This window comes from Ursus arctos, unplaced genomic scaffold (genome assembly GCF_023065955.2).
Source record: "Ursus arctos isolate Adak ecotype North America unplaced genomic scaffold, UrsArc2.0 scaffold_14, whole genome shotgun sequence".
Taxonomy (NCBI): Eukaryota; Metazoa; Chordata; class Mammalia; order Carnivora; family Ursidae; genus Ursus; species Ursus arctos.
Window position 1 is genome coordinate 2,116,731 of NW_026622808.1, and position 122,250 is coordinate 2,238,980.

General features: G+C 47.0%; 2 protein-coding genes across 2 annotated transcripts; both read left to right on the forward strand.

The window, feature by feature from the left end:
- The first annotated feature begins 10,597 nt into the window (after positions 1-10,597).
- On the forward strand, positions 10,598-45,599 carry LOC113271271 (multidrug and toxin extrusion protein 1-like). The gene is given in 19 exon segments (XM_026521110.4): positions 10,598-10,883; positions 15,027-15,128; positions 16,601-16,669; positions 17,612-17,760; positions 18,841-18,883; positions 20,357-20,401; positions 23,449-23,546; positions 23,849-23,946; positions 24,051-24,164; positions 24,249-24,316; positions 27,939-27,972; positions 27,975-28,046; positions 28,169-28,244; positions 31,942-31,991; positions 31,994-32,010; positions 32,484-32,616; positions 41,434-41,528; positions 42,246-42,315; positions 44,338-45,599. Coding segments are annotated over 19 exon segments (1,752 nt in total). The 5' UTR covers positions 10,598-10,694; the 3' UTR covers positions 44,568-45,599.
- Positions 45,600-46,691: 1,092 nt separating this feature from the next.
- LOC113271335 (multidrug and toxin extrusion protein 2-like) lies at positions 46,692-113,698 on the forward strand. Its single transcript, XM_057311240.1, has 17 exons — positions 46,692-46,838; positions 46,961-47,062; positions 54,552-54,620; positions 57,259-57,407; positions 58,235-58,277; positions 59,033-59,077; positions 61,163-61,260; positions 62,701-62,798; positions 78,488-78,601; positions 79,698-79,765; positions 94,403-94,511; positions 95,295-95,370; positions 101,479-101,548; positions 102,907-103,039; positions 111,175-111,269; positions 112,535-112,589; positions 112,883-113,698. Exons 1-17 carry the CDS (start codon positions 46,692-46,694, stop codon positions 113,119-113,121), a joined length of 1,710 nt encoding a protein of 569 aa, XP_057167223.1. The 3' UTR covers positions 113,122-113,698.
- The last annotated feature ends 8,552 nt before the right edge of the window (positions 113,699-122,250 follow it).

Consider the following 122,250-nt stretch of genomic DNA (forward strand, 5'->3'; position numbering starts at 1 on the left):
ATACATTTTATCCTTTGATCCTCTCAAGTTTATGGAAATAGAGGGTCACCTGGCTGGCTGAGTCCGTAGAGTGTGGGATGCTTGCTCTTGGGGGTCGTGAGCTCGAGCCCCACATTGGGGGTGGAGATTACATTAAAAAAATTAAAATCTGGGGAAAAAAGCTTATGGAAATAGACCAAGTAGGAATTATTCTTATCATTTTGTGGCAAGAATGTTAAAATTCAAGGTGAGGTGGCCGGTCTGTGGTCCTGTAGCCAGGAAATGGCAGCCGCAAGGCTAGAACCCAGGTGTCCTGATTTACAGGGGGCGGCTCTTTCCACTCAATGATGCTGCCTCTTTCAGACTCCAAAGGTCTCCTTCGGTGGGGAACCGAATGGGCTTGCTTCACGCTGTCCCAGAGGACCTACGGTGTCCCCTTTTAGCCTCCAAATCCAGCCCCAGTCCAGCTCTGCCCTGTACCCCCCCCCCCGGGGGGGCAGCCCTGAGTCAATGAGCTCCTGACCAGTTTGGAGGCTTGAGCTCCTTCGTGGCTGAGCAAGGCCTGGCCCTCCGAGTGACCAACATCCTGGGCTCACTGTGGCCGCAACTGGCACAGGTGTTACCTCTGGCCTTGCCTGGAGTTCGCTTATCTTGATCGTAAGGAATTGCAGCCTACCCTTCCAACAATGGCTAACTGGGCCTGAAATCCCAGGGTCTGTGTCAGGTCACAGCAAGGCGCGAGCTGGGTAGGGCCTCCAGGCCTTCCCTTCCAGGTGCGTGTGTACCTGAGGGGGCAGTGCCCCAAGCCCAAGGGGAGTGGACATCCGTCCTCTTGTCTTTCAGGCAGGGACACTGGCTTCCGCTGAGCACTTCCGGCGAGCAGACGCTCCCCTCTAGTTGCCTGTTGGTGAGAATTTGGGGCACGTTATTCTATTGGTGGTGGTTTCCTAGTCAGTGAAGGGCCGTTTGGCTGAGCTGAAGGAGCGTGTGAATAAAGGGCCCAGCAAGGTCAGGAGAAATTGAAGGAAGACCTGATCTCAGACAGATTCTAGTGAAATATCGAAATTCCAAGGATAAGGACAAGACTGGCCATATAAGAAGGAAGAAGAAGAAAAAAGCTTTCCACTTCAGTGTCAATGGGGTTGCTTTCTTCAGCGTGATAGGGTATGGTCATCCAAACTGGACCAGAGATCGATGCAGGGGAGCCCGAGGGAGGGCGGGCTCAGGCATACCCGTCAGGGCTTCTAGATTTCATGTTCTTTGGGGAAGCGACTTTGCGGACACTGTGACTGCTAACATCGTGAGTGAGTACGTATGTGACATCTCCCAGGTAGGAGCAAATTCCAAACCAGACACTTTGCACCCTGAGCTAAGTCAAGCCAGCTCCAAACCCACTCTGTCAAGTTGTGGCTCCCCAAATTAATGAGACCTGAGTCCTATAAGTTGTTTCCTCCCTGACCTAAAATCCTTCTCCTCAACTTTTGTAATGCTGACATCTGAAGGCATGTCACCAACTTTATGGATATGATTTTCACGAGAAAACACATTTGTGTGTGTGTGTCATGGTCGGACTTGGTAACCTTGGAGATCCTGACTTTTTCTCCTCTTCTAATTCCTGTAGTGCTTCCGTATTTGGCAACCCATTCTCTAAAGTCTGACCCTGGAACAGACCTGCAGATAACATTCTTCTCTTGTCTAAAATGCATCTGTTTCCAGGTCTCCCTGTCACCCCTGAAGGGTCCACTGAGACAACCTGGAAGTGTTTACCCACCAGAGGCAAGAAAACTGCACTTCGAGTATGGGGCATCCCATACTGGGTGGGGGCCGGTGGTGTAGGCAGTGAGAGAATTCACTCAAGGCAGAACAAGAGAGATAGAAGTTTATGGAATACGGCAAGGGAGCGGCGGTCAGGACAGCAAGGGAGAGACCTTCTTCCACGAAGAGGTAGTGAGGGGCTACAGTTATAGGGTGGAGTGAGGGAGTATGGGAATGTAGGGAATTTTTCCGTTTTTGGTAATCTTGGGAACTGTGCCTGGTTGTAATTGGTCAGTTAGGGTCTGTGGCCATTTCAAGGCGGGTCGCTTAATGAGCCTGTGTGCATTCAGCTTGGTGGTCACTGTGGCCCTTTTGTCTTGCTCAAGTTTGCTTTGCTCAAGCCTGTTGCCTTGACACGGCCTCTACATGGCGGTTTGCCCTGGTCCAGCCCAGCATGAATCTCATGAAGCAATAAAGCTTGGCTCTCACCGACCCTGTGTTTTCTATGTATATTCTGGCTCTGTTTCTGTCCTGGGTTATATCTGGCTCTTGGCCAAGTCTGGTTTGGTCTGGTTCTGACCCTCATACACCGACTTATGTCCCCATTGCAGGGGGTGGGTGTGCGTGTACATTTATTAAGAAGCATTCTGCACCCAGTTCTAATGTGTGTGTGTGTGTGTGTGTGTGTGTGTGTGTGTGTGTGTGTGTGTGTAGGGGGTGGTTCCCCATGCCACCAAACAATTCTTACACACTAGCAGGGTATCCCACAATTCAAGTCAATTCTGATACATCTACCTGGAAAGAGGGTCGGTTCCCATAGGTAAAGAGCTCAGTCCTATAAGGCTGTCCCCTGACCTCCCCTAGTTCTCCCCGTGACTTCAGAAGTCAATCATAAGTCCAGATTGTCACCTGTGCTTTTGACCAACAGGCTACAGACTGGAGGTACCCATGACCCCCACCTTGGATTCAATTAATTTGCTAGAGCAGCTCACAGGACTCAGAGGAACACTTGACTTATTAGGTTACTGGTTTGTTATAAAAGGATATCACTCAGGAACAGCCAGAGGGACGAGATGCACCGGGCTAGGGATGTGGGAAGGGTGGGGGGGCTTCCTGTTCTCCAAGGGCCACTGTCCCCAAATATCCACTGGTTCACCAACCCAGCAGCTCTCTGAACCCCGTCCCAATGGATTTTTATGGAGGCTTCATTAAGTAGTCATGATTAACTTGATCATTACCATTGGCGATTGAACTCAACCTGGATCCAATCCTTCTCCTCTTCCTGGAAGTTGGGGATGAACCCAAAAGCTCCAACCCTCTAATCCCATATTTGGCTCAAATGGCAAACAGCCCTCCCCCTTAGGTGAGGTCCAGAAGTCACCAGAACAGAACAAAAGGTACCTTGATTGATCTTATCACTTAGGAAATTCCAATGGTTTGGGGAGCTCTTTCCAGAAATCAGATGAACAACCAAATACAGTGTCTATTTCTTATTATAAATCACAGCATCACAATTTTTATTTTATTTTTTTAAAGATTTTTTATTTATTTATTCGACAGAGATAGAGACAGCCAGCGAGAGAGGGAACACAAGCAGGGGGAGTGGGAGAGGAAGAAGCAGGCTCACAGCAGAGGAGCCTGATGTGGGGCTTGATCCCAGATCACCGGGATCACGCCCTGAGCCGAAGGCAGACGCTTAACCGCTGTGCCACCCAGGCGCCCCAGCATCACAATTTTTAAAAAGATTTTGCCCTTCTTGCAAATGAGAGGAACTTACCTTTCACAATGATCTATTTATGATCTCTCTGGCACTAGTGCCCCCCCCCCCATCTCTGTGACTCTCTTGGCTTTACTGTCTTCCAGTTTTGGCTTCATCCTTGGGCTGGCGGCATAATGGCTGGGACTTCTAGCCATCTAGCTAGAGTAACACCTGAAGGGGAAAATAAGGAGCCTTCCTTCAAGGACTCTTTCTTAGAAAGAAGGATAGCTTTCCCAGAAACCTGCGTCAGATTCTCTGTCACGTTTCCTGGCCAGAATCGAGGCATGTGTGTCCATTCCAACACAGAGCCCTGACGAGGAAAATGAGATTACCATGACTGGTAAAGATGAATCATTTGGAGTGAAAAGAAGATTGGAAAATAAGCCACAACGACCGCCGTGGGTCCCTACAATAAAAAGAAACTGAGTGGCTTTGGACTTTTCGTGTGTAATACACAATGTTAGAAGCAATGGCGTATCTCTTAATTCTGATCAGAAGAAAAATGGGGCGGCATGCGAGGATTCAGAAAGGATACGCAAGGTGTCCTTTCTAAAACATGGTGACTTGAGAAAATACCCACTATATAATGGAGAGTTCATCAGAATAGAGAATACAGGAAAGCCAGAGACATGTTGAGAACATGCGGAGTGTGGTACGCAGAATAACGTCCCCCAAAGATGTCTACACCCTAACCCCTGGAAACTCTGAGCATTACCTTTTGCCTTGCAAAGGGACTTTGCGGAGGGGATTAATTTTAGGATCCTGCGTGCAGAGATCATCCTGGATTATCAAGTAGGCCCAATGTCACCTCAAAGGTCCTTAACAAGAGGAGAGCAAGATGGTCAAAATCAGAAAAAGGCAATGTGTTGGTGAAGCAGAGGTTGGAGCCATGAACTTCAAAGATGGAGGAAGGAGCCATGAACCAAGAAGTGTGGGCAGCCTAGAGACGCTGGAAAAGGCAAGAAAATGGATTCCACCCCCCCCCCCCCCCGAGCCTCCAGCAGCATCACAGCCCGGCTCACCTCTTGATCTTATCCCCACAAAACCCATTTCAGACTTATGACCTCTGCAAAATAAAGTTTTTGAAAGAGGACCCCAACAATCTCCATTTTGACTTCAAACATTCTAACTGGTTAAGTTCTTCTTTTCAGCTTATCTCTTACCTCCAGCAAAAGACCCTGCGGGCAAATCAGCGGGTGCTGGGACGAACTAACTACCCCTGCCCGATGTCAAGCAATCAACAACTGCCGGAGCCAGCAAGACCCCTCCGGCAGGTGACTGACTCCAAGACAATGATACGATGATTGTCCTGATCTTTACTGCCCACCTGCAGGGACCCACCGACCTTTGTCCCACATTGTCCTTATGCAAACCTGGACGTGCTTTCAGCACAGTCTCTGCGACTGTTCACGTCTTCCCCGGTGTTGGCCTCACTGAAATAAATTCCCGTCCTGTTTTACCACTGCTGCCTCTCTCTGCCTTTGGATTTTGTCAGCGGTAAGGGGCCGAACCTGGTCTGTTTGGGACCCCTGGAGCCAGGTACTCTCGAACCCTCGGAGCCCAGCTCCATTCTCCTGTTTCAAGCCACTAGGTTTGTGGCCAATTGCTACAGCCGCAAGCTACGAACATTTATCATTGGCCAAAATGGACTCAAGAAGAGGTTGAAAATCTGAATACACCAGCGACCTCGTAAGAAATAGAAACTTGTCCCTATTTTTTTTTTTCTTCTTCTTCTTCTTCTTTTTTTTTTTTATGTTCAAGCAAACTGTGCCTCCTAAAAGGCATCAGCCAGTCTTCGAGGGGAATGCCTTCAAACCTTCAAAGGACAAAGAATTTATTTATTTATTTGACAGAGAGCACGAGCACAAGCAGGGGGAGAGGCAGAGGGAAAGGGAGAAGCAGCCTCCTTGCTGAGCAGGGAGCCCGATGTGGGGCTCAATTCCAGGACCCTGGGAACATGACCTGAGCCGAAGGCAGACGCTTAAAGACTGAGCCACCCAGGTGCCCCAAGAACAGATAATTCTTATGATATTTTAATACTTACAGAGCATAAAAATAGAAAGCTTCACAACTGATTCTACAAAGTTATAAATGGGTTGATCGCCTACACTGGACAAAGACAGCGAACACAGAAAAGTCTAACTTATGCACACAGATTTAAAAAATCCTGAATAAAACACTCGCAATAAATTCACCACCACACACCAACGACAGTATATCATAATCAAAGGAAGTTTATTCCAGAAACCAGGGAAGGTTAATTATTAGGGAAGCTAGGATGAACTTACAGTAAACTCCTAAAAGAAGAGGGACGCCTGGGTGGCTCAGTTGGTTAAGCATCTGCCTTTGGCTCAGGTCATGATCCCGGGGACCCAGGATTGAGTCCTGCATCCGGCTCCTTGCTCAGTGGGGAGCTGGTTTTTCCCTCTCCCTCTGCCTGCTGCTCCGCCTGCTTGTGTTCTCTCGGACAAATAAAATCTTAAAAAAAGAAAAAAAAATCCTTAAAGAAGAAAATGTGATTCCTTTGGTGAATACTGGGACAAAAAGCAGGTAAAAGTAACTTCGATACATGATTTTAAAAAATCTCAAGAGCCTCATGTGAACATAATGACAATTTGTCAAACGTCATCAGCACTCGGTACATTACTCATTTGGGGAATAGAAATGAATTGAGGTAGGGATATAGTGAACTTGGAAGACTCAGTATATTAATGAGGTACATTCTTTCTGAATAAATGGGCAGATATAATGCAGTGTCAGCCAAAATCCCAGCGCTGCTCAAGTTAAGCGTGCTTTTCCACAACTGTTCCAAGTACCCTTTACTTCTTCATTGACTCCAATGGCCCTTTGTAAATAAAAGGCCATTGTAAAAAAATAATAATAAAAAAAATTTTTTAAAGATTTTATTTATTTGAGAGAGAAAGAGAGAGAGCACAAGCAAGGGGAGAGGCAGGGGGAGAAGTAGACTCCCTGCTGAGCCGGGACCTGGATATGGGGCTTGATCCCAGGACCTGGAGATCATGACCTGAGCTGAAGGCAGATGCTTAACCATCTGAGCCACCCAGGGACCCCATGTAAATATAAATTTTTAATGTAAGAAAAGGCCCATCAGTGGGGTCCGTTTCTTGGCTGCCTACCATTCCCTTGATCGAGTTGTCTAGTCTTGTGACGCATATTGTTTTAAACTGATAATCAACTGACAGAATGACTTCTCTCCCCGTTACTTTCCTTCCCCAGGAAAAAAATACATTTTATTCTCCTAAATGCTTTCTGAGTCACTTTAAAAATTTTTTAAGTATGAAATATATTGCAGTGGACTAAAAGCGGATATATTACTTTGGAAAGAACATCACGTCTCTGATTCAAGTCTTTTCTAAAATTCACAAAGACATGTCCTGTCTATTTCCTATTGAGATTATTCTTAAGCATTGTTTTTGAAGACCTGGTAAAGCACAGAAACACCTGTGTTCTGGTCAGATTGCATTTAGCTTTGGTTCTTTTCATCCAGATGAAAATTGAAGAACAGCAAAACGGACAAGTCAGTTTCATCTGCCTCTGCTATTTTTTGCCCAGTAAAGATATTTACAAGTTGCAAGTGTTGCTTGCAGTTCTCTGCAAGGGGAAAACTTCCAGGTGTCCCCCAGATCCCCACTTTGTCTGCTGTTGACAGCTGAATCTATTTGTTCTGGTTCTATTTAAACAATAACTTTCAGGAGCTGAACTGATAGGGATACATTCTTACTAACTGAAGTCCATCCTTCATTCGTATTTCCTTGGTTTTCACCTAATGTTCTTTTTCTGTTCCATGACTCCACCCAAGATACCACTTTACATTTTGTTGTCCTGTCTCCTTAGGCACCTTTTGGCTATGACAGTTCAGGTCCTTGTTTTTTGTTGACCCTGACTATTTTGAGCAGTGCTGGTCAGGTATTTTATATAATATCCCTCAATTGGGATTTATCTGATGTTTTTCTGATGGTTTGACTTGCAGGGGGTGGGGGTGGGGGTGGGGGTGGGGGTGGGGGGTGGAGGAGGTTGTATGTTTCGGTGAGAAGACCAAAGGTTAAGTTCCATTTTCATTCCATCACATTAAAGGTACCATGCTTGGCTAAATAGCATCTTCCCCAAAGGCCTACTTGGACTCTCAGAGTGTGGCCTTAGGGACGCCTGGGTGGCTCAGTTGGTTAAGCATCTGCCTTTGGCTCAGGTCATGATCCCAGGGTCCTGGGATCAAGTCCTGCATCAGGCTCCTTGCTCAGCGGGGAGTCTGCTTCTCCCTCTGCCTGCTGCTCCCCCTGCTTGTGCTCTCTCTCTGATAAATAAAATCTTAAAAAAAAAAAAGAAAAAAGAATGTGACCTTATTTGAAAAGAGGGCCTTTGCAGATGTGATGAAGTTAGGATAAGGTCGTAATTAGAATGAGTCCTCATCCCGTGACAGGTGTCCTCATAAGAAATCAGAGACATAAAGGTAGACACACAGGGAATGCCATGTGGTGGCAGGGACAGAGATTGGAATTATGTTGCCACAAAACAGGGAAAGCCAAAGATTGCAGGCAACCAGCAGAAGGTAGGAGAGAAGCATGGAAGAGATTCTCCCTCTGAGCCCCCAAGAGGGAAGCAAGCTGCCAAGTCCTTGATCTTATTTTACTTTTTAAAAGATTTTATGTATTTATTTGAGAGATGGTGAGCAAGTGGGGGGGGGGGCAGAGGGAGAGAGAGAATCTCAAGCAGGCTCTGTGCTGAGAGTGGAGCCTGACACAGGGCTTGATCCCAGGACCCTGAGATCAAGAGCCAAAATCAGGAGTCAGATGCTTAACCGACTGCGCCACCCAGGCGCCCCTAGTTTAGACATCTTGCCTCTGGAACTATGAAAGAATACATTTCTGTTGTTTGAAGCCATCAAGTTTATGGTAACCTGTCACAGCAGCCATAGGGAACTGAGGCAGTTGCATCTATCAGTATGGCTTTGAGAGTGACCTTGACCATCTGGCTGATGTAGTGTTTTCCAGTTTTCTCCACTCTGAAATTACTATTTTCCCCTCTTGGCATACTGTGCTCTTTGGAAATCACTGCACACAGCCCCTTTAAGGAGGGAATTCCTTTCCACATCACAAGGAGGGTTTATTTGTTGCTACTGTGAGATTTCTTCTTCCAACATTTCATATACGGTATTACCGATATAAAAGACCGAGATTACCTGTTGAAGAACTTGCCTGCAGCAACCTTGTTAAACCCCATTATTTATTCTATTAGCTTTCTTTCCCATTTGCTTTATTTGGATTATCTGTAATTGTAATTGCAAGTTAATGCTCTTACCTCTTCTTTCTTAATATTTGTATCTTACATTTCTGTTATATGTTTAATGCATTGGCCAGGACTCCAGACAGCCGTTTAAGAATACCAATGATTGGAGACCTAGCACCCAGCCTAGGACTTTTGTGTGTTGGGACTCATGCTGCCTCCTCCACTCCCTACATGTAATTTTGCTGGGTCTATTACCAGTCTTAGTGATGAAATTTGTAAGGTTTTGGGTTTGCGAGTGAACGGCTAAGAGAGAATTCTTGAGATGTGTTTGCTGCAAAAAGGTGATTGTATTATATAGCAAAGGGACAGGACCCGTGGATGGAAAGAGCTGCACTGGGATTGTGAGGAGTCACTGTGTACTTTTTAGTTAGTGGGGGTTAGGGATAGCATAAGTCTATAAGGAATTTGGAAGCAAGGTCCTTTGAGGACCTTGAGGGCTGGCTGCTGTAAGATTACTTTTAGCCTTTAATTAAGGCAGGAAGGCAGCCTTGAGTGGGCTGAGGAAGGTCACGCTCTGTATGTTTCAGGTACCTATCAGTGGGATGCAAGCTGTAAGGAGATTCAATTTAAGCTACATTTGCCTTGCTTTGTTTCCCTCATCAACAGCACCCACCCTTTTTGGGACAGAGCTGAGTGCATAAGGTCCAGCCAAACATTACACCTATCCCCCCCACCTCTCCGCCAAGGATGATTGTTTCAAAGTGGGCAAGAAACCTACATACATAAATTTCCTCCCTGTTTTTTTTTTGTCTGTTTCTTTGGCGCTAGAACAGGGAGGGTCTTACTATCTGGCTTAGGGGGTGGGAAAGAAAGGGATGAAGGTTGCTGGAGGCCACCCTGCCCCTCCAGGGAAAGAGAGGTTGCCTGCAGAGAAAAAAATGCAACCCAGGAGAGCATCACAAACGGTGGGAAGATGAGGAGAGGGGGAAGACGGAGAACATTAAAGACCTTGTTTTAAAATCCCTGACTCTAAACTTTCTGGTTATGTGAGCCCCAAAAGGTGGATCACTTATCCAACAGAAGGAATTCCGACTATTAGGGAAATCATCCTGTCCTGGTGACTAGCATTTGTTAAGCAGTTATTGTGTAGCTGGCTGAAGGCCAGATGGTCCACCCACACAAACTCACTGGCTCCTCACCCCGGTCAGTGATGGAGATATTGTTTCAATTTTGCAGATGAGGGAACCGAGGCTCTAGGAGGCAAGCAAGTTGCCCTGCTCTCCCAGGGAGACCGTGGCACGTGAGTCCTGAATCCAAGTTTGTTGACGCTTACAACCTGTTGTTCCCACCCCCCCGCCCCCCACTTCAGGCTGATGGATAAATACCCAAAGAAGCCCGGCCAACCGGCCTAAGTTCTATTTGGAAAACGCGGGCTTGTTGCTGTACTTTGGTAGATTCTAAGTTCTTTAGTGCATTTGGCGGGAGAAAAGGGGTATGCAAGTTCCAGACGAAGCCTCAAAGCAGGAGCTCGGTGCACGCCCTAAAACGGGTACCGCCAAAGCCGTGGTGCCCGCTATGCGGGTGTGCGCCCAACTCGAGCCCCTGGCTGGCGGCCCGGGCGGAGTGAGAACTCGAGATTCTTCCCCGCCGCGCGTTTCACAATCTGAAACCCTGGAGAGGAGGAGCGGCGCCGGGGCCAGCCCTGGCGTCCGAGGCACGGAGGCCCCAGCCCGCCGGGTCGTTTTCCGTCTGACTCCAGACTTTTTGCAACCTCCTGTCTCCCCAGACCCGGATTACGTGAACATCTACAAGACCCTCCGGCGTCCACGCCGGTGCCAGCGCTGCAAGAAATGCGCCCAGGGTCGTGGTCGGACAGGCGGCGCGCGCCGCTGGGCCCCGGGCTGCAGGCGGGCTCGCGACGCCGGGCGGGCGGCCCGGGTCGGGGACTGGAGCAGGGATGGCCTTGCGCCCTCTGGAAGGCAGCCTCGGCGCTCCCCAAACGCAGAACGCCAGGCGCATGGAGGCTGGACAGGAGCCCGGGCCGGGGGGCCCGGAGGCCAGCCCCGAGCGCCCCGGACTGCGCTGCGTGCTGCTGTCCGGCTTCCGAGAGGAGCTGCGAACGCTCCTGGTCCTGGCGGGCCCCGCGGTGAGTAAAGTGGCCTCGGTCGGGGTCGGGGGCCCGGTACGCGCGTGTCGCCCCCGGTGACCTGGGGGTAAGGGGTCAGAGCGAGCGAGCGGGCGGCCTCATGCCTCCGCGTGCGTCCCAGGCGGCGCCCTGCACCCTCTCCGGGGCGGACTCGCTCCGCACAGTTGGCACCGCTCGTGCAGCCGGGCCCCCGCCCGGGCGTGGGGAGCCCCCAGGGAGCCGGGACCTGCTCGCCTAGAGGCTCTCTTGGGCGCCTTTTTTGGGTGAGGATTCCAGCGAAGCAAGTAAGTTCCCAGAACCCTGTGAAACTTGTTTGAAAACTGGCTGTCGAGTCGGGACTTCAGGCAGTTAAGTTACCTTGAGGCGGGGAGGAAGGAGGTGAAATTGCCTGCCTCTCTTGGATCGAGATCTCCAAATCCTTCAGAATTATTAAGTCAACCTCTGCACGAGGAAACCAGAGGCATCCTGTCCTGTCCCACACTCTCCTCCCCCGTTATTGTGTTGTTTTTTTTAAATGTCTTTAATGTGGTTCTCTTTGGAGTTGAGGTTTCTTCTCATCATTAGGTTAGGGCTCTTTCCACGTAATCTACTTAAAAGTTATGTGGGTTTTAAAAACCACAAAAACTAGAATCCTATCCCCGACGGTTTGGGTGGTTTTCAAGTCAACGGAGTGAGTCATTTCACTGGACAAGTGGACTCCGTTGTGGTTTTAAGGCGTAAGTTTTGGGCCATCGAGTGGACGTTGGAGAGGTGCGTGTTCCTGGCGTGGTGACACCGCTGTTTGTGGGATCATGTGATACTGGCTCTTACGTGCCTGGGGGCAAGAATAATGCCAGGGACTAAGCCAGGAAACAAAAAATCCATCCAGCAAAAAGGGGTTTGTGAAGCTGTCTTGCAAAACGGAAAGAATGTGTGGTGTGGAATCTCCATACCTGGGGCCCTGGTCCCTGCTTTGATCTCAGAAGGCAGGGTAGGAAACAGCTGTGTGAAGTTGAGTAGTTCCTGACCTCTTCTAAGCTCTGCTTACCCATCCAAACACTGAGGCTAATAGTCTGCCCAAAGCTCCCTCGCAGAGTTGCTGTGAGAAATGTCTCGATGAGCCTGTTACTGCCCTGATAATACAACACACACACCACAGGGCGGCTTTCTGAGACCCAGCCTCTCCCAGGACAGGTCATTTGTCTCTGCGGGTTCGGTCCCCGAAGTAACCTTGATGTAGGGGACCTTCTAGGTCTCCAGGGACAAGCACTAGCCTGAAGTTCTGGGCTCTTTGTGTTTGTGTATACATGGATATGTGTGTTGCAGACGTGTGTATAGATCTATAGGAATGTTAATTATAAGTGTAATTGACATTTGTCCTTGTAGAAAAAAGCTAGAAAAACAAGACAAAGAACCAAACGAAGGAAAACACGACCGAGAGACAATTTGGAGATTTTACTGCCAGTCCTTTGTGTGTGGCTTTGTATGTGACCGCCTTACCCGATGACATTGGTCCTAGAGCTCTGGCACCTGTTGACTGACTTATGAATTGTATATGGAGCCCCTCTTGGTGTTTCTACAGCACTTTCCCAGGTGCTGGGCGTTTTCTATTTCCTGAGGGGCTTGGAGAAGGAGGGGATGCCTGCTGCTTCTCCCATGCTCGGTGTCCCATAGTCTGCTCTCTAGGGATCTGCCATCCATTAGGTAGGTTTCCTGGTCCAAATCTCCTCTCTGTGGTTTTGTCTGTCCCATTCAGCATCTCCCTTCCAGGCCTCGCACATGAACATTGACCCGTGAGGATCCGAGATAGGCATCAGGCTCAGGTGTCTGGACTCACCTTACCTCTCTCCCATCGAGCTTTCGGTGAGGCATGTAGAGAGAGACTATTTCTCACACAAGGGAAAGAGGTGCATGTCAGAACACATGTCACTATATGTTCTATTTATCCTGCAGAAAACATATTTGCGGGGGAGGGTGGCGTAGCTGATACTGCCTGGCCTCGGGCATTTCAATCATGCTTTCTTTTTGTCCTGAGGATGGTATCTGTTTTTTTTTTTTTTTTAATTATTTTACCTTTGTTGCCAGGGGAAGTCAGAGTCCGGAAAAATAATCCCAGAGAGGGGTTGCCCGCTCTCCAGGAGCATGGGCTGTGAGTAGCATTGCCGGGAAGGGAAACTCAGTGGAATAGCCTGGGACCAAATCGAGGGAGCCGGTTTCCATCTGTGTGCAGAAAGGAGCGCCTGAGAGGGAGCTGGAGAACCCTCTAGGGCTGCAGGGCAGAAGGACCAGAGCCAGCCTGCAGGGTGAGGGGCATGTGGCCGGAGGGGCCAGACTACACACAAGGCATGCAGGCTAATGGTTTGATTTTTACCCCATAGGCAGTGGGGGAAGTCCTTAGGAACATATGTAAGGCTCAGCGGGAGCGAGCTGCCGCCCGCGCAGGGCAATCTAGGCTAAGGCGATAAAGGTCTGCGGGAAGGGGAGGCATCTCAACGCGTGATGCGTGTGGCGGCAGGTGGGCGGAGGAGGCCTGGGGGTGGGCCGGGACCCTCCCTTGCTCCTTTGCTTCCTCTCCCAGGCCTCCTAACTGGCTCTCAGCTGGGGGCAGGTCTTCCCTTCCCTTCCGCCAGGCTCCAGGCCTGGACCACGGCAGCTCCAACTGTCCTCTCCCCTCTGCAGCTCGTGCTGCCCCAAATGCTCCACGTGGAGCCAGCCACCAAAGTCCTCTTTGTGGGGCTATGCACGTGAGCGTGTCACCCCCTTTCGTTGCTCTTCAAGGTCTTCTGGGGTTTGGCTGCTGGCAGGCGCCTGGGTCTCATCTCGTTTCTCTGTCTCCCAGTGGTCCTTCCCCCAGCCTTGCCTCAGACCCCACACCCTCCTGCTGCTGTTTCCTCTGCCTGGAACGTTCTCTCTGGACAGACAGCCCACCCCCACCTGCACCTGCCTAGTCACCATTCAGGTTTCAGTGGCACGTCATTGCTTCCAGAATCTTCTCTGACTCCCAGGCTGTGCTCTTAGAGCTCCTGTCATCTTTGTGTAGTGCCCATCACCTGTGTGATTGGAGGTGTCATTCCATGCTGAAGCTCTTTCCTTGCTCTATGGTGGGTTCTGTGAGGGTAGGAATGGAGCGACGGTGTTCATCTTCTGTCCCTATCCCTGGTGCCTGGCATGTACTTCGTCCTCTAAAGAGGTTGACCCCAGTTGACCATCTGCAAGTCAAGTGACTTGGGTCCCAGTTGTGCCTCTGTGACCGACCAGCTGTGTGACTGGGGCTGGTTGCTCGGCCCGCCTGCCTGGGTTTGTCACGTGTCCGTGGAGTGGCTGTACCCCGTGACCTCGCGGCTCTTTCCAGGGCTGACCTTTCGATGCTAGGAGTGTGCTCTCAGGCATCCCTGGGAAGGGCTTCCGGAAGGGTGCTCACGCGGCACACTGGGCGGGCTTCCACCTGTTGCCTCTGTGGCATCTGGCCTTGGAAAGCACCCTTCGAAAGCCCGCGGGTGGCAAGAGTTTGGGTTATTGCTGCCTGGCTAGAAAAACGAGCAGGGCCTTTGTGACAGGAAGAGACAGAGGCACGGTCCGTCTGGTGACTTCTGTTGTACATGTGACTACCTCTAGTCACGGCCAGTCAGGCTGTTGTTGAGACAGCTGTCCTCGAGACACGTGGGGGAACAGAATTGCCTAATTCCTGAGATTCTAACGTGAAAAATCGAATCAGAAAGCCGGGAAGTTCTCAAAAACAGGGCGCTGATCGTGGTTGCAAGTGAACTCTTCGATACCCTTCAAGAACCCTACCAGAAGTTGCACGTTTGCCTGTGAAAGTTGGCCGAGGCTCAGTTTTTTTTTTTTTTTAAGATTTATTTATTTCCTCGAGTGCGAGAGAGCATGAGCGGGAGGGGGAGCGGGAGAGGGAGCGGGAGTATCTCGAGCAGACGCGGCGCTGAGCTTGGAACCTGACGCAGGACTCGATCTCATGACCCTGAGATCACCACCTGAGCCGAAACCAAGAGTCAGATGCTTAACTGACTGCACCCCCCAGCACCCCCTGGTTTCTTTACTTCTGACTGGAGTCGATTTGGAGAGGGTGGGGGGTTCCCCCCGGGCCCTCGCGCCCTCCTCCCACTGTGATGGTTGGGACTCACCTGCAGCTTCTCTGTCTCTTCCAAGTTCTTGGCACAGTTGATGGTGTTTCTGATCAGTTTCGTAAGCTCCGTGTTCTGTGGCCACCTGGGGAAGCTGGAGCTGGATGCTGTCACCCTCGCGATTGCGGTACGTATGGGACTTGCTAACACATTTCTGAAAGCCGTCTGTACCAGTTTCCGCTTGCTGCTGTTAGGAAGTCCCCCTCTTTAATCCCTTACACCAGCACAATTCGTTATCTTCCAGGGCTGGAGGTTAGAAGTCTCACATGAGTTTCTCTGGGCTAAAAACAAGGGGTTGGCCCGGCCGTCACCTTATTTCCGTTTGCAACTCTAAGTCTCCTTTGCCGTGTAACCTCATGGTTTCCCAGGCTTCAGGGGTTAAGACAGGACATCTTTGGAGGGCCATTATTCTGTCTCCCACATCAGTGACTTTGTAATCCATGGGACTCTGGCTTCTGCCCCCACTTCCGTCTCCATGATCTAGAACTGGAAGGTGACATCCTGGGTCCCAGTGTCCAAACCTAAAATTGGGAGGAAGCCCAAATCCTTTCTGTATCCTAGATGTGAATCCCCCAAACCAAAGAGAGATGTCCTTGACCTCTGCCAGGGGCTAATTGGCTATGTGTGGCCCAGTGGCCCTGCCACACTTGTTTCGTTTGGCCAGCTAGGTGTTTCTAGAAAGGTGGAGTCAGTGGCTTTCAGCAGCATCCCCGGTTCCCCCTTGCCCTTGCCCTGCTCAGACACACATTCGCCTTTCCTGCCTGGTCCCTGCAGCCCTGGCGTTCGCTGCCTCTGAACTATGCAGGACTATTCCGGATTGCCCCCAGGGATATACACGGGTTGTCTTGCTTTCAGGGAGCAGCGTGAGCAACCCCAGGCTTCACTATCCTTTTGGGGTTTTAATGTGTGGAAATCTGGGGGAAGAAAAGTGTTCAGCGAGCCTCTGGCAGATTCTCTTTAGCCAAGGGAAGTGCAAGAAGGCTGGTGCTTCTAGGCTGAGCCTAGTTGAGGCTGCTGTCCCTGGTTAGGTTCCTGCGGGCTCAGGTGGAGATGGCAGGTGCCAGATATCCCGTGATGCCACGCTCTGGTGTTGGGGTACTGCCCCCGGCTCCCCAAAGCTCCAGGGACCCGGGGCTTTAGTTGGTGACCCTGGTCAAGACAAGTGCACCTGGGAGCCCTCTGACCTTGACTTCAGGGGCTTGGTTCTGAGCCCTTAGAGTCCTTCAGGATATTGTCACAGGCCATGCTTGGTCTGGAGCAAGTAGACTTAGGCAGAGCTGCTACTGTGTCACGTGGCATTTCCCTCAAGGACGATTCTCTCTGAAATTGGGAATCAAAATGCCCAGGGCTTACTAAAGACAAAGGCTTGGTCATAACCTCTGGCTGAGATTTTTTCTCTCTTTAACTTGTGCCCGTCCTTTAATTACGCGGGCCCAGCGGATTTGTGCAGGGGCTCGGGGGAGGGCAGAGCTGGGTAGGCTGACTTGGGAGGGTTCCCAGGGGCACGCAGCGGCGTCCGATCAGGACGGACAGAGAATTCGCCTTCCTGTCTCCTTTTCACTCTGCGTGGCCGTCTTGCATTTTTTTTTTTTTTTCCAGTTTATCAATGTCGCTGGTCTCTCTGTGGGTTTCGGCTTATCTTCTGCTTGCGACACCCTCATGTCCCAGGTAAACGGAAGCCGCAGGTGACTCTCGCAAGGGACCCTGGACATCTTCTCGCAAGGGGAGCTGGGAGGGCCCCACCGGCAGGAGGGGAGGGTCTTGTGCACAGAGGGAGGGACTCCCCGACAGCAAGCCCTCAATTCCACTTGCACTGTCTAGCTTTCTGGAAATGTGGCCGCGTGCCTCGCAGACTTGGGAAGTCATGTTTGCACGGCTGCTTGTGTTACCTTTTGGCCAAAGAGGGGACATTGTGTCCAAGACCCTCCTAGCCCTTTGCACATCGCTGAGTTTGGCGCTAGGCCGTGCTTTTCTCAACCTTGAGAGCCCACTCGAGCTCCCTGGGGGGCTTGTTAAAACCGGCCGGGAGCGTCCCACCAGTGGCATGCTACTAAACGTTGAATGACCAGGTCTCAGGCGGGAGGAGGAAGATGTTCTGACCTGAACGGTTTGCTCATTCCAGTGGCAGAAGGAACTACTTTCTCTATAGCTGGTCTCAGGCTGCCACGCAGATGTCGCTGGACATGACCCAGGGAGAGACGTGCACAGTTGGGCTCTTGGAAGCCCGTGGGAGTGGGTTTTGGCCCCCCACTGGCCGTACCAGAGTTTCTGCTCTGAGTTATGGGGGGGGCAAGATATTGCATCTCTAAGAGGTTTCCAGCCGATGCCACTCTGACTGGCCATTAGAATCTCACGGGGCGCTTTTAAAAATGACTGCTGCCTGGGGCCCCACCCGGGGCCTGTTAAATCCAGACTGTCTCTGGTGGGACCGTGGCATCAGTGTCTTAAATGCCTTCCAGGTGATTCTAATGGGCAGCCAAGTGCGGCACGAGAGAGTGTGGCAAAGTCGTAGGACCATCTTTGTGGATCGGGATTGAAGGCTTTTGGGGGGGGGTGTCCAGGGGGTGCCGTCTCTCTGCTAATGGGTTTGTTTTGACCGTGTGCACGCAGACGTATGGGAGCCAGAACTTGAAGCATGTGGGGGTCATCCTGCAGAAGGCCACCCTGGTGCTGCTTCTCTCCTGCTTCCCCTGCTGGGCACTCTTCCTCAACGCCCAGAAGATGCTGTTGCTCTTCCGGCAGGACCCGGCCGTGTCCAGGTAAGGGGGGGCCCACGTCGCAGTGGGCGGGGTGGGGTCCATCTTGGCGGAAAAATGGTCCCATCCAAGTTCAGCCTCCAGGAATTACAAAGGCCAGGGACAAGGCCACACACCACTAGGGGGGTCAAGGGTTCCCTAGGTGACTTCTGCCAGGCCATAGTGCTGTCCACACCCGGCACCTAAGGTCTAGACGTCCTTATTTGCATGACTTCCGGGTGAAAAGTTTTGAGGTAGTGATCTATGGCTGTTTGTTCATGGTTTTGTGGTTCTTGACCCTGGTTTATATTCACATCACTTGGGTGTTTTAAAAACCCACCCGTACCTGGTCCCCCCTTCCCCTCTCAGCGTTCTGTTTTAATTGTCCTGCGGGGGGCAGCATGGGCACCAGTGTCTTTCCGAGTTCCCCTGCATGATTCTGATGTGTTGTCTGATGTGTTGCTGAGTTTGAGGCCTGCTGGGTTAGTTCATAAATTCCTTCAAAATAAGTTCTTTTTTTAAAGATTTTATTTATTTGACAGAGATAGAGACAGCCAGCGAGAGAGGGAACACAAGCAGGGGGAGTGGGAGAGGAAGAAGCAGGCTCATAGCGGAAGAGCCCGATGCGGGGCTCGATCCCAGGACCCCGGGATCATGCCCTGAGCCTAAGGCAGACGCTTAACGACTGAGCCACCCAGGCGCCCCTCCTTTAAAATAAGTTCTTGTTTTAGGGCAGTGGCTGTGAACTTAGGGGACATTTGGCAATGTTGGGGGCATTTCCGGTTGTCAGTACTGGTATTGGGAGAAGCCAGAGGTACTACAAAACGTCCTTGCACGCACAGCAGAGAATTATCCGGCCATCGTGCTGAGTTTGAAAAACCCTTTCTTGGATCTAAAGATGTGGAGGAAGCAAGAGGGGGTTATAACTGGGTTATGAGACGATAAGGTCTATGTGTCCATGTTTACGTTTTGCTCCTGCACTCAAGCGCATTCGTTCAGTAAGAGCCAAGAACGGGGAAGGCAATGTTCGTTTGCTCATCCTCCCTGCCCTTCCCTTGAAAGGGAAACCCCTGCCACCTTTTTTTTTTTCTTTTCCTTATATAGGCTTACCCAGGACTACGTCATGGTCTTCGTTCCAGCTCTTCCTGTAAGTTTTCAAGGGTTACGAGGCCCCCTTCTTGAGGTTCGGTGGTACAAGGCAGCTGGGGTACCTGTGAGCTCAGTGCGTTGGGTCAGTCTCCTAGGATTCCCACATGTGACCCTGGCTCGTTCAAGAAGCATGGCTTTCATTATGCCCAGGAAAGACGTGAACGTCTGTCCCTCAAGAAACGCCCAGGTCAAGGCAAGTCCAGGAGGCCTCGTCCTGAGCTCCTACGCCTGGAGGGACCTCTGGAATCCTCCCGGAAAAGGAGTTCAGACTTTTTTTTTTGGGTGGTGGTAAATTCTTCCCCACGTCAGGACGCCTCAGGGCCTCCCTCTGAACTTTCAGATTGTTTTCCTTGCTGAGCGTGATCACACAGGGCCCTCAGCGTGTGTTCATGTTGGACGCAGAGGTGCGTGGCCGGCGAACAATCCAGGCTCATTTTACGCAGTTGGGGACGGTAACGGCTGTCTTGGTCTGCACGGGCTGCCGTAACAGAAAGGCACAGACTGGCTGGCTCGAACACCAGAAACCGATTTTTTCTCAAGAAGTGGGAAAGTCCCAAGTCAAGGTGTGGCAGGGTTGGTGTCCTCCAAGGCCTCTCTCCACGGGCTTGCAGACGGCCTCCTTCTTGCTGCCTCTTCTCCTTGGTGTCCCCCTGAGCAGGTGAAGCCCTAGGGTTCCTCGTCTTATAATGACACCAGTCCTTTTGGGCCAGGGCCCACCCTAATGAGGGCCCACCTCATTTTAACTTAATCACCTCTTTATTTTTTTTAAAATATTTTATTTATTTATTCAACAGAGATAGAGACAGCCAGCTAGAGAGGAACACAGCAGGGGGAGTGGGAGAGGGAGAAGCAGGCTCATAGCAGAGGAGCCTGATGTGGGGCTCGATCCCATAATGCCGGGATCACGCCCTGAGCCGAAGGCAGACGCTTAATCGCTGTGCCACCCAGGCGCCCCTTAATCACGTCTTTAAAGACTATCCCCAAATAACGGTCGCATTGGACATCAGGGCTGCGACATAGAAATTTGGGTGGATGCAATTCAGCTCTTAAAACTAGCTGTCTGCTCTCCTGATTGGCCTTGTGGTTTTTTATTTGTCCTGAAATCTTTCAGGTTTAATTACCAAATAGGACTGTTGCCCAGTCTATGTAAATGGGGTGCCTCCCCTAGAGTTTGCCCAGGGGTGTCCTTGACAGCCCACCACCCCCAGAAGAATCCTTGCCATGCACTCCAGGGACTCGCTCTCCCAGACTCTAGGGTCTCTACGATCATGTCCGTCCATCAAAGAGATGTTTGGAACACCCTGGCCCCGAGACACCCTGGCTGCCGCGCCCTGCCCCCCTCCCTGTCCCCTCTTGAGATGGTGTGGCCCTGTCGCTCATGTGGGAGCAGAGGGCAGCCAAGCCGTGGCTCCCAGCTCACGGCTGCGTGGCAAGGCCAAGATGTTAACGTTCATTTCTTGTTCTCTTGTAGGCAACCTTCCTTTATGCGTTACAAGTGAAATACTTGCTCAGCCAGGTAATGCAGACTCTCTTTCTCTTTGGGGGGCTCGTGGGAGTTTATGCCTTTCGGCGATGGGGGGGGGGCGAAAATACGAGCCACTGAAGTACATTTCCCCACGTTGTAGGGGCAGGACTTTGGTGTGGAGAGGTTTATGAGGTGAAAAGGATACGTTATTGTTGGCTCTGGAAAAGTCTTACCCGATTCTCCCTCGGAAATACTGTCATTGGCCGGATAGGGTTAGCACTGTAGCCGTCGGTCTTTGGCTCTGTGCTGTTACTGGGCCCCTGGAAGGAAGGGTGCGTGCCCCGTGTGCCCCGCAGAGGGCGCCTGTCGGGCTCCAGGGAGCCAACCTCTCCGCTCAGATGGGTCCGAAGGGCCCGACTCTCCTCAGTGGGCGTGAAGGCCCACGTCCTGATGATCCCTCACGTCAGTTAGGCCTCCGCACGTGACTAACAGCAACAGCAGAAGACCTGGGATGGTAGGTATGGACTTATGACGTCAGCCTATGTGGGACCATGGACTTCCTTCCAGATGAATCCAGGTCCATGAGGGTACCGGGCAGTGGGTCATGGCCACGGAGGTAGGCTCTCCGGGACACAGCAAGGGAACAACGAAGGGAAGAGGGAAGGGAGGAGGTTTTCCATCTAGTTAGCGTTCTTCAATGTAAGCTGTTACCCTGTGAATGAACCATTTCAAACCTACATCAGTGTCTAGAAAGAGGCAGAAATCTCCATGTCTGCTGCCAGCCCGTAACCTTGTCTGAAGCCACAGAGAGGACTTAGCCTGCTCAGAACCTTCTCGCTGACCGTCAGTCTCCCAGCAAACGTGGGGGCTCCTGACTGCAGGCTCCAGCTTGATCCAGTGGGGAGAGTGGAAGTGAAAACCCCTCTCTGTCATTCTCTGAGGGACAAGGAAAGTTCTAGAAGTAGAAGCTGGAAGCTGAGGGGCCAGGAGGCGTGAACTGGGTTTTGGAGAACATGCGGGGTTCCCAAGGTGTCCGAGTCACTGACAGGCGGGACTGCAGAGGCCACGATGTGGGTGGAGGACACCGTGGAGGACAGAACCAGAGAGGCGGGTTGGCCCAGGTCAGCGCTCGGGGCCTTGTGTTTGTTCCTCTGGTGTGGATCTTTCAGCTGCTGGGAAACCCATTGATGGCCAGGAGAAGAGAGGAGAGTCACAGATGTGGTCCGTACAAAAGATGCTGTGGGTCTGTGACAAGAAAGGATGCCCTGTGGGAGGAACGGGAGACGTGCAGGGTGGGTCCTATAGAATGAGAGGACCCATCGGCTGCAGGACAGGAGGGGGAGCCAGGAGTTGCATGTAACCCGGCTTCCGCCACAGGTGAAGCAGCTGGTCTGCGGGCAAAGTTAACATGGCTGGACAGGGTGGGAAGAGCCCGGAGGAAACCGGGGGGCTGCTTAGACTTTTAGTGGGGGAGAGTTCGAGAAGGCAACCCCCACCGGCTTCTGCTGACCTTCCTCTTTGGGAAGCTGTGTGTCTGTGTGTCTTCGTTTCCATCAGCGTGCGTGTGGCTCCCACATTTCCAGCTCTAACCGCCAGTCTTGTCCGCTGCCCGTGGGAGGCCCGTGCACGTTGCGCCCTTGACCTTCTCAGCCCCCAGGCCTGCCTGTCCACTTCCCCGTGTTCCCTCCCAGTTAGTGGCCTCCAACATCTTCTCTTGGGGTAACCTGTCCTCATGTGGGACTCCCATCTTTTCCTTCACTCCCACAGCCCATCAGTGACGGTCCTGGAGGTCATGCCTGTCCCCTCCTTACCCCCCATGCTTCAGTTCTCTGTCGTTCTTCCTCTTGCTTCCGTGATAACTTCAGGAGCCTCTTACCGAGGCTCCCAGCTGCCAGTCCTTTCCTGGGGCCAAGCCCACCCCACGCTACTTCCTTGACTTTCTACATAAAAGGCAGGTGTAGTCACCTGCCTCCTTTGCTAAAACTAAGCAAGGTCACCTGATAAGTAAGTGAGCCATAGTGGTGGCTGGCCACGATCCTTGTCCCGGTCCCCGAGCCCAGGACTGCTGAGGCCCCTAGAGACAGACCCGCAGCACGGCAAGAGTCGGGTTTGCCAGCCATAGTGGAGATCAGAGGAGTGTGGTTCCCATCCAGCAAAGGCGGAAGATGCTACGATTCTGAAGGGTGGAGTCCAGGTGCAATCCAGGGGAGGCCGTGCTTTGATGGGGCTCGGAGCAAAGCAGGAAAGGGTCTGCCGTGCCAAGAGGACCCCAGTCCTCTCTCCTTGGGGAGCTCAGATAGATGCAGATTGCCGCGTCCAGAAACCCACGAGAGGCTCCCCTCCTGAGTTGGAAATCGAGGCTGCTTTTTCTGTGTGTGAGTGACGTCAATCCCCCAGGCAGGAGACGAATCTTTTAGGTTTACTGAGATACAGCAAACAGCAAAATGTCCAGTGGTCTGGGATTTTAGAGAGCGCGGTTTCTCAGAGAAAAAGCATTCAGAGAAGGGGCTGGGTGACAGTTTACAGCACCTCCTGTGATCGTCACCGCTGGCTTTGTCGTGTCCGAGAATCTGTCCCGATGGTCGGCAGGCAGCTCTGTACCCCCAGCTCGTGTGCGTCCTTTCCCTCTTCCGCCGGAAGTCTTACATCGAGATGCCCGTGGGCCTGGACTTTTCTGCCCTGTGCTGCTGAGCAGAGCCAGGTGTGATGGAGTCCTTCCCACATTTAGGTCGTCTTAGATTTTCTCCGATCCCTGAGCTTCCGTTTGGTCCAGAAAGCGCCGAGCTTTCACCCAGCGTCCGGAGCAGAAGGCGACTTGTTTACAGTCAGTCCCTGCCAGTCCTTCCTTCTGGAAGGCCAACCGCTTTGTCTTCCTACTTCTCTGCCTTCTCATCGCCTGCCTGTATCCCTGTGGCCGGAGCCCCATGCTTCACGCCTCCGGGAGGAGGAGGAGGGGGTGGGAGGCAGGAAGGTAGGAGCAGCAAGGATGGCATCCAGTTAGGTCCTTGTGGCAGCTCGCCGTGCCAGTGTGTTTGGGGACAAAGTGGCAGTCCCGCTCCTTGGTCTCCAGCATGGGGTGTGGTCTCTCCTCGTTTCAGGGAATCGTACTGCCCCAGGTCCTAACCGGAATAGCAGCCAACCTCGTCAATGCCCTCATCAACTATTTGTTTCTTTATCAGCTGCATCTTGGGGTGATGTGAGTCTAACTGATTCTTGGGGCGGGGGGGCGGGGGAAGGAATGACCTTGGGACGGGGGGAAGGAATGACCTTGGGACGGGGAAGGAATGACCTTGTGGCTTTTCCAGGGCAGCATGGTGGGGGGGGGGAACCTAGACCTGGTCACGTGTCCGTGTGTGGTCCCCTCCCTGGGCCACTCCGGATACACTGCTTGGAATGCACAGTGAGGCTGCCCCAGAAAGAGGACGTGATCAGGGCTTACGCAGGCGTCCCAGCAGGACGGAGGACGCGCACGTCCGTCACTGGCACTCTTCTTCCCAGGGGGTCGGCGCTGGCAAATACAATTTCCCAGTACACCCTGGCACTGCTTCTCTTCTTCTACATCCGTGGGAGGAAACTGCATCAAGCTACCTGGGGAGGTAAAGACCGCCGTTTGTCTTCCAAGTCGGATGCGGGTTTGGTCTTGGGTTGAGGTCCAGCCCAGCCACCACGTGTCGCTCATGTGTCTGCGTCCCCGCTGCAGGGTGGTCCCGTGAGTGTCTGGAGGACTGGACCTCCTTTTTCAACCTGGCCATCCCCGGCATGCTCATGTTGTGCATGGAGTGGTGGGCCTACGAGATCGGCAACTTACTGAGCGGTCAGTGTGGGGACAGGTGGCGATGGCGGGCGTCAACGCGGGGCCCCGTCTGGAAGCACGTTGTCAGCTGTCTCTCTCTACCAGGTATCCTTGGCGTGGTGGAGCTGGGAGCCCAGTCTGTCGTGTATGAACTGACCGTTATTTTGTTCTTGGTGAGTGTCTGGGGGCTGGTTGTGGGGATGTGCTGGACGTTCCCCTTGAAAGAAGAGTCCTAAGAATGCATGTAGGCATTCATCACTTAGTAGTTTTTAAACGGATTGACGAAAGTGAAATTTCATCCTGGAGCCAGGGAGGGTCCATTTGGAACGATGGGGTCTTCCCTGGGAGCTCTGGGAAGTTTGGAAGAATGAGTTGCTCAGTGCTGGTCACGCGCATCCTTGATTGCCAAAGAATATTTTCATGTCGTCACGACACAGATGCCTTGCGGGGACAGGTAGGGGGGCCCGAGGGGTGATGGTGCCAGATGCATGGCAAGAAGAGCCTAGCTCCTTGTGTCTCCCCGAGCTCCGCGCCTGCCTGGGTCTGATGCTTCTTAAGCTCCGTGTGACCACTCTTAGGTGGACCCCAAAGACCTGAATGTAGGGTCTCCAGCAGATACCCGTACACAGGCCACAGCAGCATCATTCACGGTAGCGAAAAGGTGAAAGCGACCCAAGTGTCTGTCAACGGATGAAGCAGACGGCTCTGTCCATACGATGGAGTATCACTCAGCCTTGGAAAGGAGGGAGATTTCGGTGTGCTAGAGAAGAATGCCAGTTGTTAGGGGCTTTCCTGTGGCTTTGTTTTCTGGAACAGCACCTGGAAATTCTGAAGGGCTTTCATCTCTAGCAAGTGCCGCTTTAGAAAGAGAATTGTCATGTGAAAGGGATTAGATCATCCCCCCTGCCCCACCTTGATGTTGGTTATATTTAAAAATTACATAAAATATGTATTTCCTATTTTTTAAAAAAAGATGTATCTACTTACTTGAGAAGAGTGTGGGGGGGGGGGTTGGGCAGCAGTGAGAGGAGCAGAGGGAGAGGGAGAGAGAATCTCAAGCTGACTCTGTGCTGAGCTTGAAGCCAGACACGGGCTCGATCTCACGACCTCGATATCAGACCTGAGCTGAAACCAGGAGTCGGACGCTTAACTGAATGTGCCACCAAGCACCCCTGTAGTTCCAATTTGTTTTTTTAAAGAATCATTCTGTTGGGGATGTGTGTGTTTTTGGTTTTTGCTTTTATTCTGTTCTCCAGCAGAATTTTTAAACCTGTATTCATTGCTTCAACACTGGATATTTAATACACATTTTAAGTTGCAGTAAGTTGAGTAACTATGTCCAAATCAAAACACTTACCAGTGTCTCCTTGTACATATCATTTTTAAATCCATCTCCTATTGTGGAATATTTAATTTCAAATGTTTCAATATTACGAGCAACACTTCAAAGACGCTTTAGACAAATATCTTTACATACTTGCTTATTTCTTTAGGATAAATTCCTCGAAGTGAAATTCAATTACAGTTTCGAGTCTTTTGCATATATTGTTACATGCTTTCCAACAGGCTTAGAAGAATTGACGCTTGTATTTCTCTAATTGAAAGAAGGATTTGTGCCCTTTACTCTTATTCCCCAGCTGTTCATATTTTTTTTTTAAGATTCTATTTATTTATTCGACAGAGATAGAGACAGCCAACGAGAGAGGGAACACAGCAGGGGGAGTGGGAGAGGAAGAAGCAGGCTCAGAGCGGAGGAGCCTGATGTGGGGCTCGATCCCATAACGCCGGGATCACGCCCTGAGCCGAAGGCAGACGCTTAACCGCTGTGCCACCCAGGCGCCCCCCAGCTGTTCATATTTTGCCCCATTTCTCTCTCTGTCGATCAATCTGTGTTTCTACCCGTCTACCACCTCCACAATCCATATTCGAATACCATCCATTCTTCTGATAATGTCCTGTACAACTGGTTTTTTCCCAGAACTAAAGTCCTTATGCTTCTTTTTTTTTTTTTTTAAGATTTATTTATTTGAGAGAGAGTGCGTGTGCGGGCACAAGCTCGAGTGGGGGTGAGGAAGAAGGTACAGAAAGAGAGAATGTCCAGTAGATTCCTCGCTGAGTGTAGAGCCCAATACTTGATCCCATGACCCAAGACCACGACCCTAGCCGAAACCAAGAATCGGAGGCTTAACCGACTGAGCCAACCAGGTGCCCCTGAAGTGTTATGCTTCCTTAATGTTCTTGAATCTAGAACAAATCCTCAGCTTTTCTTTGTTGTTCTTGACCTTGATGTCTTTGAAAAACAGGGGCCACTTTATACAGACTTTCCCTCAATTTGTCGAGCTGACACTTCCTCGTGAATAGTTTCCGAGTCTGCGTTTTTGGCAGGAATAGGACAGAAGTGTCGCTGTGTGCTGCTCGCACGTTCTGGCAGGAGGCAGGTGACATGCATTTGTTCCACGACTGGTGATACGAACTTGATTTCTTGGTGAAGGGTGGTGTCTGCTGGGTTTTCTTCATCACGGACATCCCTCTCTTTCCCTTGGTAGTTAATTATCCGTGGGAGAGCTGTCTGTCTGCTCCCACTGGCAAGTTTCCGGCTTGGGTCCGTCTTGTAGGTCTTCTGCGTGCCTCAGTCTGAGATTTCTACGGTCCTGCCCGTTGGTCAGCCTGTCTGTTAGGCAAAATGCATGTTCCAATGGGTGGTGACTCCTTTTTTTTTTTTTTTTTAAACTAATACCACTTTCTCAAGTGGTAAATTTGTAGATACTAGTAATGCCTAATTTTTATTGAGTAATTACTACACGTGAGGCCTTGTTCTAGGCAGCTGGCGTATAGACTCCTCCCATCCCCGCAGTAACCCTACAAGGTAGGCTCTGTTACAGGATCCCGCTCACAGAAAACAGTTGAGGGCAAGAGAGGGTGAGTCACGTGTTCAGGGTTACACAGCTGATAAATGCCTGCGTCTGGACTTGAACCCAAGCAGTGTGGTCTCAAAAACTCCCATTCCTAACCGGCCGCGCCATCCTGCCTTCCTGTGTCTGCTTTCACACCCCTCTTCATCCTGCCCTTCCCCGACCCTCCCCCCACTCAAAAGGGTAGCCTGCTATCTGCTTCCTATGCACCTTTCTGTTTCCTTAAGTTCCTTTTTACCCCACATTTTGGGGAAGGGGGAAGGTCACCGTTTTTAAGATTCTGTCTTCTAAACTTTTTTAAGTTTTTATTTATTCATTAGAGAGCGAGATAGAGCCCGAGTCAGGGGAGGGGCAGGGGGAGAGGGAGAAGCAGGCTCCCTGCTGATCAAAGAGCCCGATGAGGGGGCTTGATCCCAAGACCCTGAGATCATGACCTGAGCCGAAGGCAGACTCTGAACCCACTGAGCCACCCAGGCGCCCCTGTCTTCTAAATTTGGTCCCTTGATGGTCTTTCAGACTTAGCTTGGGCTCTTGTCTGGCCACAGGCGGGAGGTGGGGGGGGTGGGGGGGTGGGGAGAGGAATGTGATTGTGCAGGGACCCGCCCATTGCATACCCTAGAAGCTCTGCTCAAAAGCCCAGTGAGTGAGGCCCATTCACCTTAGCCTGGGGGCACCCTGCTAGACAAAGGGGATGTTGCAAATTCGCCTTCTCAGAACTTTCTGCACAGTTTTACCAAGGAGGTGTGCAGCACGACCTCCCAGGCTCCTCCGCCCTGGAGAAGATTCCCGGTGCGGCTCACAAAGGAGCCCAGAGGCCAGGCTGCAGCTTTGCTCCCCACTCACTCTTTCCTTGTCATTGTCGTATGGTTCTTTTGGCTTCTAGATACCTTCAGGCTTCAGTGTGGCTGCCAGCATCCGGTAGGGAACGCGCTGGGTGCAGGAAACATCGAGCAGGCCAAGACGTCCTCCACTGTTGCCCTGCTGGTCACAGGTGCTTAAAGAGTCTCCCGCCAGTGACTCACCGGAGCGGTCTTTGCCCGGGAAGCCCAGCTGCGCGGTTCCCTGCAGCCCTCCTTTCTCACTGTGTTGTCTCTGTGCCATTTTTACCTCCAGGAGTCTTGGCTGTAACCTTGTGTGTCGTGATGTTAAGCTGTAAGGACGTTGTGGGGTACATTTTCACTACCGACCGGTGAGTGTGAAGATTTTCTTGAAATGGGAAATCCACGGGAAGGAATGGTTTGGGTAGATGCCTTCACACCGGGCTTCCTGGGAGTGTGGCATTGTGGAGGGTCCCTGAGCCGTTGGCAAGATGACAAACCCGCTCCTGTGACCTGGGAAGAACAGGTGAGCTCTTGGAGGTCATTTACCCTCTAGAAGGCCGCTGTGCAGGCCCGGGTGCTGAGAGATGCTGCTGGTGGTCAGGATCTGTGTGTCTTTTAAAGAAGGAAACCCCTTTGGGGTCCCATTGGTGACATTTCAGTTAATTATTCCGGTGCCAATGATACGAAGCATTTCGGTATCTCAATTTGCCCAAGTCCCTGGTGTGTACAAGTTGCGTAATATACTCGTCAGTTCAGATTGAAGTTAAAATATCCCTGATAGGTCATCTCAAAAAGATTCACATTAGCAGACAGATTGTCGAGACGAATTCTTGTAAGGGGTGGATCCGCTCTCTGGTTTTCGGTTTCTGTTGGGTTAGCTGCTTTCATCAGTGAGGCCAGCTGGTGCGTTTTGACTATGTGAATATATTGCAAGGATACCTCTGAAATGTAATTTTTTTAAAAGATTTTATTTATCTGAGAGTGAGAGACCATGAGCCTGGCTGGGGCGGGGGGGGGGGGGGGGGGGTAGGGAGGGGAGGGTCCGAGGGCAGAGGGAGAGGGAGAAGCAGACTCCCCGCTGAGCTGGGAGCCCGATGCGGGGCTCAATCCCAGGACCCTGGATCATGACCTGAGCCGAAGGCAGACGCTTCACCGACTGAGCCACCCAGGCGCCCCGATTTGGGATTCTTTCATTAGCAGTTACAGAATGCAAAATTGACTTTTCCTTCATGGATTTGAAAAGCACCTGGTGGACAGGGACTGCCGTTCACAGTTCATTCTTCGGATATTTGTCTTTTGACTTTTTTTTTAAAGATAGATTTATTTATTGAGAGAGACAGAGAGAGAACAAGGGGCAGAGGGAGAGGGAGAGAGAATCTCAAGCTGACTCCATGCTCAGCAAGGAGCCGGATACTGAGCCTGACACAGAGTCTGATACAGAGCCAGACACGGGGCTCGATCCCACAACCTGAGATCACACCCTGAGCTGAAACCAAGAGTCTGATGGTGAATTGACGGAGCCACCCAGGCGCCCCTGTCGGTTGACTTCCAGTGTTGGGTTGTCCTTCAGCTCAGCCATTTTCGCTGTGGGGAAATACGATGTTTAAGTGTCCGTCACTCCAGAGTGAGTGGAAAGGCAACCAGAAATCGTTCTCGTTTTCGTGCAAGGGAGTCCGAATTAAGGTTATCGGACGTGTATCTGTGCTGATGGTTTCAGTAGGCACAGGGCAGATGCTTGAGCCTGAGCCTGTCCACTTCAGAAACCATGCAGGGCAGGCGAAGGCATGTAAAACCAAAGGCCCACAGACCGTATCTTTTTTTTTTTTTTGTAAAGATTTATTTATTTATTTATTGGACAGAGAGAGAGACAGCCAGCGAGAGAGGGAACGCAAGCAGGGGGAGTGGGAGAGGAAGAAGCAGGCTCTTAGCGGAGGAGCCTGATGTGGGACTCGATCCCAGAACGCCGGATCACGCCCTGAGCCGAAGGCAGACGCTTAACCGCTGCGCCACCCAGGCGCCCCCACAAACCGTATCTTTGATGATATTACGAGACAGAGAAAACTCACAAAATTAAATTTTTTAGGAGCCTGCCAGGGTCAACGGAAACTGGCAGCTTTGGTCGCATAGATTCTAACAACATGGACACCTAACCTAATCAAAGAGGGAAGAGGAAGAGAGCTTCTTGACGCAAAAAAAAGTAATTTTTTTAAACCATGACAGACTAGTTTGCATGACTTTTGCAAGTAAATTTAAAAAAAATCTGGAAGGAATACATCATTTTCTAGGAAAATAAGTTACCAAAACTTACCTGGGAAAACATAGGAGGTCTAACTAGACCAATATCCTTAGAAGAAATAAGAAAAAGAAAAGTTTATTTTAAAAACCTCAAAAAGCACTGATCCCTGGGGGTTCCAAAGGAGAACGTTATAAAACCTTTAAAATGTTATTCCAGGGGCGCCTGGGTGGCACAGCGGTTAGGCGTCTGCCTTCGGCTCAGGGCGTGATCCTGGCGTTCTGGGATCGAGCCCCACATCAGGCTCCTCTGCTATGAGCCTGCTTCTTCCTCTCCCACTCCCCCTGCTTGTGTTCCCTCTCTCGCTGGCTGTCTCTGTGTGTCAAATAAATAAATAAAATCTTTAAAAAAAAATAAAAAAATGTTATTCCAGTGCTGTTGAACTGTGGCAGAGACCAGAAAAAGGAAAATTTCCACATTCTGTTTAGGAAGCAAAAATACAACATTGGTACCAAAGTCTGACAAAGTTTGTGTAAGAAAAAAGGAAGGTTGCAGACCAATCTCACTTATGCATATCTATCTTAAAATCCAAAATAAAATATTAGTGGACAGAGAGGTGCCTGGGTGGCACAGCGGTTAAGCGTCTGCCTTCGGCTCAGGGCATGATCCCGGCGTTATGGGATCGAGCCCCACATCAGGCTCCTCCGCTATGAGCCTGCTTCTTCCTCTCCCACTCCCTCTGCTTGTGTTCCCTCTCTCGCTGGCTGTCTCTCTCTCTGCCGAATAAATAAATAAAATCTAAAAAAAAATATTAGTGGACAGAATTCAGCAGCACATAAAAGATACTATGTTTTGATAGACTATAGGAGTGAATGTAATCTATCAGACAAATCAAGTTGCGGAACATCGCGTAAAGGACGCCAGAACACAAAATGATGGAGACTGGAAGGGGAAGATAAGAGAGCACATTTGTATCTGGACAAGTACAGACTGTCCCGAGGATTGCCGCCTCGTCTCGGGGGAGGCGGTAGTGTGTGGGCTGGGAACAGAGCGGAAGGAAGATTTTTCTCGATATCCTTTTCATAGTGTTTGATTTCTTTGAACCATTGCATCTGTGACCTATTCGGAAAATAAAATTGCACTCGAAGGAAAGACCTGTGTTTCTGTCCCTTTTTGAGGGGGAGGGGAGTGACCATCTTGTTCCGTGCTGCGTTTCTTTTTTTTTAACTCATTCAACAAATATTTTTTGCCAGACAATGTTCTAGACTCAAAGAGTATTATGGATTTTTCCCTCCCCTCCCTGGGTCAGTGGCAGCATTTTCTCGTTTCTCTTTAAGCATAGGTGTTAAAATCAATGTCTCTGGCTGTAGAGGTCAGGGACAATTTCTAGGAACATGGATAATTCTGTAAACTGTATCTGTGGCCTTTATAATTTGCCCACCCTGGTTCCACAGAGAGGAGCTTAACCACACCGTTGTGTTTCATCCAGACACATGGAGAGAGATGCGTGGAATCCTGTTAAACGAAGGATGGCGTTATAATCCAAATTTTATTTTTTTGTGGGGTGCCACATCATTTGATGTAACTGTCTACCTCGGCCAATTGGATTGTATATTCTAAAAGTCATGTGATCCATTGTAGGGTTGGTTTCTCCTACGGGCCAAGAAACAGGAGGACTGCCCCCGAATTGAGTGCTGTTGGCTGGACTGCACGAGCCCCTCCAGTTTTATGAGGAAGCCAAGTGCTGTCACCTGAATCACATAGTCTTTTTTACCCCCCCCCCCCACTTGTCTGTCTCTTCCTGATCACCACGTGCTTTCTTTTCCTAACAGAGAAGTCGTTGCTCTACTGGCTCGGGTGATTCCGATCTCTGCTGTTTCCCATCGTTTGAAGCTCTTGCTGTAAGTATTATGCAATATTCCCTTTATTTTTTTAAGATTTTATTTATTTATATTTGAGCGAGAGAGAGAGCATACCATCGGGGGGTGGGGTGGGCTGGGGAGGGGCAGAGGGAGAAGCAGACTCCCCGCTAAGCAGGGAGCCCGACGAGGCACTCGATCCCCAGACCCTGGGATCATGTCCTGAGCTGAAGGCAGGTGCCTAACCCACTGAGCCATCCAGGCCCCCTGCAGTTGCCTTTCCCCACCTTTATGATCTATGGGTTTCTTCTGAGGGTGGTAAATTTAAACAGAAGAGAGGAGCTGGGCTGGGGCAGGCAGGCGATACTGAATATTTTTAGCCTCTTCGCTTGACAACACTGGGACGTGATTAGGGATTTTTAAGTCAGAGTGCCCCGGGACAGGATGTGCTCGGGGATGGCAGTCTTCCTGAAGTCTCGACGACCTTCTCACGGATCGCTGTTTTCTGCCTACAGTGCACAAGTGCGGGCATTCTTCGGGGCAGTGGCAACCAGAGGATTGGGGCCATTGTCAATACCATTAGCTATTACGTGATTGGTCTCCCCGTCGGGATTTCGCTGATGTTCATAGCCAGACTGGGAGTGGTTGGTAAGCCTTCCCCACGGGCAAGTGGGTCTGTTACGCATGGGCCCCGGAAATGACTATTGGAACATGTTGGGCTTTTCAGAGACTTGGCTCTGGAAGTTCACACCCCTCTTAACCCTGCCAGACCCTCTTCCACACCAACATACTTGAGCAGAGCAGGATGACCTTTCTATTCCCCTCCCTGTCCTGTGTCATGCGGTTCTCACTTCTTCCAAGTTGGTGACAGCAGGAGTGCTGAAAAAGCATTCAGAAGTGTACCTTTGGTGGCCCCAGTTCTGTCCTTCGGTGATAGCCCTTTTATGATGAGACCCTGAGGGCGAGACTGCAGGACGAGTTGAGGCCATTATAAACTGGCCCTATTGGAGTGTTTGGGGTGAGGCCGGAGAAGCCGGGGTCGGCCTCGCTGTGATTCCTGCCGAACTTCTGACAACATACATGGTACAGTGGCTGTAGACATTCGAGATCATGGCCCGCTGTAGCTTAGCCCACGCAGCACCTGGAGCGGTGCTCTGGAGGTCACCCTCATGGCCATTCCATACCTTCCCCCTCCCGCCTGGTATGACCTTTTAAGCTATGTGTCTTGTAGGGTCTCCCCCGAAGGCCATGGGTGTGATGTGTGGGAACATTTCAGAAGGAAGGGGACTCTTTATCACCTTCCCACCTTTGGAGGAAAGAACGTAAACACAGGATCTGGAATCACCAGAGCTGGTCTTTACAAGAGTAAGGAAACAAAAGACTGCCCAGCTTTGATTTCTAAAATAATAATGGGGAATGCATTGGCAGTGAATAAATGATTCTATTAAAACCCGAACACATTCTCTTTGGGTGAAGTAGTGATAGACTTATTTATCCATCAGTACTTGGCAGGCCCAGAGGGGTGAGAAGTCATCTGATACCTCGAGTGAACTCCCCATCCCATGATGCTACATGTTGTTCTCAAGGTCAATAATATTTTAATGAAAAACATGGGAGATGTTCAAAGAATAGACTTGCCAATGCAGAGTTCACTGGACTTTCATCACGGTGCGTGAAATTACGGAGCTGAGTTTCTGGCATCATTCATATTTTGGATTTTCCAGTGGCATAGCTAAGGGAACTATTAGAGGACTCTACTTACACATACAGATCTAAGAAAATAAAAATTTAAAAATTAAAAAAAGACAAATATAGATCTATGTTCCTGGTGCTATACAAGGCCCACTTGCTCGTTCAACAAAAGCGTACCTAGTATGTGCAAAGTCGAGGGAGTTAAGAATCACTTAAAAGAAGTGCTGTGGGAGGAACTTCCAGTTATACAGTATGTCGGGGGGTGGTCTGTGCAGCACGGATAATACTGTACCGCATGTTTGAAGGTTACTTAGCGAGTAGATCTCAAAAGTGCTCCTCGTGCGAAAAAGAACTTTGTGACCACGTGTGGCGAAGGGTACCGAGATTTACTGTGATCATTTCACGATATATACAAACGCTAAATCATGAGGTTGCACGCTTGAAACTAAGATGTCCGTTATATCTCAATTTAAAAAAATGTTGGGCTCTCTGGGCAGGTGAGGGCTCTGAGAAGACTGTAGTCAATCCCTGCTACCCACCTCTGCCAGAAAAAAAGGTATAATACAGGTTTCGAATACTGCATCACCACTGGTAGGGTATGCAGCGTACGTACACGGGGCGTAGGAGGAGCGTCGTAATGCCACCCTGAATACCCTCACGGGCAGCTCCGGCACATCGTGAAGTCCCCTTCGTAATCCCCTGGGAGGCTTTTCAAATACACACATTCTTAGGGGATTCTGACATGCACCATGTTTTGGGATTCCTACGTTGAATCAAACAGAAATCTTGTAAATGGTGTATGGTGAAATTCCTGGAAACGTAAGTCATCACGTCCAAATGACGACTGCAGATAGCTGCTTATTTTCTGTTTAGGGTGGTTAGGGTAAGCTGGTAGTTTTTATGGATTTGACAGAGAAAGCTATTAGGTATATGTTAGTTCCTTATAGGAATGGCAGGTGGCCATCACCTTTACTCTTCTAAATATTGGGCTGATTGCTCACGAAACGTGATACGGGGGTGATTGGTATCAAGGAGCAGACCCGTAAACTATGCACCAAATCTGGCCACCGAAACCTGTAAACCCAGTCTAGCCACCTTGCCCTTACCTAGGTCTCGATGGCCGTGGAAATAAAGACCAGCCACATGGGAAAGGCAAAGGCCATTTGCTCTGAGTTTCGGCAGAGACCCAAAAGCAGGCAGAGGAGTGGGAGAGCTTCGGGGGGGGGGCAGGGGAAGGTGTCAGGTGTACCCTGTTGGACGCTGGTGGCCTGGGAAAGAGGTGGGCTCCCTAGAAATGGGGCATCCTGTGTGATTGGTCAGGGGTGCAGGTTTGGTTTTCTCTGCTTGGCCCTAAGTTGGAAGCAGGGACAAAAATTAAGGAAACTGTCCGTTACTGACCATGTCCTGGCCATTTTGGGTCAACTGTTATGGAAGTAACTGTTGAGCTCCCAGGAGTATCCCTAGAGATAGCAGTCTGGTCTCCCGCAAGTCTGAGGGGCAGCAGGCTGGCTTTTGGGGTGTCGATCATAGATAGGGGGTTTCCTGGGTATGTTGCTGCTGGTGGTGGATCATAGTTCTTTTATATATGGTGTGGCCGTTGTCTATGTATTCAGTGTCTCAGCCTCTTTCTCAGGGAAAACTAGAGACTCAGGGAATTCAGGGAAAACTGGAGAGCTAGATCTTTACCCCTTGGGATCATAAAGTCATTTTCATAGTCCACTGTATTGCAAGACCTTGAGCTCCTTGATGTTGTCCATCATGGCGGTCATCCCATGGGAGAGCAGCCGCACGGAAACATTCAAGACTTGGGAGAAAATGCTTCCAGCCAGCGTCACAACCGCTGATAGGGTCCCTTTGAACAAGGCTCAGGAGCAGTTTCTCTCTGCTGTCTTTTCCAGTAGGTGAAATCTCCTGGCTAAAGATTATGAAGAAGGTGTTTAGGAAGATGTGGGAAGGCCGCCTTAAGCTGTCGGTGGTAGGACCCAGTGATATTTTCCATGCAGCCGGTCAGTCTGGTATTGGGGGCGAAATCTCTGGACACAGGCCTTCCAGTTCCTAATTCACAGGGGAAACTGATGTGTCCCCGAGGGAGTCGACCGTATTCTGTTTGTGGTGTGCAAAGACTGCAGGGAGTACCTTTGGCCAAGGGAGCTCAAAGGTTTCTGAAAGTTTTGCTAATTCCAATTTAAGGATGACATTGGTCCTTTCTACTTTTCCAGGAGATGGCAGGTGACGAGGACAGGATTGTTTTTGAGTAAGGGGCCATATTTTACAGAGTTATTTTATATGGTTCCCATAGGGCGTGTGTCTCAGTCACTTGGTCTAAAACTTGGGAGTCTCCGGTTGGAAACACAAAATCAAGCAGCTTTTTAGTGATGGTAAGGGCTGGAGCTTTTCAGCAAAGACATGCTTCAGTCTGTCCTAAAAAGAGACACACTATTACTAACATGTATTTAAATCTCATAGACGATGTCAGCTGCATGAAAATCCATCTGAAAGTGTTCAGAGGGCCCTTGAGGCCTGGTTTCTGGCCACGGCAGCCTTCATGGTTTCTCCTGGATTATGCTGGTGACAGGTGACACATGACCTGAAAAAAACTTAGCCATCTTTTTTTTTTTTTTAATTTTTCTTTACTTATTTGTCAGAGAGAGAGCGAGCATAAGCAGGGGGAGCAGCAGGCAGAGGGAGAAGCAGGCTCCCCATTGAGCCAGGAACCTGATGGTGGGGCTCGATCCCAGGACGCTGGGATCATGACCTGAGCCAAAGGCAGACGCCTAACCGACTGAGCCACTCAGGCGCCCCATAACGTTGATGTTTTAATGGCCTCTTTGAAACCTCCAGAGATTTATCTTTTGAGGCCTCAGAGAGGACCAGAACCTGGTAAAAGCAGCTTATCTGGCATAAATGATGTGTGAACGTCTCCTTCTGCTACCACGTTTTCTTGTCTGACGTGGGCCACAACCTTTAAAATAGCCGCCTGTCTGGGAAATACAAGGGCATTTAAAAGTTCGTTGGGGCACCTCAGTGGCACAGCTGGTTAAGCATCCCAACTCTTGGTCTTGGTTCGTGGTCTCGGGGTTGTGGGATTGAGCCCCACATCGGGCTTTGCGCTCAGCATGGAGTCTGTTTGGGGTTTTGTCTGGCCCTCTCCCTCTGTCCCTCCCCCTCAGGCTTCTCTCTTTCTCCAATAAATAAATACATCTTTCAAAAAATTGTTCCTTAACTCGCTGACCGTCTGTGATGGGGGTTTCAGCACAAGAGAGGAACTTGCTGTTTCCCAAGCACCCCCAAATCAGGGCTGCTTTTCCAAAAGCATAAATCTGCTGTCTGCACATAGGTTTCCTCTCTGGTCTTTGCTGGTCGAGCTGCCTTAGGAAGCACAGTAGGGGTCTGGCCTCTGGGCTGATTGCAGGTGGAGGACTGGATTCCGGAGGAGAGCTCACACTAGGGGTCGCACGTCCTGCCCATAACCCCCCCCCCCCCACTTCAGTGCTAAGGTCCGATTCACCAGCAAATATTACTAGGTCAGAGCCGTCAAGAGGGGTCTGGAATAAAGCTGAGTGAGGTACGGGGAGTTCCCTAGCTCAGGGAAGACAATCCCCAGGCTCCCCTTCTGGGGGTTTAGGAGAGTGGCAGGGCTCAGGGGTGTTGCGGGGGTGAATGGTAGTGTGAGAGGAGAGGACGCACCAGCAGAATCTCCTAAGCGGTTAATCCGCTGGCTGAAGAATGCTGTGTGTTCTCAGGATGCTGCCTGGGCTGCAAGAGGAGCCGTGAGGTCTGGGGGTGTGGGGGCGAACCTAGAACTCGCTCATCAGAAGCATCGACAGGTTTCGAGGCATAGAAGCTATTGCCTGAACACAAGAGGGAGAAGCTTTTGCAGTGGGGTCAAGAGGAAGACTGGCAAACACTAAGCTTTTGATGTCTCCCTGAGGTTGAGTGAAAACCCCAAAGGCTTGTCCAGATGGCTCAGGTGCAAATAGACAAAATGGTGTAATTTTTGTTTGTTTGTTTGTAGTTAGGGATGCCTGGGCTTGAAGGAGGCTCTTGAGTCTTCAGATTCCAGAAGCCTGTTCATGCAGGGGCCTCCTGAGCAGAGGGGCCGTCATTATGGACTCAGTCAATTCATCAAGAGGTATTGCAATGTCAGGGAAATTTGGCTCCTGTTGTCTGCAAAATTCAGTGAAACCTAGAAATCCTACACGGGTCAGACCCTAAATGGACTGTGTGCTGGCATGATTGTGATTTTGCTTTTGAAACTGTGGCCCCTTTGTGCCGAGGCTAAGAACAAGAAAACAGGATTTCTTTTTCTTTCTTTCTTTCTTTCTTTCTTTCTTTCTTCTTTTTTTTTTTAAAGATTTTTATTTATTTATTTGGCAGAGAGAGACAGCCAGCGAGAGAGGGAACACAAGCAGGGGGAGTGGGAGAGGAAGAAGCCGGCTTCCCAGTGGAGCAGGGAGCCCAATGCGGGGCTCGATCCCAGGACCCTGGGATCACGCCCTGAGCCGAAGGCAGACGCTTAACGACTGAGGCACCCAGGCACCCCTCACGATGGAAGTTTAGAGATTTACAATTCTTGATTGAGGAACTGAGAATATGAGGAGGGGGGCTTGAGTGTACAGATCCATTGTTATCCTCTGCAGTGAAGGCAAAGAGCTGTGGCCGTCCGGGTGTAGGGCACGCGGAGCAGGGCCCACCGAAGACCAGCCACGGTGTAGCAGGTGGCTTCCGGCGGAATTGATGTCAGGATGGAATTGGGTGAGGTATTAGTGGTGGGCGAGGGATTACAATTTTGTTGATGACCCCGAGGTCTTGCATAAATCAATAGCCTTATTCATTTGATTTTTTTTTTTTTTATGAGTGGCAGTTACAAGGGCCAGTCCGGGGATGAGAAAACCTGTGGCTGTGACTTTCCACTCTAGGTTCGATTCCCTTCGTTGGCCTTGAAGGGATGCCGGGGAAGGTCAGGTAGCATTTGGTAGGAGCCATCTGAACTTTGATGGATCTCGCTGCAATTATTTGGCCATGTCAGTAAGAATATGAAGGCCAGGGAGTGTCAGGTACGGGGTCAAGGTCCTTGTCTGGGGCCCTTGTCCAATATAACAGAGCAGGCAAGATCTCTCCAGAGCAGACCCGCCTGGACTACGAATGGAGGGGTCCTCTGGGACCTCCAGACCTAGTTCCCTCCGGTGTGCCTTTGATATCATAAGGCCATCTGCAAAGTCAGGCTCTGCCTGCGGAATTTCACAGGGGTGGTAATCACAGCGCAGGAAGACGTGTTTCTTTCTTTTTTTAAAAAAGATTTTATTTATTTGACAGAGATAGAGACAGCCAGCGAGAGAGGGAACACAAGCAGGGGGAGTGGGAGAGGAAGAAGCAGGCTCATAGCAGAGGAGCCTGATATGGGGCTCGATCCCATAACGCCGGGATCACACCCTGAGCCGAAGGCAGACGCTTAACCGCTGTGCCACCCAGGCGCCCCGGAAGACGTGTTTCTTAGTCAAGGGTTCAAGGGTTCCAGTTAAAGACCGGGAGGGAGATGGGGAACACCTGTGGCTTACTTGAAATGCCAACCACCTGTGGTACTTCTAGCCTGAGGCCGAAGTTAGGCAAGGGTGGCAGGTGTCCACCAGGCGTTGATGAAAATGACCATCCATCTTCCTAGTTAATCCCCCCGGGTGTTTAATGAGTGCTTTTTCCTTCCTCGAGGACTCTCGCTGATCTGAAACGAGAGCCTTTTCTTTGTCTTGGTTTTTCTTTCTTAGTGTCCCTTCTGTTACAGCATCTGCAAATGTCCCTGTAGTAGGTGTTGGCCAGGGGGGTGGAGGATGGGCCCCCCAGCTGTCTCTCCGCAGGGCTCCACGTTGACTTTGGGTCTTGTCTCAGTTTTGTCCCAAAGACCTTTCCAAATGTTCTGCCAGGTGTTGTCGTTCGGCGAAAGGGCTCTTTCTCATATCAAGTTCTGTTTTCGTATGAGGGCTCCGATTTCAGTTTTCATTTTCTCCCCGGACATAAAGAGACAGAAGGGTGGCCGTGGTGACATCAGCATCTTCTCTGACTCCCCAACGGCAGATAGCACGGGCGGGCGGAAAACCAAAGAAGAATGCTGTCTGGATCAAAGCCAAGGTCTCGGAACCCGAAACTGTAACAGGAGAACCTCACCTGGTTTTCGTGGTAACCCACAGCACAGGTGGTCCACGTGGATGCCCGTTGGGTGAGAACCACGAATCATGGGTCTAGGAGATCGGTGCACATAACAGTCCGTGTCCCGGCCTCTAAGTCCCCCTCTAGGACAACACTTGGCACAGCACCGCAAAAAAAGAGTAGCAGAAAACACAGCAAAAGGGGTGAAAAGGAATGGCCTAGTCCACCAAGGATGCCAAACAAATGGGAACCACTGGTACCCAGTTACCAAACCAAAGAAGATACGGCCAAGGAACTCACTGTAAAGGGAATTGGGGTGTGGACCTGGCCCCAACTTACCACGTCTTCCTGGACTGCACCCACCACGAGCAGAAAGGCACAAGGGGCCTCTGTGGGTACCACATCTGGTTGGGAGTTGGGATCCATGATACTTGGTAGCAGAGGCCAGGTCTTGGGGGGCCCTCCATGATGAGCTGGGGAAGGAAACAAAGACCAACCCGATGGGAAAAGCAAAGGCCCTTTATTCTGAGCTTGCTCCGTCAGGGGCGTCAGCCACCGGCACTGGAGTTTTGGCAGAAACCCAGAGGCAGGTAGTGGAGGGGGGGAGAGCTTTGCAATGGGACCAGGGGAGGGCTCAGGTGTGTCTGATGGCTTGGGGAAGCTGGAGGCGAGCTGGGGAGAACTGGGGTGTCCTGCGGGATTGGTCAGCAGGACACGTTTGCTCCTCTCTGGTTGGTCCTAAGTTGGAAGAGAGGACAGCAATTAGGGAAGGTGTCAATTAGGAATCAAGTTGTGGCCATTTCCGGTCAGTCGTTGGAGAAGTTACGATTTAGCTCCCTGCATTGTCCCCGGAGTCTGATGTGTCGCAGGCTGGCTTTGTGGGGTGTTTATTATAGATAAGGAGTTGGTTTTCTGGACGGGGTGCTGTAGGCAGTGTGGATCAGAGTTCTCTTTTTACCTATGGTCTGAGAATTGCCCGTTTGAACATTCCATTCCTCTCTGTTGACCAAAGAAACCCTTCTTGGTTAGGGCCTCCCTCTGTGTCCTGTGTGGGTTTTCTAGGTAGAGTGTGATGGTGCCTTGGGGTCCACGAGAACCTTCCTGTCTTCCATTCCCGCTCAGCCTCTCCTTTTGTGTGGTCATCTGTCTCTGCGGACGACCCTGTCCTGGGAGCTCTGGAAGTCTGCGCCCAAAGCGAGTAAGGTCCGGCAGGAAAGCGCCAAGGGAGGGGACCTACACGGTTGCTGACTTCTGCATTTTGAACATGTTAGTGGAGGAAAATAGAACATGAGCAGTTTGAAAGCACAGTACTCTTAGAAGTAGAAGACAGTTTGTTCTGGCATCTTCATTTCCTTTATAACTGGTGCTTCTCTTAATAGTTAGGATCACAAAGGCCAAACATACCTCTGAACGTCAGTTCTGAGATCCAGAACGCTGGGCAGTGGCTTGCCCTGGGTCTCCCAGAACCTTCTGAAAACCCAAGGAGAGAGCATGTGAGAGGTCTCTGGCTCACTGTGGGCTCCACCCCAGGCCATGAAAGCAGATTCTCAGAAGCGACAGGGGACCAGCTTACTCTCCAGGGGTGGCTGGTCTTCCACAGAATTAACCTCTGTTAAATATTTTCGCTTCTAGGTCTGCGGTTAGGGATGCTTATCTGCGCCATCATACAATCCCTGTGTTTTCTCAGCATTATTGGTCGGCTAAACTGGAAAAAAGCCTGTGAAGAGGTAACTATATGCTCATTGCTGGCTGGGTAAAAATTCCTGTCCTGGAAAACAGAATCAGCTCAAGCTTGCGCTCTCTCTCTCTCTTCTCTTCTCTCTCATTTTGGAAGGGTCTTTCCCCTTTTATCACCAGTGCTACTTTGCTCTTGTTGTCTTAGCTGCATTTAATTCAGATGTGAAGGGCCAGATGACCCTGGATCTTACCCATTCCCCTTTGTTTTAGTCATTGAATAAAAAAGTTAGGGGATCCTTTCTTCTTTGTGTCCCATACAAAGCTACCACCCTTGTGCCTGAAAAGCCAATTTCACACTGGATAGACAGGTGCGATGCCAGCAAATTTATCCTGATATTATCCTGATACTGTTATTTATGATCCCCAAATATTTCATGAAGATACCTGCGTCCATCTGTGTCTCCAACTTGCTAGAGTCCGTGTGGGTCTGGAAACAGACGGTAGATAAAAGACACAAAGGCGAGGGAAAGGAAGGGGTTCTGTGATCTTGGGCTCTGCCTTCCCGCTAAGCTGTGCTTTTCCATCTGTCCTTCCCCCACCCGCTGGTCCCATGTCAATCATTCGGAAAGATTGGAGAAGCTCCAATCACATGTCAGTTAAAGAAAATGGCTTGGTTTTTCCTAAACTGGGTACTCAAGTCAAATGTCTTACTAACACTATGGTAAATAAAGCCTTGTGGTGGGTTTACTTTGAGTTTTGTCCTCTAGGCTGAGATCCATGCCAACCTGACCGTAAATATGGCCCAGGATGGGACTTCTGCTGCCTGCCCGGACCCAGGTATGCAATCACTGCATCAGCCCTTGGAACAGGCCTCTCCGGGTGGTCCTGGAGGGGCCGTCGGTGGGATACAACTAGACTTGCTGCCATGAGCTCCCACTGAACTCGGGCCATAAAGCTGCAGAAACAAATGGTAAGGTCTTGCAAATTTGAGCTGAACAGACTCGAAGTTTATTTGCTTGAATTCCAGATAATACGCTACTATAGACGATTAGAGGCCGCAGGTCACATTCAGCCCTGGGCCTCCTCATGGGAGCATTTCACAGGCGTTTCTAAGGCTTGGTGATCTGCCGTGACCTTACCTTGGAGACTGACATGAGTGTGGTGCTGTTCGTGGGGTTCCCTCATTCCCCGGGCAAACACCGAGGTGGGCTTTAAGCAGATTATTGTCTTTAAGTGTTGCTTCTGGGGAGAAGCACGCAAGTGTGGGTATCTCGTTTTCCTTCTGGCCAGTTAGGATTCCCCCCCCCCTCCGCCCCCCGAGATTCCCAGTTCCTTGGCCAGTGAGTCATGGACTCACCCCTTTGAGCTGCTATGCTGGCTGGATTACATTTGGCTGCCCATTCAGCTGTTCACTAGTTCTCCTTCACCTCGTCCCGTCCCCTGTGTGCTGGTTATCTTTGATTGGGTTCCAGATCTTGTGTTTTGAACACTGTCTGTAGAAGTAATTTGAGGCCGACAATAATATCTGTCTTCAGAGGGGATTTTCCTTTGCTTCTGTCACACTCTTCGGGTTACCAAAGTGTAGGGGAATTTTAACAATTGAGCTTCCTGCCCCCCCCCCCCCGCTTCCCCCCCTACCCCGACTTGGAGGCAACCGGGATGAGGGCTGGTTGACTTCTGGTTCATCCTTAATTCTTGGATGCAGCCCTTGAGTTCCAGCCTGAAGTACAGACGGGTTTACCTCGGTCGAGACTGAACTCCCCAAAGCACTGCTCAGTCCAGATAGAGAACTGTCAGGTCCAAGGAGGCTCCAAAGGCTGGCTCCCTCCTCTGGGTCTCCAGCTTCCCCTCCATCTTGCCCTGGTGACTTTTCGTGACTTGGTAGGCACTCTGACACCTTCAAGACGATCCTTTTCATTTATTTTGTCCAGCTTTCGTGATGATACTCCGAGGGTGGTTGGTCCAAGTTTTCTACCATTTACTGTTTATAAAAGCAGGGTGACAATACCTCCTAGTATCTCATATTCCTGTTGTGAGAGGCAAGGGATCCTCCTACGTGTGGAGTGCTGAGAACGATGTCTGAGGCGGAGAAAGCGTGTTTTTATTTTTTATTTTTTTAAGATTATTTATTTGAGAGAGAGCATGAATGGGGGAGGGTGCAAGGGTGAGGGAGAGGCCGGCTCCCCGCCGAGGAGAAAGTACTTTGTAGGAGTAAGAGCTGGTGTTGCTCAGTTTGAAATTCTTTGCTCTCACGACTCCAAAGGCATCGTCACATTCCCAGTAGCCACTGTGCTTACTAAGACGTCCGATGCCCATCTTATTCTTGTTCCGTTGGGTTAACTGCCTTTGTTTCCCCTCGGGAAGTGCGGGAAGACAGACCGTACATCTGAGTCGCTGTCCTGCTGGGTACTCCGTAGGCCTTACCCTGCTGGGTACTCCGTAGGCCTTCTGACTCAAAGATTCATCTCTCTCTTCAGTTCTGAGAACGGCCTTGAATTAGGTCTTCGGTTATTTGTCTCCTCCATTGGCCTGGTTCTCCTTCCGGCCTGCTCATTGGAGGAGTGTTGGCTCCTTGAAAACTCCCCCTATGAACCTTAACTTCGAGAGCCCCCATCTCTCCCTGGTTCTTGCGGTGGCACCGAGCTCCCTAGAAGCCCCAAGCCCACAACAGTAGGATCCAGTCAGAGTTGGTGAGTGAGCGAACGGCGAGGCGCTCGGAGATAGAATTGCTTTTTTGTACCCAAGGTGGCATCTGCTTCCTGAAGAAACTTGGCCCCGGCTACTAACACCTGTATGGGCGTCTTTTCTACAAATGAAAAAATAGCCTTTTACACTAACGAAGTTCGTTTTTCCCTTCAGTGTACCCTGAGAACCGTGGAAGAATTTTAATGCGACGTGTTGGGAGAAATGAGGAGATCTGGTTGGACCAACGGGTGCACCAGGAAGATCCCGAGGCCCAAGCCCAAGCCAGGCACAGAACTATGTTTACCGTGAAACAGTTGGTGCTACGGCGTGGGTTTCTGCTCCTGGGGGTCATTTCCGTCTTGATCTTGGGGATTTTAGTGAAAGCCTATGTCAGAGTTGAGTGAGAAGCCAAAGAGCGAGAGAAGAGAGTCCGCTCAAGTAATTCCTAGGCCAAACGGTGGGCATTTGTTTTCAGTTAAGTTCGTTTCGCCTGTGCCCATGGGTTTCAAGAGTTCAAGGTTTTGAGAGTTCAAAGTTATGTTTTCTAATGAAGAAAAGGAAGTGGGGTACAAATTTTGTTCTTGCCCAAGACAATGTCTGAAAGATGAGAGTGGTAATAATTCCGTTCACCCACCTTGTCTCAACCAAGGACCACGGTGTATCGACTGCATTCATGCTTGGCTTTGACAGTTGGTTCTCCTGCTTACTGTTTCTTTAGATGAAACCCGTTTACGAAGTGCTTCAGGTTTCCTCCTGAGTTATTTAAAATATATTTTGCAGTATATCTTTTCTTGTGCCTTCGAGGATGATTCAGCGGGAGAAAGGCATTCGTGAATATTCATTCGGGGTCCAGATAGCTCAGGCACTATGGGCAGTAGAATCGTTTGAGAAACCAAAAGGGGAGAAGACGTAGATTAAGCAGAAAGGAGTCAGATGGCATTGATGAGGAAGCTTCCCGTTGGGGCTGACATGGATTGGCAGAGACAAGGAGAGAGGAAGCTGTGGGCCTCACTGAGAGCCAGCACTTCATTTTTCTAGAGGGGAAGGCATCCCGCAGACAGGAATAAAGGGTTTGAAGAGCTAATCCAAGAAAAGGAAGAAGTCAGACCCTTTCCTATGTTTGATACAAGGGGGAGTCGGAAGAAATGAAAAGAGGGGTCTAGGAGAGAGGAGGCTGGGGTCCTGGGTGGGGGCCCCATTCATCTTCTGTTTTGGTCTTTGTCTTTAAGAAGGCACCCCAGCGGGGCACCACGGTGGCCCAGTTGGTTAAGCGGCTGCCTTCTGCTCAGGTCATGATCCCAGGGTCCTGGGATCCAGCCCCACATCAGGTTCCTTGCTGGCCAGGGAGCCTGCTTCTCTTTCTTCCTCTGCCAGCCACTACCCCCTGCGTGTGCTCTTTGTGAAATCAATAAAATCTTTAAAAAAAAAAAAAAAAAGGAACCCCAGGTTTCCGTGGCAAACGTGTATCCAGGAGGTTCTGTGTGGTTGTGTCTCAAAAGGATGAGGTTTGGATGAATGCTCCCTCCCCTCCCCCAACCCCCCTTGGAGAACAGTTGGGAAAGTCTTTGGAGCTGTGACAGTCCAAAGAACCATTGCTAATTCCTCTCAGGGCAGTCAGAGCACAAGACTTCAATAGTGGCCTTGGATTAAGTAGTAACCAAGTGAGTACTTGGACTCCGCCTTCCCGGGGGTAGGGCCACACCCGTTCACGCAGCAAGCCTCAATATTAGGTACACTGGGTGCTTGCACGGATGCAAAGAGCTAGGCATGGCCTTTACCCTCAAAGAGCAGATAATGGACCAGATCAGAAAAATTAGCTACCACCAGTAAAAAGCACCCAGGGCCACCTTCATAAGGCATTTCCACCCTCCATGCTCTTTTTCTCCTTGGAGGATCCTTTGGCAGGGACCAAGATAAAGGCCCTCCCTGAAGGTTGGACCCCAGCAACATCCCCTCAACCGGGTCTTTGTTAGGAAGTTCATACACACCCTCCTCATTGGGTCCGGGACAGATACTCCGTAACCTTCTAGACATTTCCCACTGTGTCTGCCCTTCTTCGTCAGGTAGGAGCCCCGGGGATGGGGGATGGGGGGGGGATAGGGAGGCTTATCTCCGGGTCCCAAAGCGCATCCCCGGGGTGGGGGGGGGAGTACTTTAACACACCCGTAACCCGAGGCAGACGGGTTGGTCACCTGAAATGGCACCAAAGTGCCGGGAGGTGCGGAGGGTGGAATTACGAACTCGCCCTCTCCAACCCCCGCCTGGGCACTTTTAACTCTTAACGACCTGCAGTCGTCTGTCGCAGAGCACCCCCCCCCCCCGCGGCCTCCCACTCCCCGGGCGGCGCCCCGCCCCCAGCCCCCAGGGGTCTGCGGACCGCGACGGTTGGCGGGGGGCGTCCCGGGCGTCCCGCCTGCCCCACCCCCATCTCCACCCCCGGCCGCGTCCGCAGGTGGGGCGGTCCGCGGGGCGGGGCCGGGCCGCCCCCAGCCCACCGCCGCCTCCCGCGCACCAGTGCCGGCGCCAGCATGGAGCCCGCCGCCGCCGCCACCCCGGACAGCGCCGAGCGCCCCGACGCCCCCCTCTGGCGCGGCTGCCTGCGGGGCCTGCGGGGCGCGCTGCCGCCCGACGTGCGACGCGAGGCGGCCGCGCTGGTGGCGCTCGCGGGCCCCGTGGTGAGTGCGCGGCCCCGCGCCCCCCGACGGCGGCCCGGCCCGGGCGCCCCGCAGCGTCCCCCCCCCCCTCGGGCGGCCGGGCTCGGCGTCAGCTCGTGCTCTCCTTCCCTTCCCCTCGGCAGTTCCTGGCGCAGCTGATGATCTTTCTCATTAGCGTGGTCAGTTCCATCTTCTGCGGGCATCTGGGCAAAGTGGAGCTGGACGCCGTTACGCTCGCCGTGTCGGTAGGTGTTGCGTTTTTTCAGTCTCTCCTTTGGGGTCGACCCCGTCCGTGGTAAAGCCTCGGGATTTGCATTGTGTCCTGGCTGAGGTCTTGCCTTGCAGGGTCGGGCCTTGACCCAGGGGTGCCTTTCTGGGCCTTATCTTCAGATGTGGAAGAAGATTGGGTCGGCTCCTTACCGGGGGCTGTTTCCGTCTTTGTCACCATCCCGCGGTGGCCGAGCTCGAATGACCGGAGCGGCCAGGGATCGCAAGGAATTGGTAGCAATGATAGAAATTGTGCTGTGTGGTGACTAACATAATAAAAAATGTATTATTAAAAAAAAAGAGGGGCGCCTGGGTGGCACAGCGGTTAAGCGTCTGCCTTCGGCTCAGGGCGTGATCCCGGCGTACTGGGATCGAGCCCCACATCAGGCTCCTCTGCTGGGAGCCTGCTTCTTCCTCTCCCACTCCCCCTGCTTGTGTTCCCTCTCTCGCTGGCTGTCTCTATCTCTGTCAAATAAATAAATAAAATCTTAAAAAAAAAGAAAATAAAGAAAAAAAGAAAAAAAAAGAAATTGTGCTGGTGAAACGAACAGAACTGCGTTTTTTCCCCCCGTTATGAAATCAAACTAGAGAACTTAGAGGTCGTGTCACTTGTTTGCCATGACTTCGAATTACACAATTCATTGTGGGCGCAGGCTTTCATGCTAGTAAGAAAGGGTCTCCCCTTGGGCCGTGGATTGAAATCGCACTGCCTTGGAGGTCTTTGTCCCTGGGTTTTTGTTAGCGATGTAGTGGAAAGGTTTCATCCAGGCTTTCGGAGAAGGGGAATACACCTCCAAGGTGATGATGGCAAGGTGGTCTTTCTCAGTCTAAGAAGATGTCCCCTCCATCCCCACTGGAGGTGGGTATATGCCTTAAGATCGTCGGGGGACCACGGAGGTTTATGGTTTCAACTTTATGGTTGGGATGACCTAAGTATGTGGAATCAGACATTTTATTTACAGGTCTGTTATTGAGTGTAATTCGGGTGAAGGGATATTTCTGCTTCCTTTCAAAGTTTAGATGGGGCTTCTAGAAAGAGTCAAGAAAGCAGAGAAGCTTTACATGCAGGCTGTTGACTGTGTCCCCTGGAGAGGATGAACTTGACCCCTCCCCCGCATAGGACACTGTGGGCCCCCCCATACTCCTGGTCATTCCGTTGACTGTGAACAGATATTAATAGTGGGTTATTATTGAAAACTTGAAAGGACACTTTGTTTCTCCACAGGGCCCGCTATTGGGGGGGGGGTCTACCTTTTTTTTTACCAGTTTCCAAACCTTTCTTTCCCAGTGTCCTTTCTTAAAACTTTCTTTCTTTCTTTTTTTCTTTCGTTTTAAGATTTTATTTATTTATTTGACAGAGAGACACAGTGAGAGAGGGAACACAAGCAAGGGGAGTGTGAGAGGGAGAAGCAGGCTTCCCGCCGAGCAGGGAGCCCGATGCAGGGCTTGATCCCAGGAACCTGGGATCATGATCCGAGTCGAAGGGAGATGCTTAATGGCTGAGCCACCCAGGTGCCCCTCTTAAAAATTTCTTTTAATTTTTTTTACTGAGATATAATTGACATACAGGTGTATAATGTAACAATTCGATATTTGCATATATTGTGAAAGAATCACCACAATAAATTTAGTTAACACCTGTCACTATGCATGGATTTTTTTTCCCATGTGATGAAATCTAAGATTTACTCTCTTGGCAACTTTCAAATGTGCAGTACGATATTATTAATTACAGTCACTAGGCTATACATTGCATCCCCACACTTTATATATTTTGTAACTGGAACTTTGTACCTTTTGACTGCCTTTACCCAGCTCCTCGCCACCCCCTGCCCCTAATCACTGGTAACCCCCAGTCTGCTCTCTGTATCTATGAGTTCAGTTTTGCTTTCTTTAGATTCCACAGTATATGGCGTTTGTCTTTGACCGGCTTATTTCACTTAGTATAATGCCCTCAGTGTCCATTCATGTTGTTGCAAATGGCAAGGTTTCCTTTTTTATGACTGAATAATATTCCACTGTGCGTGTGTGCGTGTGCGTGCGTGCGTGCATGTGTGCCTGGGTGTGGACCACATTTTCTTTATCCACATTTTCTGCATCCATCAGTGGACCCTTAGGTTGTTTCCATACCTTGGCTTACGAATAATGCTGCAGTGAACATGGGGGTGCAGATATGTTTTTGAGTTAGTGTTTTCATTTTCTTGGGTTAAATACCCAGAAGGAGGATTGTGGGATCATATGGTAGTTCTATTTTTAAGTGTTTGCGGCTCCTTCCTACTGTTCTCCCAAGTGGCCGCACCAGTTTGCATCCCCTCCAGTAGGACACGGTGGTTTCCCATCTTGTCTGACACTTTATTTCCTGTCACAGACCCTCACAGGTGTGCGGTGATAGGTCATTGTGGTTTTACTTTGCATTTTCCCGAGGGTCAGTGATGGTAAGCATCTCTTGTAGAATTCGTTGGCCCTCTGTGTGTCGTCTTTGGAAACATTTCTGTTCAGATCCTCTGCCCAGTTTCTAATCCAATTGTTTGGGGTTCTTCTGCTATGGGGTTGGAGGAGTTCTTCCTCTATTTGGAGATGAACTCTTTTTTTAATTTTATTTTTATTTTTTTTTTAATTTTATTTATTTATTTGACAGAGATAGAGACAGCCAGCGAGAGAGGAAACACAAGCAGGGGGAGTGGGAGAGGAAGAAGCAGGTTCATAGCAGAGGAGTCCGATGTGGGGCTCGATCCCATAACGCCGGGATCACGCCCTGAGCCGAAGGCAGACGCTCAACGACTGCGCCACCCAGGCGCCCCTGGAGATGAACTCTTGATCAGATAGATGATTTGCAAATATTCTCTCCCATTCTGTAGGTTGGCTTTGCATTTAGGGGGCTGAAGCTCTTGAGTGTGGTGTAGTCCCACTTGCTTGTTTTGGCTTTTGTTGCCTTTGTTTTTGGTGTCAAATCCAAAAAAATTATTGCCGAGACCAATGCCAAAGAGCTTCCTGCCTATGTTTTCTTCTAGTAGTTTGATGGCTTCAAGTCTTGCGTTCAGGCCTTTAAGCCACTTGAAGTTATTTTTTGTGTATCGTGTAAGCAAGCGGTCCAGTCCCATTCTTTGGCCTGTGGCTGTCCACCTTTTCCAGCACCCTTTGTTGAATAGACTGTCTTTTCACAGTGCTCGTGTTTGGACAGTCCCTCCCCATATACCATCCTGGACCTTTCCCTGTCAGTGATATCCAGTGGCCAGTACAGGGCCTCTTCGGTGTTCATCACACACCCCAGCACCTGGGTGCTCATCTCTTGGGTGTGTGGGCCCCACCTCTCTCCACCTCACTGGCTTCCAGGACCGCCCCCCCCCCCCCCCCCGATCCACTTCAGGACTCACACGCTGCACATTTTCATCCCTCAGCATGGACCCACTGTAGATGTTTTCCCAGCGGCAATGTTTTCTCCTTGTCCTGTCAGTTCCCCACACCTCCTACCTGCCCTTTGACCTCATGGGGTCTTCCTGTGCTGTGGTCCCTGCATCTTCTCTCCCTCCCAGGATCGTGGATCACACAGTCGTTGCCTCCCCTCACCTGCCCTTCAACACCAGACCTCCATTACTCCCCTCTTCAAGACCGGCCTTCTGCCTGTGTTCCAGAACCATCCTTTCTCTTCCATTTCTTCTCTTTAGTTGGTCCCTCTGCGCTATGATAAACGTATCTAAGTCTCTCCTTTTCTGTAAAAACATCTCCAGCTGCCTGTCCCCTTCCCAGCCCCCTGTCTGGCCTCCAGGCGCTCATGCTCTTTGCCAGAAAGCCTATCTTATATCTTCGTTTCCTTTTCTCCCCATTGCAGGCTGGCCTGTATTTCTCCACCACTCCATTTAACGTTCCCTGACTAATGTTGTCGGTGACACCCCACTCTCCCTTCTCCAGAGGCCTCGCCCTTACCTGGCCTCCCTGCCTCCTCTGTGTTTCCACTGCTGGTTCTCCTTGGTTTTCCTGCCTCTGACAGGTGTACCTCTCTCCGTTACCTTCCTCCTCCTGTTCGTCGGTGCCTCTCAAATTTGTGTCTCCCTCCTTGACCAAGGTGCCCCCTCCCGTGTCTTTCTGCCTCAGGATCTACAAGCTCGAATACATCAGGACTGCCTCACACTGGGAAAAGGGGTGAAGCTCTAGTGACCGTCCTCCCTGGGATACCCCAGACCCTCCCCTCTGTTTTTACACCCCCCTCTCCGTCTGTCAGCAGGCCCTGCTAACTTCGTTCCCCGCATTTCTTAAAATGACTCCTTTCCATCTGTTTCCTGCTACCACTGTCCTGGCCCAGCCTTGACCCTTCTTGCCAGCCCTGGGCCACCCCTCCTCTGGCCCAGACTCCGTCTCATCCTTCTCCAGTCCCAGCCATAAAAAAAACCCCCAAGCCACTCCCTGGCTTAACGCCCTGCATTGCTCCCGTCACCGGACAGTGAAATCCAGGCATGGGGCGTCCTGTCTGTGGGTGCCCACTGTATTCTGTGACTTGCACGTGGGGCTGGGACATATCCTTCTAGACGTGGCTTGGGGGCATCTGCAGAACGCTTTCTGGGAAGCCCCAGGCAGGGCCCGTCCTTCTGGCGCTCTGCCACACTCTGTCTCTGCGTGCCGTCCTGCTGATGGGCCAGCTCATGGGAATTTTTGCCGAGCCTGGTTCCTGGCACAGATCCGGCCCAAGTGGATATTTCAGAGAAGTACCCAGCTCCGGGGAGCCTTGGGTTGGGCCTCACCTACGCACCTCCTGAGCGGACGTCTTCGCAGCACTGTTCCTTTATGCTTTTCCGTCCCAAATCACCCGATGATAAGAGCCTAAGAAGAGTTGCTACATTTTGAAGAAAAAATTAATGGGGACAGAGGAAATAGAAACCTAAAATTCAAACAGTAGGCCTGAAAAGGGAATGTGGGAAGGTTGGGATATTCCAAAGAGAGGAATTTCTGTAGCTAAGGTCTGAGGTCAGGGGGTCCGTGCTTGTCCTTCCTTGGGCCATGGGCCGTTAGACTATGCTTTTAACCAGCTGTTAAATTGTAACTAATTGCTACCAAGACAACAGGCCCAGTATCAAGAAAACTATGAAAGCCAGATACATTTAAAAATGTTTTGTCTTATGAAAAATTCTGTATGTGAACGAGAGAATTTACAAAAGTGTTTTTTAATTTTTTATATATTTTTAAAGATTTTATTTATTTGAGAGAGAGAGAGAGAAAAGCACGAGCAGGGGAAGGGCAGGGGAGAAGCAGACTACCCGCTGAACGGAGTCCAACGTGGGGCTCGATCCCAGGACCCTGGGGTCATGACCTGAGCGGAAGGCAGATGTTTAACTGACTGGGCCACCCACGGGCCCCAGAATGTTTGTTTTTTATTATTTATTTATTTATTTATTTATTTATTTATTTATTTATTTAAAGATTTTATTTATTTATTCGACAGAGATAGAGACAGCCAGCGAGAGAGGGAACACAAGCAGGGGGAGTGGGAGAGGAAGAAGCAGGCTCATAGCGGAGGAGCCTGATGTGGGGCTCGATCCCATAACGCCGGGATCATGCCCTGAGCCGAAGGCAGACGCTTAACCGCTGTGCCACCCAGGCGCCCCCAGAGTGTTTGTTTTTTAAATAAGAGAACATTTTAAAAAAATATTTTGTTTTTTTCAGTAATCTCTCTCCCCCGACGTGGGGCTCAAACTCACGACCCCGAGACCAAGAGTCACATCTCTACTGGCTGAACCAGCCAGGTGCCCAAGAACATTTATATCCCACCTTGTTTCATGAAGAATTTGAGTTGGTTTATAAAAATACTTTCAAGACAGAAGGATAAATAATTAGCTGGTCGGATAGGGTCAAAGAAACATGGCTAGAAAAAGACTCAGCTGGGAGTGGTTAGCCCCGGAGAAGCTGCAAATTGCACTCTGGACTCCCTGCCCTGGTAGTTTCCAGAAATTCCCAGCAGGCCCAAGATGTTACTGGGCCATCTACTCGGGGGAAGGACGGCCTTTCCTGATATTGAGTCAGAGGAATGTCTGTTGTAGCGTTTGGTGAAGTGGAAGACGGTGTCCCCGTACAACTTGCCACAAGAGATACAGTTGCAAGTCTGGATGGAACAGGCTGAATATACAGACAGCCCGTTGTATGGGGTATGGGGAGGGGATGACGTCAGAGCTCAGGGTTTATGGGGTATGGGGAAGGGATGACGTCAGAGCTCAGGGTTTATGGGGTATGGGGAAGGGATGACGTCAGAGCTCAGGGTTTATGGGGTATGGGGAAGGGATGACGTCCGAGCTCAGGGTTTATGGGGTATGGGGAGGGGATGACGTCAGAGCTCAGGGTTTATGGGGTATGGGGAGGGGATGACGTCAGAGCTCAGGGTTTATGGGGTATGGGGAGGGGATGACGTCAGAGCTCAGGGTTTATGGGGTATGGGGAGGGGATGACGTCAGAGCTCAGGGTTTATGGGGTATGGGGAGGGGATGACGTCAGAGCTCAGGGTTTATGGGGTATGGGGAAGGGATGACGTCAGAGCTCAGGGTTAGCAGCCCTTGATGGGGATCAAGGCAGGCTCTGACAACGGACTTGACCTGGGGAGAGACTTGAAGCCGTCGAGGAAGGGTAACAGCCATGCTTCCCTTTCTTTTCGTGGAAGGCAGAGGAGGGTTTGGAGCCTTAGCCCTGATGCTGCCCTGGGCTGGCAGGCAGAGGCCAGGGGACTCACTCTGCGTGTGGCCTGTCACCGACTCCTGGGGCCTAGAGTGCGTGACCTTGGTCAGCCAAGAGCTGAACTCACCAGGGGTTGAACTCCTGCTAAATGTGAGACCGGGAAAGAAAAGGAGGGCCTCCAGCTCTCCCCAGCCCCCGCTATTGCAAAACAGCCCGTTGGGCTCTGAGCCTACCTGCAGGTTAACCTTAGTTGTCAGGGGCCCGGGCTGAGGCCGAGGCCAGAAGGTCACGCAACCTCGCGCCGGTTCTCACTAGCGGATTAGAGCCTGGGGCCAGACTTCCCAGCCTCAGGCCACCATCGGAGTGACTGCAGCTTTCTGTGACTTGCTCAGGTGCCCGGTAAGGTGGGAGCAGTGCTCACGACACCCCGCATGGCAGGGGCTTGGGACGGGGCCTGCTTGTAGCATACAGTCCGGGTTTGCTGTCACTGTTATTGGACGCACGTCGCGGACCAGGGGCACCGCTCTTAGAGATCGGTCACAGCTTCGCTTCTTCACGTGGACGTTGTAACGGGCGCCGTGTGGAGCTCATAAGTCACCCTGGTTGACACGAAGCGATTGCGATCCTTCGCTCGGAGGCGGTAGTTCTGTTTGCAGTCGACAGCCAGCATTTGCCGTGAAGCGGAAAGCCTTCAGCTCAGTCTCGGGTTGCTGCTTCGAGATAAGCTGTCTTACTTCACTGCTTGGTGCGGAGGGAGCTGCGGGCAGGGCCGGGCCCCGGGTGCCAGCTGCAGCTCTGGGTCGTTCCTTGCAGGTCGTGAACGTTACCGGGATTTCCGTGGGAACTGGCTTGGCCTCTGCTTGCGACACACTGATGTCTCAGGTGAGGACGGGCCACCCCTCCCCCGCACCCTGGTTTGGGTCAGTTACCTTTCCTGTGGGAGGTGATGTAAGGGACTGTCCCCTCTGTGGCTTTTGTTGCCTCTGGTTTGTCAAATACCGTGCTGCTGACGACTTTCCTAATCGTGTCCTCGTGTCCTCGGGGCCTATGTGCTCGGGTGGGGCTGGGTTTCCCTTTTTCTGTCCTGTTGTGATCTCTCCCACCCTAAAACCGTCCTCCCTTACCCGGTGTTGAGGACCCACATCTCCATCTCCTACCCGCATCTCTCTCCTGAGGGCCAGGCTTGAATGTCGGTCACGTCCCAGACACTCAGACTCAGCTCGACCAGAACTAAACTCAGCAGGCTTTCCCACCTGAACGGTCTCTCTCACAAGAATACACCACCCTCCTCGGCTCGAGTCAGAATCCTTCTCTATCTGCCATCTCCGCATGTTAGCAGAGAGTCTGCTCATTGTGTCCGTCCTCACTGGCCGTCATGGGGTTGGGAACTCCAGGTTGGTGTGCCAGCATAATCAGAGGAGAGGAAGATTCTGGTCCAGGCCTTCCACTCCTGGCTCTGTCTTCCATCTCGCCCCCCTGCTTCACAACCATAGTGGTTTCCTTTCTAGGATCCGAGGTGCTTGGGGAGAAAGGCTTTATCCCATTCAGTCTTTGAGTCACTATGGTTCAGCCTTGTGCTTGCTATGGAGTGGGTACCCTGGAAGTTCGTTGAATGAGTGAGAGGAAGGCAGAGAAGCAAGCAGAGATGGGTAGATGGGTGGACAGGTGGTTGGATGGATGGGTGGGTGGATGTGTGACGAATGAGTCCTGCCTTCAAACCCAGTGCCTGGGAGAGAGAGGACAGGGTTATGTCCAAAGGAAGGAGCAGCGCTGAGCATACGTGGTGTCTGTCAAGCTGTTGCACTCAGCTCCCCGACCGTTTGTGCACGGTGGATTCTGAGAGAGTTTTTGTGGGCTGAGCCGAACAGGGCTCTAAAGGAATTAATGCAATTTAGGCTCAAGTTAGCTCTGCATTGGCATGGCACAGGATATGAATTTTTATTTTAAACTCGTTTTTTGTCCCTCTTTTGCGTCATTTCGTTATTTTTATTCATACAGTTTTTTTTTAAAAACAGAACACACTCTATCTTTATTTCCTCACCTAGAATGGACATCTTTCTGTATTAATAAATGTATTCCATAGTAGCGTGTTGTGTCCTGGATTTTAAATAACTTTTTAAAGCGATAGTAAAAAAATAATAAAAAAGAAAAAATAAAATAGAAATATACTAAAAGTCAAGCACATATAGAAACTTCAGGTTACCTACAAAAGTATTTGAAAAAAATGGGGGGAAAATTACTAAAATTTAACCCTTAGGAGTTATCTCTGTTAAATTTTTGGTGACAATCCTCCAAATATTCCCATCGATGTACACTTACACACCCACACCATTCTAAAATCTACATTTTTTTATTTAAAAAAAAATTTTTTTTTAAGATTTTATTTATTTATTTGACAGAGATAGAGACAGCCAGTGAGAGAGGGAACACAAGCAGGGGAGTGGGAGAGGAAGAAGCAGGCTCACAGCGGAGGAGCCTGATGTGGGGCTTGATCCCAGAACGCCGGGATCACACCCTGAGCCGAAGGAAGACGCTTAACCGCTGTGCCACCCAGGCGCCCCTAAAATCTACATTTTTTTAAAAAAGATTTTATTTATTTGACAGAGACAGCCAGCGAGAGAGGGAACAGAAGCAGGGGGAGCGGGAGAGGAAGAAGCAGGCTCCCAGCGGAGCAGGGAGCCTGATGCGGGGCTTGAGACCCGAGCCACCCAGGCGCCCAAAAATCACCATGGTTTTATCATGTTTTCCTCCCGTTAAACCATGAGTTTGGAGAACACGTGGAATGAACTAGTACAGACATTCCCTCTACTATCTGCGTAATATTCTATGGTATTTATCTTGCCATTATTTTTATTTAATTTGTTTTCGTTGCCTTTGGTACTGTGCTTTATTTATTTATTTTTAAAGATTTTGTTTTATTTATTTGACAGAGACAGCCAGCGAGAGAGGGAACACAAGCAGGGGGAGTGGGAGAGGAAGAAGCAGGCTCCCAGCACAGGAGCCTGATGTGGGGCTCGATCCCAGAACGGGGGGATCACGCCCTGAGCCAAAGGCAGACGCTTAATGACTGCGCCACCCCTGTACTGTGCCTTAAGGTAGACCCCTTTTTGGATGTGGAAAGAGACAGTCATACGGGTTACTTGAAGGAAAGGGAGCGTGGGAAAAGCTCGGCGAGGCCCGGACTCGGCCAAGGCCACTGTGGGGACACGCCCCTCAGCCTCTGTCGGGGCTGCTTCTGTCTGGGGCCTGCGCTGTCCTCCCCTGGCCCGCTCTCTGCTCCGTGCTCTGGGCCCCCGGCGGCTGGTCGCCTCTGGCTTCTGTACCCTCGTCCCTCTTAGACTTCAGCAGCTTATGTCGGTTCCCTCCTGGGAGCCCCCCACTGTCCCCCTCCCGCTGTGGCGGCCACTGGGCCTGGTGCGCCATCCCGGTCCCAGCCACGCGGGCCGCCCGGCCGGGCCTCTCCCCGCCGGCTCTCAGCACACCGCGGCATTCGTTACCATCGCACGTTTTCTCTCTCAAGTCCTTTGGAGGCAAGAACCTGAAACGCGTGGGGATCATCCTTCAAAGAGGAATCCTCATCTTGATGCTGTGTTGCTTTCCTTGCTGGGCCGTCTTCATCAATACGGAACGCATCCTCCTGCTCTTAAAACAAGACCCCGAAGTCTCCAGGTCAGCAGCGTCTCTCATGTCAGAACCCCAGGTTCAGAGTAAGTGACCATCCGGGCCTCTTACCTGTGTTGACATATTCGGCCGATTCCCTGGACTCGAACCCTGTGGCAAACGGAAGCTGTGACCTGCGGAGTGCAGGCTAGAGGGCTGGCGGGGACCACCTGACACTGGGTGACACAGGGACACGGGGTAACATGGTGGCCTGGTGCCGTGCCCAGAGTGAAAAGATACAGGACAAGAATGTAATACCCTTGGCCCGAGACCACCTTTCCCAGAGTTGCCCTGTTCTGGTGTTCTGCAAACGCACTGAGTGTTTCTCTCCCCCCAGAAGGAGAATAGCAACATAGTTGCCTTCACTTTTATTTTTAGAGTTGGGTTGGTTGGTTGGTTTGTTTTAACCTGCAGTTGCAGCAAGCTCTCTGGGATTGTCTTCAGGGTACATGGCACGGATGGCACGCAAGGAGGCATCTCTCCTTTTCTAGAAGACCGTCTTGCTTCAGTGTGAGATACACCTACACTCCCAACTCCGAAAATTTCTAAATTTCGCCCACATTTCAGTTCATTTTGCTGTGTTCGTTCCACCTTTTCTGCTAGGAATGAGCTGAAAGGTGTAAAGTCCGGCTTGCCTTTAGAAAGCAGACGCTCAGCGGGCCCGATGTGGTGTTAATTTGGGTTGCAGAAAAAGTCTCTTAAGAGTGTCATTAAATTTCCCCATCTAAATTATTTTTAGTTTTACTTTTTAGAAAATACTGTGTGGATTCAATTTGAAGACGTATGATCAGTAATTGTTTGGATATTAACCGAAGGCTGTTTGCTGTTTATTTCAGGATAGCCCAGACTTATGTGATGATTTTTATTCCTGCTCTTCCTGTAAGTGTCAAGGGTATTCTTTTTTTTTTTAATTAATTAATTTATTTGAGGGGGGGAGAGAGAGAGCATGAGCAGGGGGGAGGGGCAGAGAGAGAAGCAGACTCCCCGCTGAGCAGGGAGCCCGATGTGGGGCTCGATCCCAGGACCCCGGGACCACTACCTGAGCTGAAGGCAGGTGCTTAACCGACTGAGCCGCCCAGGTGCCCTGCGTTGCTTTACATGAAGCAGCTCATGAATGTGGCAAGTGTGGGCCTCCCTCCTCGTATCACAGAGCTGTCCGTGTGTCAGTTCAACGGGTCTCTCTTGGACCTGCCATCCCTCCCTTACTGATTCTCAGAGCATGTACCACTTTGAGGCCCACCAGCTTACAGGAAGCATGCACACCGATCAGAGGAAGAACTCCCCTTCCTTATGCCATGGTTACTTTCGATTGCAAATTAATCAGGATGTTTCCAGGGCTCCCCTGGGATTTTGGGAAGTACCCCCCGCCCCTGGCTGGCACCCTCGGAGCCATTCAAATGTCAAGGTAGTGAGGGGTTTCTGCTTCAGCCAGTTAGAGGTCGACTTGTCCGTTTGTCAGCGAGTCTTTTCTGGAAAATTCCAGACAGCATCCTAGCATTGATTGGTGTGGCTCTGGTTCTCTGATTTTGACGTCTCATCAAGAGGAAATGTCTTCTTAAAAAACAGAACTGACAGAAACTGTTGGAATTATACTTTCCTATTAATGTGAGGGGTTTTTCTGTTTTCTCTTACAGGCAACATTCCTGTTCCAGCTGCAGACGAGATATTTACAAAGTCAGGTGCAGATTCTTTTTCTATTTTTACTCCGTGGTACTGGAAATGTATAGTAAATATTCTTAGGGAGTTTTCTATGAAAGTAATTCACAATTTTTTTCCTGGAATCCTACCGAGAGCTCCTTGTTGGGGAGACGTGACGTCTCGTAGATGGACTTTGTCCGGCTCAGGGGAGATGCCCGTCTCCCTCTGTCCAATTCCTGCGCCCACCCCTGGTGTTACTCCACCTCTAACCTCTTTTGTGGGCTGCTGGCTGGCTTTGGGTCTGGCCCCAGGCCTGGCTCTCGTGCCTCTGTTTTAGAGGAAGAAGCCCCAGAGTTCCTATGGCCCAGAAGCACCTGGGGTTCACGGTGCCCCTGGTATATGACACGGAGAAGGGACATGGGTGAGAAGGTCGAGGGTAGAGGTAAGGGGTGACCTCTACGTCACCATGCCACCTCCCCATGTCCCTCTTCTATAAGCCATCTGCTTGCCTTCATGTGACTTCTGTCCACAGAAGCCGCTCTTTGTTTTTTTGTTTTTTTTTTAAGATTTTATTTATTTGTCAGCACAAGTTGGGGGGGAGCAGAGGGAGAAGCAGGCTCCGTGCTAAGCAAAGAGCCCGACGTGGGACTCGATCCCAGGACCCCGGGATCATGACCTGAGCTGAAGGCAGGCGCTTCCCGCTGAGCCACCCAGGCGTCCCCAAAGCTGTCCACTTCGATGGTGGTCAGATCCATTTAAACACACGGAGAATCCTCAGGAAAATGTTCATCCGAGGACTAGTGTAGGGTAGGCCACAGACCCAGAAGGAGTGAGGCTCTGTGGCCCCGTAAAGCACGGGGTGAACATTCACCGCATGCCCGCTAGGGGCCCGGCCTGGCAGGTGTTTCGTGTGCGAGGACTTCATAAACCTTGCCCGCGGCCTTGTGGAGAAGTAACTGGGCCCAAGCGTCTCCCAGATGGTCCTCCCGGGACGCTGCATGCCGGGAGCGGATTTGCGGTGTACGCGATCATTCCTTCTCTTCTGTCTCCGTGGTACCAGCTGGGGCGCAGCGGGTCATCGGAAGCACTTACACGCAGCTGGTTGGTTGGGCTCGCAGCCGCACCCGTGGCGGAGATGCAGCCGGTGGCTTTGGCCCTGGCCGCTGCGGTCCCATGTAGCTATGCTGTCCTTTAAAATCCCTGCGCGTGTAACTCTGCCTGCTTAGAGGGACTCCCTCTTCCTCCTGCGAGTCTCGTTGCTCTCACACGACTACCGCGTTGTCCTCTCCCCGGAGGCGTGGGGGCTGTTTCCACACCACGAAGTCCGGCCACAGCAGCTGGCTGGCCTGCCTCTTCACTGGACTCGGACGCTCTTGCCTGGATTTGGGACCTCCCGCAGGTGGAGGGCTCAGTCCCACCGTCTAACCTCCCCACCTCCAGATGCCGAAGGCAAGTCTAGGTTGCCACCTGTGCGACCGATCGGCTGCAAATTAGAAGTTTCCACGACCCCGTCCTCAGGTTCCGTTGATGTATTAGAGAGACTCGCAGAACTGAGGACAAGTTTGCTAACATTTTACGTTTATCATCAAAGGATCCGACAAAGAATGCAGACGAACACCCAGGGGGCGAGGCCCGTGGGGAAGGGGTGCCGTCTTCCCAGCACGTCTTCGTGTTCAGCAAGCTGGAAGCTCTCCAGACCCTGTGCTTTTGGGGGCAGCAGGATCGATCTCGTACTCTATTCGCAGCCCCTCTCCCCCGTCTGGAAAGTGAGAGAGGGGCTGACAAAGTCAAGCTTCTAATCGCGGCTTGGTGTTTCTGGTGACCCGGTCCCGTCCAGGAGCCCACTCAGAGTCCCCTCGTTATGACAAAAGGCACCCTTGTCCCCCAAGACATTCCAAAGGATTTCGGAACTCCGTGTCAAGAACCCGGCTTGAAGACCCTGTGTGAGAACAAAGGAACCCCCTAGCGTTCTGATCCCTGGGGAAATTACGAGGGCTTTAGGAGCTCTGTGCTGGGAACCGGGGCAGGGCAGGGGCCGAGACCAATGTATGTTTCCTGTTATTTCACACCACCGAACTGATTGGCTTTTGAAAATGCTGTTTGTTTTCTTCTTTGGGGGGTTTTAGGGCATCATCATGCCGCAAGTGATCACGGGAATTGCAGCAAATGTGATCAACGTGGGCATGAATGCCCTTCTGCTCTATGCCCTGGACCTCGGCGTGGTGTAAGTCGTGACCCCCTCCTTCCCCAGAGCCTGGGTGTCTGCCAGGTGCGGGCTCCGGTCCCAGGGGCTGGGACACAGGGGAGTGAGGCAGCCCGGGAGGGAGCGCTGATTCTCCCGCTATCCCTGAGTTGTAAGAAATCGACCCAGTTCCATCTTTATGAAGCTTGAGAAGATGAGGGTCGCACGTAGGAGGCAGTGTCAGTCTGGACCTCCCACCGGAGATGCCAGGCCGTTGGTGAATCTCCCAGCTGAACCTTCCAGTGCGCTGGCCCAGAGCCAGCCTCCCTCGCATGTGGCCGGTGTGGTCACACCAGCTCTTGCAGACCCAGCCCTGAGCTCCTGGCAATTTTATCTGCCTTAGGACAGCGTGTTTCTTTATAAATGAAAACTGAAAGAAAATAAAATGAAATAGAATAGAAAATATGAGAAGATGTGGGGGTATTTTCATGAGACGTTTGTTTCTGTGTGCGCGCGCACGTGTGTACCCATATTATTGTGGGTACCGGGGAGTGATAGCAAATTTATTTCTTACTGTTAGTTGCAGTAGGAAATGTATATAAAAGCCATTAAGTAAAGGATAGTGGAGAGGTGGAGTATAAGGATAACCAGTGAAAAAAGGTTTGTGACATCTTCCATACGCTAGGAAACGGAAGGAGGCTTTGGCCATGGGGGAAGAGTCGGTTGACAGGTTTGCGAGCTGGTGACATCAACCCATGTAAACACCTGAGTGGGGGGAGGGGTCTGGGTTTCCCCTGCAGGTGCACCTTACAGACCCTCTCTTAGAAGTTTCTTGGACAAACTAAATAAATAAAAATCTTAAAAAAATAAGTTTCTCGAATAGATCTACGAAGGACAGTTTGGGGGTAGTTGGGTAAGAGGAGAGGAACCCATGGGAATGGATTAATCAGTGATAAAATTCGAGGATTGGTCAGAAGAGTGAAATGAAAAAGTAGAAGGACGGGGCGTCATTTTATTTGTGGGGTAAAATGTCATCTGTCCAAGATGCTCTAAGGTTATCTTGTAATAGCAAACAAATTTATTAAAATCCTGGGAAATAAAACAACTATGAACCTTAGACCAGTGTTTCTGAACACGATAGCTGTGTTTTGATACTGTATGTAACTAATTATGTGTAAGAATTTATATGCTGGGTTATTTCAGGCTGTGAGGACAAGGAATAGTGACAGATGTTTATGTTCTTTTGTTTTTCGGTTGACTGATAGTCACATTTGGCTCTTCCACAAAATTCAGTGTTGGTGGAAAGAAAACAAGTCTATCTTAAGTGGGTGCTATATTTAAATTGTGAAAAGATAGTCCTCAGGTTCTAGGCTTTTCTAACGATTGTGACTCCCTAACGGAGCCAAAGCTTGTCGGGGCAGCCTGTTTCTTTGTACTTGGACGGAACGCACTCACAGGGAATGATCACGTTCTCTCCTTCAGAGGATCCGCCTGCGCAAACACCACTTCCCAGTTCCTCCTGTCCGCTCTTCTTTTCCTGTATGTGTGGTGGAAGACAGTTCACGTCGACACCTGGGGAGGTACGAGGACTTTGATTTCTTACGTTTTGTTATTTGTTATTCAGAGGGATGTAATCCTGGTTTGGGGAACTGTTTTCTCCCCAGAGAGGTTTTTTTTTTTTTTTTTTTTTTTAAAGATTTTATTTATTTATTCGACAGAGATAGAGACAGCCAGCAGGAGAGGGAACACAAGCAGGGGGAGTGGGAGAGGAAGAAGCAGGCTCATAGCGGAGGAGCCCGATGTGGGGCTCGATCCCATCACGCCGGGATCACGCCCTGAGCCGAAGGCAGACGCTTAACCGCTGTGCCACCCAGGCGCCCCAGAGAGGTTTTTTTTAAATCTTTTGGAAGATTTAAAAATTATAGAAAATATTTAAATTAGTGAAAATATAAAACTTACAGGTCAATATGAGATTTTTTTTTTTTAATTTTATGTCCATGAAGTCAGGTTTTGGTCAAGGAAAACTGTTGGCAGCTGTCGGGTTGTAAGAATTGATACTTAATGAATTAAAATTGCAGATACGAAACCCTAACTGTTCTTTGCAATTCATGCTGCTATATGAAAGTGAAGTTTAATTAACGTCTTATCAACTCAAGTGAACAGATTGAACTCTCTTAAACATTCAGTACCACTTACAGGTTAGCTAAGTTCCCTTACGTAGTTTAACATGCATTTGTAAATTCAGTAAAATAGATTTGTTTTGTTTTGTTTTTTTCTAATCTTTAAAATTGGGGTAAAATATATATCACGGGAAACTTGCCGTCTTAAACCATTTTAAGAGCTCTTCAGTACATTCACGATGTTGCGTAACCATGACCACCATCCATTTCGAAAACATTTCTATCACCCCAAACAGAAACCTTGTACCAATTAAGCAGTAACTCCCCATTTTCCCTCCCTCTCGCCTCCGGTAACCTCCAGTCTATTTTCTGCTGATCTTGTATCTTGAAACTTTGCCGGGGTCTTTCATTAGCCCTGGCGGCTTCCCTGTAGATTCTTTGGGCGTTTCTACGTACAGGATCATGCCATGTGCGAACAGAGATGATTTTACTTCTTCCTTCCCAGTTTTGATGCCTTTTATTTCTTTTCTTGATTAATCGGTCTGGTAGAACTTCCAGCACAATGTTGAGTAGAAGTATAAAAACTGAGCCCCTTTGTCTTGTTTCTGATTTTAGAGGCAGAGTTTTCAGTCTTTAGCCATTGATATGATACGTGTGGGATTTTCATAGAAGCCCTTCATCAGATTGAGAAAATTTCCTCTATTCCTAGTTTGTTGAGAGTTTTTGTTCATAAAAAGGGTGTTGGATATTTTTTCTGCCTTAACTGAGATGAGCAGTGTTTGTTTTTCCCCCTTTGTTTTATTAATGTGATGTATCCCTTTGATTGGTGTTCATCATGGCTGCATTTCTGGGATAAATCCCATTTGGTCCCGGTGTACAATCCTTTTAATATGCTGCTGGGTATAGTTTGCCAGTATTTTGTCAAGGAGTTTTACATCCATATTCATAAGGGATATTGCTCTGTGATTTTCTTTTCTTGTGTTGTCTGAACCTGGCCTTGGTATCAGGGTGATGCTGGCCTCATAGAATGAGGCCATGAGTTCAGTAGTGTTACTTATTCTCCTATTTTTTGGAAGACTTTGAGAAAGATTGGTGTCAGTTCTTCTTCAGATGTTTGCTTTAATTCACCAGTGAAGCCCTAAGGCCGTGGACTTTCCTCTGTTGGGAAATTTTGTTTTAAATCCTCTATTTCCTTAATGATCATCTGTCTAGATGTTCCATTCATTACCGAAAATAGCGTACTGTGTCTCCCAACTCTTTGTGGAACTAATTCTCCAGTTCTGTCAATGTTTGCTTCATATTTTGGGGGGGGGGGGCTCTGTTGTATGGTACGTACGTGTTTATAAGTGTTCCATCTTCTTGACGAACTGTTTCATCGATATATATTGTTGTTCTTCTGTCCTTTGTAACAGATTTTCACGTACAGTTATTTTACCTCATATTACCATAGCCACCCCAGCTCCCTTCGGGTTACTGTTTGGATGGGGTATATTTTTCTGTCCTCTTTCAGCCTATTTGTTGCTTGGTAAGTCACTCTCACTGGAGTCTCCTATAGATAGCATATTGTTAGACCATGTTTCTTGGTACATTCTGTCAGTCTCTGCCTTTTGATTGGAGAATTTAATCCACTTACATTTAAAGTAATTACTGATAAGGACAGACTTTCTTTGCCACTTTACTATTTGATTTCTATATGTCTTATACCTTTTTTTGTGTTTTCATTTCCTCCCCTACTGACTTCTTTTACGTTTAGGTGATTTTTTTTTGTAGTGACTTGTTTTGATTCCATTCTCATTTCCTTTGTGTAGATTAGATTTTTTTCTTCATAGTTACCATGGGGATTATACTTAACGTCTAAAATTTATAACAATCCTGTTTGAATTGATACCAACGTAACTTCAGTAGCATCCGAAAATGCTGCTCCTGTACAGCTCTCTCCCCCACCCCTTTTGTTGTCGTCTGATTACATCTTTATTCATGTGTGCCCGGTAATGAAGATTCATAATTCTTTTCTATGCATTTGTCATTTGAATTATGGAGGCAATAAAATGTGGAGTTACAAACCAAAGATACAATAGTGCTGGCTTTAAAAAAAAATTTATTTATTCATTTGAGAGAGAGAGAGCACAAGCAGGGGTAGGGGCAGAGGGAGAAGGAAAAGCAGATTCCCCGCTGAGCCGGGAGCCTGATGTGGGGCTTGATCCCAGGACCCTGAGATCATGACCTGAGCCAAAGGCAGATGCTTAAACATCTGAGCCACCCAGGCGCCCCAATGCTGGCTTTTCTACTTGCCTATGTAGTTACCTTTACTGGAGGTCTTTATTTGTTCACACAACTTTAAGTCACTCTCTGACATCCTTTCATTTCAACCTGAAGGACTCCCTTTAACATGTCTTTTAGGGCAGGTCCAGTGGTAACAAAATTCCTCAGCTTTTGCTTATCTGGGTGTATTTTAATTTCTCCCGCATTTTAAAAAAATATTTTATTTATTTATTTGAGAGAGAGAGAGTGAGCATGAGCAAGGGTTGCGGGGGAGAGGGGCAGAGGGCGCGGAAGAAGCAGACTCCCCTCTGAGCAGGGAGCCCAGCGTGGGGCTCAATCCCAGGACCCTGGGATTATGACCTGAACTGAAGGTAGATGCTTAACCGACTGAGCCACCCAGGAGACCTGAATTTCTCCCTCATTTTTAAAGGATATTTTCATCAGATACAAAAGTCTTGGTTGACGGTTTTTTCAGCAATTTAAATCTGTCATTCCACTGCCTTATGGCCTCCATGGTTTCTGATGAGAATCTGGCTGTTAATATTATTGCAGATTCCTTGTATGTGATGAGTCACTTCTCTCCTGCTGCCTAAAAAATTCTGTGTCTTTTGACAATTTGATTATAACATGTCTTGCTGTGGATCTCATTGAGTTGATGTGGCTTGTGGTTTGTTGAGCTTCTCGAATGTATATATTCATATCTTCGTGGCAGCCATTAACCTACTTCCTATCTGTGGATTTGTCTTTTCTGAACATTTCACATAAGTTAAACCACACAATACATGGTCCTTTGTGACTGCTTTATCTCACTTAGTGTAAAATTTTCAAGGTTCATCCATGCTGTAGTGTAAATCAGTACTTCATTTCTTTCGACGGCTGAGTCATATTCCATTGTATGGATCTATACTCTGTTTTACTTATCCATTCAACACTTAATGGATATTTGGTTTCCTCTCTTTGGCCAGTATGAATAATGCTACTATCAACATTTACGTGCAGGTTTTTTTTTTTTTAAAGATTTTATTTATTTATTTAACAAAGACAGCCAGCGAGAGAGGGAACACAAGCAGGGGGAGTGGGAGAGGAAGAAGCAGGCTCACAGCAGAGGAGCCTGGTGTGGGGCTCGATCCCATAACGCCGGGATCATGCCCTGAGCCGAAGGCAGGCGCTTAACCGCTGCGCCACCCAGGCGCCCCTAATGTGCAAGTTTTTGTGTGGATCTGTCTTTCAGTTCTTTTGGGTAAATAGTTGGGAGTAGGATTGCTGGCTCGTATGGTAATTCTCTGATGAACCATCTGCAGAATCACCAGACTTTTCCAAACTGCTGCATGATTTTACATTCCCATCACATCCTTACCAACATGTGTTCTCCTTTCTTTTTCTTTTTTTTTTAATTCTAGGTATCCTGTTACATAGGAAGAGGTATCTTGTGATTTTTGACTTTCATTTCCCTGTCTGGCTGTAAGGACACTTTCTATCCTGCCCTTCCATCAGATGCGTTGTATCTTTATGTAATTCTGTTATCACGGCCTCTAACTTTACCACCTGATTAGATTCTGTCGGCTTTTGATGTCCTTCCTGCTAATTGGAACACAACGTCAATGGCATCTGATTGGATTCTGTATCTTGTGTTTTTGGCCCTGTGGATACACCATTAAAGTCCCAGTATCTAAATATCAAATATTTAGAAGTCACAGGAAGGTGGAGAGAATAACAAAACACCCATAATTAACAATGCCAGATTTAATAGATGTTAACATTTTCATTCTGCCACTTAAAAAATAAAGATTACAGATGGTGTTTGTGTTAGATAGGATTTCATTCTGCTACGAATAACAATTTCTTTAAAAAGATTGGAGTTTATTTTTCTCTCACCTGCAAGAAATTCAGAGGTAGGTGTCTGGGGCTGTAATGGCTGTCTGTAGTGTCACGGTCCATGTGCAGGGCCATCGCTTCTGGTTGAGCTCACACAGGTGGCCAGCTGGAGGGGGGCAGGAATCCCACCTGGGCCTCGCTCGCCGTGCATCCTAGCGCAGGACTTCAGCGTCCTTTTCTGAGCACAGAGGTGGATCTGCTGGCTGAGCTCTATGTTATGATGTCGTATCCACCCATAAGGGCATTAAGTAGGTTAATAGAGGTCTTGGTTCCAGGCTCTTTTTATCTTGTTTCTCTACAATACATAGTTTCCATTCCCAAGGTCACTTCGTGGACCATGATGGCTCCAACATTGCTCTTGTGTTCCAGTCAGTAAGAAGGAGGAGGGAGAAGAACAGGACATTCACACACTCCCTTTAAGGGCGTTAAAAGTTCCTGAAGCTTGCCCACACCAATTCTGATTTGTCCTGTCTGGCCAGTACCTAGCCACAGGTTCCTATTGGGCTGCGAGAAATGTACACATGGCCTCTAAACTTTTTGCAAGTTTATTTCTGTGAAATAGGTAGGCAAATGGTGGTCTCCACCACCGCTGGGAACCATGAAGCTCTCAGGGTATGCCAACAGCTGTGGCCCTTGTGCCTTCACCCTGGATACTCACTTATCTTGTAAGATTTCGTGCGTGCTCGTGCTTGACAAAAGAGTTCCCTGAAAAAGTTATTTATCATTTTACTAATGGGTATAAATACTTTTAGATAAGTAAACTGGAATTGTGGCATGCTCATTTTCAATCACCTGGGTCCCAGTGTACTTGTACAAATGCTGCGGACTCGAGATCAGAGTTTGTCCGCAATAAGAAAAATATCCCATGCACGTCTGAAAGCAAAACTAATCTGTTAATAGCGATAAAAGAAGAGCGAGCTTAGGCCCTTACACCTTCCCTCTTTCTTCTAATCAGCCTCCTTTCATTCTTCTTTTCACTTTCAAAAGCAGAAACGAATGGATCTTAGAAAATGTCTTAGCGTCCTTCTGCCCAGCCTCCACATCTCAGCACAGACGGTGTTCAGTTATTTCCTCTTGTCAGTCACGGTGCTTACTCGTTTCAGATTCTTCATGCTTCAGAGTCAAACTATTCCATGTATTTTGTAACAGCTTTGTTGAGGTATGTAATACAGATGCCCGAGTATGATACAGTTCTATATATTACATACAAAACGGTATGTGATACGGTTTCCACCCAAAACGATTCCTCGTGACCACAGTCCGTCCCTGTCCTCATCGTGAGCCCTGGGCAACCACTAATCTCTTAGTCTCCGTAGGTTTGCCTTTTCCGGAACATCACAAATATTTTATGTTGTACGTAAACCATCTGGTTATGAGACAAACTAAGTACTTCCGCAGAGGTGGCTAATTACCAATGATCCATAAATAAGGGAAGGAAGAAGAGCGCAAATATACCACGTAAAGTGATTCTTAGTTCCTTGCTCAATTTTTGTCTGTTTTTATCTCCCCCCACCCCATAGTTTTAATGGTGGAGGAAAAGGGCCATATCTAAATAGTTTTTTATAAACACAAATGCATATTTGGGACCCTCTGCAGATCCACTTCATTATACCAGGTCGGTAAATCCCTTAATGTTGGGAGGGAGGGGTAGGATTTTGGTGTGGACCGATTTACCTCTTGTGAAATTATTAACTATTTAACATCCTTTAAATAATCAACATTTCTCTCAGTAAGTGCTTTTCACTTTTTAGTGCTTACGTAAGACCCCAAAACTTAGAATTAACAATTTGGGTTTCCCAGACATTTAAACGTTGATTGTGAATTTAATTCAAATCTTAGGTCTAATGTATCAATCCCATACATGCTTTAAACCACCTTAAAAACAGCTTTAAGATTATATACAGAATGTTTGGGGCGCCAGGGTGGCTCAGTTGGTTAAGCATCTGCCTTTGGCTCAGGTCATGATCCCGGGGTCCTGGGATCGAGCTCCGTGTCGGGCTGCCTGCTCAGCGGGGAATCTGCTTCTCCGTCTCCCTGCCACTCCTCCTGCTTGTGTTCTCTCACTCTCTCTCTCTCTCGACAAATAAATAAATAAAATCTTTAAAAAAACAAATAAGTAAAATCTTTTAAAAAATGTCTTTATATTTTTCTCCTTCTTGAATATTGCTGGGTATAAAAATCTAAGTTGATAGGAACTCTGCATGGCTGATATTACACTAGTTCCTTCTTGTTCTTGGCGACAAGTCTACCATCAACCTGGTTGGCTTCACTTTGCAGACAATCAGGTATTTTTCTCTCGTAGTTTTAAAGCTTTTCTCTTCCTCTTTGTACTGTAACATGGCCACATGAGGATTTTTAAAAAAGTATCTTATAGACGTTCGGTAAGATTTCTTGATCTGAGGGCCTCCGTTAAACCCTGGAAAGGTTTTAGCCCTTTCTTCTACTGTTTATTCTCCCATCTCTGACTGTTCTGTCCTCTCGCTCAGATACCTTCCAGATCGCTTAATTTCTCTTCATATGTTCTCTCTCCGCAACTCTCTGTCCTGTGCTTCGAGAGATCTCTTTCCTCTCTGTTTGCTAATTGTCTTTTACGCTCTGCCTTGTCTAGTTTCTGGCTCATTTATTGTTTCGAATTTCCAACAGTTAGATTTTTTATTTCTAAGATTACTTGGTTCTTTTCTGCCTAGCCTTATTTCAAAACCTCCCGCCCTAAACATTTTAAGAGCACTTACTTAAAATTATTTTTTTCAGATTGCTCTATCCCTTCTAGTTTATCAGGTATAAAATCTTCCATGTGTTGGTTTTGTGGAGTTTGTTTCCTGGCATTAGACTTTTTTCTGTATCCTGGGCCATGAAACATACCTCTGCCCATATTTTGTTAATTCTAAGACTCTTTTTTTTTCTGCATTTTTATGTCTCTAAAATTTAGATTTTGTCTTTCCGTTGATGTGCTGAAATACCATGTCCTAATTTAATTGACAGATTCTTTGTGGCTCATAATGATATCTTAGATGTGTTGAGAACCACACCTAATTTCGCTAAGTGTCGTCTGACTGATCCCTGCTACCTCAGACTGTAGTTTCTACTGGCTTCTTTATGATTTTGTCTGGAGCTTATTACCCAAGGGGGTTTGCCTTCCTTGTGAGTCCCATATATGCCCTGCCCGTTTTTTAAAGGTTCTGTATCTGCTCAGGTCAAATGAAATATACGTGGTCCAGTCCCAGGGTCTTAGCTCAGGTTTCCTCACCATGACTCTCCATCAGGTTCAAGCCCTCTCCTATACGCGGGCTGGTTCTTTCTGCTCATGGCTCGTTTGTACCCATGGCTCCAGGCTGGCAGGCAGGTTTTCTGTTTTTTTCATGGGAGACAGGAGAGGGACTGTGCTTTCCTGGCTCCTAATGCTTCCTGCTCACTGGCGCTTCTTGACCACTGATACTTCTCACAAGCCGTAGGTATCATGTAATTCATGCGGAACATTCTCTGTTGATTCTTTTGTTGTTGTTTGTTTTTTTAATTAACATAAATGTATTACTTGTTTCAGAGGTACAGGTCTGTGATTCATCAGCCTTACATAACACCCAGTTCTCATTACATCATGTGCCCTCCTTAATGCCCATCCCCCAGTTACCGCATCCCTCCACCCCTGCCTCTCCCCAGCAACCCTCAGTTTGTTTCCTGTGATTAAGAGTCTCTTATGGTTTGTCTCCCTCTCTGGTTTTGTCCTATTTTATTTTTTCCACGCTTCCCCTATGATCCTCTCATTTATTTCTTAAATTCCACATATCAGTGAGATCGTATGATAATTGTCTTTCTCTGATTGACTTCTTTCACGTAGCAAATACCCTCTAGTTCCATCCATGTTGTTGCAAATGGCAAGATTTCATTTTTTTGATGGCTGAGTAATATTCTATTGTGTGTGTATACACACACACACACACACACACACACATACATACCACATCTTCTTTATCCATTCATCGTTGATGGACATCTGAACTCTTTCCTTAGTTTGGCTATTGTGGACATTGTCGCTATAAACATTGGGGTGCAGGTGCCCCTTCGGATCACTACGTCTGTATCTTTGGGGTAAATAGTGCTGCTGTCTTGATGATCACAGCTTTGTCATAGAGCTTGACGTCCGGAATTGTGATGCCACCAGTTTTGGTTTTCTTTTTCAACATTCCTTTGGCTATTCGGGGTCTTTTCTGGTTCCACGCAAATTTTAGGATTATTTGTTCCAGCTCTGTGATAAAAGTTGATGATATTTTGATAGGGATCTCACTGAATGTGTAGTTTGCTCTAGGTACCATAGACATTTTCACAATATTTGTTCTTCCAATCCATGAGCATGGAACGTTTTTCTGTTTCTTTGTGTCTTCCTCAATTCCTCTTCCTCTTTCATGAGTGTTCTGTAGTTTTCTGCATACAGGTCCTTTGCCTCTCTGGCTCGGTGGCTTATTCCCAGGTATCTTATGGCTTTGGGTACAGTTGTAAATGGGATCGACTCCTTAATTTTTCTTTCTTCTGTCCCATTGTTATTGTATAGAAATGCAACTGATTTCTGGGCATTGATATTATATCTCCTGCCACATTGCTGAATTCCTGTATGAGTTCTAGCAATTTAAGGGTGGAGACTTTTGGGTTTTCCACATAGAGTATCGTGTCATCTGCAGAGAGTGAGAGTTTGACTTCTTCTTTGCTGATCCGGGTGCCTTTTTATTTCTTTTTGTTGTCTGCTGAGGCTGGGACTTCTAGTACTATGATGAACAGCAGTGGTGATGGTGGACATCCCTGCCGTGTTCCTGACCTTAGGGGAAAAGCTCTCATTCTCTGCTGTGGGCTTCTCATAGACGGCTTTTATGATACTGAGGTATGTTCCCTCTATCCCTACACTGTGAAGAGTTTTTTTTTTTTTTTTAAGATTTTATTTATTTATTTGACAGAGAGACAGCCAGCGAGAGAGGGAACACAGCAGGGGGAGTGGGAGAGGAAGAAGTAGGCTCCCAGCGGAGGAGCCTGATGTGGGACTCGATCCCGGAACGCCAGGATCACGCCCTGAGCCGAAGGCAGACGTTTAACGACTGCGCTACCCAGGCGCCCCCTGTGAAGAGTTTTAATCAGGAAAGGATGCTGTGCTTTGTCAAATGCTTTTTCTGCATCTATTGAGAGATCATATGGTTCTTGTCCTTTCCTTATATAGCCATCACATTGATTGATATGCAGATTTGAACCACCGTTGCAGCCCAGGAATAAATCCCCCTTGGTCGTGGTGAATAATCCTTTTAATGTACTGTTGGATCCTATTGGCTAGTATTTTGGCGAGGGTTTTTGTATCCACGTTCATCAGGGATATTTGTAATTCTCCTTTTTGGTGGGGTCTTTGTCTGGTTTTGGGATCAGGGTGATGCTGGTCTCAAAGAAAGAGTTTGGAAGTTTTCCTTCCATTTCAGTTTTTCGAAACAGCTTCAGAAGAATAGGTATTTATTCTTCTTTAAATGTTTGGTAGAATTCCCCTGCGAAGCCATCTGGCCCTGGGCTCTTGTTTGTTGGGAGATTTTTGATTCCTGCTTCAGTTTCCTTGCTGGTTACGGGTCTGTTCAGGTTTTCTATTTCTTCCTGGTTCGGTTTTGGTAGTTTATAATAACGTCTCTAGGAATGCATCCCTTTCTTCCAGATTGTCTAATTCGTTGGCATATAGTTGCTCATAATATGTTCTTATAATTGTTTGTATTTCTTCAGTGTTCATTGTGATCTCTCCTCTTTCATTCATGATTTTATTTATTTGGGTCCTTTCTCTTTTCTTTCTGATAAGTCTGACCAGGGCTTTATCAATCTTACTAATTCTTTCAAAGAACCAGCTCCTAGTTTCTTGATCTGTTCTACTGTTCTTTTGGTTTCTATTTCATTGATTTCTGCTCTAATCTTTACTAATTCTTTTCTCCTTCTGGGCTTGGGCTTTATTTGCTGTTCTTTCTCCAGCTCCTTTAGGTGTAGGGTTAGATTGTGTATTTGAGACCTTTCTTGTTTCTTGAGAAAGGCTTGTGTTGCTGTATACTTCCCTCTTAAGACTGCCTTTGCTGTATCCCAGAAGTTTTGAATAGTTGTGTTTTCATTTTCACTTTTTTCCATGAACTTCTTAAATTATTCTTTAATTTCCTTTTTGACCCATTCATTGTTTAGTAGGATTCTCTTTAGTGTCCATGTATTTGAGTTCTTTCCAAATTTCCATTTGTGACTGAGTTCAAGTTTCAAAGCATATAGTCCGAAAATATGCAGGGAATGATCCCAATCTTTGATACCTGTCGAGACCTGATTTGTGACCCAGGACGTGATCTATTCTGGAGAATGTTCCATGTGCATTCGAGAAGAATGTGTATTCTGCTGGTTTGGGATGGAATGTTCAGAATATATCTGTGAAGTCCATCTGGTCCAGCGTGTCATTCAAAGCCCTTGTTTCTTTGTTGATCTTCTGCTTAGATGATCTGTCCATTGCAGTGAGGGGGTTGTTAAAGTCCCCTACTAATACTGTATTATTATCGATGTGTTTCTTTAATTTTGTTATTAATCACTTATATAATTGGCTGCTCCCCCGTTAGGGGCATAAATATTTACAATGTTAGATCTTCTTGTTGGATAGACCCTTTAATTATGATATAGTGTCCTTCTTCATCTCTTATTACAGTCTTTAGTTTAAAATCTATTTTGTCTGATATGGGGATTGCCACCCCAGCTGTCTTTTGATGTCCATTAGCATGATAAAGGGTTTTCCACACCCTCACATTCAGTCTGGAGGTGTCTTTAAGTCTAAAGTGAGTTTCTTGCAGACAGCACATCGATGAGTCTTGCTTTTTTATCCAGTCTGTTACCTTGTGTCTTTTGATTGGGGCATTTAGCGCATTTACATTCAAAGTAACTATTGAAAGATATGAATTTAGTGCCATTGTATTACCTGTAAGGTGACTGTTACTGTGTATTGTCTCTGGTCCTTTCTGGTCTATGTTATTTTTGTGTTGTCTTTTTGCTTAGAGGACCCCTTTCAGTATTGCTTATAGGGCTGGTTTGGTGATCGCAAATTCTTTTAGTTTCTGATCACAGTTTCTTCTATTTTGAATGACATCCTAGCTGGATATAGTATTCTTGTCTGCATATTTTTCTCATTTAGCACCCTGAATATATCATGCCAGTCCTTTCTGGCCTGCCAGGTCTCTGTGGATAGATCTGCTACCAGTCTAATGTTTCCACCCTTGTAGGTTATAAACCTCTTGTCCCGAGCTGCTTTCAGGATTTTCTCTTTGTCTCTGAGATTTGTAAATTTCCCTATTAGATGTCGGGGAGTTGACCTATTTTTTATTGATTCTGAGGAGGGTTTCCTGTGCCTCCTGGATTTTGATGCCTGTTTCCTTCCCCAGTTTAGGGAAGTTCTCTGCTGTAATTTGCTCCAATATACCTTCAGCCCCCCCTTTTCTCTTCTTCTGGGATCCCAATTATCCTAATATTGTTTTACTTTACGGTATCACTTATCTCTTGAATTCTCCCCTCATAGTTGTTTATCCCTTTTTCTTAGTTTCTTTATTCTCCATCATTAGGTCTTCTATATCACTGATTCTCTCTTCTCCCTCATGTATTCTAGCAGTTAGAGCCTCTGTTTTTTATTGCATCTCATTAATAACCTTTTTGATTTGACTTGGTTTGATTTTAGTTCTTTTATTTCTCCAGAAAGGGATTCTTTAGTGTCTACTGTGCTTTTTTCAAACCAAGCTAGTATCTTTATAATTATTGCTAACTCTGGTTCCGACATCTTACTAATGTCTATACCGATTAGGTCCCTGGCAGTCAGTACTGCCTCTTGTTCTCTTTTTTGAGGTGAGTTAGAGGACGAGAGTGAACATGGTGGCCTCCCAATCTCGGCCCCCATGGAGCCGAGAGCTCGGGCCCCCCTCCTCAGTGCACCCTCAGGGAAAGCAGTCACTCACTCCTGTCTCCCTGGTCTCAGGCGGCTCTCCATGCTCACCCGGCCTGTGACCCTGCGCATTTCTGTCTCAGGTACACGGTCGTGTTTGGAACCTCCAAACCCAGCAGGTGCCTCCACTGCACTCTCAGGCCGCTGCTTCCGGGGGAGGAAGGGGGGTGGTCTCCCCGGATCTGCTGCTTGTTGGGACCGGCCCGACTGTGTTCAGATCAGAGTTTATGGCCACCCCGAGCTGAGAGCCCACTCTGGCTCACTGTTTGCAGCCAGCTTCCCCGCTCCAATGCCTGGGAGTTCTGCTGCACTCAGGCTCCCAGTCTTCCTGTGACCCCAAGGGTCCTGAGACCACAGTGTCCCCACTCGGGTCCCACCCCCCACTTGGGCACTGGAACACCGTCCCTCAGCGGAGCAAAATTCTCAAAGTTCGATTTTGTGCTCCGCCACTCCAGCGCTTGCCCGGAGCCGGCCCCCCGCAGTCTTCCTGTGCGTCGCCTTGGAGTCACTTCTCTGCACGTCCTCCCTTGCAAAGTGGTCACTTTTCTGCTCATAGCGTTGCCACTCTTCTTTTCTTCAATCTGCGGTTGAGTTTGCCAGCGTTCAGCATGGTTTGCTAGCTGTCTAGCTGCATTCCTGGGACCAGACGGAATTAAGGTCTCCCGCTCCTGTGCCATCGTCCTCCCTCTTTTCTTCTCTGGGGACCCAATAAGGTGAGTGGCAAAACAGCTCTTGGTGCCTTTCTTTGCTCTTCTGGTACAAAAATTGCTCAGTGTTTTTCGATGCCTTCTTCCCCTCCGCCTTCTCTCCCTCTCGTGTCCTGGACCTTCGATCCAAAGCATTGAATTTCTCACACTCACATTCATAGCACACTGATGTTGTTGTGTCTTACAGGGCCCCTCTCCCATTTTAGAGTGTTTCTCCCTCCATTTCACTATTCCCACCCTCTCTCTGGTTAATATATGTCTTTTCATTTGCATCTTTGAAAAGTGCATAGTGGTTTTATCTTTTTTGGTTGTACATATGTTTATATTTGCCTAATAGTATTATAGTTTAGATTTCTTTTATTTTCCCCCATAAGTTTTCACTTGGTACAGAGATTGGCAAACAGCCCACGGACCCAATACAGCCGCAGCTTTTTTGTGGAACTGAATTGGATTGGAACATGGCCACCCCTAATCATCTGCACATGGCCCGTGGCCCTTCCCTTGCTGCTACAGCAGAGTTGAGCAGTGGCAAGGGAGACTGTGTGGCCTGCAGCGTTGTTGAAAATATTTACTGTTTGGCCCTTTACGCAAAAAGTGTACTTCCCTCTCTGATTTAGCACAATGTTTTGTTATAAGTTGTAGTGAAATATACATAACAGAAAATTTACCATCTTCTCCATTCTTACGTGTATAGTTAAGGAACGTGAAACACACTCACGCTGCAGGGCCGCCATCACCACCGTTCATGTCCAGAACTTGCTCATCCCGCAAAACTAGGACTCTGTCCCCGTTAAAGAGAAACTCCTGTTCCCCCTCCTTCCATCCCCTGGCCATCACTGTTCCATCCTTCTGCGTCCTGTCTCCATGTTTGATTCCTCTAGATACCGCATGTAAGTGGAATCATGTACAGTATTTGTCTTTTTGTGTCTTAGCTCAGTATCCTCAGGGTTCTTCCCTCTTGGAGCACCTGCCAGACTCTCCTTCCTTTTTAGGGCTGAATCATCCTCCCGTGTACGTCTGTATCGCGTTCTGCTTCTCCGCTCCTCTGTTGGCGGACACGTGGGCGGCTTCTTCCTTTTGGCTCTTGGGAACCGTGCTGCTGTGAACATGGGTGTGCAGACAGCACCTGGAGATCTTGCTTTCCGTTCTTTTTATGTGTGCTCAGAAGTGATATTCTGGATCGTATGATCCTTTTTTATTTTTCATTTTTCGAGGGACCACCACGCTTTCTTTCTGTCGAGGCTGCACCATTTCAGATTCCCACCAGCAGCGCACAAGGGTTACAATTTATCCACACCCTCACCAAGACATGTTCTTTTCTGTTTCTTATTTAAAGAAGCCATTCTGATGGGTGTGAGATATTGTCTTACTGTGGTTTCGATTTGCATTTTCCTAATAATGAGTGATGTTGAGCGTTCTTTATGTGCTTCTTGGCTTTGGAGAAATGTTCATTTAGTTCCTTCACTTGTTTTTTTTTTTTTTTTAAGATTTTATTTATTTATTTGACAGAGATAGAGACAGGCAGTGAGAGAGGGAACACAAGCAGGGGGAGTGGGAGAGGAAGAAGCAGGCTCATAGCAGAGGAGCCTGATGTGGGGCTCGATCCCATAACGCCGGGATCACGCCCTGAGCCGAAGGCAGACGCCTAACCGCTGTGCCACCCAGGCACCCCACCTTCACTCGTTTTTTAACTGGATTGTTTTGTTGTAGTCCTTTGTATATTCTGGTTATTATGACATCCAGATATCCTTCTCAGATATATGATCTGCGAATATTTTCTCCTGTTCGTTGGGCTGCCAGATTCTGTTCTGTTGATCGTGTCCTTTGACGCACAGAAGTTTTAAATTTTGATGTAGTCAAAAGGATCTGTTTTCACATTAGTTGCCTGTGAGCAGTGTATTTTCAGATCTAACCCTATCGCCAAATATGCATCTGGTGTTCTGCTTTTAACTGTAATACACAGTGGTCATAGTTTGCTTCTCTAGCTTCCTAGGGACGATCTCCTTGCTGCCCCCAGTAGCCCACACCCACAGCCTGCCTCAGTGAACAGCCCACCTGTGTTCTCATGGAGCTCTATGAAAGCGTCTCTGCCATTTATGCCCAGGCGTGAAATGTGTGGGTGGGAGGGCATACACATACTTGGATTTCGCTAAGTATTGCCAGCCCTATTCCCACCATCTCAAACTCTGGTCTGGTTTGACATCTTTAAAATGCATTGTTTTTCCGGACAACTGTGGTTACTCCCAGGCTCTGACCATTGGAGGAGGGAGGCATGTGAAGTAGAATTGGTGGTATCAGAGAGCGCTGCAAAGTAAACACTGTTTTCTGTCTTCCCTGTGCCCCAGGTTGGACTTGGGACTGTTTCCAGGAGTGGGGCTCCTACATCCAGCTGGCTGTTCCCAGTATGTTCATGGTGTGCATCGAGTGGTGGACCTTTGAGGTCGGCACCTTCCTCGCAGGTTGGTCAGCAGTTCCGTAGAAATCCAAAAACAGCCCGGTCACTCTTGTCTCCAGAGCTTTTCAAGAGACATAGGCCTTACTTCTCCTTCCTTCCCGTTGCGTCAGGCGCTCGTGGAAGTTTCAGCATAGGTTTAAATCCTTGTCCAACCCTAAGCTATTCAAGTTGAGTGGGGCTTTTAGCTCTGCCTCACTGCCCTTCACTTCCTAGATTCGGAAAGGGAGGCCGCAGTTGGGAGGTTTGCCACGGTCACGGAGAGGGAGAACAGAAAGCCCAGTCCAGGTCTCCTGACTCTCTCAGACCCTCTGCTTCCGCCGACCTTTGCTGGGCACCTGCGAGTTTTAAGCCATTTACAAACACAGAGTGACTGATGTGGCTCTAGCAGCTATGATAATTTCGGTCATCGGTATTCACCGTAGCCATCTTATTGCTGTAAAGGAGTAGAGGAAATAACACAGACAGAGGTTGATAACGATGCTAGTACAGTTTCTGGGGACAGTTGAGTACTCCAGTAGTCCCACCACGTCTACACGGAATTCCACTGCGTTCCGTCCTTCCCCTCCCACATCACGACCCTACGTCTCCCCGAGGAATGACCTGTAACTCTAGGAGCCTCGTTGTTTTCTCTTTAAACCTGATGTTTTGTTGCTTGGTGGGGCAGGGCCTTGTAGATTGAACCTAGCTGCCCTGGTTCTCGGAAACTTCCTGGGAGTGGACATCTGGGGCTCTCCTTAGCACAGGTCGTGAACTCTGCCACTCGGTCATGCTTCTGGGGGCACTCCTAGCTTCTTTAAAAAAATTTTTAATAATTTTATTTATTTATTTGAGAGAAAGAGCATGCATGAGTTGGGGGGAGGGGCAGAGGGAGAGAATCTCCAAGCAGACTCCCTGCTGAGTGCAGAGCCCACAGGGCTCGATGTCATGACCCATGAGATCACGATCTGAGCCGAAACCAAGAGGTGGACAGTTAACCGACTGAGCCACCCAGACACCCCTTCACTTCTTTTCAGTTAAGATATGTTCTAGTTGCCTAGGGAGATGTTTGCTTTAATCCACTTCTAAGATGTCTTTTGTATGTGTCTGTGCCAACATTTCAGGCCTGATCAGTGTGACAGAGCTTGGGGCCCAGGCCATCGTTTACGAACTGGCCTCTGCAGCCTACATGGTAAGAACCTTCAGGGTGAGACCCAGCACCTTCTCTGCGTAAACTGCTGGTCCGCTGTCACTCATTCATTCAGCCTGCCATGCCGTGCACCGGCAGAGAGGGGAGGCGGGCAGCAGGAGAGAGAGCACAGCATACTGGGGAGAGCGTGGGTTTTGGAGCCAGGCACCGGGCTTGAGTCCTGCCCTGCTGCTCCCCGGCTGTGCCACTATGGGCTCGTTACTTAACCCTTCTGGGCTTCAGTTTTCTCATACATGGAATGGGAAAACATAATACATATGTAGCAGGTGAAGACTGAATGGGATAGATAATGTGTTAAAACACTTAGCACAAGGCCCGGCATGTGTATTCAACCAACATGGAGTTGGTGCCAGGAGATGATGGAGAGTGAGATGGAGACGGTCCCTGCCCACTCGTGGCCCGTGGTCTGGTGGGGAGACGGAGACAAACAGACGGAGACACGAGAGCATTACACACATACATGACCTGTGCCACAGAAGAGGCAAAAAAAGGTCTGAGGTGCATAAAAATAGAGATGGATACCTTTGTAGGGAGGGCAGTCAGAAGCGGTCCTTCTGAGTTCCTGACTAAGCTGAGACGGGAAAGGGGAGAGGGACCAGCCGGGGAAGCCGGAGGCTGAGAGCTGACTACAAAGCCTGAGCAAAGGTTCCACGATGGAAAAGAGCACGTGGCGTGTTCAGGGACCCGAAATGGGAACCCGGCTGAAGGGGTTAGTGAGGAAAGAAGGGTGTGACCTGTAGAAGCTGGCTTAGGGGAGAACAGGTGGTTGGGGAAGGTCTGGAAGGAGGCTGCTGGAATCATCTAGGTGAGCACGTGGGAGGCTGCTGGTGGACGGGGAGAAAAGTCGTGAGTTCGTTGTGTTGCAGGGCAGAGCTGAGAGGATATGACCAGGGCTTGGGTGTGGAAGCCAAGGCAATGAATAGGAAGCATCAAAAACAACCCCCGACCTTCTGGCTTCAATAACTGTGCCTTGTATCTCTCGATTCTTCTGGAATATTCCAAACCTGTACGAATACTCCCTTGTTTGTCGCTGTTTGGTATTTTTTTTAAAGATCAGCAAAGGCCATCTGGGTAATTGGGTTACGGGCCATTTTTGTTTCCATGTATTTTTCTTTTTTTAGTCTCAAAAATGAACACAAGGTTTTCTTAGTGGGGATTGATGACGTTGTTTGGGAATAAAAACGGAGAGTGTCTAGGAGCAAACCCCAAGATGTAGAAATCAGGGACAGGGCAACTCAGCCGAAAGGGAGGACAGGCCAGCGTGGAATGAAGACAGTCAGGAGAACATGTGGTGCAGGAAGCCGGCGACGAAGAACGACTCACAGAAGGAATGACAGCTGGGTGGAGGGTTACTGGGGGGCTCGCATAAGGTGAGGGTGGAAAGCGTCCCTTAGATTTACGGTCATCAGAGACCTTAGATGGGAAGCGAGAGCCACGGCGAAGGAACGGAGGCTGCTGAGGTAGACAGTTGTGTCTGGAGGTTTGGTAGTGGGTCGTGGGAAGTCATCGATCAAGGGCGGGTTTTGGTGTTGCTTCTGTGTGCGGGTGGGGCCGCTAGAGCTTGCGTATAGCTGTGTGGTCAACGGTAACTATCTTCTACATCTGTCGCCTTCACGTGAATCTTCTGTTTTCCTACCTGCTCTGCCGCAGCCTTCCTTTGTTTTATTTTTATTTTTAATTGTGCCAAAACCCACATAACATAAAATTTGCCATCATTTTTTTTTAATTTTTTAATTTTTTAATTTTTTTATTATGTTTGTCACCATACAGTACATCCCTGGAATCTGATGTAAAGTTCCATGATTCATTATTTGCGTATAACACCCCGTGCAATACGTGCCCTCCTTACTACCCATCACCGGTCTATCCCATTCCCCACCCCCCTCCCCTCTGAAGCCCTCAGTTTGTTTCCCAGAGTCCACAGTCTCTCATGGTTCATTCCCCCTTCTGTTTACCCCCCCCCTTCATTACTCCCTTCCTTCTCCTACCGATCTTCCTAGTTCTTATGTTCCATAAATGAATGAAACCATATGATAATTGTCCTTCTCTGCTTGACTTATTTCACTTAGCATTATCTCCTCCAGTGCTGTCCATGTTGCAGCAAATGTTGAGAATTCGTTCTTTCTGATAGCTGAGTAATATTCCATTGTATATATGGACCACAACTTCTTAATCCAGTCCTCTGTTGAAGGGCATCTCGGCTCCTTCCACAATTTAGCTATTGTGGACAATGCTGCTATGAACATTGGGGTGCATAAGGCCCTTCTCTTCACTACGTCTGTATCTTTTGGGGTAAATACCCAGTAGTGCAATTGCTGGGTCATAGGGTAGCTCAATTTTTAACTTTTTAAGGGACCTCCACACTGTTTTCCAGAGTGGCTGTACCAATTTGCATTCCCACCAGCAATGTAAGAGGGATCCCCTTTCTCCACTTCCTCTCCAATTAATTTATTTGAGACAGAGTGCACGCACACGTGTGCAAGAGAGTACGAACAGGCTGGGCGTGCAGAGGGAGAAGCAGGCTCCCCACTGAGCAGGGAGCCCAATGCGGGGCTCGATCCCAGGACTCTGATCATGACCTGAGCTGAAGGCCGGCGCTTAACTGACCGAGCCACCCAGGCGCCCCCAAATTTACCATCTTAACCATTGTAACTGCGATTTAGTCGTGTTAACATTTTTGTGCAGCCAAGCTCCAGAACCTTTTCATCCCATAAGACTCCGAACTCAACCCATTCCAGTTACCCGCTCCCCCTGCCCTCAGCCTCTGGCAACCACTATTCCACTTTCTGTTTCTTGTCACAGGCTTTCCTTTGTTAGAGGCAGTAGGGCAATAATTCTTCATTATTCCTGTGGAAAAAAGCAAGTCCCCACAAGGGCGAGCTTACAATCAAAATTACAAAATACAAAGAAATAACCCATCATGAGCAAGAATTCAAACAGATACAACAAACAGAAAAATTAGAGTTCAGAGCTTGAGATGGTGGAGTAATAATCGGGGAATTGGAAAGTGTTATATTTAAAGTCATTAAACATAAAAGAAGGAGCTGAAACCAAAAGAACAATATTTGGAAAAGCACCAGGTAGGATTTTTAAAATTACAAATTATAGCCATACAGGTGTAATACTTGATAGGATAAACAGATTTAGGATGGAAAATGAGATGATGGACTTGAAGACTGATTGATGGAAATTCCAGAATAAAACAAAGACATGTAAATAGATGGAATTAGATACAGAGACCAATCTGTGCACGTGTAATCAGGTGATTTTTAACAAAGATGCCAAGACCATTCAGTGGGGGAAAGGACAGTCTTTTCAGTAATGGGTATTGGAAAACTGGATATCCACATGCAAAAGAATGAAGTTGCACTCTTACCTCACACCATATACAGAAATTAACTCGAAGTGGATCAAAGTCCTAAATGTAAGCCTTAAACAATAAAACTTTCAGAAGAAGACCTAAGGCAGAAGCTTCATAACAGTGGATTTGGCAATGATTTCTTATATATAACACCAAAGGCACAGACAGCAAAAGAAAAAACAGACAAGCTGGACTTCATGAAAATTGAAAAACCATGTGCATCCCCCAAAAATATCCACAGAGTAAAAAGGCAACCCACAGAATGGGAGAAAATATTCACAAGTCCTATGGGATAAGGGATTAACATCGAACATAGACAGAACTCCTAAAACTCAGTAACAGACAAACAGCCGGATTAAAAAGTGGGCAAAGGACTTGAATAGATATTTCTCCAAGGAGGAATGTACAATAAGCACAGGAAAAGACGCCCAACATCACTGATCATTAGGAAATATTTACCAAAAAACTACATTGGGACACCATCTCATACCCACTAGGATGGCTACTATTAAAAAAAAACAACAACAGGTGTTGGTGAGGGTACAGAAAAATGGGGACCCTTGTGCACCATTGGTGGGAATGTAAAATGGTGTACCCACTACGGAAAGAAAGTATGGCGGTTCCTCAAAAAATTGAAAGTATCATATCCAGCAATGTCACTTTGGGTCACACATAAAAAAAAAACTGAAAGCAAGATCTCCAAGAGCTGTCTGCACACCCATGTTCACAGCAGCACGGTTCCCAAGAGCCAAAAGGAAGAAGCCGCCCACGTGTCCGCCGACAGAAGAGCGGAGAAGCAGAACGCGCTACAGACATACACGGGAGGATGATTCAGCCCTAAACAGGAAGGAGAGTCTGGCAGGTGCTCCAAGAGGGAAGAACCCTGAGGGCACTGTGCTAAAAGGACAAATACAGGCGCACCTTGAAGATACTGCAGGTGTGGTTCCAGACCCCATCACAAAGTGATGGTCGCAATAAAGCAAAGGAACGGTATGTACAAAAGTCATGTTTATGCTGTAGGCTGTTAAGTGTGTAATGGCACATGGCTAAAAAAATATACATACCCTAATTAAGAGCTCATCGCTGAAGGATACTAACCATCCTCTGAGCTTTCGGCAAGTTGTTGTCTTTTTGCTGGTGGGGCGTCCTGTCTTGACGTGGATGGCTGCTGACTGCTGAGCATGGTGGCTGCTGGAGGTTGGGGTGGCCGTGGCAATTTTTATTTTAGTTTTTTTGAAGATTGTATTTATTTGACAGAGCGAGAGAGCACAAGCAGGGGGAACAGGAGGAACAGTAGAGGGAGAGGGAGAAGCAGGCTCCCCACCGAGCAGGGAACCCAATGCGGGGCTTGATCCCAGGACCCCGAGATAATGAGCCGAGCCGAAGGCAGGCACTCAACCATCTGAGCCACCCAGGTGCTCCCGTGGCAATTTTTAGAAAACAAGACAATGAAGTTTGCTGCGTTGATTGACTCTTCCTTTCACAACGATTTCTCTGTGGCACTGGATGCTGTTTGAGAGCATTTTATCCACCGTAGAAGTTCTTTCCAAATTGGAGTCGCCTCTCAAACCCTGCCTCCGCTTTACCAACTAAGTTCATGTGATATTCTAAATCCTTTGTTGTCATTTCAACAGTCTTCCCAGCATCTTCCCCAGGAGGAGATTTTATCTCAGGAAACCACGTTCTTGGCTCATCCGTGAGAAGCAACTCCACGTCCATTCAAGTTTTAGCGTGAGATTGCAGCCGTTCAGTCCCATGTTCAGGGTCCGCTTCCAGTTCTCTTGCTGTTTCCACCACATCTTCAGCGACTTCCTCCACTGAAGTCTTGAACCCCCCGAAGTCATCCATAGGGTGGGAATCAACTTCTTCCAGACTCCTGTTCATGTTGATATTTTGTCTCTTCCCATGAATGATGAATGTTCTTAATGGCATCTAGGATGGTGAATCCTTTCCAGAAGGTTTTCTTTTTTTTTTTTTAAGATTTTTTTTTTGAGAGAGAGTACGGAGAGAGAGGAGGGTCAAAGGGAGAGGGAGAAGCAGACAGTCCGCTGAGTGGGGAGCCTGACGTGGGGCTTGATCCCGGGACCCCAAGATCATGACCTGAGCCAAAGGCAGATGCTTAACCGACTGAGCCACCAAGGTGCCCCTTTCCAGAATTTCCAATTTACTTTGCCCACATCCATGAAGAATAACGGTCTATAGCAGCAATAGCCTTTTGAAATGTATTTCTTGGGGCGCCTGGGTGGCACAGCGGTTAAGCGTCTGCCTTCGGCTCAGGGCGTGATCCCAGCGTTACGGGATCGAGTCCCACGTCAGGCTCCTCCACTATGAGCCTGCTTCTTCCTCTCCCACTCCCCCTGCTTGTGTTCCCTCTCTCGCTGGCTGTCTCTATCTCTGTCGAATAAATAAATAAAATCTTTAAAAAAAAAAAAAAAAAAAGAAATGTATTTCTTAAAGAGTAAGCCTTGAAAGTTAAAATTAACTCGTCGATCCATGGGCTGCGGAGTTGATGCTGTGTTAACAGGCCCCAAAAGAACGTTAATCTCACTGTCCGTCTCCGTCGGAGCTCTTCAGTGACCAGATGCATCGTCAATGCACAGCAATATTTTGAAAAGAACCTTTTTTTCTGAGCAGCAGGTCTCAACAGTGGGGTTAAAATAGTCAGTAAACTATATTGTAAACAGATGTGCCGTCATCCAGGCTTTGTTGTTCTGCTGATAGAGCACAGGGAAGCAGATTTAGCATAATTCTTAAGGCCCCTAGGATTTCGAAACTGGTAAATGAGCATTGGTTTCCACTTAGTCACCAGCTGCACGAGCCCCTAGCAAGAGAGTCACTCTGACCGCTGAAGCCTCGAAGCCAGACACTGGCTTCTGGGGAGCTATGGAAGTCCTACACGGCATCTTCTAATAAGGCCATTTCACGTACGCTGGAAATCCGTTGTTGAGAGTAGCCGCCCTCATTGATGATCTGAGCTCGATCTTCCGGAGAACTTGCTGCAGCTTCTCCGTCGGCCCTTGCCGCTTCGCCCTGCACATTTGTGTTACAGAGACGGCTTCTTTCCTTAACCCTCGTGAACCAACCTCTGCTGACTTCAGACTTTTCTCCCGCAGCTTCCTCACCTCTCAGCCGTCAGAGAATTGAAGAGCATCGGGGCCTTGCTCTGGGTGAGGCTTTGGCTCAAGGGAATGTTGGGGCTGGTTCGACCTTCTCTCCAGACCGCTAACCCTTTCTCCACGTCAGAGCCTGCTTTGTTACCATTCGTGTGTTCACTGGAGTGGCACCTCTCATGTCCTTCAAGAGCTCTTCCTCTGCGTTCCCAGCTTGACTCACTGGTGCCAGAGGCCCAGCACTCAGCCTGGCTCAGCTTCTGAGACGCCGTCCTCACCAAGTTCAGTCCTTTCTAGCCTTGGATATAAACTGACAGATATGTGACTCTTCCTTTCTCTTGAACACTTAACAGGCCACCGTGGGGTTATTACTTGACCTAATTTTAATATTGTTGTGTGTCAGGGAAGAGGGAGGCCTGAGGAGAGGGGGAGAGACGGGGGACCATCTGTGGAGTAGTCAGAACACACACGTTTCTCAGGTTTGCCGTCCTAAATGGATGCCGTTTGTGGCGCCCCAAAACAGTGTCGATAGTAACGTCAAAGATCACTGACCACAGATCATCATCATAAGTATAATAATAATAATGAAAAAGTTTGAAATATTGCAAGAATGACCCAGACGTGGTGCAGAGACATGAAGGAATGGTGCCGAGAGACTTGCTTGATGCAGGATCGCCACGGATGTTCATTTGTAAAAATTGCAGTATCTGCAAAGCGCACTAAAGCGAAACGCGGTAAAACAAGGTATGCGTGTATGGTGCGATTCCACTTCTACGAGGTCCTTAGAGTCGTGAGAATCACAGAGACAGAGTACAATGGTGGTTGCCAGGGGTTCGGAGCGGGGTACGGGGAGTTGTTTCTTGCTCGTTTATTCAGTTTCCCAAGATGAAGAAAGTTCTGGAAATGGATGGTGGTGCTGGTTGCACAACATTATGAATCTATTTAATACCATTAAACTGTATTTGAAAGTGATCCTAGGGCTAAAAAGCATATAATAATTACTGGAGTAATAAGGGGAAAATGTGTATTTAACCACCATAAATTAAAATGGGGAAAAGTAGCGATGGAATGTATGAAAGATAGAGGTCCTCATGCGCATTCAGTAGGAATTGCACAGAGTAACTGACTGGGAGGGGTGCAATATCCAGAGACATTTAATAAGAGACAGAGGTAGACGCCTGAAGTAAGACGTGAATCTCAGTATTCAAAAATCATAATGCACATTGTATTGGAGAATCTAGCCCGGGCGATTTTGAGGCAAGAAAAGAAAATACAAGGCATCCAGATTGGAAAGGAAGACGTGAAACTAGCTGTATTTGCAGATGACGTGATTTTATCTATAGAAAACCCTAAGCAGTACACACACACACACACACACACACACACACTCTGAAACCACTACAGCTAATAAACGAGTTGTGAAAAGTTGCAGGCTGCAACATCAGTACACAAAAATCGGTTGTATTTCCATAACACTAGCAGTGCACAATCTGAAAATGAAATTAAGAAACCAGTTCCATTCGCCCTGCCATCAAAAAGAATCATTAGTAGTAAATTCAGCCAAAGAAGGGTGAAATTTGTACGCTGACAACTACAAAGCGTTGTTGAAGAAATGAAAGAAAATACCTAAGTCAATGAAGATTTCCCATGTTCATGGATTAGAACACTCAGTATTGTCCGTTGGCAGCACCCTCCCCCCCCCAGAGCGATCTACAGGTGCTTGCAATCTCTACCAAAGTTTGACCTGGCCGTTCTTACAGATTGCTCAAGCCAATCCTAAAATTCATATGGGGATGCAGGGGACCCCAAATAGTCAGAACAGGGTGGACACCAACGGGGTGGGATGAATCACCCGTCCACAACAATAAAAACCCGAGGACTGTGAAATGATACCATCAGAGTGTTTGGAGGACAATGCTGGTCCTTTCACAGCTAAGCTAGGGCCCGAGCGGGAGAACAGATTAAAACACAGAGAGACATCACTGGTCACAGACTGTCGCTGAAAGGAGCAGTGGCGTCAAAACCGCAGTGAGCAAAGACATGGACAAATGTGGTTAACTCTAAACTAGCAGTGACTGTGAGCAAACCATGCGACCCATTTGCACGATTTGCACAGTACAAAATTAGGTAGAAATAAAAAATAGTCCTAGGAGGTGAGATCGGGAGAGGGTTTTCTTAGTTAAAACAATCTAGGCATCAGGGAAGAGGGTGGGGGATAGTTGGTTAACTTAAAATTTTGAAGTCCGTATGCATGTTGACATTTTAAGAGGACGAACCGAGAGGGAGGAAATAGAACGTATTTCGAAGCCAGTAGCCTGCCCGGATAAAAAAGGAAGTTAAGAAAACATGATCAGTCCAACACAAAGCAGTGAAAATAAGATAAAGAAGCGAAAAAGAAAGCATTGTCATTCATACAGAATAAGGTGATAGAATTAAATCCAAATACACTTGACCCTTGAACAACACAGGTTATAATGGCTTGGGTCCATTTTTATGTGGAGTTTTTCCAGTAAAGTACTGAAGTGCGTTTTCTCTTCCTTATGATCTTCTTAATGACCTTTTTTCCCAGCTTGCTTTATTGTAAAAAGACAGTACATAATACATAAGGCATAAAATATGTGTTAATTGGCAGTTTATGTTATCGGTAGGGCTTGTGGTTAAGTAGGGGAGCAGTTCCGTTTTGGGGGAATAAAAGGGTAATTTTTCCCCACTGGTATGCTCCTTTTTTTTTTTCCCCACTTATCACCTTCACGTAAGCATTTTTCGTTTTTTAAAGGCTTTTCCGAAAAACAGTTAAAAATTCAGTTGGCCTCGGTGTGATCAGAGCCTTCAGATAGCCCCGTTCACTTCACTGCTTCACCGCGACTGGACTTGGCCTTGGTCTGCAGTCTCTCACGATCACCAGTATTGGTTCAGCAAATATCTTCTACCGCATAGAATTTTATCTTTGAGAATATAGTGTCAAATGAAGAAAATTTTGTTAGAAATGAGTATTCCCCCCCAAAAATCTTTGTGAATTGAACACATGAGAAATGGGTACGGTACTTCAATTTTAGTATCATTAGTGAGGTTGACTGTCTTTATGTTTTAAGTAGTTTTCTTTGAATTATCTGTTTATATCCTTTGCCTGTTCATGAGTTTGGGCTCTAGTGAGGTTCTTTTTCTTCTCAATTTGTGTGAACTCTTTGTACTCAAACATTATTTTATTTATTTTAAAGATTTATTTATTTTAGAGAGCAAGTGAGTGAGCGTGAGCAGACCGGGGGGGAGAGGGCAGAGGGAGAGAGGGTCTCAAGCAAACTCCCCACTGAGCGTGGAGCCTGACACAGGACTCCATCTCGGGACACTGAGATCGCGACCTGAGCTGAAATCAAGCCAGCCAGGCGCCCCTATACTAGAAAGTTGTTTTGTATCAGTTGTATTTGTGGCAAATTCTCCTCACTGCCTTCCTTTCAGTTTTCATGTATCCTTAAAAATGTTTTATTATAAAAGCAATTCATACCAAACAGCATGTAATATGCTCGCGTAGTTCAGGGGGTTACAAGCAGAATAGATGTGCTTCCTCCTTTTGAAGCCGGTTCCGCAGAGCTGGCCACTTTGGAACCATTTCTGGTTTTAGTTCTGCTGATTGACCCTCCAGCTTTATTCCTACGTTTCTTACGACCTCTGACTCTCTGTTAGGGAGGATGAAGATTACCACTCACTTCCCACAACCTCTCCCTTTACCTTGACGTGCTGGTTATTTCTCCTTCTCTTAGTGGTTACTGTTGTGACCCGAAATAATCAAAGTAGACCTCTCTTCCCTGCTCCATCAACTTCACAGACAAGGCAACTTAACCTCCAAGATGAGGAACATTGTGTCCTTAGATTTCTTTACATCTCTCTTCCCAGTTGCCTCCCAGATCCCATAACGTATTAACAACAGCCACATGCCACGGGCCAGGCACTACCCTAAACATTTTTTTTTAAAGATTTTATTTATTTATTCGACAGAGATAGAGACGCCAGCGAGAGAGGGAACACAAGCAGGGGGAGTAGGAGAGGAAGAAGCAGGCTCATAGCGGAGGAGCCAGATGTGGGGCTCGATCCCATAACGCTGGGATCACGCCCTGAGCCAAAGGCAGACACTCAACCGCTGTGCCACCCAGGCGCCCCTACCCTAAACACTTTACAAAGAGTAACTGCTAGAATCCCATGTGAGGTATTTCCTGCTATTTCCCACCCATCTACCAACAGAGAAACTGGGACCCAGAGAAGGGAATTCGTCCAAGGTCAAGGAAGACACTGGCTCAGACCTGATCCCAGAGGCCTCCCTTCAGAGTTCTGGTTCTTAATCATGGTGTCGTGCTGCGTCTCAGCTGTCCTTGTCTTTGTTGCGTAAAGATTATAACCTTTGAATTGTGTTCTGTTAGGATTGTCATGTCTTTCATGTTTTAGAGCTTGTCCGAAAATCTGGAAACCAGTAAGTAACACTTAGGATATTAGGATTTTTGGGGTAAATACCCAGTAGTGCAATGGCTGGATCATAGGGTAGCTCTATTTTTAACTTTTTAAGGGACCTCCACACTGTTTTCCAAAGTGGCTGTACCAACTCGCATTCCGACCAACAGTGTAAGACTCATTGATGGAACGTAAGAAATAGCAGGAAGATCGGTAGGAGAAGAAAAGGAAGAAGAAGGGGGGGGGTAAACAGAAGGGGGAATGAACCATGAGAGACTGTGGACTCTGGGAAACAAACTGAGGGCTTCAGAGGGGAGGGGGTGGGGGAATGGGATAGACCGGTGATGGGTAGTAAGGAGGGCACGTATTGCATGGTGCACTTGGTGTTATATGCAAATAATGAATCATGGAACAATGCATCAGAAACCAGGGATGTACTGTATGGTGACTAACATAATATAATAAACATTAAAAAAAAGAAATTAAGCAACATAAAAAAAATAGGATATTAGGATTTTTTGTATAGAATTATGTGCAGGCCCAAGTGATGGTCTGCATCAGATGGGAGGGAAATACCCCAGTAGACACCGAAACTCCCACTGGAAGAGACTTTAATGAGTAAAAGGTGATGTGTATTATTTTTTCTTGCTTTCATCAGTTTATCAGAATCATATATTTTCGTTTGCTTCATACTTAGCCTATGACTTTTCTATTCAGGCTTTTTTTTTTTTTAAGTTTTGAAGGCCTTTTTCATAGGGTTTATTTATTTTTTATCGACAGAGCAGTGTGTACCCTCACCCTTCTAGTAAGGTCACGCGGTGCTCGGCCGGACCGTTCGGTATGATTCCCTTTTCTTCTTGAAGAGTTTCGGGCTCTGTGACTCCCTGCCTTAATTTGCATCCCTGAGCTCTCGACTTCTTCCTGGGGTGTCCCACAGCTGTCACACCACAATTAATTCTCACTGTCCTCATGTCTCCAGTTTCTTGGATCTCATTTCTTCTATTTTATTAAATTCTTCAAAAAAATATTTGGATTCTTGGGGCATCTGAGTGGTTCAGTCGGTTAAGCATCCAGCTCTTGATTTCAGCTGAGGTCACGATCTCAGGGTTGTGAGTTCAAACCCCACACTGGGCTCCATGCTGAGTTTAGAGCCTACTTAAGATTCTCCCTCTCCCTCTCCCACTGCCCTTCCCCACCCTCTTAAATTTGGATTATTTAGTCAAAGAACTTTTCCCTAAGATTATATGGAAGGTAAGCTGTGAGCCACGCACATTTGAAAGAGCCTTTATTTTCCCCATAGACTTGTTCGGTAACTTGGCAGAATATAGACTTGTAGGTTCAAAGCAATCTTCCCTCAGAGTTTTTAAGGCATTACTGTACGTTTGTCTGGCATTGAGTTACTCATGTGAAGTCCAATCTTAATCTAGTTCTTATTCCTTTGTGACAGCATGGTTTTTCTCTTTGAAAGTTCTAGCATTTCTTTCTTTGTCCATGTAGTTGTGAGATTTCTCAGGTGTGTTTTTCGGTGAAGGTCCTCCTTTGCTTACCCTGCCTATGAGCGCTTGGTATGCCCTTTCCAACTGAAGACTTTTGTTTTCCTCAACTCTGAGAAGTTTTTGAAAATATTACTCTTTCTCCCTTTTTTGTACCTTTTTCATATTCTTTTTAATTTCCTGGTAGGTGGAGGTTGACCTCCAGTCCTGAACTTGTGGTTTTTTTTTTTTTTCATCCATTAAAAAAAAAAATCTGTGTCTTTTTGCTGTTAAATCTTTTCACTTTTGTTTTTCATTGCCAAGAACCTTGCTTTTTCTCTTACAGTCCCTTCTTTATGGGAACCTTGTCTTGTTTTATGCTGCATTATCTGTTAAATATTGTAGGGCACTAAGTTGAACCTTCAAATGTTCTCTTCCGTGCTTTTGGTCACGTCACTGTTCCCTCTGAGCTCAGTTGGTCTTTTATTTATCTTGGTCTCTTTGGGGGATATGTTCTTTGGTTTTCCTCAAACATCTGGTGATCTTTATTAGTTCCTTTGTACTTATGAAAGAATGAATACATTGATTTATAAAATAAATGGCATGGCTTTTCTGACCTTGTTATTTGGGAATTTTTCTCCAACAGACCTTGCCCCGGAATGGGAAAGACCAGTAGGGAGCCATGTACAAAGGTGGTATCTATCAGGGGACATCTTCCTTTTAGGGTTTGTGGGCGAGGAACGGGGAGCAGGCAGTCTGACCTCCTCCACCGCAGCTCCACCCCACGTCCCCTGTCCCACTGTCCCCAAGACAAAACGAGAAGGGCTTGGTTCTGAGGTGCTCACACCGCACAGGGAGCTCCCCCACTTGGCTTTTCTGTTTTAGCCTTGTCTCTCCGTGTGCGGTGAGGCTGGGAGGGAGGTCCAGGTAGGCAGTGGCGGCGGCCGGGCTGTTTGTAGTGGGTCTCCCTGAGCAGTGCTCACCACTGGCTCGCTGATGGACTCGAAGTTTCAAGCCTCCTCAGGCTCCACTGCGAAGAACGAGCAGGATGTCGCCTCTGCCTGTCTGTATTCTGGACTGCAGTTTCCTGTGGTTCTGCCCCAGGATTATGACATCTGCTCTCCCTCTTCCAGAAGCCAGTCTGCTCTCTTACTCTCAGTGATGTGAATGGACGTCTTTTCCACTAAGCATCTTTACTGCTATTTTAATGGTATTTGGGAGGGAAGAGAGTTAAGCATGTGAGCCAAGCACTCATCTTGAACCAGAGGACATTAGGTATGCTCTGGGCATGCAAGTCTTATAATGTTTTATATAGTCAAATACATTGTTTTGCAAGTTCATAATTGAATATATGTGTTTTATTTTATTTTATTTTATTTTATTTTATTTTATTTTATTTTATTTTATTTTTTACTGACTCAGGCTAGTTCTCAAAGCAGTGAGAAGTTACAGGTTGTTGGGAGGATGCTGTTTCTGGTAGGAATGAGAAGTTCAATCTGATGTATCCATCATCAGCAGACATGACAGCTAAAACCAGAGTTTTCTGTACGACCATGTTACCCGTACAGCTCCTGAGGGTGACACTGTATTACAGAGTAATGACAGGATGTCAAAAGGATGACCCTGAAGGTTGAATAATGGTCTATTCAAGAAGCAAGGAAGCCTGTAGCTTCAGATTTCCGTAATGAATGACGGAAAGTAAAATTTTGGTATTTTGCAGGGACATAAGTCAGTGTCGCGGATAATTAGCTTGTAGGGATGTTGGGCGTGATGGAGTTATGGAGTCCGGTTCCATCAGTGTCGATGGACTTCCTGCGCTGTGCCAGGCTTTGTTCTAAGTGCTTTTTCACAGGGTTCCTTTAATTTGTACAAGTTATGTATATATTCGTAATACATGAAATCTTCTCTTGTAGAATGTAGCTAGATTGAATTAAGTCTTGACGGTGTGTGTTTAGTCAGTAAAGGAGATGCTTTGCCCTCAAAGCATTAAGGGATTCTGCCCTGAAGGATCTGGTACAGGGAGCAGTCAGGCAGCCACTAGGTTTCTTCGGCAAGGAAGACACTGGGTGTCCGTGAGAATGGGCAATTTGATTGTGTGCTCCTGGCTCCGATGTAATCCAGTTCTCGAACACAGATTACTCTGTCTCTAGGGTTCCGTGCCCTTGGACTCTGGGGCACTCATATCCCCACTCTCAGGCCCTCTGACTTCTTCTGATCTGTGATCGTTCATTCTCAGGTGCCCCTAGGCTTTGGTGTGGCAGCCAGTGTCCGCGTGGGCAATGCCCTGGGGGCAGGGAATGCTGAGCAGGCCCGGCACTCCAGCATCACTGTTCTCCTGTGTGCGGGTGAGTTCAAGCACTTCCCCTCTCCGGCGCCCACCCTGAGCGTTGTCAAGTTAAAATACACACATCAGAATTTCTCTAGGGAATTGACTTACCTATATAAACACAACTGAAATATTCCTTAAGCTCTTTGCAGTTTACTCCATTAAATAAAACTTCTTGCTATGATTTTCTGTCATTAGGTACCAATGACATAATGTTACACTTGCTACCACTGAAAAATTTTCTAGTTGTTATCATCTGCAGGCTTATTTTCTTTTTTCTTTTTTTTTAAAGATTTTATTTATTTGACAGAGACAGCCAGCGAGAGAGGGAACACAGGCAGGGGGAGTGGGAGAGGGAGAAGCAGGCTCCCAGCGGAGGAGCCTGATGTGGGGCTCGATCCCATCACGCCGGGATCACGCCCTGAGCCGAAGGCAGACACTTAACGGCTGCGCCACTCAGGCGCCCCTGCAGGCTTATTTTCTGACCAAAGTCTGGGTGACTGCTTCTCCACGTTCCCGGAGCCCTGCCTCCTCTAGCACCTTTAATGTGGGGGAACCTGAGCAGTTAGAGAAGATTCTGGTTGTGTTGACATCTTACTGACATCTGTCCTGTGAATCTGCCTTAGAAAAAGGAGTCCGAGTCATCTGATCATCTTTGCTGTCTTCATAGATGGGAAGAAGAAACACTTAAAATTATCACATTTCCTAAATCATTGACACAAATATCCCCTGGGGATCCAGCACTAGGGTTTATGACACCCGGAGAATTTTCATTTCCGGTTGCTTCTTCTGGATTTTCCAGGTGTTTGTGCACTCGTAGTGGGCGTTTTACTCGCAGCCTTGAAGGATGTGGTTGCCTACATATTTACCAGTGACAGGTACGTACGTACTCCTCTTCTTGAAAAATGTTTTCTGTTTTATGCTTTTTTTTTTCCCTCACTGTATTTTTCTGGTTCTGAGAGGTGAGTACTATTTTCCAGTGTCTCCAGGAATGAGAACCAGCGTACTAAACTCGAATGAATTTGGATGAAGGAAGCCCCTGGTAACCACCCCCATTCCTCCAATACTCAGTTTCTTTATTTATCAAACCTGAGTGGGGTTTCTCTTGTGCTCAATGCTGGTTTTGCTCAGAGAGACACAGAGAAGGCACATGGGATGTCTGCATCCCCAGAACGGCACCGCCCAGTGCGGAGCACACGGACACCATGCAGGCCTGAATCAAGAGGCAGAATTTGTATAGATCACTCACTCAATCTTAGGTTGAATTTTACTGTATTTTCTGTAATTATATATTTGCACAATTATTTCGATATAGTGACATGTGTTTTGAATAAACCAGATCCTCTTTGTGAAAAATCTTCAGTAATTTGCACTGGTTGCCTCAGATTACTCCTCTGAAGAAATTCATTTTTATTACTTTCAAGTTGGTTTGTTTGTTTGTTTTTGCTCTTTTATTTTCATCTGACCTCACAGGTTTTAGACAAATACTTAAACATATTCTTTTTTTTTTTAAAGATTGTATTTGAGAGAGAGAAATCACAAGTGGGGGTGAGGGGCAGAGGGAGAGGGACAAGCAGACTCCCCACTGAGCTGGGAACCCGACGCGGGGCTCGATCCCAGGACCTGAGATCATGACCTGAGCCGAAGGCAGACGCTTAACTGACTGAGCCACCCAGGCGCCCCAAAATATTCTTTTTTTTTTTTTAAAGATTTTATTTATTTATTCGACAGAGATAGAGACAGCCAGCGAGAGAGGGAACACAAGCAGGGGGAGTGGGAGAGGAAGAAGCAGGCTCCCAGCGGAGGAGCCTGATGTGGGGCTCGATCCCGTAACGCCGGGATCATGCCCTGAGCCGAAGGCAGACACCTAACCGCTGTGCCACCCAGGTGCCCCTGCCCCAAAATATTCTTATAAAATCTTAGGACTGAGGAGATGGTCAGATGGAATAATAGGGACTGGATTTACTCTCCTGCTTTAAGTAATAAAAAAACTGGGCAAAATCTATACATTTCCAAATGGTTTTCAGATATTGGACAACAGGCAGCACAGAATAGTAATTCCTGAGAGAAGAAACAAAGAGAACCCTGTGATTACACCAGCTTATCAGGAGGGAGTTTCCAGGCCACAGCCCCGATGGGGAGGGGACCTGGCAAAGCCCTTCCCTCTCCCGGGTTGAAGCAACGGAGTTAGGAGTTTAGGGAGGCCATGTGACTAGAGTTCACAAAACAGCACCAGAGGGGAGAGAGCCTCCAGAAGCTTTGGAGATCTACAGAGGTCTCCCTTGTGTCTTCAGTGCCTCGCGGAGCTGTGCATGCATGTGAGGATAGTGATTGAGGCTGAGGACAAATCTCCCGAGAGGAGTAGGCAGCACGATCCTGGAAGCTCACGAAGGGCCGGGAAGAACTGGTGTTCGCACCAGCCAGAGCAGACAAACATCGTGCGTGCGCCAGCGAGCGTAGTTCTCGCAAGGATCCGGCCTCGACAGCGGAGGACAGTTAGCCCTGGAAGGAAGGCTGCTCTGGGGCCACCTAACAAAACCTAAAAGCAAGCTTGAAAGTATCAGACTATTTCCAAGAAATTTAACTGCATTCCAGAACGTCACTGCATCACGCCTCAAGAGTATCTAAGATAACAAGAGACCATGTAGTACCCAAGAAAATAAAACAAGGTCTAGAGCCAATTAAAAGTGACCAGGCCTACAAACAAGAAACGGAAATCCATACTGAGAAGACACATCAGTCGAGGAAACTGACCCAGAAATGAAACGGGTGATAGATAGAGTTAGCGCACAGGGTTACTAAAAGTTTTTATAACCCTGTTTCGTGTGTTCAGGAAGTTGGAGGAAAACATGAGCACGTTAAGGTAAGCCATCAAGGATTTTTAAAACCAAGTTGAGTTTATATAGCTGGGAAAAAATGAGATGAAAATCTGAATTCCGCTGACCCCTCTATATGGCAGAACCGCCACCCTGGAGGAATCCAGATGCACATTTTCTGCGCCAATAACTTCTCATTTTGGAAAAGTCACACAAGAGGGCACGTTGGTTCCACTGGAAACTTACGACCACCGACCACAAGTAGACCCTCAGCACTGTCTGTCCTGCGTCTCTTTGATTATCTGACTGTCCGTCACTACAATCCATAGTAGACCTTCTCTACTCCTCAAACTACTGATCCCTCCCTACCACCCCTGGCCATCATTCTCAGCAAATGACCTTGCCTTCTCCTTGAGTTTATCCTGCTTGGTGTTTGTTGAGTTTCTTGATGTGTGGATTCATGTTTTTCATCTAAGTTTTTAGCCATTCTGTTCTTTTTCTTTCTCTGTCCCTTTCTCTCTCCTCACCGTTTGGGACTCCCATCATGCATGTGGTGGCATACTTGGTGTTCCAACAGGTCTCTGCATCTCTGTTCGTTTTTCGTTTATTTTTCTTTCTATTCCTGAGACAGAATAATCTGAATTTTCCCCACGTCAGGTTCACTGATTGTTCCTTGTGCCAGCTCAGATCTGTTGAGGTTCTCTACTGAACCTTTCATTTCAGTTTTCGTACTTTTCAACTCCACAATTTTTTGTTTCTCTTAATGATGTCTACCTCTTCATTGATATTATCTACCTGATGAGACATCACAGTTTAAAAAAAAAAAAAAAGACTGAGCGTATTTAAAATAGCTGATTTAAGGGGCGCCTGGGTGGCACAGCGGTTAAGCGTCTGCCTTCGCCTCAGGGCGTGATCCCGGCATTATGGGATCGAGCCCCACATCAGGCTCCTCCGCTATGAGCCTGCTTCTTCCTCTCCCACTCCCCCTGCTTGTGTTCCCTCTCTTGCTGGCTGTCTCTATCTCTGTTAAATAAATAAATAAAATCATTAAAAAAAAATAAAATAAAATAGCTGATTTAAGGGGTTTTTTATTGAGTCCAAAATCTGGGCTTCTACAGAGAAAAGTTGTATTAATTGCTTTTCCCCACCCCTTTGTATTGACCATACTTTCTTATTTCTTTACATTCGTCATACTTTTGTTGAAAACGGGACGTTTTTTATGTTATAATGTGGCAGTTCTGGAAACCAGAGCTTCCCCCCCCCCCAAGGTTTTCTGTTGCTGCTATTTGCTGTTTGTTGCTTAGTGACTTTTATGAACGAGTTTGGTAAAGTCTGTATTTTTGGTCAAGTGTGGCCACTAAGTCTCTGTTGCATCAGCTTAGTGATCAGCTCCTTACTGGACCAAGATTTCCTTAGATACTTGCAGCCCAGACATCTCCCACTCTTTGCTGAGGGGCCCTCTGTGCATGTGTCAGGGCATACGTTCAACACTCAGGCCATAACAACTTGGTCTTAACCCCTTGTTTCCTGCCTGCTCAGAGCCTTAGGCTCAGCCAGAGGCGAGAGCTTAGGTCTTCTCTGGTCCTTCTTGAGGATGTGCACAGTCACATGCATGTTTATGGCCTTCTAGATTCCCGTGAATATATCAGAACTTTCAGAGCCGCTGTTTCTAGCTTGTCGCCCAGACCCTCCTACCAAGCTCGTTGGTTAGTCTGTCATTTGTGCCAACTCTTATCCATTGCTTCAGGCAGCAGCAGCTAAAACATTTGCATATAAATAATTTGACAGACATCTCTCAGAGATCAGCGTTAGCACTGGGTAAGTTTGAGTCAAATGAAATAAAGACAGCCTTTCAAGTGGGGTCTTCTAAGGACAACCACAGACAGGTGGTTTATCTGCAAAATAGCTCTTCTTTGGGAAGGAAGCTTTGAAAAAGTTCAACTCGTTCTTCCTCCTCCAGTCTTGGAAATATGGGTGGTTATTTTTCAAGGTTACAGCTGAGCTGGGAGGAGGGGATGGTACTAAGGTCAGTAAAAACACCTCAAAGCTTACACCGTTACGACCAAGATTCATCAGCTTTTCTTGAAAAAACACTCCCCGGGTCACTGCAAGCCTTTGGGATTTCCAGAGTTCCAAGAAAATGATTCTGACAATATTTGCCAGTCACTGATGATTTACATTTTACCTGTGAATGGGCCATACTTTCATATTTCTTTGTATGCTTATGATTTGTTGTTGAAATTATATTTTGCACATTGTGTTGAGATGACTCTGGAAATGAGGTTGTCCTCTTTCCTTGGACATTGCTCTTCTTGTTCTCACTGCTATTCTGCAGTTGTCCATTTGTTTAGTGATTTTCCAAACCACTTTTGACAAAGACTGTTTTCCTTGTCATGTGTGGTGTCTCTTATCCTCTCAGTCCGCCAGTGGCCTGGCAGATTTCCTTAAATGTCTTGATCCAATAAGAAAAGAAATATTTTTTCAAAGTTCTGTCTCTCTTAACTATGTGACAGGCACTGCATGGGAAGGCACTTCAGCCCAAAGGGGTTGAGACAGTGGCCATCCTCTATGCCGATCCCTTAGTGAACTGCCAAGGAGAGCAAAACACGCAGCTCTGATTTTTTGGAGGAAAAGATCCTTATTGCCCCATGTGCCACCAATAAGCCACGTCAGGAATGCAGGCAGCCATCCCTACAGCTGCCTGTCACAGGACCAGGAGATGGGAAATGGTAGCTACTATGCAAAACACCAAAATTCATGGATACTTACTAGCCTCTTTCTCCATCAAGCACTCTTGCTGCACGTTTTCAGCTAGACTCCAGAGTCCTGAAATGGTTGATTTTGATATTTCCTGCCAGTTCAAGAATTGTTCTTGTAAAAGGGTTGATTCTTAGAGCTCTCTAGTCCACCATCTTCCGTGATGTCACCTGGATGGGGACTTTTCATACTAATCTGACTCTCACTCTTTTGAAGGAGAATCTTTTTTTCTGGAAATCTTTCAGATATTCTTTTTGTCCTTGGATGTGCTTAAGTATAGGTGAATCTTTTTTTCTTTTTTTCACTGTGGCACTTTATAGACTTTCAATCTGAAGCACTGGATTTTTCTTTAGTTCTGGGAAATTTATATAAATGGTAGAACTTACGGATTAATCTGAATTGTCTCTTTTCTTTCATTTTCTGTCTCTGTGTTTTGGCATATTTCCTCAGCTTTATCTTTCAAATTGAAATTTAGGATTTTGCCATGTCTGTTTCATTATCTGGTCCTTACATTAATGTTTTATTTTAGTGTTCATCTTTTTCATTTCATTTTTTTTCTCCATTTGCTTCTTTTTCCTTGCGTTCTGTTTTTGCTTACGGAAATGTTGGTTATTTGTGTCAACTATTCTGCACACTCATTTTGGTCTTTCCTTTTTTTTTTTTTTGTGCTGTTGATTTTCTTGTGTCTGGTGAACACTGGGTTAATGTCTATGTTTGAATACAAGACCGCATTGTTGTTTCGATTAGTTGAGAATAGTGTACACAGTAGGTCAGTTTACAGTCCTGTGAATCTATGCCAAAGAGGTCACTCCTCTGGTGAGAGGGCTGACTGCGGGCTTAGTGGTGGTACCTGTCGACCAGCAGTCTTCATTTAGGGTGAATGGTAGGGAAGCAGGAAAACTTCCTCTGGGGAGAGTATGATAGCCTGTTTCATGTGTCACAACCACATTGGCTCCATCGTGCAGGACCTTCGTCACCTCCAGCTCTGCTGTGTCTCCCGAATCCCAGGACCCCCGCTGTAGTCCCTCCCCAGGCAGATCTCCCACCATAATCAGAGTTCAGAGGATCCATGAATGTTTCCTATATAAACACTGACTTTCAACTCCAGTTTTGAGGAAGACTCCCATTCACAGAGGAAGATTACCATATACAGGCTGAAACCTTTTTTTCCAACCTGCACATTTTATACTCATAAACAACACTTTTAACAGTTATCCTCTATAGTGGCAACCTGGACCATGTCCCTCTTACCCCAGATTCTAACTAATAAAACTTAAATTAGTAAGGCTTTATTGTGTACTCGTGTTTTCACTGAATTACCTGATCGATGTTAGGTTTGTCAGATCAGTAATGAATTAGTACTCCATTTGTGCATGAGTTTTGAGTCACTGACTCCTTTCTTTCCTCCAACAGAGAGATTATTTACCTTGTGAGCCAAGTGATGCCTATTTTTGCTCCCTTTCATCTGTTTGATGCGCTTGCCGTGAGTATTTGGAATGATTTTACTCGGTCTAATATACATGGCAAAATTTGTTTTGTGTTTCTCACTTTTGAATTAAACGTCTGTGATTTCATCTTTGAGAAGAGAGGCTCTTGCTTCAGGCATTCTTAGCCATTTGTGGGAAAGTTGGCTTACTCTAGAGTATAGCATGCAAGGTGGAAGAAACCAGACTTATCCAACCTCTTCTTTATCTGGGGCCTGAATGCCGTGCGTGACATCCTAGCCAAGTGATCAGGTGACCTCTGATGTGTCGTCCAAGGCAGGCCAGGCCACCTTTGAGTTAACCCTGACCACTAAAAAGTCTCTGTGGCCTGATTTTTCTATAGATTTATAGGTATTTGAAGACCCTTTTTCTGTACCCTGGAATGATGCCTTGAGGTTTATTCCCAATTTCAGCAATTAGCTCTCATGACACGATTTCTAGGTGCGTTTGCCATCTTGCTTTTTCCCCCAAGGAATTTCTTCTGTTTGTTAATGTCGCTCTGAAGATGTGGTACCCATTGAACACTGGCTGTGTTAAGAATGACGTGGAAGAGAACAAGATGAATGTCACCACTCTGGTTCTGGGCATTTTTGAAGCCCATGATCGCATTCATGTTTTTCAGCCATGATATCAGACTAGTTTCTGCTGAGATTTCCACCAATGAGGCTCTACATTTTTTAACATATGCTTTTATAAAATATTTTTAAAAGATTTATTTATTTATTTTGGGGGTGAGGGGCAGAGGCAGAGGGAGGGAGAAACTTGAGCAGACTCCATGCTGAGTGTAGAGCCTGATGCAGGGTTCGATCCCACGACCCTGAGATCATGACCTGAGCTGAAATCAAGAGTCAGATGCTTAACCGACTGAGCCACCCAGGCACCCCACAAAAATATATTTTTTTAAGATTTTATTTATTTATTTGGCACAGAGAGAGAGAGACAGCCAGCGAGAGAGGGAACACAGGCAGGGGGAGTGGGAGAGGAAGAAGCAGGCTCCCAGGGGAGCAGGGAGCCCAATGAGGGGCTCGATCCCAGGACCCTGGGATCCTTTCCTGAGCTGAAGGCAGACGCTTAACGACTGAGCCACCCAGATGCCCCCCACAAAAATATTTTTAAATAGAGCTTTAAATAAGGTTACCTGATGGGTTTCTGATGAAAGTTGCTATAGTTTATTGTTGTTCTTAATGTAACCTTAGAAGCATAGCATGTTTCCTTATCTCTTACATAGTGTGCAGTTCTCATTTTGAGATAGAACTGTTGGACCCCATCAAAACTTGTGATGTATTAATGTAGTATTCCAAACTTGATGCGATGACGGGTAAATGACTGCAGTGTTGGTTGCTATTCCTCTCTTTAGGGCACCTGCGGGGGAGTCCTACGAGGAACAGGAAAACAAAAGATTGCTGCGATCTTGAATGCCATTGGTTATTATGTTTTTGGTTTTCCCATTGGAGTATCTCTGATGTTTGCTGCTAAACTTGGGATAATAGGTATGTTTTTGATTCTTCAGTGATCACCCTCAAATCTCATCTGTCTTATTAAGATAAACTGCTTGAGATATAAAGCAGTTGACTGACAAATAGCCCCTGTGGCATTATTTTCTCCCAAAGCAGTTACTCCCTACCTCCTCTATATAACAACACTGGAAATAGAGTCTTGAACAAAATAGACGTGATCTGTGCCCTCAGGATGAGGCCAGGATTAATTAATTACACAATAATTCCATTTGGTTGAGTACTACAAGAGAGAGGAACTTGGTCCTGTGAGCACCCATCATGGGCTGGAGGACGGAGTGGCCAGAACTGGCTTGCCCTAAGGTGGTCATGCATTGGCCTCAGACATGCAACACGATGGATTACCTAGGTGAAGTGAACACCGTTTATTGAAAAACTCTTCTTTTCCCGCTGAATGATCTTGCCACGCTTGTTGAAAATTAGTTGGCCATAGATGTATGAGTTTATTTCAGGACTCTATTCTACTCCGGTAGTCTCTATGTCTGGCTCACACCAGTACCACTCTGTTTTGATTACCATAGCTATGTAGTAAGTTTTGAGATCAGGAAGTGTAAGCCTTCCAACTTTGTTCTTTTTTAATTTTGTTTTGGCTATTTGAGGATCCTTGGAATTCCTATGAATTTGAGGGTCAGGTTTTCCAAAACAAAACCCATTAGAATTTTTATCTGTGTTAAATCTGTAAACTGCTTTAGAGAGAATATTGCAATCTTAATAATAAGTCTTCTGATCCATGAACACAGGATACCTTTCCATTTATTTGGGTCTTTAATTTCTTACAGCAGTGTTTTGTAGTTTTCAGTGTTTTTCACTTCCTTGGTTAAATTTATTCCCGGATATTTTATTCTTTTGGATACAGTTGTGAGTAGAACTGTTTTCTTAATATCCTTTTCAGATTGTTCCTTCATGGTATCTTAAAACACAGCTGACTTTTGTGTGTTGATCTAAGTTTACTAAATGTTTTTGCTGTATTATTTTTTAATGTGTGGATTTTTTAAGATTTCCTATGTATAGGATCATGGCATATGTAAATAGAAATAATTTTACTCCTGTTCTGATTTTTTTACATTTTATTTAATTTTTACATCAAGATAAATGTTCTCCAATCCCCATCGCCTATTTCCCTCCTTCCCCCCAACTTCTGCCCAGCTCAGTTTGTTCTCTGTAGTTAAGAGTCTCTTTCTTGGTTTCTCTTTTTTTTCCCTTTGCTTATTTGTTTTGTTTCTTAAGTTCCGTATATGAGTGAAATCATGTGGTATTCGTCTGCTTTGGCCGACTTCTCTTGCTTTGCATTATACTCTCTAGCTCTATCCATGCTGTTGCAAATGGCAAGATTTCATTCTTTTTAATGCCTGAATAATATTTCATTCTTTTTAATGCCTGAATAATATTCCATTGTGTGTGTATATCTATAGATATACACACACAATGGAATATTAGATATACATATTAGATATATTGGAATATTAGATATACATATATCTATAGATATACACACACAATGTATATATATATATAAATATATCTATAGATATACACACACATATATATATGTATGTATATACCGCATTTTTTTATCCATCCATCTATTGTCGGACACTGGGTTGCTTCCATATCTTGGTTATTATAAACAATGCTGTAATAAATATAGGGATATATATATATATATCTTTTTTGAAATAGTGTTTTCATTTTCTTTGGGTAAACACCCAGAAGCAGGATCATATGGTAGTTTTATTTCTTTGAGGAACCTTCATACTGTTCCCTAAGTGGCTGCACAAATTCACATCCCCACCAACAGTGTATGAGGTTCCCTTTTCTTTTCTTTTCTTTTTTTTTAAGATTTTTGTTTATTTATTGGAGATAGAGCGAGAGTGAGAGAGAGAGAGAGCATGAGTGGGGGAAGGGGCAGCGGGAGAGGGAGAAGCAGATACCTCGCGAAGCAGGAAGCCCAGTGTAGGGCTCAGTTCTCGACCCTGGGATCACAGTCGGAGCCAAAAGCAGATGCTTACCCGACTGAGCCACCCAGGTGCCCCAAGCTTCTCTTCTCTTCATATCCTTGCCAACACTTTTTATTTCTTGTCTCTTTTGTACTAGCCATTCTGGCTGGTGTGAGGTGATATCTCATAGTTTTGATTTGCATTTCCCTGGTGATTAGTGATCTTTTCATGTGTCTCACGGCCATCTGTGTGTCATTGGAAAAAATGTCTATTCAAGTTCTCTGACCCTTTTTTTTTTAAAGATTTTATTTATTCGACAGAGATAGAGACAGCCAGCGAGAGAGGGAACACAAGCAGGGGGAGTGGGAGAGGAAGAAGCAGGCTCATAGCGGAGGAGCCTGATGCTGGGCTCAATCCCACAACGCCAGGATCACACCCTGAGCCAAAGGCAGCTGCTCAACCGCTGTGCCACCCAGGCGCCCCTCTCTGACCATTTTTTAATCAGATTTTTTTTTGGTGTTGAGTTATATTACTTCTTTATGTATTTTGGGTATTAACCCCTTATGAGACAACATTTGCAAATATCTTCTCTCATTCAGTAGATTGCCTTTTCAGTTTTTCGATGGTTTCCTTTGCTGTGTGAAAGCTTTTTATTTCAGTGTAGTCCCAGTAGTTTTTTGTTTTTGTTTTTGTTTTCCTTGCCTGAGGAGATGTGTCCATAAATATGTCTAAGAGATTACTGCGTATGTTTTATTTTGAGAGCTTTGTGGCTTGGGGGTCTCACATTTAGGCCTTTATGCATTTTAAGTTAAATTTTGTGTATGGTATAAAAAAGTGGTCTAGTTTCATTCTTTTTCATGTAGCTCTCCAGTTTCCCCAACACCATTTATTAAAAAGACTTTTTTGCCTTCTTTCCAATTTTAAGGCCTTTTATTTCTTTTTCTTGCCTTATCATTATGGCAAGAACTTTTACAATAGGGTTTTAACATTTTTCTCTATTCTTCTACAGTATTACTTTTATTTTTAAGTTTAAAAAATGTAAAAACCTGAAATTCACATGATGTGAGATAATATTCATAAAGAGCTTTTATCAGAAATGTGGTAACCTTTTATGTATATCACTTCAGTTTATGATGCCCACATGAGATGTGATCTCCCACTAGTTCCACCTTAAATACGAAGAAGCTAAAACCTTGAAGAGGTTAAGTAATTTTTCCCACAGATAGTCCGTGATGAAACAGGATTTGGACCCAGATAGTTCGCCTCCAGATCCATACTTAATACTCTTGTGTGCACCTTATCTCCATCTGTTTGATTTTCATAATCCCCTCATTCATTCAACAAAGTTTTATCTGCATATCTCAGGCCCTGCGGTATGTTATCATCTGGGAATATAAAGATAAACAAGATCCCTATCTTTTGTGAGTTCATAGTAAGTGCTCTTAGCATATATTCCTCTTATGTTCTTTCGCAGGTTGTCTTTTTCATGCTCTTCAAATGTAGGCCTTCACCAAGGACCAGAAGGTGATCCTTTTGCTTTTCTTGTTCTGCATTCTCTTCCTCAAAATCCTCAGGGCCTCAGTCTTTGGTGCCTTTGGCTCTTGGATCTCCATCACTGGGCCTCACTTCATGTCTGAGGTCCTACTGTGCGTATTTCAGCTGCCCCATGTATTCACGATGGTCCTGCCAACACCTCTGACTCCTGGCCCCCTTTCTGATGTAGTCATCCAGGCTCAAGAACTCTGCCCCAGTGATGCTTCCAGGTCTTACCCATGCTGCCTCTCTAATCTTTCATGTCTGCGAGGGATTTATCCCTATTTCAGAGAGGAGGAGTTGAGAGTTTATAATGGCTGTGGCATTTATCTTAGCATTTGTTACCTCCAGTAAACTACATACCTAACTCAGATATTTACTACTCCCATTAAGGTGCTACCGTTCAGCTTCTGTTTTCCTTCAGAGCAAGCAGGTGAAGAGGTACTTGAGGCAGCTTCTATTTTTCAGACGCCTTATTTCTTCCTCAGGGAAATTCTTCTCTCCTGGGTTTAATCTCAAAACAGAACCAGTAGGGGCGCCTGGGTAGCGCAGTCGTTAAAGCGTCTGCCTTCGGCTCAGGGCGTGATCCCGGCGTTCCGGGATCGAGTCCCACATCGGGCTCCTCCGCTATGAGCCTGCTTCTTCCTCTCCCACTCCCCCCACTTGTGTTCCCTCTCTCGCTGGCTGTCTCTCTCTCTGTCAAATAAATAAATAAAATCTTTAAAAAAAAAAAATAGAACCAGTAGATTTCTGTCTATAGGGAATAAATCCATTCACGTCAAAAGGTGGAGGAACCAACTCTGAAATCCAGCCTCCAGTTGGTCCAAGACCTGGAGGCCATTTGTGTTTTCATGAAATGGGTGCATCTCTGACACTCTCAGTAGTTTCTGTTCAAATAGCTGATGAACATTTTGGAAACATTAGCTTCTGTTCAGGATTTTTAAAAATCATTTTCCTCAAAGGCTTTTACACATTTTTTATTAATTTTAGCCTGGACATTTTATCCTTTTGTTGCCATTGTAAATGAGGTTTTCTCTTCTACCATATAATCTAAGTGGTTGTTCTTTATAGGTAGGAGGGCTGTTAGTTACTATATGTGAATTTTGTCTCTTGTTAAATTTGGAATTCCTCATAACTGCAGTAGTTTTCTGTTGATTCTCATGGCTTTTCCAGGTATACAATCATATCATCTACAAATGATTTTATATTGTCTTTACAAGATTTTATACCACTGATTTCTTTTCCTTTTTCCTTTTTCTCTTCCTTTCCTTTCCTTTCCTTAATGCCTCTAGTAGTATAATAAATTGTTGTCGTATTTGTGGAACTGCTTGTCTTGTTCAGGATTTTATAGATACTGCTTCCAGTGTTTCTATAATAAAAGTCATTGCAGGATTTTGGGCTAACGCACACACACACAAACACACAAACACGTGTAAGTAAATATGTGTGTACGTGCTTCTTAAACATGATTTAAGATTTATTTCCAACAAGAATGGTTGGGTATTTTGTCAAATACAAACAACAACAACAACAACAAAGATATAAACAATACCTACCCACTTATGAGTAGAAACTATTTAAACTAGTTAAACATCCATTATACACCAAAGTGGATATAAAATATTTATGATATTTACATGTCATGTGTAAATACAAATAGTTTTACTTTTTCCTTTCCAATTTTTATGCCTTTTTTCTTTTTTCTTGCCTTATTGTTCTAGCAAGAACTCCTACAGTAGCATTATAACATTATTTCTATAGTCTTCGACTTTATTTTTACTTTTGGTTAAAAAAATAACTTTTTAGTGCCTATGGAAATGATCCTACGGTTTTTCTCCTTAGATATATTATGATGACAAACGATATTAATTGGTTTCCTCATAATCCTGGTTATGATGCACTATTCTTTTACTGAGCTGCCAGATTCCGTTAATATCTTATTTCAGGATTTTTTGCAATGATGTAAGATTAGTGTGTAGTTTTATTTTTTTGTGTAATCTTTCTTGGGTTTTGATATTCATTCATGTTATACTCCTTTCATAAAAGGAATTAAATTTCTTTCCTTTTTATATGCCCTGGAACAACTTACGTAGAATAGGGACGATCTGTTTTAGAAAGGTTGGGTGAAATTCTTCAATGAAACTGTTGTGCTCTCATGTTTTGAGGGGTTTATCCTTTTGATAGCCTTCTCAATTTTGTCTCTGAAAAATCAGTCTGTTGAGACCTTTTTCTTTTGGTGGGGAGTCACTTCAGCAAATTGCTATTTTTTTTTTAAGAAAATTATCCATTATCAAGATTCTAAAAGTACAGAATTGTGCAGAATAATCTATCATGTGCTTTGGGGATAAGTTGTTATACATATGTTCTGTGTATATATCCACATCTGTATTTTCTATGGACTTCAGTAACAGTGAATTTTATTTTTTTAGTGAAAAACATAGTCTAATTAGAGGACTGACTGAATGCTGTAGTATGTATTCAAATAGGTGCTTTTGTTCTGTATCCAATCAGTGCATTTTTTCCATGTAAAAATTTTGAATCTGCTCCAGTTCTCTGTGACATTTTAATCTTGCTGCTGTCCTGAGATCCTTCGTGTCCACACAGACAGGTGCTTAGTTTCTTACCTTGACTTTTTTGGAAATGTTACTTGGTGGCTTAATGAGTAACGGTCTTCAATGTCATCTCTCTTTTTAATGACCGGTCCAGGCTGGGGGCCTTTGCGCTGGCTGCTTAATGTCAAGCTGGGCTTCATCATTCTCTGTTTGGGACACACAACTGCCAAACATTTCTTACTGTCTCGTAGTGCTTCCAAGCACGGCCCCTACGTACCGGGGAAGTACCACTTAGCTAAATTGCAAGAGCCCCGTCCTTAATAAGCTGCTGAGGTTAGCTCAGCTTTACTTAAACAAAACGTAAAAGCTCTCTCTTACTAGACTCTAACGCTTCTTTAGAATAAGCAGATCTCCCTGTCTTTGTTCACTAAGGGGCTTTTTACTGTCGTACTCAGTAGGTGCTCAGGTTTGTTAAAAAGTACTTTTAAGTTATTCAAATTTTACTTTAACAGTATGGAAAATTTGGGAAATGCATAAAATATACACAAAATTAAATTACCCTTAATTACAGTGCTGAGCCGTAACAGCAGAGAAATTCGGTGTATTTTATTCCAGAATTTTTTCTATTAGTCACAGACGTGGGGTGACACTGAATACGTGATTTCCTCCTATTCCGCGTCAAAGACATGGTTTTTAGTACCTCTGTAATATTTCCTTGTATCGTTTCTTTAATGCTTCCCTGGTAGTGGACATGTACATTGCTTCTCTTTATTTATGTATTTTTTAGGATTTTGTTTATTTATTTGACAGAGAGAGAGAGAGAGCACAAGCAAGGGAACAGCAGAGGGAGCTGCAGAGAGAGAGGGAGAAGCAGGCTCCCCACCACGTGGGGCTCCCTGCTCGGTGGGGGACCTGCTTCTCCCTCTTCTGCTCCGCCGACTTGTGCTCTGTCAAATAAATAAATAAAATCTTAAAATAATAATAATATAAATAAATAAATAAATAAATAGCTTCTCTTTATAAATAGGACTGTGATGAGTGTCCTAGGTGTCTGAATCGCTAACATCCCGGAGTCTTTCCTCAGGACGGGTTCCTAGGAATAGAATCCGTCCATCAAAGGGTGTAAACGGTCAGTCCACCTGCTTCCCAATTGAAGAGACGTTTTGTTGAATTCTCGGGAGTTTTGTTGAATTCCCGGTTTGTTTCATTACCCGGGGTCCACAGAGGACCAGCCTCCATGGGCCTTTGCCAGTGTGGGGCCGCGGACGTGGAATGAATGAATGAATGGATGGATGGATGGACTAATTCTCAGTCTATGCTGAATTCCATCTCTAACCAAAGCAGCCCGCTTTATAGCGAAATTGTTGATAGACGAGTGGCTGTTTTCTATCCACTTTGGTCTCTAATGGCTATGGAACTAGTTTAAGTAGTTTCTTCTCCTAAGGGGGTAAGCATTGTTTATATCTTTTTTTTTTAATGGGTCCATTTATATTCTCAGTAACCTTGTCCACACTGCAGTCGGTCTCCCCTGGGCCTGGGCCCGCTCCTCCCTCTGCCCGCAGGGCTGTCCTGGAGCTCTCGCAGCTACTCCCCCCTGCCCCATGGGTGAGAGGCACCTGCCCTTCTCACGGACGCTGGGCTGTAGGTCGCTGTTCTAGCGCTCTGTTCAGTGATTCCATGGCCCTTCTCACCCTTCCAGCTATCACGTTCGCTGCCTTGCGTGTCGTTTGTCTCCCCCAGTAGCAGGTAAGCTCCAGGAGGGCCCTGCTCTTGCCAGCCTGTGCAGTTCTCTGTTTCCAGCCCTTCAAGACCTGCGACAAACAGAGCCAGTATATATCTGTTAAATCAACACACAAGCAGCAGACAGTGTTGTGGTCTTTTTACTGTTGATTGGCAGATCGATGGCCACTGAGCGATCACTGGCAAGCTTGCGTCCCATCCTGGGCCACACTTAGGTACATTTTTAAAGGAAGTCATTTTAAGTGAAGTTACTTTAACTGTATGGATACAGGAATTCTGGAAGAATGTTGACGGGGACGGGAACGTAGGTGAAGAACATCTAAGCCGTGGTCTCATTCTGCATCCCTAGGTCTCTGGTCTGGCTTGATCATCTGTGTTTTCTTTCAAGCCCTTTTCTATTTGGGGCTCATCTGGAGGACAAACTGGAAGAGAGCTGCAGAGCAGGTAACAGCGCGTCCTTCTAGAAGCGTGGGCCATTGGTGGTCCCGTGGCTCTGTAAGGAATCCTCGAGGGTCAGAATGCCAAGAATGCCGCTGGCAGCCTGACTCGCTTCCATTCATGGAAAGTGTCTCTATGAGAGTTAGGGGCAGAGGGACTTCCTATTTCAGCACGTTTTCTTCTTCATACAGTTAGCGCAGTGTCTGCTCAGTAGGCTTCAACAACAGGGAATTAGCTTTGCCGTTTTAGTATCAAAACAGTAGTTTTTAAATCCTAATTATACTGATTTATTTGTTTTTAGGCTTTTTTTATTTATTTATTTTTATTTTATTTATTTATTTATTTAATACTAATTTGTTACTATGTTCTGTTAATCACCATACAGTATATCCTTAGTTTTTGCTGTAATGTTCCATGATTCATTATTTGCATATAACACCCAGCGCACCATGCAATCCGTGCCCTCCTTAATACCCATCACCGGCCTACCCAATTCCTCACCCCTCTCCCCTCTGAAGCCCTCAGTTTGTTTCCCAGAACCACGAGAGACTATGGACGAGGCTTCTTTTTAGAGACGTTTTTGGTCCATGTTTTCCTCAAAAGCTGAGTATCTACGATCAGTGACCAGTGCTTGGGGAAAGAACCATAAGCTCGGGGTAGAGGAACGGGGTCTTGACTGTGTGGGCATCTCTCTGTGTGAATTGTGAGCTGTGTTTATTCTGTCCAGATGACATGGCTGAGAGGAGAAGACGTGTCACTGATATGGGAGGGGGGTGAGTTTAGTGCACAAAGCGTCCCTGCTTCAGTTTTGTGCCCCCTCCCCCAGCTTCACATGCCTTTGGTTTTCCTAATTGTGCCGTATGACGTCTTTCCTATCTTAGCGTGACCTATGGAGGGGGTAAATTGTACAGGACATTCAGGTGGGCCATCAGCCAGCCTTTATGTGACCACACCGTGTGTCTTTAGACTTTATTCCTTACATCAGTGCTTAGGAACACCGCAGTGCACGGTGCGAGAGAAATGATGTTAGATTTGCCAGTACAGGCACAAGTAGCTTTTTACATTATTACCGTGAGCTGAGCACTGGGGCGAATAGTGGCTGTCCGGTGCTACGTGCTATGGTCATTGGTGTTTCCAGACCGGAAAGGACCGTGCTGGATGTTAGGACTCAGTAGTAGTGGTTTCGTCGGTAGCTCGGGTGGAATTGTAACAATAAAGTTCTCGCCTCACTTGACTTACACTTCATTTACTTCTGTGATGCTTGTTCTCAGGCGCAGGTCCGAGCTGGGCTGAAGGGGATCAGAGAGACCACGCCGTCACCAGCAGGTAACAGAGGACCCGGTCTAGGGCCCTTGATCGGCCTCACGAGGCCGAAAGTTCGTGTAGCCCGAGTTAACTTATGAGCTCCCGCTCTCTTGCAGAATAAATCTTGTTTCTGCCCTGATAACTGGGAGATCAGCTCTGGGCTCTCCTGTGAAGTGTTCTTCATGTAATTTCACAGATGCCAACCAAGAATTGATGGCCATTGTTGGCGATGTGTTATTCTTACGTAACTTTCCATACCATCCCTTTGCTGAACCCTGTCCCTAAGTGTGTACTCCACTGTTCTCTGCAATCAGATCTACCCGTCTTGGAGAAAGAAGTAACCGATGGAGCGATTTTGCCTGATATCATCACACCCGAGAGCCAGACCCTCCAACTAACGGTCCCAGAAGAAAGCAGCCAGTATGCCGTGTCCACCATCGGGGATGTGTTGACAGTGAGCCAGGTGGTTTGCTCTCGTGGAATAGCTCTAGCTGTGGCCGTTGCTGTTCTTTTAGCAGGAATTGGAATAAGGGTGTTCAGTGACCGTGGCTGAAACAGAAAAATGATCCCCAGCCCACAAACCAGACATGATGATTGTACGTGCTCTGGGGGGCACGGGAGGTGCCCCTGTCACGTGGACAGCGGTTTCGCTCCCAGCCGTGGGCGGAAAGGATATCGGTGATGTTTTCTTAGCTGTCCCCAGAATCTGCACCATCCTCACGGAGATCAAGAAAGGAGTTAGAACTCTAAGTTTCTCCCAAACATTAACTCTATCATGGTTTGTAAATCTGTACATTTGATTTTCCCCTGCTGGAAGCGTTCTGTACTCTTCCGTTGAATGTCTTCCTACTTTCAGAAAAGTTCAGTGCCCTCTCAAATTGATTGCTGAGCCAGTTTCATTTGTGTTTCTCGGTCAGTGTGTTTGATCTTAGCAGGGGGTGTGTATTAAGTGCCTATCCAAGTTCTGTCTCAGGTATTGCCATAGAAGCTTTTATAAAATAAACACCTTAAAATTGAAAATGCATGCTAATAATGTTTGAGGCTATAAAATCTATCAAAATGCTAACTTCTAGTTTGGGGCCTTTGAACCCATTTTGGGGGCAGCTTTCATATTAAAAAAATCAATCTGTGTTCTCTTCTGCGGCTCAGCTCCCCAAATGCTGCCCCCTCCCGGCAAATGTTTAAAGCCTTTATGGGGAGTTTGACTAACCCAAATAGAAAATACTAAAAAAAAAAGTACTAATATTGGGGATTCCCTCCACAAAGCCCACCAAGTGACTAGTGTCCCCATTGGCTTTTCATCTCTTTCTCTGAAATGTGAACAAGGAGTCCGGGATTACCAGACAGCTGTGAAAAAACAGTGATTCAAGAAAGCAACAGAAAAGAAACCGAGACTTTGTAGGGAAAAGAAAACTTGTATCCTCAAAGGGATAGCCCCAAATATTGCAACCACGATCTCGAACAGGATGCTTTAGAAGAAAACATGCAGGGAAAGTTTTGAGCTAAAATTCACGTAACATAAAATTAACCAGTTAAAATTTGGCATTTTGTGCATTTAGTCCACTCGTGATTTTTTTTTTTTAACTATTGTTTTTTTAAAGGTTTTATTTGGGGTGCCTGGGTGGCTCAGCTGGTTAAGCGTCTGCCTTTGTTGGCTCAGGTCGTGATCCCAGGGTCCTGGGATTGAGCCCCGTGTCGTGCTCCCTGCTCAGCGGGGAGCCTGCTTCTCCCTCTGTCTCTGCCTGCTGTTCCCCCTGCTTGTGCTTTCTCTCTGTGTGTATCAAAGAAATAAATCTTTAAAAAAAAAAGGTCGATCAACACCATCAATTCTACGACACGGGCAGAAGCGTGTTCAGATGGAATATGGCATAGATTGAGAATTAGTCCACTCATTCATTCATTCATTCCACGTCCGCGGCCCCACACTGGCGAAGGCACACGGAGGCTGGTCCCCGGGTAATGAAACAAACCGGGAATTCAACAAAACTCCCGAGAATTCAACAAAACATCTCTTCAATTGGGAAGCGGGTGGACTGACAGTTTACACCCTTTGATGGATGGATTCTATTCCTAGGAACCCGTCCTGAGGAAAGACTCCGGGATGTTAGCCATTCATACACCTAGGACACTCATCACAGTCCTATTTATAAAGAGAAGCAATCTAAACGTCCACGATCGGGGAAGTTAAAGAAAGGATGCGGGGAAATATTCTAGAAGTACTAAAAACTGCGTCTTTAACATAGGATAGGAAGAGATCACATATTCACTATAACCCTACATCTGTGAATAATCAATAAAATAAAAAATACTGGAATAAATTTTACAATAGAATAAAATGCATCGAAATGCTTCAGCTTTTATATTTGAGGGGTGAAATTACAGGTAACTTAAATTTTCCGCTTTATATTTTTGCGCACTTTCACATGCACTCCATGTTGTTAAAGTATAACTTTCATAATTTAAAAGGGTTATTTTAGAAATCTGAGTACCCACTAAGTAAAAGAGCAAGAAGTACTTTTGTGGACAAAGACGGAAATCTGACATGTCCTTATTCTAATGAAGCTTAGAGGCTAATAGGGAAGAGATTTTGTGTTTTTTTCCTTTTTTAAGGGGAATTTGAAAACCCCAGCCGCCCACTTAGGGCTGAGGCTCTTACAATTTAGTTACATGGTACTTTCCGGTGTTTAGGACGGTCCTTGGTAGAGAGGAGACAGTAATAAACATCTGGCAGTTGTGTGTCCCAAATAGGGAATGACAAAGTCCAGCTGGATATTAATCAAATGCCCCAGAGGCCCCCAGCCTGTACCGGTCATTAAAGAGAGAGATGACATTGAAGGCAGTTACTCATTAAGCCACCAAGTAACAGTTCTAAGAAGTTAAAATAAGAAACAAAGCACCTGTCTTTGTGGACACAGGGAGGCTCTTAGGACAGCAGCAAGATTAAAATTTCATAGAGACATGGGGGCAGATTCAAAATTTTGCCATGGGAAAAATGTACTGGTTGGATACAGAAAAAAAAGGAGCTATTTGAATACATACTACAGCATTCAGTCAGTCCTCTAATTAGACTATGTTTTTTCCTAAAAAAAAAAAAAAATAGAATCATTGTTACTGAAGGAAATCTATAGAGAGTGCTCATGTGGATAGAATTGCAGAACACATGTATAACAACTTACCCCAAAAGCACATGATCGATTATTTTGCACAATTCCACACATTTACAATCTTGATTAAACAGATACCTTTATTTAAAAAACATGTAATTTGCCAAAGTTGACCCAACAAAAGAGAGAAAGTCTAAACAGACTGATTTTCAGAGAAGAAATCATGAAAGCTGTAAGAATAAATTTGTCCAAAACACCCGGTCACAATAGTTTCATTAAAGAATTCCACCAAACCTTACAAAAACAGACCACTCCTGTTCTATGTAAATTGTTCCAGGGCATACAAAAAGGAAAAAAAAAGCTTTCTTTATGAAGTTAAGTATAATATTAATATCATTAATATCAAAACCTAAGAGAGATTACACACAAAAAAACTATAGACTAATCTTACTTAAAAATATCATTGAAAAATTCTTTTTTTTTTTTTTTAAGTAGTCTCCACGCCCAGTGTGGAGCCCAAATTGGGACTTGAAGTCACAACCCTGAGACCAAGATCTGAGCTGAGATCAAGAGTCAGATCAAGAGTCAGATGCTTAGCCACCTGGGTGGCTCAGTTGGTTAAGTGTCAGGCTCAGACCTGATTTTGGCTCCGGTCATGATCGCAGGGTTGTGGGACCGACCGAGCCGTGGGTCGGCCTCCACACTCAGCAGGGAGTCTGCTTGAGATTCTCTCTCTCCGTCTCCTTCTGCCCCTCCCCCCCGTGCTTACTCTCTGTCTCAAATAAATAAATCTTAAAAAAAAAAAATTCAACACTTAACTAACTGAGCCTCCCAGGCACTCCTGAAAAATTCTTAAATAAAATGTCAACCACATTTAGCAACTTAATAATAACCAGGATTGTTCAACATGAGGAAACCAATATCTTTTATCATCAAAATAGATCTAAGGAGAAAAACTATAGGGTCATCTCTATAAGCACTATGAAGTCATTGGACAAAATGCTCAACCATTCTTGCTGGACACATGCAATAAAGCAGACTCCCTGAATTCTTCCTGAACCCGATTTCACAGAACATGAACACATAAACATGCGTGTGTGTGTGTGTTTGCGTGTGTGTGTATGTCAGCCTGAAGCCAGCATACTATTAGCAGAGAAACATTGGAAACATTACCTCTGAAGCCCTGAACACCACCAGCATTTCCACTCTCACATCAGTTTATCACACAACCAAAGCCATTAAGCAGGGAAAGAAATCAGCGGTATAAATCCAGAAGGGAGAATATAAAATTAAGCATATTTAGTAGATGATATAATTGTATCCTTGGAAAACCCATGAGAATCAGCTGAAAACCACCACAAACGATAAAAGGAATTCAAAATTTTAACAAGACACAAAATTCACGTACAGGAATAACAGCCTTCCCACATACCAACCGCCACTTGGATTATATAATGAAAAGAAAGGCCTTACCTGCAATGGCAACAAAAAGGTAAAATATCCAGAGACACATTTAACCAGGAATGTATAAAACCTTCCTCAGGAAAATGATAAAAGCACGCCTGAACAGAAGCTGGCATTTCCAAAATATTCCTCAGCTATGCGAACCCAAAAGCTGAGCGTGTCAGAGAAATATGCATTTTATGGAAGCACAGAGGGCCCCAGGTCTGGGACTGAGATGACAACAGCAAATTGCTGATTGGTCTGTCTCCAACTTCAATACTGTGTTGAATAGAGATAGCAAAAGTAGACATTCCATCTTGCTCCTGATCCTAGGGGAAAAGCTTTGTCCCTTTCTTTCTTTCTTTCTTTCTTTCTTTCTTTCTTTCTTTCTTTCTTTCTTTCAGATATATTCATTTAGAGAGAGAGAGAGGGAGAGCAAGCAGGGGGAGGGACAGAGGGTAAGGGGGAGGGAGAGAGAATCCCAAGCAGACTCCCCACCAAGCGTGGAGCCCGACACAGGGCTCGATCCCAGGACCCCGAGATCATGACCTGAGCCAAAACCAAGACTCAGACGCTCAACCGACTGAGCCACCCAGGCGCCCCTGTCAGCTTTTCATAAATGACCTTTATCGTGTTAAAGAATCTTTCATCTTATTTTAATAACTTTTACAACCTTGTCTCATTTCATTTTTTAAATCGTGGTCAAATGTACGTAACGTAGATTCGCCGTTTTATCGGTATAATTCAGTGGCATTAAGTGCGTTCACCATCATCCATCTCTAGAACTTTTTCATCATTCTAAGTGGAAACCGTGTACCTATTAAACAGTAACTCCCCGTCACCCCTGCCACCCTCCAGCCCTTGGTAGCACCATTCTGTTTCTGCCTCTGTGAATCTGACTACCCTAGATAACTCGTGTAAGTGGAACCATGCAATATTTGTCTCCATTTCATTTTCTGTAATTTGGCCAAACTTCCCTTTTTACCTCTTGCTTGTTCTACCTTTTGTTGTTTTGAACTGGCTTTCACCTCTGTTAAAACATTCTTTTTCTCTTCCATTTCTTTCCTGAGTTTTAATTACTTGTTTGTCCTCTCCTATTGTCTTACCTATTTCTTTTTTCTATTTAACCTTCTAATCTATTTCTTTTTTTTTTTTTTAAGATTTTATTTATTTATTTGACACAGAGACAGCCAGTGAGAGAGAGACAAGCAGGGGAGTGGGAGAGGAAGAAGCAGGCTCCCAGCAGAGGAGCCTGATGTGGGGCTCGATCCCAGGACTCTGAGATCACACCCTCAGCCGAAGGCAGACGCTTAACAACTGAGCCACCCAGGCGCCCCATATTTCTTAAACTATTTCTTCCAGCTCTTTTTTCTTTTCGAAGATTGTTTCTGTTTCTCAAGAGGTTGTGAGAACTATAAATTTGGATATTTCCTTTGTGTAAGGTTTTTATCTCCCCTTTCTTAGAGGTGTGTGTGTGTACATGTGTGTAATGTCCATGCATGGGTCCTATGTTCATTCTTTCCTATGACTGATCTGTGGACATAGATCATATCAGGCAAGCATTCGCTGAAGAAGCATGTGGTGTTAGGACAGGTAGGACAGTGAGGCTTCAGTTCAAATTTGTTGTCTTAAACACCTCTCATAAAATCTGTTATTCCCTGTCATGGAAAGACACGCAAATATCCAATAAACACCGGAGAAGTTGCCCACCATCATCAGGTAACATCACAATGAGATACCACTGCACACCCACCAGAAGAGTTCATTTTTCAAAACTGACATTATGAGGCACTGGAGAGGCTTAGAGTCACTGGACTGTCATATGTTATCAGTGGGGAATACAAATTGGTGTAAGCATGTTGGAAAATTATTTGAAAGTTAAACATGTTAGACACCTCTTTGCTTTCACCCAGAAACTCTGTAGCAGAGATTGGGTAGAGGCGTAACTAGGATGCCAGTAATGTTCTGAGTGGTAGACACATAGGTGGGTTGACTCTGTAATAATTCATTGTATACATTTTTTTTTAAAGATTTTATTTGAGAGAGGTGAGAGAGCACAAGAGCCGGGTGAGGGACAGACGGAGAAGCAGACTCCCTGACGAGCAGGGAGCCTGATGGAGGGCTCAATCCCAGGATCCTGGGACCATGATCTGAGCAGAACGCAGATGCTTAACCGACTGAGCCACCCAGGTGTCCCTTCATTGTACACATTTTTAATTCACACACTATTTTATATTTATGTCATAGCAAATGAAAATGTAATGCTTATTATTTAAAACAGCTGTAGCCTATATGCAAAGTTTAGACATTTGATCTCAATTATCAGCAGGGAGAGTTTTCTTAAAGGCAAAGGTGAAATAGACACTCGTAATTCTTTCAGCCTCAGAGGGACTAAGGTTGTGAGTGTATGCCCAGGACTTCTCCCTTCTGGCCCTAATCTGGGCTCCTGCGAAGTCGGATGATTTGCTCATACCTTATGCCCCCCGCAAGGAGTATATTGACTACGTATATTTTTCACACTTTTAAGATCTTTTAACTCCTTTGACCCCATCGTGGAATTAATCAAAGGACATGGACAACAGAATTAAGTGAAGCGTAGCAAGTCTTTCTGTAATAAAGTCTCTTTTGATAGCAAGTGGCAAAGATTCAATTCAGATTTCAGGCCCCTAACATTTGGAAATTTATCGGCTTATGAAACTGGAGATGTACTTTGCAGATGGACCTTTAGCTTCAAGCCTTACTAGGTGCAACTAATCTTACGACACGGTCTCTGAACTCAGCCTTCCTCTGCATTAGCTTTTTTCTCAGCAAGTCATTTTCTTGCGTGCCAGCAAGTCACCTGGTGATCCCACAGGGAAAAGCATGTTCCTGGGGTGGTTGGTGCGGGGAGGGGGGGTGGGAGGTGGTGCCTGGCTGGCTCAGTCAGTAGAACATGTGATGCTTGATCTCAAAGTTGTGAGTTCGAACCCCATATTGGGTGTAGAGAGTACTTATATACATAAAATTAAAAAAAAAAACGCATGTCTCTTTCATGATAGTTCTAACAAAGGTCCCCGGGTCACCTGACTATTCCTGAATCAATCACTGTGGCTAGGAAGATTTGATACTCCCATACAGGCATGGGTCATATGGAAACCCTGAGGCGATGAAGAGGGGTCATGGAATGGATCGCGCGCAATAAAGAAACTTTATTTTACAACAAAAAGGGAGGGAGGGAGGAAAAGTGTGGCGGACGGGCATGCTAAAATCCCCAGTCTACTACATTTCCTGGAAGAAATAGCTTGATCCTAGTCCTGGATCCTGCAGGGGTGATTTCATTGGCCCACAGCTACTTGAATCGATGAGTGTATCATATTCAAAGGCTGAAAGAATATTTCAACTTGGGAATATGGTCAAAGAATCCCCAGTCTCTCATTGGTTCCATACATATATCACTTTGTTCTGTGAAAGTATTTGGATATGATTTTAAAGTGTGCCCAACAAAATGCCATCGAGTTCTCCAACTAATAAAGAAAATGTTTAAGAATTAGTAAAGAGGGTGCCTGGGTGGCTCAGTCGTTAAGCATCTGCCTTCGGCTCAGGGCGTGATCCCGGAGTTCTGGGATCGAGCCCCACGTCGGGCTCCTCCACTGGGAGCCTGCTTCTTCCTCTCCCACTCCCCCTGCTTGTATTCCCTCTCTCCCTGTGTCTCTCTCTGTCAAGTAAATAAAATCTTAAAAAAAAAAAAAGAATTAGTAAAGACTCAAATTCTTGGTGACTCTGCCATTAGAATCACAATAGATTTTTTTCCCCAAAGACTTGTTACTTATTTATGAGAGAGAGAGCACAAGCTGGGAGGAGAGGGAGAGGGAGAAGCGCCCACCTGCCAAGCAAGGAGCCTGATGTAGGACTCGATCCCAGGACCCTGGAATCATGACCTGAGCCGAAGGCAGACGCTCAACCAACTGAGCCGCCCAGACGCCCCACAATAGATTCTTTTAAAGAAATCCTCACACCTTATCCTCAGCAGAAGCAGCTCTTTGCCACTTGGACATTCGCTTCCCTTAGAGGATACTGAGTCCCGTTCTGTTTTCACTCTGGAGTCATGTTCATCACTTTTTTTTTAAACTGTGGCAAGATTTGCATTTTGATTTACCTGGTCCTTTACATAATGATTATTAGCTAAGAGTTTAAAAAGGGCCACACAGATCAGATGAAAAAGATAATTGAGTATACTCTGTGCTGGACTCTGAGCTAATTCAAACATTGCTCCACAAGCCTCAATATTGACATTAAATGGTTATGCTGCTCTTCACAGAAGTTGGTTTAAAGACTCGGTATGTGATAGAGACTATAGCTTTTCCTAAATGTAAGAAACCTGCACTCTCCCCTTTAACCATGGTATCTGCGTGTGGAGTGGCTTTTTCCCCCCTTTCTTTTAGCCAAAAGAAGGCAAGGGAGAAGTAGAAGAGTTTGATGGTCATGCCAACTTCTTCCTTTCCTAAGAATCTCTTTAAATAAGCCTCAAGTTTTACACGCTATTGAGAAAGCCACCAATGTGTGGACAATGCCAAGACACCAAGACCAGAGTAATGGGCAGTGTATCATTCATTCATTCACTCCATCTTCATTGAATACCAACTAATGGCCGCATTCTACACCAGATGCTAATTTACAGTGAGCATGAAAGACAAAGTCCCTGACTTTATAAGACATTCCAGTGGCGAAGACAGGCACAAACAAGGATCCACGATAGCTAGCTGGAGATAAGGCTGTAGCAAGGTGTGTCAGGGTCTGGCCACGGGAAGAGAAACCGCTCTAGTTATTTCAGGCGGAGGGAATTTTAGCAGTCACAGATATCAGATGCAAGAATGGAGTGCTCGCAAAGATTAGAGGCTGCTATATACCCTTGGTGAAATCCATGGGAGCTGTAGCAGCTCTGATGCCTGTCACTGTCATCCTCTATTTACTACGGAAGTGTCGCCTCGCCTGCTGGAGTCAGGAAGGATCCTACCTCCCCTTTCACGGTAGCAGTGGCCAGCAACCACTACACTACTGAATCCAGAAGCAAGCCGCTTACTTTCCTCCTCCTCCCCTCTTAATTCCTGCTTATGCCTCCCAATGGTAGAAGTTCCTTGGAAGCCCTGGCATGAGAA

Coding starts and splice junctions, on each gene's coding strand:
- LOC113271335 (XM_057311240.1), top strand. CDS start 46,692: ATGGAGCCCGCCGCCGCCGCCACCCCGGACAGCGCCGAGCGCCCCGAC. Junction 61,261..62,700: donor GCCCTGGACCTCGGCGTGGT/GTAAGTCGTGAC, acceptor TCTCTCCTTCAG/AGGATCCGCCTGCGCAAACA. Junction 79,766..94,402: donor TGGCCTCTGCAGCCTACATG/GTAAGAACCTTC, acceptor GTTCATTCTCAG/GTGCCCCTAGGCTTTGGTGT.